Source organism: Phyllostomus hastatus, unplaced genomic scaffold, assembly GCF_019186645.2.
Source record: "Phyllostomus hastatus isolate PE091 unplaced genomic scaffold, TTU_PhHast_1.1 phas_contig_151, whole genome shotgun sequence".
Classification (NCBI taxonomy): Eukaryota; Metazoa; Chordata; class Mammalia; order Chiroptera; family Phyllostomidae; genus Phyllostomus; species Phyllostomus hastatus.
This window is the reverse complement of record NW_025333616.1, coordinates 713,580-851,790: the sequence shown is the minus strand read 5'-3', so window position 1 is coordinate 851,790 and position 138,211 is coordinate 713,580. Positions and strand designations below refer to the sequence as shown.

General features: G+C 48.0%; 3 protein-coding genes, 1 long non-coding RNA gene and 4 pseudogenes across 5 annotated transcripts; all 8 read left to right on the top strand.

Moving 5' to 3' along the window:
* The first annotated feature begins 8,009 nt into the window (after window positions 1-8,009).
* LOC123813396 lies at window positions 8,010-11,536 on the top strand. The gene is made up of 3 exons (XR_006784751.1): window positions 8,010-8,299; window positions 9,789-9,840; window positions 9,981-11,536. It is a non-coding gene; the product is annotated as an uncharacterized LOC123813396 (long non-coding RNA).
* Window positions 11,537-18,542: 7,006 nt separating this feature from the next.
* On the top strand, window positions 18,543-24,331 carry LOC123813342 (annotated as a pseudogene).
* Window positions 24,332-33,231: 8,900 nt separating this feature from the next.
* LOC123813353 lies at window positions 33,232-44,501 on the top strand (annotated as a pseudogene).
* A 5,141-nt stretch (window positions 44,502-49,642) lies between these two features.
* On the top strand, window positions 49,643-54,000 carry LOC123813352 (leukocyte immunoglobulin-like receptor subfamily A member 6). Its single transcript, XM_045830298.1, has 9 exons — window positions 49,643-49,780; window positions 50,060-50,117; window positions 50,241-50,276; window positions 50,466-50,750; window positions 50,894-51,199; window positions 51,420-51,716; window positions 51,966-52,268; window positions 53,669-53,719; window positions 53,864-54,000. The coding sequence occupies exons 1-9, from the start codon at window positions 49,760-49,762 to the stop codon at window positions 53,998-54,000; spliced, it is 1,494 nt and encodes a 497-aa protein (XP_045686254.1). The 5' UTR covers window positions 49,643-49,759.
* A 4,756-nt stretch (window positions 54,001-58,756) lies between these two features.
* On the top strand, window positions 58,757-62,502 carry LOC123813351 (annotated as a pseudogene).
* A 7,691-nt stretch (window positions 62,503-70,193) lies between these two features.
* LOC123813359 (leukocyte immunoglobulin-like receptor subfamily A member 6) lies at window positions 70,194-85,126 on the top strand. The gene is made up of 8 exons (XM_045830312.1): window positions 70,194-70,736; window positions 70,857-70,892; window positions 71,305-71,589; window positions 71,733-72,035; window positions 78,119-78,400; window positions 78,685-78,984; window positions 84,832-84,879; window positions 85,029-85,126. The coding sequence occupies exons 1-8, from the start codon at window positions 70,703-70,705 to the stop codon at window positions 85,124-85,126; spliced, it is 1,386 nt and encodes a 461-aa protein (XP_045686268.1). The 5' UTR covers window positions 70,194-70,702.
* A 5,800-nt stretch (window positions 85,127-90,926) lies between these two features.
* On the top strand, window positions 90,927-95,191 carry LOC123813350 (annotated as a pseudogene).
* A 28,517-nt stretch (window positions 95,192-123,708) lies between these two features.
* On the top strand, window positions 123,709-127,522 carry LOC123813392 (leukocyte immunoglobulin-like receptor subfamily A member 6). Of its 2 annotated transcripts, none has more exons than XM_045830384.1 (5): window positions 123,709-123,809; window positions 123,974-124,009; window positions 124,167-124,442; window positions 124,587-124,892; window positions 127,093-127,522. In XM_045830384.1, the coding sequence occupies exons 1-5, from the start codon at window positions 123,779-123,781 to the stop codon at window positions 127,173-127,175; spliced, it is 732 nt and encodes a 243-aa protein (XP_045686340.1). In that variant the 5' UTR covers window positions 123,709-123,778; the 3' UTR covers window positions 127,176-127,522. The 2 variants fall into 2 exon arrangements, with proteins under 2 accessions (XP_045686340.1, XP_045686339.1); XM_045830383.1 differs by having other exon boundaries at window positions 123,733-123,809; window positions 123,887-124,009.
* The last annotated feature ends 10,689 nt before the right edge of the window (window positions 127,523-138,211 follow it).

Sequence of the window (138,211 nt, the reverse complement as noted above, 5' to 3'; positions counted from 1 at the left end):
CTGAGCAGGGTGCCACCGCCCTGGAGAGCATGTGGGGGGTGGACCCAGTGTTCCTCCAGTGCCACTCTCCTCTCTGTGCCCTGCCCCCCAGTGATAACATGAAGGTCCAAGAGAGCTGTGCAGAAGGTGGTTCACCTTCTGCACGCGGGAAACCGAAGTGTTTGCATAAGTGTGTTGCTGGGGACGGTCAGCCTGTGAGGACCAGAAGCCAAGCCAATAAGATTCCTTGCTTACACTGTCCATGTATTTCTCTCTGTATCTAAGTATCTATGTAATAATCTACATATCTATTTATCTATGGAACTATCTATCAATATATTTACCTAAGTGTCTATTTAACTGTATGTATCTATGTGTCTAAGTATCTATGTGTCTATTTTGTATGTTAGTATCTATGTATCTGTATATCTATGTATCTTTCTATGTAACTATGTATGTATCTAAATATTTACACACCCCTGTAACTATCCCTGCATCTCTCCTAATATCTATTCAACTTTCTATGTATCTATGTGTCTAGGTATCTAAGTGTCTACATCACTATCTATCTCTAATCCATCTAAGTATCTATGTATCCATCTGTGTAACCATCAATCTATGTATCTATGTATCTCACTGTATATCACACACACATCCATCTATGTATCTAACTTTAAAATTTTCAGTTTATATAACTATGCAACTATATATGTCAATGTATCTGAGTGTCTATGTATGTTAACTATCTTTCTGTTTATCTATCTATCATCCATCTCTGAGTACATCTGATAAATTAATATTATCAGTGCTTCATCTGGATAAGGGTTTAGCCTGGTTATACTATAAAATATCTCACTAATGCCTCACTTTCTGGAAACCAAAGACTCTCTGGACCCAGAGTCGAGCCTGGGAGCACCCACCTCCCTTCCTGTGAGGCCATGGAAAGGAGTCCTCTGACCTGGCCTCTGCACACTTCCTGACCTGCAGGGCCCTGTCCTCCTCCCCCAGAGGACATGCACAGAGCAGTCAGTTAGAGGCCCTCATCCCACCACACTCCTGGGCCTCAGCGAGTTGGCACAAAAAGGCAGGACCACAGAAACCGAAGGGTAGTCTGGGCCCCACCTCAGTCCAGCCTCTAGTTCAGGTCCTGCTGGGCCCTGGGAGAGAGTCAGTCATGCAGGCCCCACCCACTCTGGGGCACCTGAGCCTGAGCCTCCAGAAGAGGGACCAGGTTCCCTAACCTGTTCTGACCCTGGGAAGGGACAGATCCCATAGAGAAAGGCCATGGATGTCTGGGTGGGAGGTGCCTGGGAACTTGAGTGGAACTCACTATGGAGGAAGGAATTTGCTCCCCTGGGAGTCATGTTAGTGAGGGTGGTTTGGAGAATATGGTAATGATGAAGTCATTCCCTGCAGCACACTGACCTTGACCTCCATTTAAAGAAATGAAACAGTGGGCATTTTTCTCGCTGGGGCTTCCCTTGCAGTGGTCTCCTGGGTCATGTGATCCACACGCAGGAGAGTGAGCCCTTTCTACACTGTCCCTAATCCCCCCCACACCAGGGGCAGCTCTGACAGGAGTCCTGTGGGTTCTGGGAGGGACCAAACCCCAGTTATACCGGATGAATGTCCTTCTTAATTCTCCCCTGATGGCTGCAAACACCCCCGGGATGTCAGCACTGATGCCCAGACCCCTCAGAGCCAATAAATGCAAAACTGGACCCCCGGTTCTCGCCCACTCACACCTGACTCCTCACCACTCTCCCTCCTCTTTTCTCCATGAATGTCATCATTCCAGGACAGATAAACGCTGTCTTCATTGATTCCTCTTGTCTCACTGCCACCCCCGCCCCCCGCCACCCTGCTGATGTCACTTCCTGTGTCCTGCAATGCACCCACACTACTGCTGTGTGCTCTCCTTCCAACCCAAGCTCTCCCCACCACAGCAGCTCTTGGGGCCTCCAGGGACCTCTCCCAGCCGCATCCACCCCCTTCTTATCTGCAAGTGCATTTAGAAAAAACAAATCCAGTGACTCTGCTTTCCAGCTGAAACCCTCTGCTGGTTGAATTGAGGTTGTATCAGATCGCTTATTACTGTATTTCCTCTGCTTGTGTCTAGCCACATCCTGACCTGCTGTGCCCAACTCCCTTATCACCAGACACGCTGAGTTTCTTTCAGTCTCTCAGACAGGCTGCACTCACCCTGCACTCAGTGCTGTCTCACACCCTGACATCTCCGCCTCCAGCACCCTGGGCCCCCCAAACTGCTCAGCTGAGCATCTTCCTATGTGTTCATCACATCTCTGCCAGACTTCTTTTGCCCAGACGGGGAAGGGTCTCCTTGTAATGCCCTCTCCTTATACCCCTGGGTACTCAAACAGGTCTGTCAGGCATCAGGTTCTTTCTCCTCACCCCCTTTTATCCCCCAGCATCACTGCCTATAATACAGAGCATCTCCATAGCTTATTTCTCTCTCTCTCTCTCTCTCACAGAGATGTCATTTCTGTGGAGTTTAATGAGTGACAGCATTTCAGCCTCCTACTGTCACCAGGCAGGCAGGCTCCCTCATTCTGCTCCTCAACTTTAGTTCCTGGCACCCAGCACAAAGGTTGCCTCTTGAATATACATGGCTGCCAGGGCTCTGGCCATTGCATAGGTTTGCAGTCTAAATGGCAAAGAAAGGCAGATGTGGAAAAGGGTCTTCCAGGCTTAATTGCTACCTTGCAAGATGCCTTTGTGGGATTCTCACCATCAGGGATATTTTCCATCTTATTGTCACAGGCATGGTCATGAGGCTGCCTAGCATTACTTCTGGGGCCACCAGGTGCTGGGTTGTCTTTCATGAGGCACTGTGCCCAACTACAAAGTGATGTTCTGATTCAGATGAGGATGGAGAGTACAGATGTTGTGGAGGCAACAGTAACATGAGACTTATTTCCATCCTGTCCTGACAGGGAAGGAAAGGCTATTTCCTCATAACAGACTCTGAGATTCCACTCTGCTTCCTCCCTGGGGCCCTTCCCAAGCCCCGCATTGGGGCCGCACCAAGGTCTATGATCCCCAGGGACAGCTTGTGACCACCCATGTGCTGGGGCCCAGCTGGGGCTGACTCAGCCCATCTGCGAATGAAGGATGGCAGCTCTGCCTGCAGTGGCTGGAAACTCATGTATCACATGGTTCACAGGGACAGAGGCCAGCTTTTGCATCTGTGCAGTAAGTGAAAAGAGTGCCAGGTGTTATTTCTGCCTCGATCACAAGGCTTGGGCTGGTCTGACTGCAGTGCACCCCTGGGGCCCAAAGAGACAGATAAGGACTGTCCACTCCACCCTTAGGGTTGCCCCCAGGTCCCTGCACCCTATCCCCAGCTGTGTCCTCTGTCCTAGGCTCCCTGCCCTCCTGCTGGTCCCCCAGCCCTGTGGCTCCCCTGCCCCTCAGCACTCATGTCCCTTGTCCTTCGCTCTTGACTCAGGGCCCTGGAGCCCCGGGCCCATCTGGACACCACAATGGCCTGGACACAGAGCCCCAGCATGGGGTGGGCTGGAAGCTGTCCCTGCAGGGCTAGATGGGGAACAGACTTCTAGACACTAGGTGGGGACAGACACCCTTCAGTGGGACATGTGTCATTTCCTTCAGGATGGTGTTAAAGCCTCCTTTGTCCTGGGCCCACACTCTGTGGGGCCCCAGGCCATGTGTCCTCTGTGGTGCGGGCCACCCTCCATTGGGAATGCCATGTGGTCTGTGGGGTTTCGGACCAGGACTGGACAATGGTTGGGGGATTTTTAGGGTGAGGCTTCCAAAGCCGGGTGCAGTCAGAGCCTGAGACATCTTGGAGTCAGGGCATGACAAAGACGGTGAGAGTGAAGTGTGGGCAGGAATTCTTCTTTTAAAATCAGGTGTTTTCTCACTCTTTTCTCTTTATCCTGCTGTGACTCAGATCCCCTGAGTCAGTGCATGGCCAGAGAGGTGGCCCCCACATTGCAGGCCTGGGAAGGTATCCACACAGTTTATTCTGACCCTGTGACCCCTCACTAGCCTGGAAACCATGGGTGGCACAGTGGCCCTGGCGGGGGTGGTCAACCCCCAGGACCCCTCTGAGGTGCATTCTAAGGCACATCCAGTAACTCACTGGCATTGATGCAGGAAAAATCACTGGCTTTACAAGTGGTACTGAGTCAAAGTTCTCAAAATAAATATTTGAAGTTCTGTGTTGTAAATGTTATCATTTCACAAGAATAATACACTTATATATCTCGTTGGTAAAGGAATATTCTACACCACAATGAGACACTGTAGGTGAGGAAGGAAGGAAGGGCACAAAAGTGTCAGCGTTGATGTGAGTGCAGCACCTGCTGAGACCAGGTTGTCCCGTTGGGGAGCTGAGGCTGTGGGCAGAGCTGCCCCCTGCGCAGGCACCCAGAAGGGGAGCCTTACTCCACCTCAGGTCTCCTGCAGAAAACTTCCAGGAAGCTGCCCACCTGCCTCAGCCCCAGCCTCAGGAAGATCAGAGACCTACACAGAGTGGGGGGGAAAACCAACTGCTCATTGTTTGGGTGGTTGCTGTTTAAATTGTGGTGGGGAGCCCAGCCCACCACATCCTGTGCACTTGTGAGTTTGGTGTGGCTCCTGCTTGGGGTGCAGCTGAAGCATTTTCATCCTCCACTTTCACCGTCTGTGTGTCCCAGTGAGTCCAGAGAAGGAAGGGAGGGGAGGGCAATGGTGGAAAACCCTCTCCTGGACACACAGCCTTCCATAGCCCAGGGCTGCAGGCAGGGAGCCCATGGGCAGCTGGGTTCCTCCCCAGCCCGAGTCCAGGCCAGGCTGCCAAGGCTGACAGCCCAGACAATGCCATGTTCCCGGAAGCCTCAGCTTCGGATGAAGGTGGATTGAGGTCATGAGGTCTTCCCAGGCTCCATCGAGGTCTGAGGATCTGCATGCGAGTGGGTGAGTCCACCGGCAACCCCGGGTTGCCTTCCGGGCTGGACACCAAGGTTCTCCTGGCAGGAGGAGTGAAGGGCAGAGCAGTGGGCGAATGTGGAGGCCATGGGAAGGGTTGTGCATTTGGGTCTCCTGGAAACACCAATAAACAGAGACCCCTGGGCTTTCTAGGATCACTTCTGTCCTGCAGACCCCATGGCAGACACTCCTGTTTGGCTGAACCAGCTGAGGACACTCGGAAACCGGGGGGGAGGAGTGAGGATCTGAGCAGCTACTCTGTGTGTGAGAGCAAGACCCTGGGCTGCAATGTGCAACTGGGGCCAGAATCCAGCTCCAGAACCCGGGTCTGTCCTCGGGGCTCATGACCCCATCTCAGTCCCAGGAGGAGGACTGATGAGCATGAGGGCCCCTGCCCGAGTACTTTAGGGATATTCCAAGTATTCTGACACAGACTCACCTTTGTTAAACATTGAGATATAATCGAGGTAAAATACTGTTTAAGTTGAAGGTATACAATGCAATGATTTATTGCATTTATATGCAGTATGCTCACCCTTGTAGCTGCAAGGAGCACAAACACCTTCCCAGCCCTGCCCCTGCCCTTCCTCCCAGCACCCAGATGGGGGCCCCATGCACCCTCTTTCCCACAGACAGGCTCCTCAGCAGCTTCTCTCCCTTTAAGAGATTTAAAGGGGCTCAATCCCTTTAGGATTTTGCATCTGCTGATGGGGCAGCCTGCCCTCTCCTGTTTCCAGGGCCACAGGGGTGGGGACGAGGGGCGGTGGGGGGAAGATGGGAAGGGAACTGGCGTTAACAGCACATATTTACTGCACTGACTCCCTTGCTGGAATTTAACATGTAGCTTAACATTAAATGCACGGAGGGGGGGATCTCAGGCTTCCTATTTTTAATGTGAAGACACATTGACATGAAATGGTGCCATGCTTTGTGCAAGGACAGAGGGTTTGTTTGTGGAGCTGGAATGGGAATTTATGTCAGCTGGTTGCGCAAATCCACTCCCTGCCTTGCCCGTGGATTAAAGTGAGGTCCACACTCGGGGTATGAGTTCAGTCTCATCCCAGCATGGGTGGAAGGAATATTTTTGGACACCAAGGGACCCTCCTCCTCTGTCTCATGAGCAGAGAAAGGAACTATAAAGAGCTCTTCTCCTTTGCACGAGGTCATTGAGGCAGTAACTTAAGATGGCTCCCGGTCCACACTGCCTGACCACTGTGTCAGCTGCAGGCTCTGTCCTCCACCCTCCGGCTCCAGGACAGTGCCAGCTGCCTGCTGCGGGGGCTGGCCATGGGCCCCCATCCCAACCTCCTCCTGGTCCTCAGTGAGTCCTGGATTGCAGGGACAGCCTCCTGGGACAAAGGGGTGGAAGCTAGCAGAGGCATCTTCATCCCTTTTGAGTCCTGACTCCAGCCCAGGAGACTCGTGGTCCCTCTCGGGGGTCTGACTCCTCAGCTCTGACTCTGACCCAAGTCTGACCATGGAAGGTTCAGTCCTAGAAGCAGGTACCTGGGTGTGGGGACAGGTTCGGACTGAGTACCTGTGTGGGAGAGGGGACTAGGGCTTTGTTGAAACTCAGAGCCAGAAGAAGGGCTGTGCTCAGAGGGAATGCTGAGGAGGGAGCTGGACATTCTCAGGGGTTGAGCCCTGCCTCCATCAGGGCCCCTGAGTGCAGCCCCGGGAGGAGGCTGGGCGCTGGGCGTTTCTCTCACCACAGCTTCCCCTCCAGTGCTCTGCCTAGCCCAGACCATCCACACACAGGAGGGTGAGTATAATTTTCTTAATTTATTTTTTCATACATGTTCCATTTCCAGACAAGATATTAGTATTTCTTAGAGTCCTCCGACAGCTTACCCTCAGCTAGAGAGTACACAGGCCCCTCTTTCCAATGGAAAGGGTCTGTTCTCACGCTGTCTGACCCACTGTTCTGTGGAGACCTAGGATTTCTTTCACTTCCACAAACACCTTTGTCTGGGTCTCTCCATCTCCCAGGCTGACTCTCCTCTCGCTGAGCTTGGCTGGTTCACATTTGGGCATTGTATCTCAGCCTGATGCTTCTGTGCCTCTCCTCTGTGCCTCCCTGATGAGGTCAGCTGTCCCTCGTCAGCCTCGAGGCTCCCACACTCACTGGGGTACACATCACCGTGTGTGGCTGTGGGTTTGCACAATGCCTCCATCAGCCTCTGTGCTCCCTCTTCCCTGTAGACAAGGAGGCAGGTCCTTGTGTGTGAATCTTGTGTTTGTGGGGCCAGTGGCACATGGGGCCCCTCTGTACATGGATGGAGAGGAACTAGGATGAGCTAGGGAAGCCTGGGCCAGCGCCTGCCTCTGTCAGGGATCACGTGCTGTGGTGCCATCTTCCTGTTTCAGGGCTACGAGCCCTCTCTTCTCTCCTCCCCCAGCCACATGGCACACATGGGCTTTCAGGACCCTCAATACTAGAAATGGGAACAGGCTGGGAGAAAGGTAGAAAATGTAGTGGGAACAGAGCTGAGTGCTGCTCAGAGGATTCCCCTGGAGTCAGGAATCCCCACCCACTGGGGTCATGTAACCAGATTTGGGTGCAGCTCCACCCCCACTGGACTCCTAGGGGAGCCCTGCAGCCCCCATTGGTCCCCACAGTGTTACCCAGCTGCCCTTCAGTCCCAGCCCAGGTCTCTCCACATCTCAGACACCTGCTTCCCTGTCCCCACTTGTGACCTATCACCCTCACCCTCTGCCTTTCTCCCAGGATCTCTGTCCCCTAGAAAGTGGCCATGGGCAGGGAGATGTACCCTAGAACCAAGCTTGCTTTGCCCCCCTCTGTGTCACCCTGAGAAAAGCCCAACATGTGACCAGGACTCAGGGTCCTGTGTCAGGGGCATCAGTCTGCAGTGGTGAGGATTCACAGTCACTGGAGTGGGTGTGGGGGTGATGTTTGGAGAAGGATGGTGGGATGTTCTAAACTGGGTCATGGGGATGGTTGCACAGCTCTGCAAGTTTGCTAAAAGTGCACAAGTGAACCCAGAAAATGGGGAACTGTGAGTGTGGTGACTTCCTCCTGGGAGACCCTGAGATCTGCTTGCTTTTTCCCAGGGGTCTTGCCCAAACCCTCCATCAGGGCCAAGCCGGGACCTGATCCACCGGGCACAGCCTGTGACCATCGTGTGCCGGGGCCCAGCTGGGACTGACTTATTCCGTCTGGTGGAGGAGAAGAATCCATCTGTTTACTGGGATCAGAAAATCTCTTCTCAACATGGCTCCCAGGGGGCAGAGGCCACATTCCACATCAACGTAGTGAGTGACGTCATGCCCAGGAGTTATTTCTGCTCTTACAGTAAAGGGCCCAGCTGGTCTGAGCCCAGTGAGCCCCTGGAGCTGAAGGTGACAGGTGAGGATGTCTCCACTCCACCCTCAGGTTTGCCCCCAGGTCCCTGCCCCCTGCCCCCCACCACTGTCCTCTGTTCCTGTCTCCCTGCCCTCCTGCTGGCCCTCAGCCCTATGGATCCCCCTGCCCCCTTAGCACTCCTGTCCCTTGGACTTCACACCAGGCTCAGTGCTCTGGATCCCTGATCCCATCTGGACACCACAATGGCCTGGACACTGAGACCCAGCATGGTGTGGGCTGGGAGCTGTCCCTGCAAGGCTGGGTGGAGAGTGAACTTCCAGGGAGAGACCCCCTTCAAGGGACTGTTGGTCCTTTCACTCAGAATGGTATTCAGCCTTATTTGTCCACCTGGGCAGACTCAGTGGGGCCCCAGGCAAAGTGTCCCCTGTGGGCTGATTCCCCCACTATTGGGCAAGGCATGGGGTCCATGGGGTCTCTGACTAGGGCTGGATGGTGCTTTGGGGACCTTGGAGATGAGACTCTCCTTCCCATATGTGTGGTCAGCCCCAGAGAGGCCTGGAGTCAGGGTTCAAGTGAGGAGGGGGACCTCCCTCACGGGAGCAGGGCAGGAAGGGAATAGTTCTTTCAACATTGAGCATTTTCTCTCCCATTTCCCCTTATTCTGCTGTGACTCAGTCATTCCGTGGGTCAGTGCATGACTGCCGTTGCAGTCTGAGGGCATATCCACCCAGTTTGTCCTGACCCTGTGACCCCACACCACCCTGGGGCACTGTGGGAGACACAGTGGGCCTGATAGGTGGGGTCAGCCTCCAAGACCCTGTGAGCCAGTGACCAGGTTAGTGGTTCCCACCCACCCTGTTTGTCTCTGGACGAGGGTCCAACTGCTTTGTGCTGATGTATGGAGGGTGACCGGGCATTCTGAGGGGTACCCAGTCCCTCAGACACATAAAAGCAAAGAATTCCATCCTGCTGTCCTCATATGTCCCTGTCCCCTCTCTGGGGGAGACCAGGGGGCGTCCTCTGTACTGAGGGGTGCAGAGAAAGAGGCCAGGTGTGGACACTGTGGGAGCTGCAGGGCCAGGCTGAGAGGCACAGGCTGAGGAGAAACCTGGGCTCAGGGCTTCTCCTTGCCCCCTCACTGGAGCCCCTCCTGGGCTGAGGAGTGGGGACTTCAGCCTGGGGTGTCCCTTCCTGGGGACTCTGCTGGGAAGTGAGCAACAGAGTGGCAATGGGGAGGGGTCCTGCTTCTCTCTTGGAAGGTGGACACTCAGCAGGCAGGGAGATCTTGCATCCTCAACTGAAGAGGCCTGTTCAACCTAGGGGGTGAGAGTCAGGAAGAGAGACTCATCAGGATCCCTGAAGGAGTCTGCATTTTTCGGCTGTGCCCTGCACTGGGGTCCTGTAGTTGACTGGTAGTGAAGCTGGGGGTTGCGGCCCCAGGGGTCATCAGGTGGGGAAGGCAGGGCCTGGGGGATCCCAGGGAAGGGAGGGTCTGTGCAGGAGACAAACACTGGTCCTTTCTCACTCCCAGAAACAACCCGAGAAATCACGACCCCACCCACAGGAGAGGGTTCCCTAGACAGGTAAGTCACCTGGGAGCCTGCCCAGGGCAGTGCTGGAAGGGGATGGGCCTGCCCAATGAAGAAGGAGCTCCTGTCTCATTGGTGCTGGGATTGGCTGGTTCTTGTCCACCTGTCAGTGACCCCCTGTCCTCTTCTTCCAGCCCCCACCTCCCAGAATTACTCAGTAGAGAACTATGTCTGCATTGGCCTTTCTTGTGTGGTGTTGCTGATCCTGGTGGTGATCCTGGCAGAGGCTGGGCACGGCTGGCACAGGTGGCCACACAGACCACAGGGATGGACACAAGGGAGATCCAGCCAGAGAGATTTGACTCCAGGCCATCAGGAGGACCTCCCCACCAGGGCCCAAAGCTCACACTGGAGCCCAAGAGACCCAGAGCCACCCCTATTATGTGAATTTCACAGTACCCCTGGTGAGGCTGCTGTGTGCATGAGACTCTGTCCTTGGAAGGGTGCAGGAGCAGTGGGGACCTGGCCTCTTGTGTGGTCCGTCTCCTTCTCCAGGGTTTGGCTCCAGACCTGACCCTCACCCACTCACAGCCCTGTCTCACTCCTCCCTGGGTCTCCCTTCTCTCCTGGATCTCAGACAGGCCCCAGCTCCCTGCAGCCTCTGCCTCCCTCTTCCTCCTCCTGGAGCCCTGCATTCTCACCTGCTTTCTGGGGACCGGGCATGTGCTTCTGAAGACTGTGGTCTCACCCACACCTGTCATCTGTGGAACTGCACCTGCTCTGTGCCCCTGCTCACCCACCTCTGTTCCTGGAGTGGTCTCTGCCTCCTGCATCTGTCCCCTCGGGTCCCAGCAGACTTGGATCTAAAGTCCAGGGAAGGGACTCCAGGCAAAACCACAGTGAGATACCACCTCACACTCCTCAGGACAAGTATTGCTGAAATCATTTTTAAATGGTGCGCACTACACTTACTGGGGAGGTCACTTCATAAGGTATATAAATGTCTAACCCCTGTGCTGTACTCTTGAAATAAGATATTGTATGTCCATTGTAACTGAAGAATAAATTAAACATAATAACCTATAAACAGGGAATGTGACAAGGCTGTGGAGGAGCGGGAGCCCCTACGCCCCCTGGTGGGGACGCAAAGTGGTGCAGCCTCTGAGTGTATCTGCAGAGCTGCTCCTCAGAATGTGAACAGGGAGTCTCCCTCCATCCAGCAGCCCCAGTCCGGGTTCCCATGCAGGGAAGTAAGAGAGGAAACGTGGGCACTTGTACATGTGCCCCCAGGACAGCGTGACTCCCAAAGGTCAAGGGCATCACAGACTCCTCAGATGTGGAGGAGGAAGCAGACCCTGGGTCCCGGTGACGCCTCCTAAGAAGGACCCACTGGCTTTGAAGACGAGGAAAGGGGCCGCGTATCACAGAATGTGGGGTCTCTAGACGCTGGAAGACCTGGGAGGGACGCTCCCCGGAGCCTCCAGGAGAGAAGGCAGCCCTGCAGACACCTCAAGGTCAACCGGTTTTCACTCCCGACCTCCCAGGCCCTGAGATCACACATCTGGGTTGCTGTGAGCCACCACGCTGGTGCTCATTTGTCACAGCAGCGCTGGGACTCTCAGGAGCGTGGTGTTCCACACTCTGTGGTTTCAGGAAGCTCCCGAGCTTCAGGAAACGGGGGCACAGGTTTCCTGACAAGCCTCTGACCTCACGTCCTGACACGTCACCCAAACTCAGCCACCAGGGTCAACAGCCCAGCCGCTCACGCTGTGGGCTCTGGGGTCTAGGGGACGCTGCTTGACCCTGAGACGCTGCGTGTGTGGCTGCGCTGCACCCGCGCTGGGTCCCCCCTGCGGCCGGGACACAGGACGAGACGAGGGCCAGTCACCTGGTCTCCTGCAGAGCAGGGCTGGGCAGGGAGTCTCCCGCCCTCCCCCTGTCCCCGCAGGGACAGCACACACAGAGGGAGGGAGGCTCCCTTGGCTCTCACTGAGGCCCCTGTTCTCCGGGGAAGTGCCGGCCCCTCTCTGCTCCGGATCTGAGCCTGTCTCGGGGGGGAAGGGGCTCCTCCAGCGCTACAGCCGCCCACAAAGGTACGTTCAGAGACGACCACTCGATTCTCTCCTGCTAACCCAGTACCCCACATATCGGAGGTAACTGATTTCGTTAGTTTTCAGAATGAAAAAAATAAGATGTGAAAAAATAAGGAAACACATGATTTTATTTTACCTACCAACACTTTCTTAAAAACAATCATTATACATATATATAATAAATATATATAATATTACATAAATATATACTGTCCTGCATCCTGGTACTTTTCTCATTTCCCATTGCTCCTTAACCTAGTCTCACAAACTTGGAAGTATTGTTGCTGTATGTATTTAGCTCATTATTCATAAGAAAGGGGAGCAAAGAAAATTAGCCATCAAGCTGAATAAACCGGAGAGCAGGAGCCTGCTTGCTTTGCCAGAAAACCACAGCTCCGCATTCCAGGGGATTAAACCGTGGCTCTGTTATTGGGATTAGCCCCCCTCTCAACCCCCTCCCCCGCCCCCAAGTGGTACTGGATTGTTGGGGGCGGGGCTTGACCAAAGAGGCGGGTCAGTCGAACAGGTGAGTGTGCACACGTCATCCGAAGCCCACAAAAGCTTGGGAAGCTGATGAGTTTTCTTGAAAAAGCACCAGGTCCATCCCACACCCGAGCTAATAAGATGTCAAAGGAACAGGGACAAGCTCTGTCTCTCTCTCTCCCTCCCTCCCTTCTTCTTGCTCTCTCTGTTCCTCTCTCACCCACTAGGTAACACACCTATTGTGTTCCCTCTTGCCCCAGAGCAGGCAGCCATGTGGGTGTAGCAGCTACCAGGGTCCGCAGCTGATGGCCTGGGCTCCAAATGGACTAAGCCTCAATACGCGCCAAAAACTTCAGATCTTGGCTTTTGTTTTGGCCTTGCTAGGGACAAGGTTGGCCTTTTTCAATGGGGGGATGGACAGGTAGGACACCCAGAGGCAGCCTTCCTCGTGAATAAAGCATTTGGCTGCACCTCCATCTCCCAAGCATGAATCCTCAGAATGCTTTGCTCACAATCCTGTGAAAGAGCTGAATTTCCACCAATAACATTTTGACCCGGGTCCCACTGGGCTAAAATGACGGTGTCAGCGGAGCTATGTTCTCTGTAGCCTGGAGGGGTGAGTTCATTTCTTCACCTCTTCCAGTGTCTACAGGTCGCCCACCTTCCTTGTTGACTCAGGGCTCCTCCTCTGTCTTCAAAGCCAGCAGAGGTGGCTCAAGTCCTCACATGCATGTCACCAACCCCAGTTCCCATCGTCACATCCCTTTGTCCGACCTGAACCATCCTGTCTCTCACATCTACTTTTAAGGACCCTGTGATTACATTAAGTTTCCCTGGAGAATGCAAGGTAATTTCTTTCTTTCTATTTTTTAAAAAAAAAGATTTTATTTATTTTAGACAGTGGGGAAGGGAGGGAGAAAGAGAGGGAGAGAAACATCAATGTGTGGTTGCCTCTCACACACCCCCCTACTGGGGACCTGACCTGGCCCAACAACCCAGCCATGTGCCCTAAGTGGGAATCAAACCAGTGACCTTTCCATTTGCGGGCCGGCACTCAATCCACTGAGCCACAGCCACACCAGCCATGGCTGCAAGGTAGTTGCTTTACCTCTAGGGTCTTATTGATCAATTTGTTTGCCAGGTAAATAAACCAATCACTGATGGGCTCTGGAGATGAGGATGTGGCATCTTTCCATGCAGTCATCCAGCCTCCCACACACCACGTCCTGGAAGTGAGGGCATGAGGTTCATTAAGTTCTCTTTGTCATGTTTTTGCCTCTTTTGTTCCCACAATGCATTTCAGTCATTTCCTTCCTTTCTTTCTTCCTTTCTTTCTTTTTTTAACATAGCTTTGGTCACATGCTCTGCATGGGTGTCAATTTGTCTTTGTCATCATTTGCCTTCAAAAAGGTCCTAGAGAGAAAGCCGACTGATGATGTAATTTAGTGGATTTGATGAAACGGGTGCCCTTGTGTTTCTAGGCCTGCCTGCCACATGTGAGGTGAACAACCGTCTCCCCACATCCTCCCCCCACAAGGAAATGCTGCACTATCACAAGTAATCTACAGTCCCTCAGTGTAGCTTTCGTTACAGTTTTTCTCGCTGTGAATGAATTGAACATCTGTTTCCGTGATCACACATTCTCTGCACATATAAATACTTGGCATAACGTTGCAGTTAAAATCTTTTAGTCGGCTTCAGATTTTGTTCTTGGTAACAGCTTTATCGAGGCATAGTTCACATGCTGTACGATTCACCCATTTTGAGGCATATAATTCAATGTTTTATCGTATTGTAGTCACAGAGTTGAGTGAATACAATCTACAATCAATCAATTTTACAATAGTTTTATTACCCCCAAAGGAAACGCCATATCCATTAGCTGTTTATCCTGTTATTTTTTTTTCCTATTTATGGGCAACCATTAATCTTTCTATCTCTACAGATTTGTCTATTCTTGACATTTCACACAACTGAAACCATACAATGTGTGGTCTTTGTTACTGGCTTCCATCGCTTAGAATAAAGTTTCCCGATGTCATTCATGTTGTAGAATGTGTCAGTACTGTATTTTTCTTTCATGCTGAGTAATATTTCATGGTATAAATGCAACACATTTTATTTATCCATTCATTAGTTTTGCCCATTATTTTAAGAGATAATGGGTTTTCCCCATTTTTAAGTGTGTATCTGTATATTTATTTATATGTAGGCAGGGAAGAATGAAGAAATAACCCCCAAAAATAACCCGGAAGTTTTTAATCATAAAAATATTTATTTTCTGCTGGAGCTGAAATGCTTTTAGTGACTTGGGTGATAATTAGAGGGGAAACAAATATTTCAATTCTGATTAAATAGGATCTATTTATATATACATACTTATTTGGGTATTAATAAATCTACAAATATGCATACATATTAAACAAATTATTTCACTAACATAGCCAACACGTAAAATGCAACTGTGGGAAGTCATTGGTTTGTTTTTTGGTATATTTACATATGGATAATTGAGAAAGCTTTTTTTGGGGTAACATAGGAGAAAATGCTTCTTATGAACCAAGACCTACTAAAAAATAACTAAATACTATTTTATTAGAACTGGATTGATATGCTCATAAATAAAAAATATTTTGAATATAGAAACTGAGTTCCTAAAGTTTATATTATTATAAATATAAAGTTTTTATATGTGCTATCTTTATTTTTATTTTTAAATATATTTTATTGATTATACTATTACAGTTGTCCCATTTTTCTCCCCCTTTTATTCCCCTCTGCCCTGTAACCCCCTCCCACCATCATTCCCCCACCTTAGTTCATGTCCATGGGTCATACATATAAGTTCTTTGGCTTGTACATTTCACATACTGTTCTTAACCTCCCCCTATCTATTTTGTACCTACCATTTTGCTTCCCTGTACCTTTTCCCCCATTCACTTCCTTCCCCTTCCCTTCTGATAACCCTCCATGTAATCTCCATTTATGTGATTCTGTTCCTGTTCTAGTTGTTTGCTTAGTTCATTTTTGGTTTTTGGTTTTTGTTTTTTTTAGATTCAGTTGTTGATATTTGTGAATTTATTGTCATTTTACTGTTCATATTATTTATCTTCTTTTTTTTTCTTAGCTAAGTCCCTTTAACATATAATAAGGGCTTGGTGATGGTGGACTCCTTTAATTTGACCTTCTCTGGGAAGCACTTTATCTGCCCTTCCATTCTAAATGATAGCTTTGCTGGATAGAGTAACCTAGGATGTAGGTCCTTTGCCTTTCATGACTTTGAATACTTCTTTATAGCTCCTTCTTGCCTGCAAGGTTTCTTTTGAGAAATCAGCTGACAGTCTGATGGGAACTCCTTTGTAAGTAACTGTCTCCTTTTCTCTTGCTGCTTTTAAGATTCTCTCCTTATCTTTGATCTTGGATAATGTAATTATGATGTGCCTTGGTGTGTGCTTTGTTGAGTCCAACTTCTTTGGGACTCTCTGAGCTTTCTGGACTTCCTAGGAGTCTATTTCATTTGCCAGAATGGGGAAGCTCTCCTTTATTATTTGTCCAAATAAGTTTTCCACTTGTTGCTCTTCCTCTTCTCCTTCTGGTACCCCTATAATTCAGATGTTGGAATGTTTAAAGTTGTGTTGGAGGTTGCTAAGCCTCTCCTCATTTTTTTGCATTCTTGTTTCTTCATTCTGTTCTGGTTGAATGTTTATTTCCTCCTTCTGGTCCAAACCATTGATTTGAGTCCCAGTTTCCTTCCCATCACTCTTAGTTCCTTGTACATTTTCCTTTATTTCACTTTTCATAACCTGCACCTTTTCCTCTATTTTGTGATCATACTCAACCATTTCTGGGAGAGCCCAATTACCAGTGTTTTGAACTCTACATCTGATAGATTGACTATCTCTTCATCACTTAATTGTATTTTTTTCTGGAACTTTGATCTGTTCTTTCGTTTGGGCCATATTTTTTTGTCTGGGTGCCCCTGTTATGCAGTAAGGGATGGAGCCTTAGGTATTCACCAGTGTAGGGCAACCCACATTGCGATATGGTGCTGTATGTGAGGACAGGTCTGAAAGGGAACAATGCTGGTTGCTCAGCTCTCTGCTGACTTTCAGTCACTTCCTCAGCTTCCCACAAGCAAATTGGGCCCTTCCAGTACTGATTCCCAGGTGGGTGGGCTTGTATATGTTCTAGGACCCTGTGGGTCTCTCCAATGAACTCTCCTGTGAGGCTGGGAGTTTATCCTGCTGCCTCAACCCTCACAGGTTTTTTCAGTCAGAAATTTTGAGGCTTTATTTCCCCACGCTGGAACTCTGGGCTGAGAGGTCTGTCTCGCTGCCCCAGTTGTTCCTCCTAGTTTATCCACATGCAAATGTGGGACTGCTCACCCTGCCAGCCACCACCATGCCATGAGTCCTCTCCACCCCAGCTTTCCATCTCCACGCCTCCACTGGTCTGGATGAATACTTCTTCTTTAACTCCTTGGTTGTTGGACTTCCATACAGTTCAATTTTCTAGCAGTTCTGGTTATTTTTTGTTTTTTAAACTTGTTGTTGTCCTTCTTTTGGTGGTGGGAGGAGAGGAAGTGTATCTACCTATGCCTCCATCTTGAACCAGAAGTCTGTATGTGCTATCTTCAAGTTATGTTGGTAACATTAGAAAAAATCATAGGATGGTAAGTTATGTCCATTTCTCATATCATGCAGGAAAAGAAATTATGAAATTTATTTACATAAATTTATTTCAGTATTAAAAATCATAGCATGAAAATGAAACCCAGTCTTTTTTCTAACTTAGTAGATTGAGCAAATTAACCCTTTTACACAATTAACCCTTTTGTGTTATGTATGTATATATGTAGACACATAAATATATAGAGATTAACTCTTATTATACTATACTATTATATTATATTATACAGGAGTGGGCAAAAGTAGGTTTGCAGTTGTAAGTATGCAAAACACAGAGTTTATTCTTGTATTATTACTTATTAATCAATATTGTAATATTTATTCCAAACAACTGTAAACCTACTTTTGCCAATCCCTGTATTACAATATATGTAATATGTATATTCTCTCTATGTTTTCCCAAATTGGGTTAGGCACTTATTTTTTCCTTGAAAAGGCTATTTTTTTAATTTTTTTTACTGGGGTGGCATTGGTTCACAAAACCATACAGGTTTCAACAAACTCAAATTTATTGAGAATTCTGTATCATGTTTGAAAGTCATTCCCCACTCTCAAGGTATAAAGAAGCTAACCACCATTTTGCTCTAGTTCTCACATGATTTCAGTTTATCCATTTATCCCTTTTAGTTACTGGCTGTGTTTTCCTGATGACCAGCGATGGTAGGACACAATCTATTCTGAAGGACACCACTGTGAGGATGGGTACCAGCTTCCTACTTTTCACAATATACAGCTCAGATTTCCCTCCTGTCACACACTTTCTCATATTTTGATGTATTTCTCTTCTTTGAACAAGTAATTCACCATGAAATTAGTTACTGTCTATCTCTCTTCCAATAATCCGATCTTGGGCAGCACTCTGACCCCCTCTCTCTGGTTCACAGATGGACATCCAGGGCCTGGAAAAATCTAGGGGTTCAAACAGACATTTGGCCCTGGCTGGTGTATCTGAGTGGATTGAGCGCCAGCCTGAGAAGCAAAGGGTCTCTGGTTCGATCCCCAGTCAGGGCACATGCCTGGGTTGTGGGCAGGGCCCCAGGAAGGGGGGTAAACAAAAGGCAAACACACTGAGATTATTCACCCTCTGATTCTCCCTCCCTTCCCCTTTCTCTAAAAATAAAATAAATAAAATCTTTTTAAAAAATAGACATTTGCCAGATGATTGGCTGAAAGACAGAAAGAGGTTCTCCTATATGGAGATCCTGAGAGGGGAAGTGGTGTTCCCCCTTTCTGGTGCACCCAGCTTACGTGACCTAGGAGGCTGACTAAGGGGTGGAACCTGGGTCCCCACCCTGTCTCTCCACGACGGAGGTCATGCCCAGTAGGCACAAGCTCAAAGCAGAGTAACATCTCACATCTGGTCTCAGTTGTCAGCAGGGAAACAGGAACCCTCGAGAGCACCAGGAAGGAGCCTCTCTTGCATTCCTCCGAGCCTGGTGATGGGGAAGCCTCCATCTGCCCACACCATGTGGGTCTGTATTCTCTGCCAAGTCCCATGGTATTTCCCATCTGCACAGCCTTCTCCAGCGGGAGGCAGCATCATGACCATCGTGTCTGCTGCTTTCTTCTGCCTCGGTGAGTTGTGGGCAGAAAGGGATGAGTGCCTATGCGGGAGGTGATCTCTCGTAAGACATCATGAACTGGACATCTCAGGGAAGGTGGAGTCTGCTCAGGAATTGGTGTCCTCTTACTGAGGTCTCTCTTCCAGGACTGTGTCTGGACCAGGAGACCTACCTGCAGACAGGTGAGTCTATCCCCAGGTCTCCCAGGTCCTGCATCCTCCTTGGGGACAAAGAGAAATACCCCTTCACCCTCCCAGGGTATCTGGAGGATAGAGGGAGAAGAGGAATTCTAAACTGATGAGTAGGGAACTTGTGTGAGGAGCCCCGAGGCTGAGAGCTAGGGGAAACTGAGACACAGAGAAGATGGGGACTGCCATCTCTGCTTCTATTCTAGGGACACTGCCCAAACCCACCATCTGGGCGAAACCGAGCCCTGTTGTTGCTCGGGGGAGACCTGTGAGCATCTGGTGTCAGGGGTCTAAGGAAGCTAAAGGGTACTACCTTCACCGGGAGCGGGTCCTGCAGCCCTGGAGAAAAAAGTTTCCACAGAGACCCAGAGGCAAAGTCAAGTTCCACATCCTGCTCATGACCCAAGACCTTGCCGGGAGATACCACTGCAGGTATCAAAGCCAAGCAAGCTGGTCTGTTCCCAGCAAGCCTCTGGACCTGGTGGTCACAGGTGAGCAGACGCTTTCTTGGGCACAAGTGAGGTGGCTGTGCCCTGGGAGGGACCACTCTTTCCACAGCGAAGTCCTGTTGACAGTGTGGGGGGTGATGGCCCTCTCTTTTGCTCTCCACTTTTATTATGGTAAGAACTTATTTAACATGAGATGTGTACAGCATAGTGATTAGACATATGACCTACAAAGTGATCCCCCATTAAATCCAGTGCTGACCTGGCACCATCCATAGATATTACAATATTATTGACTATATTTCCCATGCTGTACTTTATATCCCAGTGACTATTCTGTAACTGCCAATCTGTACTTCTTAATCCATTCACCATTTTTTTAAAAAAAAAGATTTTATTTATTTATTTTTAGACAAAGGGGAATGGAAGGAGGAAGAGAGGGAGAGAATCATTACTGTGTAGTTGCCTCTTGTGCACCCCCCTACTGGGGACCTGGCCTGCAACCCAGGCATGTGCCCTGACTTGGAATCGAACTGTTGACTCTGGTTCACAGGCCAGCACTCAATTCACTGAGCCACACCAGCCTGGGCCCAAACTGTTAAATTTTAAAGTGCACAGTGCAGTATTATTAGTTATAGTCACGATGTTGTCCAGCAGATGTCTAGACCTTAACCATCTTGCAAAACTGAAACTCTATCTCTGTGAAACTCCCCACTTGCCCCTCTCCCCAGCCCCTCCTGACCACCATTGATTGTGCTCTCTGCTTCATCAATCAGATGAGTGGAATCGTGCAGTGTTTGCCCTCCTGTGACTGGCCCGCTTCACTTAGCACAATGTCTTCAAGTATCATCTCCTCTTTTGACACTTCTGGCTTGTTCTCTTCCAGGAATGTCTGACCCGCCCAGACTCTCAGCCTTGTCAGGCCCCATCGTGGCCTCAGGAGATGGTGTGACCCTGCATTGTGGCTCCTGGCAGGGATTCGACTGGTTTTTTTTGTCTAATGATGGCGGAAGCGGCAACTTCAAAAGCCTGGCCTCACAGCATCGAGCTGATGGGTGGTCCTGGGCCCTTTTCACTGTGGGGCCTGTGAACCCAAGTCACAGGTGGATGTACAGGTGCTATGGTGCATTCTCAGGTTCTCCTTGTGTGTGGTCTTCCTCTAGCAACGTCCTGGAGCTCCTGATCTCAGGTGAGAAACTCGCAGCATTCCCCCAGAACTCCCTGGCTCTCCAGGCAGGGGAGCAGAGCCTCATCTCAGGTGAGGCACTGGGTAGGATGAGGTTATAGTGAGAGAGCTCAGGGCTCCAGCAGCCTGTGACACACCAGAATATGCAGTGGGGAGACCCAGGAGGGAGGGGAGAGTAAGAAACCTGACCCTCTTACAAACATGAGCTCCCTCTCCTCCAGGTGTGTCTAGGAAACCATCCTTCTCCATGCTGCCAGGTCCCGTGGTGGCCCCCGGAGACACAGTGACCCTCCAGTGTCTCTCTGATGTCAGCTATGACAGATTCACTCTGTCCAAAGATGGGGAACAGGAGCTCCCCCAGCAACTTGGCTGGCAGCCCCAGGTTGGGCTCTCTCAGACCGACTTCTCCCTGGGCCGGGTGAACGGTTCCCACGGGGGCGGGTACAGGTGCTACAGTGGACACAGTCTCTCCTCTGAGTGGTCGGCCCCCAGTGACCCCCTGGACATCCTGGTGGCAGGTGAGGAGCTCCTCACCAGTTCACACTCAGAGTGTCATCTCAGTTGAGGTCCAGGGATGGGTGGACAAGGATGAAGCAGCCCCTAACACCGAGGTCTTCTCTCTCTCAACCTTGCTCCCCCAGAACATGTCACCCACTCTGTCAGCCCAGCCAAGCCCCACCGTGGCCCTAGGAGAGAATGTGACCCTGAGGTGTCAGACTGGGAGCTTGTTTGACACGTTTCTTCTGCTCAAGGCAGGGATAGTCGGCCCCCCTCTGCACATCAGGGCTCGGTCCCACGATGGGGTGTTTCAGGCGAACTTCCCCATGAGCCCCGCCACCCTGGACCACGGGGGCACTTACAGGTGCTATGGGTCACTCAACAGTACCCCCTTCCTGTTGTCAAATCCCAACAACCCCCCTGGAGCTCAAGGTGGAAGGTGAGGAGCTGTCTGGGGTGTTTTCCTTCCTTTCCAACTACTGCGGTGTCTGGATGAGCTTGCAGCCAACCACCTTCCTCCATGTCCCATGTCTGTCTGTCCCTTCTCCACCCTCTTCTGAGTCCAGGCACTGCCATCTGCCACTGGGCATTCATTATCATGTGGGGAATGAATCACCATGGAAAAAAACAAGGAGGCCTTTCTTTCTCCAGGTCCTGTGGTTTTTCTCCTTCTCCTTCTCTTCTCCTTCTTTCTCCTTCAATGGCAATGCATGCACATGACACAAACCTGAAATTGTTCCCAAGTGGTGAACAGGGAGTATAGTACCTTTCACTCTCTGTTCGCATTGGTTTCATTCCTCAGTTTCCCCAACAATGTCAGCCACTGGCCACACTCTTCTACCTTTCTCCCAAATATTCAAGGAGATCCTATAACCACTGCTCTGTGCATAGACAAAGACCAGCATCTAATAGACACTGTTCTGAACTGCTCTATGTTTAAAAAAATGAAGTTAATACATTTTAAAGAACGGTCTGGTATTCGTACATATCAGTCCACTTGAGAGTTTTTTTAAACAATAGTTTATGTATTTATTTTTAGACATAGGGGACAGGAAGGAGAAAGAGAGGGAGAGAAACATCAATGTGTGGTTGCTTCTCCCACACCCCCTACTGGGGACCTGGCCTGAAACCCAGGCATGTGCCCTGACTGGAATTTGAGCCAGCAACTCTTTGGTTCACAGGCCAGCACTCAATCCACTGAGCTACACCAGCCAGAGCCACTTTAGACTTTTTAATGGATGTCTAGTATTCCCTTGCTTGGAAGGAGCAGGTTGCATTTAACCAATGCCATAAAATTTGGCATTTTGTTTGTTGCCAACCATTTTATATTGCAACCCACCCTGCAATGAATGTTTGGTACATATGTAAAATACAGGTGTATGTAAAAACAACAATTCTTTACATCGTGGTTAAGTTTTTAGAGTAAAACAGCTTAGGCAGAGGACACGGGGACTCGTTATGTGACAAATGTTGGCAGCCTCTTCATGTGGTTCATTATTTTACTCATTATTTACTCTCAAGGTTCTGATTTTAAAATCTTTTCCTAAATTGGCTGGGCACCCTATATACTCTTAATACCTTTCATCATTTTTAAAGTGTTTAACCAATTCTTACTACATTGTATATTTTCATAATCATAGATCTGACTTATCTGTTACACATTTTACTTAATAATATTAATTTTTCTTTATCATCATTACCAATACATACATGTAGGTATGCATGTGCCCACACACTCATGTATATGTTAATATACATGTCTCCTCATATTTATACATATAAAATATATTATACAATGCATATATATTATATACATATGTATACAACTATACCTATTATTCACATATTTATGTATAAATATACACCATATGTGAATATACATATATAATATATGTTATATATACATGTATATAGATACATATGTACATAAATCTATTTCTAGATAGCCTATAACACTTTAGAAAGTGAATCAGTAAGTAATGTGTAAATGAAATAACAGAAGAAAATCAGTTGCAGGTATTCACTGCAGACTCAGGAGTGGAGACAGCTGGTTGAGTTTGGGCAAAGAGTTTCACCCCCAGGTGTTCATACCTTTTCTCCCTGACACTCAGTAACCCCTGGGCAACAACCTCTCATTCATGGACCCAGGACTGTCATCTGAGAATTACCTCAAGACTCTAATTTTCAGGAGATTATGTTTAGATTGGACTAATGCACCAGAATGATGAGAGACCACATAAATGCTAAATTTCAAGGGGTTTTTTTTAACATGTTCACTCTTAGCTTGTGGCATGAGGTGTGTGTGGATAAACCCTTTTTGTTTTTAAGACCTGAAAGCTAGGTCTAAATGTGAGGAAATCAGAGACAGGAGGGTTGCCTCCTCACCTAGAGTGGTGGAAGGCATCATGGTGGAAGTAGATGAAAATGTGTGTGAGCAGGGAGACATTAGCCAGATCCTTGAGTGAATGCTGGGTTGGCAGGCTTCTGGCTCCTCACCCTCTCTGATTTCCTGATTCTCAGGGGCTCCCTCTACTGTCACCCCATCAGTGCAGACCCCAAATGCCACAAGTGGTAAGTAACTGAACCTGTTCGGCTTGTGGACTGGGATGTTCAAGGGGGTGGGGGTCTAAGCATCTGCCCCGGCTGCCATTTTGAGTGTGACCTGCCTTACCCACCATGACCTTTTCCTCCCTGTCCCCAGGCACTCAATGCCCAGATTACACAGTGGAGAATCTCATCCGCATAGGTCTGTCTGCCTTGGTCCTGGTGGTGCTAGGGGTGTTGGTGTATCAAGAGTGGCACAGTCGAAGAGGGTTCTCACAGGTGAACTGAAGATGAAGCACACACATGCCTCAGGATTTGCAACAGAGACTTAGATCAAAATCACACATGCAAGGTATGATGACAATGAAGGTTCAGAAAGTTGGAGCCACAAACAGTGTGAACTCGGTGCTGAGGACCTAAACAATTGATACAGTGTGATTACTGCTGGAGGTAATGACAGGGGCTGCAGTTGCTCCTTGGGGAAGGCTCCTCCATCATGAACATTGCCCATGCCTTGCTATCTCCTCAGTTTTTGGCTTCTCTCATTCCACCATCTCAATAACGCAATGCTACATCCACATGAGGAGATTGTGCCCACTATTTCACTCTGTCTCATGCTCTATTCCTACACTGTGTTGTGAATATCTTGTTTATGATACCCACATTCCCTGGTGTGAGTTGCTCTTTGCCTCCCCTTCTAAGTGCAGAGACTCAGGTAACATGGTTGAGTAATTAAGCCAATGGACTAAAATGTACGTCCAGCTTGGAAGGTGCAAGCTCAGAATGTTATCCCAGCACCGTGTCTGGATTCTGCAAGCTCCTTTCTCTTCACCAGGTGCTTCCTATGTGGCTTCTCCTGCAACATCTGTACTTGGAGTCCACACTCTCCTGCATGGCCCCCATGCAAGTGGCAGCTTATCTGTGAGCCTCTCGTGTCTCCTGTGTGACTGGTAGGGTTGATGGCTCCTTCAGGGCTGTGGTGCCAATTAAACAAGATTGTGAGTTCTGGGATGATAAACACGTGTTTGTTTGTTTTCATTTTGATGTTAATTTTGGAGAGAGGGTGGAACAAGTACCATGTCACACACTACTTGGTAAGTGTACAAATGGGTTCAGCCAACTTGGGGACTTTTCTGGGTCAGGGCAAGTGATGGGCAGCTACGATAAGCAGTCTCACACCTGGAGAAGATATGCCCTAGAGAATCACTTGCACATCTGCCCAAAGATACAGTCATGGAAAACAGGAGAAGAGCATAGTTCCCCTTAGCCCAAAACTGTAAACAACATTCTCAGTACAACATGAAAATATCATAGAGAGGTCCCAGCACAACATCAGGACACAACAGCAGGATAGTGTCCCAATAGGCTTTATACCTGAAACCATAGGGGAAACATCAGATTGTCTGAAATGTCAACCCAGGCTCAGATCTGGAGAGGAATCTAGGAACCTGATTGAACTTTTAAAACCAGGTGAGAGGGGTTTGGATGTGATGGGTTTCTGACCTTTTAGGCCACATAAGAAGGGTCACTACAGAGTGACCAATCATTTCAACTCTGTAGTCTGATGCTGTGTATTAAAGCCCAGGTGCACTGATAATGCTGTGGGGGAACTCTGAGAAAGGTCCTTAAATTCTGTATCTCAAATTCAACATGCATAAAATTGGGAGAGTAGGAGTGCCAATCCCATTAGCTTGCCGGGAGCTTTGAATGGGTAATGTGTCTAAACCACTTAGATTGAGAGTCAGCACCTTTATAGGCAAAGGGTCAAATACTCAATATTTTTGGCTTTGTGGATCTTCAGATCTCTGTTTCAATGACTCAATTCTACCATTGCAGTGTGAAAGCAGTTATGGGAAATATGTAAATGAACAATGTGTTTCAATGAAACTTTATAAAAATAGAATGAGGGAGTAGACTTGGCCCATTGGCCTTAGTTTTGAAACCCCTGGCTTAGAAAGAGTAGAGCCTGGCATATGAGTTTTACTCAAGATATATTAATTGTACCTATTATCATCATCACTATTACCATTATCACCGTCATCATCACTATCATCACCATCATCACCACCATCAACACCATCACAATCAACATTACCCGTGGACAGTAAGTTGAAGCTCAGATGTTGATGCTGGGAACAGACTAGATGACACCTTCAACCAGCTGATCTATTATTTTCTTTTTAAAAAAAATTTTATTCATTTATTTTTAGAGAGAGGGGAAGGAAAGGAGAAAGAGAGGGAGACAAACATCAGTGTGTGGTTGCCTCTCATACTCCCCTTACTGGGGACACAGCTTGCAACCCAGGCATGTGCCCTGACTAGAAATCAAACCAGCAACCCTGAAGTTCACCGCTGGCACCCAATCCACTGAGCCACACCAACCAGAGCTGTCTTGGAAACTCTTTAAAAAGGTAAAGTAAAACAGGATATCCCAAGGTTTTGTAAATTTTGAAAAACCTATAATAAAATATAAGAAAATAAGTAGGACTTTTCTAATACATGGAGAATAGAGGTCTTGTAGGAAGCAGTATGTGCAAAGATTCAAATTGATGGAATAATATTAAGGGTACAGAAATTTAACATTTAAGTTTGATGGCAGTGTGTGGGATAAAGAAGAAGGTGTTGAGAGTTGAGATGGGAGTTAGCAATGGGAGGCAAAAAAAAGTCTTGGTGCAGTGAGAAGCTTGGTTCCATACACAGGTGATGGGCTAGGCTCAAGTGGGAGGGGATAATGGGAGCCAAGGGAGGAGGGTTTTCAGGAATAACTGTAAAGTACACATGGACAAAACCAAGGGAGGGTGGAATCAAGGGAGGGAAGTGGGGGTGGCTGTGGTGGGAGGGGTGGGGTAGGGGTAAATGCAGAAAACTGTACTTGAACAACAATAAAATAAAATAATAAAATAAATACTCAACAAATGAACAAACAAAAAAGAAATCTCCATCATTCAAAAATCAAGGGCAGTGTTCACTACCTCAAAATCAGAACTAAGCAAAAAGAATACTTAGATGCATCTAACATGATGGGTTCTTCTCAGCTAACAAGTTGTGACTTGATATGCTGATAAGTTCCAGAATCCTGTCCAAAATCCAAAGGCATGAAAAAAAAAAAGATCACAGAAAGAGATGGAGAGACTGGTGTGTGTGTGTGTGTGTGTGTGTGTGTGTGTGTGTGTGTGTGTGTGTGTGTGTGGAGCAATGCCAGTTATAGCTGCTCTCATGTCCTCTGAATCCATGCTGTGTATTAGAAAATCGGCACCTTCCATGTTGTCACAAAGGGTAGGAGCTCCTTCTTTCTTCCTTCTGCATAGTATTCCATCATGTAAATGTACCATAGTTTTTTAATCCATTCATTATGTGAAGCAAAATAAGCCAGGTGGTGAAAGACAAATACCATATGATCTCACCTATAAGTGGAATCTACCCAACAAAACAAACAAGCAAGCAAAATATAACCAGAGACATTGAAATAAAGAACAAACTCACAGTAACCAGAGGGGAGATAGGAGGGGATAATGGGGGAAAGGGGAAAAGGGGTTTCAGGAACAACTCTAAAGGACACCTGGACAAAACCAAGGAGGGTGGAATCAGGAGAGGGAGGTGGGCATGGCTGGGGTCAGAGGGAGTGTGTGTGGGGGGGAATGGAGACAACTGTACTTGAACAACAATAAAATAAAAGTTAAAAAGAGAGAAAATCAGCACCTTAAATCCTTAAAATGCAAACAAAGTGTCTCAATTCAAGAGAACTCTCCACCTGACAAAAAAGATCCCAGGGAGTCCTTGAGGCTTTTCAGTGGATTCTGTTATTAGATTAAGATATGAGAAAGAAAATGAGGAAGTAGAGGCATTGCAAACTCAATGACTGTTGAGAAGAAGAGAAAGAAGCATATCCACAATAAAGATAAGTTGTCTATGTGTGTGTCTGGAAGGAGTGGAAGTAAGAGAGAGGATATATGAAGAGAAAGGAAGGGAATGAGGAAAGGGAGGAGTGGGAGAAGGAGGATTGGGAGGAGGACAAGAGAGAGAAGAGAAGAGAGAAGAGAACAGAAGCAGGAAGGGAAGGGAAGGGAAGGGAAGGGAAGGGAAGGGAAGGGAGGAGGGAGGGAGGAGGGAGGGAGGGAGGAGAGGGAGAGGGAGAAGAGAAGAGGAAAGGAGAGAGAGAGAGAGAGAGAGAGAAGAGAAGAGAAGAGAAGAGAAGAGAGAGAGAGAAGAGAAGAGAAATGCTCTTGGCTTTCAACATCCAGTCAACCTTCCATATCATCTATATAATTGATCTTGATCCTCCCTCTCCTCTCTTAGAATAACAGCCACATCTGGAGGAATTCTGGAACCTACCTTAGGGAGACAAAAAACAATATACCTTCCCCATCATTTGTTTAGAGGTGGAGGGATTTAGACTCTTTGCATACACGTATCTGATATCTGGCTTGCCTAATACTACTGTCAATATCTGGTCATTTGGCAATTATATATCTAGAGTAACTGAATGCAGAGCAGGTGTGGTTGTGTAAACCTGATTAAATAGCCACATCATAAAATATGCAAAGAGTAAAACGGAAATTGAGGCCTTTCTGACCTTTAGAAGCCTGAAGGCATTAAGTGCTTTGGAGAACAGACCAATTAATAGACAATATTCTTATGGAAATCCAAACCCCATAGCTCCCTCATACCCAAAAGGCAAGGGGGAACCCCCCCAAAAATGCTCCCACATATTTTTTCTTTAAGTGAGTCTAGTATAACATGTACTTGGTCATCTGGTCAACATAACCGGTCACTGGGCATGCAATGAGCACCTTGCAAATAAGAAAAACTAGTTTCAAGACAGAGAATACCCCTGTTTAAAGAACAATAGCCTTCAGCTGAATGAATTTGAAATGAAGTCTGAGTTAGAGCTAATCCAGGACTGAGTTTATTCCCATGCCTGCTGACTGGACATGAGATGATCAATATGGACCTTGGGTTCCCCTTTCCCTTTGAGTTCTGTGCAGTTAAGCAATGGTTGAGGATCAGCCAAGGGATTCACTCTGTCCTGAGACAAATCTCTTCTCAGACCTACTTATCTGAGTGTTCAAAGAAAATTGATGAGAATATTATGTATATGGTGAATTTTTCTCCAGTAAGACACTAATTTGGTTTCTACGTGAATCAGTGTGCCTGGATTTGCCATTTCTTTTAGTCCCAAAGAAACACTTTTCTTTTCCTTTGCTTGATTTTTGTTTCCTGACAATTGAGGTTAATGGGAGAAATGCTTGGGAAGGTATTCATGGGCTGTGAGCCCTCCATTTTTTGAGTTTTCCCCAGGGATTGTTAGCTTATTCACAGTTTGGGGATGAAATTGCTTCAGGTTAGGTCCTTGCACTAATGTGGAGAGAGACACATGGACATCCCTGAAGTGGGACACTGTCCACATGATCCTGAGGCCTACAGACTGTCAACCAGATTTAGTATGAAAGCAGCATTCACCCAGAGAGATATGAAATGGGATGCTAAAAGGATGTGCCTAGAACCCTAAATTCAATGGATTTAATTCATCTTCTGTTAAATTGACTCCCAGCCCTCTGGCACATCTCTACTTCTTTGTCTTCTGGACCCTAATACAAAATATTTCTCCATTTGGTTCGATGTCTGCTTCCTCTTTTCTCTCCCATCTTTTGTTTCAGTCTGAAATTAGAAGGTCCTTTCAAGAACACAGCTGAACCATGATTAATCCCTGCCCAGACAGACCATAGCTCCAGATCATTCCAGGCAGCATCCAATGAATTCAATAAAAAACGTTGTTTTAGAAAGTTAAACAATCACAATTCTTAACACAGTAGCTCTCTAATGGTAGAAATCACTTCTGAACCATCTGCAGGGAGCTGTCTGAATGAGACAGAACAAGAATTGAACATTGGTTTTTGCCTGGAACTTCCTGCATATATTAAGGGGTAGCAGAGACTTCAGATAAGAGGGGCCTACAGAGTACACAGTTAGCTATGATGTGGAAAAAAGCATGTGAGAATGTTCTGGAAGTCCAAGGGAAAGAAAAGGTCAAAACCAAAGGGCCAGCTGCCCTAACATGTCATCCAGTTCCATCCACTCTTACAGAAAATTCTTGAAACCCTGCCCTGGAATTAGAGCTTATTCTTATTGTTTTGTACTTTTGAAATATTATTTTGCAGTAGCACAAGTTCTCCAAATTAAACACACCTTTAAAATTCCTCTATTTTCACAAAATTGTGTAGTTCTCTATGAATTCAGCAACCAGGCTTGTTGCCAAGAAAAAACATAGGGTATATTATAAGACTTAGAATGGATTACAGCCTTTTTTTTTAACTGAATTTTTGGCAATGCAAGAACCTGCCCTTATTTGACTGGTAGTTGTTCTATACTGGTACGGGTATTGAGTGGAAAATAGGGATGGAAAGGCAGGATGAGCTAGTTTTCTGAAGACCTTGAATACCAGGGAGGGATATGTGGAGGGATATCAAGGGAAGTGTACTGGAAAACCCTAGAGACTCAATGATAAAAGTCTGTCAACAGTAAAAAATGAAATAAAATAAGTAATTTATATAATATTAACTTATTTGAACCAACAGCTTTTCTATGCATAAAGAAATCACAACCTCACCTTTAAAATCCTAAGGAATAAATGTAATACAAAATGCATAAAACTTACAAACACATGTGTATACCTTTCAAAAACACTCTGAACAGCAGAAGAAAAGACTTATACTGATGGACAGATGCTTTATCAAGGGAAATGGTGACTGAGCATATAAAGACATCATCTCCCAATATTTTAATTTATAAATGTACCTCAGTCCACAAAGTATACCAAGAACTAAAGAAGTTGTTACTACAGTCCACATGAAAAACAAAAATCTAAGAAAATGTAGGAAAACACCATAAAAAGTACAGCTGTGAAGGTAGGGGAGGACTAGCTCAACCAGAAACTAAAGTATAGGAGGGGGGGCTAAAAAATCAAGAATTTATTCATAAAATATTGTGTATTTATTCCTACATGTTTAAACTTCAGCCACCTTCAAAGTACTCTCCATTTGATGCAACACCTATTGAGACGTTTTTCTAACTGCTCAAAACAGTTTTTGAACTTGTTGATTTTGATGCTTTTAGTACTTCTGCCCTTTTTTGTTTTAGCTCTTTCATATTGGCAAAACAATTCCCTTTGAAATCTTTTTTCATCTAGGAAAAAAAAACTCACTCAGGGTGAGATCAGGTGAGTAGAAAGGGTGGGGCACTGGGGTCATGCTGTTTTTGCTCAACAACTACTGGACACTCAGCGCTTGTAAATCACCCATAGTGAAATGGGCAAGTGTGTTGAGTCTTCAAAACAAATTCAGTGAAGCTGAGCACAGCCTCTCATAACAACATCAGCTGGTACACTGATACAGATGGGTTCCTAGAACACTCACCTAGCAGGGGAAGCCTATACTACAAGAGGCCCACCCTCCAGAAGACAACTCCTATTTTTTGGTGGTCCCTATCACACTATAACTCCTCTGTAACTAAAACAATTTGATGTGGACATAATAGGTAAGGACGATGTAATATAAAGTTCAGATGTATATTCAAGTATGGAAATTTTGTGTGTTATTGGATGAAATATTAAATCACTGGACAAAGATGCACTTGGGGGAAAGAGGATGAAATTACAACCATACTTCTAAATGTAAGATAGGTAAATAAATGAGCAACAGAAGCCTGTAAAAGAAACATGAGTTTTAAAACGTAATTCAGTTATATTTCCATTATATTTCAATAAAGCTGAAAATAAAAGTTTACATTAAAAATAGTATGTAATTAAAAATCCAGATGCAGCAGCAGCAAAAAAAAAAAAGATTAGAAATTGGACTTAATTGAAATAAAAGAAAATATATCTGTGCATGGCAGAACAATAAGAAAAATCAAAACACAAGTTTTTAAAAAACTAGTATAGCTCTGGCTGGTGGCTCAATGGGCTGAATGCTGACCTGCAAACCAAAGGGTCACCAGTTTGATTGCCAGTCAGGGCACATGCCTGGGTTGCAGGTCAGGTCTCCAGTAGGGGGTGGGTAAGAGGCAACCACACCCTGATGTTTCTCTCCCTCTCTTTCTCCCTTCCTTCCTCTCTAAAAATGAATAAATGAAGTCATTAAAATTGAGTTTTGTATATTCTTAGTGTTTTCTCAGAAACCTTAGTCCCTTCAGTGACTCTGTGGACAGTCTTTCACACCAGTATGTGAGATTCTGTGGGTATCTCTTTGGTGTCCATTCCTGTGGAACACTCACCTCCCTCATACCCAGTTGTCCATGGAGAGTTTTTCCCAAGGCTCTCCTGATACTCACATGTGAAAGGGCTAAAGCGCCTGCCCCACTGTGTGCACTCACTAAACTTAACATCTACTTGTGAGGTGCCTGGCAGGGATGGCTCCAAGGTGAGCCTCACAATCACACCTGGACAAACGCCCATGTCAGACTAGACTGGATGGAGTCTGCTTCACACACATGCAGGGCACGTGGCTCAGTGTTGACCATGGCCTGTCAGTGGGCAAAGATATTCCAGGGTCCTAATTGTAGGGAGGGAGAAACACTGCTTCCAACACTCTTCTCATTCCAAATCCCCTCCCTGCATGTGAGGACTCCCATGACCCCTTGCTTGTTCCAGGCAGTGGAAACTACTCAGCTCTGGTCTGTTTTATTTGTTGTTGATGCCTCTGATATTGGGAACTTTTGCTTCTCTTTTTCTGCAGTGTGTGTGGTGCATATTTCAGAAATTAGGAGCAGATTGGGACTCCCAAGGGGGCATATCCATTGTCCACCTTGACTATGGAGTCACAAGCATTGATGTTCTCACATCTCAGCCCACACATCTCCATCAGATCTGGAATCCAACGAGGGCTGATCCCTCCCAGGTCCCAGGCACAACCACTGTGCATCCACTCTGAGGAGTGGAGTTCATGACAACATGTTGCCTGTGAGGGAAACTGAGGCTCAGAGATTCAATGTTATTGTGGGATATCAAAAGGGCAGTGGATGATGGAGGAGCATATAAACAAGAATGAGCTTTGTCTCCAAAATTAGAACACTAACTCACTCATTGTCCCCAAAAGCAGAAGAGCAGAGGGTAGGACCACAAGATGAGGGGGCAGCTCTGGCCAAGAGAGGAGGGCTCTGAGGAGGCAGAAATGAGTCAGCCTTGTTCCCTGGAAGGTGTAGGTGGACACTCTGGCTAAGAAAAATGAGAAATTCATGAGGTGGCTGTGATAGAAAACCCACACCCCGGGGCCGGGGAAGGGGCATGTGTCCTTCCCTATTTCCCTGTATTGGTCCTTTGTGCTCATTGTCACAGTGACTCTTGCCTGAACTGCAGTGAGACAGAGACCATGTCTCTGCTGATCTGATCTCTGCATCAGGGACCCCCATCTTCCTGAAGCATCTCCAGGGCCTGGGTGATCAAGGTCCCCACAGGGAGGTGCTCATGGCTGGGCAGAGGGTGAAGGGGACCCCTTCAGGGAGGCTTCTAACCTGTAAGGACATGCCCTAGGTCACCTCAGATGCAAAGGGCATCTCAGGACCCTCCAAATCAGTTTGCTGCTTGATCCTGGAAACAACAACCAGGCTTCTGGTGTGGCACTGTTCTTCTTCTCGAGGTACTGCTGAGGTAACATCACCAAGACAAGTAGGGACAGCCTCCCACTGGCCACACCCAGTCTGTTTCTCTGTTCTGCAGACTTTGTGGTCTCTTCCTTCTGAACAGCCAGACCAGAGAGGAGACACCATGCCCCCTACCCTCATGGCCCTGCTCTGCCTCGGTGAGATGTGAATGGAGGAGGGGAAGCCCTGCTCTGTCAGGACCCCAGGACTCAGGGGGGCTCCTGGAGAGGAAGGTTTGCTCAGGATTAAGGGCAAATGTCTCACAGGGACTCTCTGGCAGGGCTGAGCGTGGGCCTGAGGACCCCAGTGCAGACAGGTGAGTCTGTTCCCAGAACTACAAGGTTTTACTTTCTCATTGACAAGTAGGCACAGCCTGACCATCTAAAAAAGGAGAAGATCACACACTTTGCTGGGTGGCTCCATGGTTCAGTGTGGTCCAGCAAAGTGAAGGATTGTGGGCTCAATTCCTGGTCAGGAACTACTGCAGGAGAGCAACCTGACATTTCTTATATCGATGTTTCCCTCTCTTAAGCTTGCTCTCTCCCTCTGTTCCTCTCTCTCTAAAAGCAAAGAAAAAGGTGTTTATAAAACAAAAAACAGAAAATCAGATCTGGGATGACAGATGGGGGACATCTGGGAGGGTCCTGAGGCTGTGATCTGGGGACTTGGGATGAATATGTTGTGACCCAGCCTCTGATTCCTTCTAGAGACCCTCCCCAAACACACTCTCTGGGCTGAGCCAGGTTCTGTGATTCCCAGGGGTAGCCATGTGACCCTCTGGTGTCAGGGGACCCTTCAGGCCCAGGAGTTCCACTTGGATAAAGAAGGAAGGCCAGCACCCTGGGACACACAGAAGATACTGGATCCCGGGAACAAGGCCAAGTTCTCCATCACACAGATGACAGAGCAACATGCAGGGAGATATCAGTGTCATTATCTCAGCCAAGGTGTCTGGTCAGAGCACAGTGACCCTCTGGAGCTGGTGGTGACAGGTGACAGGACACTCAGGGGTCCCAGCCTCAGGCTCTGCCCTCAGGAAGGGGGATGCTCTCAGGGTGTATCCCACTCACAGCCCAGCCCTGGGGGTTGTAGGGAGGTGTGAGCCCCATTTAACACACTACCTCCTTCTCTCCTAGGATTCTCCTACTACAAACCCAGCCTCTCTGCCTTGCCCAGCCCTGCCGTGGCCTTAGGAGGGAATGTGACCCTCCAGTGTGGCTCATGGGATGGATTTGACAGGTTCATTCTGACTAAGGAAGGAGAAGAACAGGCTCTCCTGGACCCTGGACTCACAACAACACCTGAATTTGAAGTTTCAGGTCCAATTTCCTGTGGGCCCCGTGACCCCCAGCCACAGGTGGACATTCAGATGTTATGGCTGTTACAGGCAAATCCCCCAGGTGTGGTCACAGCCCATGAACCCTTGGAGCTCCTGGTCTCAGGTGAGGTGCCCGAGATGCTATACTTTCTGTGTTCGCTTAGCTCAGGGTCCTGACCCTAGGAAAATTGGGGACAGAAATAAATGAGGAGTGCAGGAGGCTCCACAGGGGTGCATCCACCCTTGACAGGTAGAAGGAAACAGGGCCTCCCACCTCTGAGCCCTCTTTTCTGAATCTCAACAGAGAGAAAGGGCAGGAGGGTGGAGTGAGATGTGTGAGGTGAGCAAAAAGGTGATTAGAGTGAGCAGAGGACAGATCCCCTCCCCCACTCACCCCCTGCATCTTCATCTCAGAGTCTGAGCCCCTGGGGTCCCAGCCCCCACTGGACCCTCTTCCATACAGACCAGCTTCCTCCTTGGGAGCCCAATCTGCAGATCCCATGGCTCACCTGAGCCTCCAGCACTCAGTGCTCACCTGACAGTGAGGAGGGGCTGTGTCAGGCTCAGGAGGAGCTGGGATCTCCCACCCACACTGAGGACTCCCCTGTCTGCTTCGTGATTCTGGGTGCTCTTGTCTGTTTCTGCTCCTTTCTGAGAACTCTTAGGCAATACTTGCATGTATAAATTTGAGTTATAAACATTTCTCCCTTATGAAAGGTGATTCTGCTCCCATTTAACTACGATTGTAGTTACTCTGTAGTTCTACTCTGTAGAACATACTCTGTTCTGTCATGAGAGACCACATTTCTCACCAAACCTGAATTCTTGGGGCAAATACAACCTATGTCCCAAAGGGCCTAAGAGGCAAAGCCTTCACTGAAAAGTCCCCAGGAGACTGACAGGGCCCATGACAGCAGACAGGGCCCTCACAGCAGAGAAAGCGTTCACAAAGGGGCTGGGAGCAGTCACATAATAAGGAACAGGAGAGTTTTGAGGACAATTGGCTTGAGTGGCATCAACTCCTCATGCGCCCATTTTATGGTTTTCAAGGAGCAGCCGACACCATCAGCCCATCACACAACAGCTCAGACAACACGAGTGGTGAGTAGGAGAATCCTCAGTTCTGGGACTGGGTGCAGAGGGTCCTGTCTATCAGGAGGAGACAGGTGGGCTGGGTGAGCATCCAGGATCTGGGGGTCACTTTGTCTGCTGTGACCTCTGTGACCTCTTGTTCACATTTTCTAGACTCCCACCCCCAAGACTACACAGTGGGGAATCTCATCCGCATGGGTGTGGCTCTGCTGGTCCTGGTGGTCCTCGGGGTGCTGCTGTTTCAGGCTCGAGACAGCGAGAGAATGGCCCAGGCTGCCACCAGGACCTGAACACAGAGGTAAAGGAGTACCATTCAGAGTAAAAGCCTCGGAAATGAAGTCATGTGCCCGGAAAGTTCTGGAAGATAATCTGGGGCATCCCAAGTGACATGTCTGCAGCTCATTGCACATGGAGGACTCATTGGTCATATGCAGGGGGACAAGGTCTGGACACATCAGCCATTAAATTCAGCCCATCTTTCCCTGACCATTGTTGAGTCATGTGTCTGGTTCCTACCTTTTTCCATTTCAGTTAAATTAGTGTTGGTTCCACATGACATGGTCATGTCCACACCTCCCTGAACTTTCAGGTAATACATTTTCCTTTTTTTTCTAATTACACACATGTTGAGGTTCATATGGAGTACCTATCAACTCAGTGCACAGCATGCAATCTATTTTAATAAATCCATGAGCTGACATCACACACATTTGGGCCATATGAGATAAATCCCAAGTGCCCTCTCTGGACCCCACATGCCTTCACCTTTCCTCAGATAGCACCTGTGGACTTTCTTCAGGAACCTCCTCACTCGAAATCAAAGCTATTTCTTTATCCTCACCTGAGGACACTACTTCATTGCTTATTTAGAGAGAGAGGAAGGGAAAGAGAAACATTGATTGGTTGTCTCCTGTACATGCCTGGACAGAGGGTTGAACTTGCAATCTAGGTATATACCCTGACTGGGAATCAAAACCACAAAGTTTTGGTTATGGGATGATGCTCCAACCAACAGAGCCACACCAGCCAGGGGGAAATCAAGATGTGTTTGTTTGAAGGGATCACCTGGGTTGCAGTGTGTGGGAAAACCCAGTGTTAAAAACACAGTGCAGTATACAGATGATGTATTAGAGAACTGCACACTTGAAACCTATATGATTCTATTACTGATGTCACCCCAATGAATTCCTCTTAATAAAACAATGGTTCTTGGCATTTTACCATGTTCTGGTATCTATGGTCCCTTTGTGCCCAACTTGGAGGTGCCCCTGTGAGGTCCTCATGCAGAGTCAGGAACTGACATACAAACTGACTTTCACAGACAGTACAAGCCAGTGTGGGACACCAGTCACACCAGTCTGACAGCCCCAGGGTACACCTAAGCTGCCTGCCCTTTTATGTGTAATGATCATTTCTACTTCAATGTACAAATAGCTGTGGGACTTCTGTTCAGCTAGAAATGTTGTAACTGATTTTCCACGAAAGTACAGGACCACAGTCTCAAGGCAAGTAGATGAGATGCCAAGGGGAAAATCCTACCATCCCTTTGGGGGAGAGAACAGTGAGCTGATAGCATTCTAATACTTCACTTGTAGGTGGGCAAATTATAGTCACCAATTGAGCAAATATATTACACTTACCCAGTTAGAGACACACAGCTCTATGTTTAAGTACCCGCCTTAGAGAAAATGTGTACCTGTGCCCCATTCACTAGGACATGGATTGGGGTTTCGGTGCTAGTGGTTTGAGAGATTTCAGGACAGTCTGAAGTGTGAGGTGAGGGAGGCCATTGGTATGGAAAACACACTGGAACCACCTTGGGCAAGCTTGCAAGTTGGGTGGGGTAGGGGGATGTGGTTGATAAAAGTGTCTGTGGTTTTTGTTTTGTTTTGTTCTTTTGTAACTTATTTCCCTTATCTTTCAGATATACCCATGTAGCTTATGACACCATTTCCTTCTTTACAAATGATTTTTATTTTTCAATGCCATTGACATGTCAAATATTATGTAAGTTGGTAGATCACATAATAGAGATTAAGCATTTTTCTTTCTATTTTGTTTTTGCCCTTTTCCTTTGCTGCTGCATCTCACTTTCTCCAGTTTCATGTCTTTGTTCTTCTAACTGAATTACATCACTTTCCACTCCTTTCAACAAGTGTGAACATAGGACAATATCTAAAAACTTGCTGGAAAGGCCTTATTTCAGTCTCACTTTCTTTATCAAGTAACTTGGAAATGCTCTACCATTTCAGTTAAAGTGTGTGATTCAACTCCTCAGAGAGAAAAACGTCCCATGTGATTAAGGCTCTCTCCCCAGAAATCTGTTCTCTCTCCTGGAGACTCAGCCTCACTGGGTGGGGTTCAGAGGAGACACAGGCTCCCACTTAGGGACTGCCTTGGCTGACACGGTCACCTTGTCTCTTAAAGCTAATAGGGCTCAGTGCTGAATCTTCACTAACAATCTGCTCCTGGAAGGGGTGTCCCCACTGTCTTCTGGTGTCCTCTTTGCTAAGAGGAAGTCTGGTCCCAGCGAGCTTGTCACTATGGTGATGTGCACTTCCTCTAAGAAGTAATTCAGGACCCCAGCCCATTTGAATTGAAATTGACATAAAAAATTAACTGATTAAAATATTTTTCATTCCTATTTACTGGATTTTACCATTTAAACTTTTTTAATTGTTGTTCAAGTACAGTTTCCTCCATTCCCACCCCCCACAACTGTTATAGATTTGAAAGAGCGAGAGACCTAGACCTGTTGTTCTACTCATTGAGCATTCATCAGTTGCATCTTGTGTGTGCCCTGATCGGGAATTGAGACCACAACCTTGGCATACTGGGATGATGCTCTAACCAACTGAGCTACCACATAGGGCCTAAAATTAACCATTTTAAAGTGTACAATTCAGTATAGGATACGTCTTTGTGTTTTCATTTAACCTCCAGTTTCTTCATTTACCACAGAAGGTCAAGATACAGAAGTCATTTTTGCATACATGCCCCCTCTCACCAGCTGGTATTTCCACATCTCTATAAGATGTTTGAATATTTATCTCTGGAGCTGTTACAAAATGTCATGCTGAATTCTTCCCTTCTGACATAATCAATATGACATTGGCCTTCTTCTATCTAACCCTTGGTACCCACATTCCCAAGTTCTGGTGTCCCTATGCTGCATTCTAGAAATGTCCTCAATATCATACTCCACTTTCATAATTGGATCTTCAGCTCTGTCTCATCCATGATGGGAATGATTGTTTTTATGTGCCCATCTATTGGGTTGTTCATCTGTCAGATTTCTAACTCCATATATTCTTCTGTAAAACAATTCACACTCCTGGCTCAAATAATTAAATCCTCCTTTTCTTTTTTAGATATTTACACATGATCATCTTCCATTGCTCTCATATTTCCCACTGACTCTCTTTCATTGAGTGGGACAGTCCCCAGTATCAGTAGACGGTGTCCATAGCTTTGTCTGTCATCATTGAGACTTCCACACTGTCCACTCTTGTAGGAAGTCTCTCCTCTCAAACACCTGGTCTCCATCAGTTTCTCAGGGGCTGTCCTGGGAGTCAGGCTTACCAGGGTCTCTGGCAGCTGCCCCTGCCCCATGCCATTTACTCTCTCAAGCTCAGCACCTGCTCACCATTCTGCCCACCAGGGCTGGTCCAATGGGTCACACACACACTTGAGACAGACACCCATGGCTGACATACTGGACTCAGCCTGTTTCAGGACACACAGGGGAGACTGCTCACTGCTGACCATGAACTTGGGGGAGTGGGCAGAGACATCCCAGAGCTCACACACAAATACACAGCAGGGACCACACTTCCAGCCTTTACCTGCTCCCTGACCCACTTCCTGTGAGGTCCTGGAGTCCCTCTCTGATCACTCAGGGGGAATATCCTCCCTGTGACCTGTGGATGGTCCTGGTTACTGAGAGTCCACTCAGTTTCAGTCTCTGTTCTCCACTGTGGTTCCCTCTCCATTTCTGGAACTTTCATCTCTCTCTCCTAGACATGTCTGTGCCTACACAATGTAGAGCTATCGTAAATAGTTGTGCTTGGTATTCAGAGCAGACAAGGTTTCAGGTGGATGCTACACTCCTGCCCTTGACCCTGGACACCTTGATCTTCCCATGTCCCAGCCCACTCATGTCCTCATCTGGTCTGGAGATGGAAGTCTCCCTTCCATGAACCAGCACCACTGACCCACAGTCACTGTGGGGACTGGGGTTTGTGACAACATGATCCAGATGAGGAGACTGAGGCAGGGACAGGACTTTATCTCTCAAGGACACATAGACATTGGATGATGAGTATTTAAGTAGATATCTGCTTTAAGGAAAAATCAGGACTGTAACCCAAATCAATATCCTGTGATGTTTGAAAGCAGGACCACAGCATGAGGAGGAGACTTGAACCAAGAAACAAGGGACACTAAGGGGCAGAGATCACTCAGAGGCTTGTCCCCAGGAAGGTGGGTGGATGCTGTTGCTAAGAAAAATGAGAACTCAGTGATGGTGGCTATGATAGAAAGAAAGCCGCACTCTGGGGCAAAGGGAGGGGTGTGTGTCTTTCCCCTATTCCTCTATATCTTTCCTTTGTGGTCATTCTCACAGTGACACTCACCCAAACTGCACAGTGAGGAGGAGACTGTGTCTATGCTGATCTGAGCTCTGCAGGCACAGGGATTGCCATCTTCCTGAAGTGTCTCCAGGGCCTGGGTGCCCACTGTCCATGGGGAGGACCACAAGGAGGTACTGAAAGCCAGCAGAGGGTGAATGGGCCCCTTAGGGAGAGGCTCTGAACTGAAAGGACGTGTTCTGGATCACCTCACCTGCAAGGGGTGTCTCAGGAAGCTCCAGTTCTATTTTTTCCTCCATCATGAGAATGAGAGGTGGACTTCTGGGGAGACACTGACCCCTTCTTGAGGGGCTGCTGACATGACAAGTCCAGGACAGGGACAGCCAACCTCCCAGTGACCACGCCCTATGTGTCTATCACCCTCAAGACACCCTGGTCTCTTGCTTCTACAGGACTGGTTTCAGAGAGGAGACACCATGCCCTCTGCCCTCATGGCCCTGCTCTGCCTTGGTGAGATGTGAGGCGGGAGGGAAAACCCTGCTCTGTCAGGACCCCACGACTCAGGAGGCTCCTGGGGAGGAGGGTTCTGCTCAGGATTCAGGGCAAATCTCTCACAGGGACTCTCTTGCAGGGCTGAGTGTGGGCCTGAGGACCCCAGTGCAGGCAGGTGAGTGTGTCTCTGGGGTCCCAGGACCCTCTCCACATAAAGGACAAGGTATTTCCCCATCAGGTAGCTTCAGGTGGAGAACATAAGTTCTGGGTCATGGATGGGACATATCAGATAAGGTCCTGGGTCTGCGATCTGGACACTGGGGGTGGAAATGATTTGTGACTCAGGTTCTGATTTTCTTCCAGGGACCCTCCCCAAACCCACCCTCTGGGCTGAGCCAGGCCCTGTGAACCCTCGATTGAGCCCCGTGACTATCTGGTGTCAGGGGACCCTGCAGGTCCAGGAGTTCCATCTGGATAAAGAGGGCAGGCCGGGACAGAGGGCACCCTGGAACAGACAGATCCCACTGCATCCTGGGAACAAGACCAAGTTCCCCATCGCACGCATGACAGAGCACACTGCAGGGACATATCAGTGTTACTATCTCAGCCAAGGTCTCTGGTCAGAGCGTAGTGACCCCCGGGAGCTGGTGGTGACAGGTGAGAGGACACTCAGGGGTCTCAAACTCAGGCTATGCCCTTGGGGAGAAGGATACTCTCAGGGAGTCTCCCCCTCACAGCCCAGCCCTGGGGGACATGAGGGAGGTGTGAGCCACGTTTAACATGCTGCCTCCATCTCTCCTAGGATTCTACTACAGCAAACCCAGAGTCTCAGCCCTGCCAAGCCCTGTTGTGACCTCAGGAGGGAATGTGACCCTCCAGTGTGGTTCACTGGAGGGATTTCACAGGTTCATTCTGACTACGGAAGAAGACGGGCTCTCCTGGACCCTAGACTCACAGCAAGGCCCAGGTGGGAAGGTCCAGGCCCTGTTCCCTGCAGGTCCTGTGACCCTCAGTGACAGATAGACTTTCAGATGCTATGGGTATTACAGGAACAGACCCCAGGTGTGGTCACAGACCAGTGACCCCCTGGAGCTCCTTGTCACAGGTAAAAAAAAATTTATTTTGCCTCTTGCATGGATTGAGTCTATAGACATGTTACTCAGGTCTTCGCAGGGAGGGGAACTCCATGTGAGAGGTGGGGTGAGGGCAACAAGGGCTCTGGGGTAAGAGACACAGACAGAGAGAGACAGGGGGACCTGGGGCCAGGCCAGAAGGAGGGTTCATGGCAGGAGCAGCCCTGTCACTCCTGTCTGTTCCCTGCAGGTGGCTCAGGGAAGCCCTCCCTCCTGACCCAGCAGGGCCCCATTGTGGGCTCAGGACAGAGGCTGACCCTCTGGTGTCTCTCTGACCTCGTCTATGACAAATTCGCTCTGTCCAAGGAGGGGAGACAGGACCTCCCCCAGAGCTCTGTCCTGCAGCCCCAGGCTGGGCTCTCTCAGGCCAGCTTCCCCCTGGGCACTGTGAACAGTACCCATGGGGGCCAGTATAGGTGCTATGGTAGACACAACCTCTCCTCTGAGTGGTCGGCCCCCAGTGACCCCCTGGACATCCTGGTGGCAGGTGAGGAGCCAGTGGTTTTAGTCAGGGACCCAGAGTCTTCTCAGGCCCTGCTGGGGGTCTCAGGTGGTGATGGTCAGAAGAAGGGGTGTGGGGTCTGTCCCCAGGGAGGGAAGGAAACAGAGACAGAGGATGGGAGAGGGAGAGGGAGATGCAAAGAAAACAGAGACAGAGAGGAGGGTCCTCAGAAAGAGGCCTGGTGACTCTCAGGTCAGAACTAGGTGGTAGCAGCCCCTTTACCCCCTCCCCTCTCTCTAGGATGGCTCCATGACCAACCCTTCCTCAGTGTACAGCCAGGCCCCACAGTGGTCTCAGGAGAGAACGTGACCCTGCTGTGTCAGTCACAGAGCCCGAGGGACACTTTCCTTTTGTCCAAGAAAGGGGCAGCCCATCCACCCCTGCGTCTCAGATCACAGTCCCGAGCTCAGCAGCACCAGGCAGAGTTCTCCATGGGTCCTGTGACCTCTGCCCATGGAGGGTCCTACAGGTGCTACAGCGCAAACCACAGCAACCCCTACCTATTGTCACTGCCCAGTGATCCCCTGGAGCTCCTGGTCTCAGGTAAGGCCCTTGACCCTGTCATTTCTCTGCTCAGCCAGCTCAGGGCCCTGTCCCTAGGAAAGTCAGGGATAGAAATACATGAGGAATGCAGGAGGTTCCACAGAGGGGCTCCAGCCCCTGAGAGGTGGAAAGAGACAGGGCCTCCCACCCCTGAGCCCCCTGTTCTGAATCTCAGCAGAGAAAGAGCAGGAGGGTAGAGTGAGATGTGGGAGAAGTGAGGAGAAAGGTGATCAGACTGAGCAGAGAGGACAGATCCCTCCCCCACTCACCTCCTGCATCTTCATCTCAGAGTCTGAGCCCCTGCCCCTCCCCCTTGCCCCACTGGGCTCTCTTCCTGAGAGAGTAACTCCCTCCCTGGGTGTCCAGCTCTGCAGGCCCCAGGGCTCACCTGAACCACCAGCACTCAGTGCTCACCTGACAGTGAGGAGGGGCTGTGCCAGGCTCAGGAGGAGCTGGGGGCTCTCAACCACACTGAGGGCTCCCCTGTCTGATCTGTGGTTCTGGGGGCCCTTGTCTGTTCCTGCTCCTTTCTGAGGACTTTCAGGCAATAGTTGCATGTATAATTTTGAGTTAGAAATATTTCTGCCTTCAGAAAGGAAATTCTGCTCCTATTTAACTGTGATTGTGTTAAATTTGCCCATTTATTTTAAAAATAACCATTTATTATTAAGAGGTTCTTTCAGAAATTCTTTTATTGCTGTTCAATTATGGTCATTTGCATTTACTCCCCTCCACTCCCTCCCCCAGCCATCCTCACTTACATGCCCAGTGTCCACCCCTCCTTGAGTTCTCCATGTGCCCTTCATAGTTGTTCTGGAAACACTTCCTCCATCCCCCCATTATCCTCTCCCACCTCCCCTTATTAAGGGGTTTTTAAAAGCATGCTCTAAAAGGTTTACTTTTGACTTCAGATGCATTTTGAAGTTTTAGTCATAAAATTATCTATACTTAGAGCTCAAGAATTGTTCGAGTACCGCATATATGTCTGAGTGTATAGATGAGACACACCTATGGGCCCTGAGTCCTCAGCTGCTGAATAAATATAAGCTCTCAGCTCCACAAGAGGGAGTTTGGATGGTTCAGTCTCCCACAGAGGGGGGTGGGGGTGGGATTAGAAGAATGTGCTATATTCTGTAATGAGAGACCACATTTCTCACTGAACTTGAATTTGCAGGACAAAGCCAACAAATGTCCCAAATGGTCTCAGGAGCAAAGTCTGCACTCAGAAGTCCCCAGGAGACTGACAGGGCCCATGACAATAGACAGTATCCTCATAGCAGAGAGGGTTCACAAAGGGGCTGGAAACAGTCACGTCATGAGGAACAGGAGTGTTTTGAGGGCAATTGGCTTGAGCAGGATCAATTCCTCATGCACCCACTTCTTTATGGTTTTCAAGGAGCAGCTGACACCATCAGCACATCACACAACAGCTCAGATAACAAGAGTGGTGGACAGGAGAATCCTCAGTTGTGGGGCTGGTTGCAGAGGGTCCTGTCTGTCAGGGGGAGACTGGTGAACTGGATGGGCAATGCTGGTCCAGGGGGACGTGTCTGCTGAGACCTCTGACATCTTTGTCCACATTTCCTAGACTCCCACCCCCAGGACTACACAGTGGGGAATCTCATCCGCATGGGCCTGGCTGGCTTGGTGCTGATGGTCCTCGGGGTGCTGCTGTCTCAGGCTCAAGACAGCGAGAGAATGGCCCAGGCTGGCGCCAGGACCTGAACACAGAGGTAAAGGAGCATCTTTCAGAGTGGAAGAGCCTTGAAAATGAAGTCATGTGCCCAGTTGTTTTGGAAGAAAATCTGGGCCATGCTGTGTGACGTGTCTGCAGCTCACTGCAGGTGGAGGACTCATTGGTCATATGCAGAGGGACAAGGTCTGGACCCTTCTGCCATTAAATTCAGTCCATCCCCTCCCAACCATTGCTGAATTGTGTGACCCCTCCCTACCCTTTCCCATTTCAGTTAAATTAGGGTTGATCCCACATGGCATGATCACATCCACACCTCCCTGCACTTCCAGGGAGTACATTTTCCCTTTTTTCTAATTACATACACGTTGATGTTCATATGGAGTGCCCATCAACTTAGTGCACAGCCTGCAATCTGTTTTAATAAACCAATGAACTGGCATCACAGCGATTCAGCCCACAAGAGATAAATCCCAAGAGATGCCCAAGTGCCCTCTCTGAACCCCACATAATTTCACTTTTCCTCAGATGGCACCTGTGGACTTTCTTCAAGAACCTCCTCATTCAGAATCAAGACTATTTTTCTATCCTCAGAAGCAAAGATATTTACATTGCTTTATTTGAGGAGAGGAAGGGAGAGACAGAAACGCCAATGGGAGAAAGATACATTGATTGGTTGCCTCCCATACGTGCCTGGACAGGGGGGATTGAACTTGGAATCTAGGTATGTGGGCTGATCAGGGATCAAAACCATAAAGTTTTGGTTATGGGAAGATGTTGCAACCAACAGAGCCACACCAGCCAGGGGGAAATCAAGACGTGCTTGTTTGAAGGGGTCACCTGGGTTACACTGCCCAGGAAAACCCAGTGTTAAAAACACAGTGCAGTGTACAGATGATGTACTAGAGAATTGCACACTTGAAACCTATATGATTCTATTACTGATGTCATCCCAATGAATTCTTCTTAATAAAACAATGGTTCTTGGCATTTTACCATGCTCTGGTATCTATGGTCCCTTTGTGCCCAACTTGGAGGTGCCCCTGTGAGGTCCTCATGCAGAGTCGGGAACTGACATACAAACTGACTTTCACAGACAGTACAAGCCAGTGTGGGACACCAGTCACACCAGTCTGACAGCCCCAGGGTACACCTAAGCTGCCTGCCCTTTTATGTGTAACGATTATTTCTACTTCCATGTACAAACAGTTGTGGGACTTTGCTCAGCAAGAAATGTTTAACTGATTTTCCATGAAAGTACAGGACCACAGTCTCAAGGCATCTAGATAAGATACCAAGGGGAAAATCCTACTATCCCTTGGGGGAGAGGACAGTGAGCTGATAGCATTCTAATGCATCACTTGTAAGAGGGCAAATTATAGTCACCAATTGAGCAAATATATTACACTTACCCAGTTAAAGACACACAGCTCTACCTTTAAGTACCTGCCTTAGACAAAATGTGTACATGTGTGCCATTCACTAGGACAGTGAATAGGATTCAGTTGCTACTGGTTTGAGAGATTTCAAGAAAGTCCGAAGCACGAGGCAAGAGAGGCCATTCAAATGGAAAGCCACTGGAACCAGCTTGGGTGGGCTTACAAGTTGGTGGAGTGGGAACTGCTTGGGACTCTAGAAGTCCTCTGACTCACTCAGCCACAGTCCCCACTGGTTTTTACAGTCAAAAATTATAGACTTCTTTCCTTGGTTCTGGAACTCTGGGCTGTGGAGCCTGGTGTGGGGCAGGATCCCTGGCACCTCAGGAGGGATCTCTGTAGCAGAGCTCTCCCTCCTAACTTCTGTCTGCCACAGGTGGGTGTGGGACCAGCCCATTTTGTGTCTCCTAGTTTCCATGTGGCTTCTTCTTTACACCCTTAGTTGTGGGACTTCTGTTCAGCTAGAATGCAGGAAGTTCTGGATGATGCTTTTTCTGTAGTTCAGCTGTAATTCTAATGTGGTTGATAAAAGTGTGTGTGTGTTTTGCTTTGCTTTGTTGTTTCATGACTGGTTTATTTCACTTGTCCTCCAAATACATCCATGTAGCACATGACCTTTTTTTTAAGATTTTATTTATTTATTTTTAGAGAGGGAAGGGAGGGGAAAAGAGAGAGAGAGAGAGAAACATCAATGTGCGGTTGCTGGGGGTCATGGCCTGCAAGCCAGGCATATATCCTGACTGGGAATCGAACAGCAACACTTTGGTTCGCAGCCCGCTCTCAATCCACTGTGCTATGCCAGCCAAGGCCATGTAGCACATGACCTCTTTTCCTTCTTTTATAAATAAGCTTTATTTCTCAATACAGTTGACATCAAATGTTATGGAAGTTTGTGGATCACATGATAGAGATTAAGCATTTTTCTTTCAATTTTCCTTCTGCCATTTTCCCTCGCTATTGCATCTCACTCTCTCCAGTCTGTTGTCTTTGTTCTTCTAGCTGAATTACACCACTTTCTATTCCTTTCAACAAGTGTGAACATAGGACAATAAATAAAAACTTACTGCTCTGGAAAGGCCTTATTTCAGTTTCACTTTCTTTATCAAGTAACTAGGAAATACTTTACAATTTCAATTAAAGTGTGTGATTCAACTCCTCAGAGAGAAAAACGCCCCCTGTGCTGAAGGTTCTCTCCCCAGAAATCTGTTCTCTCTCCTGGACACGCAGCCTCACAGGGTGGGGTTGGGAGGAGACACAGGCTCCCACTTAGGGACTGGCCTGGCTGACACGTTCACTTTGTCCCTTAAACCTAATGGGGCTCAGTACACAATCTTCACTGACAATCTGCTCCTGGAAGGTGTGTCCCCACTGTCTTCTGGTATCACTCTTTGCTATGAGGATGTCCAGCACCAGCGAGTTTGTCACTATGGTGATGTGCACTTCCTCTAGGAAGTAATTCAGGACCCCAGGCTATTTGTGTTGAAACTGACATAAAAAAATTAACCAATTAAAATTTTTTTACTCCTATTTACTGGATTTTATCATTTAAATTTTTTTATTGTTGTTCAAGTACATTTTCCTCCATTCCCACCCCCACGACTGTTATAGATTTGAGAGAGAGAGAGAGAGAGAAGGAGAGAGACCTAGACTTCTTATTCTACTTACTGAGCATTCATTAGTTGTTTCTGGTGTGTGGTCTGACCAGGAATAGAGCCCACAACCTTGGCATACTGTGACGATGCTCTAACCAACTAAGCTACCAACAAACTAAAATTTGCCATTTTAAAGTGTAAAGTTCACCCTGGCTGGTGTAGCTCAGTGGATTGAGCGTGGGCTGCGAACCAAAGCATCGCAGGTTCAATTCCCACTCAGGGCAACATGCCGGAGTTGCAAGGCCATGGCCCCCAGCAACTGCACATTGATGGTTCTCTCTCTCTCTTTCTCCCTCCATTCCCTCTCTGGAAATAAATAAATAAATAAGTTTTTTTTTAAGTGTAAAGTTCAGTGTAGAATATGTCTTTGTGTTTTTATTTAACCTCCAATTTCTTCATTTACCACAAAAGGTCAAGACATAGATTTTATTTTTGCATACATGCCCCCTCTCCCCAGCTGGTCTTTCCATGTCTCAGTAAATTATTTGAATATTTATATATTTCTCTCTGGAGCTGTTACTAAATGTCATGCTCACTTCTTTCCATTTGACACAATCAGTGTGACACTGGCCCTGTTCATTCTAGCCCCTCGTAGCTTCAGTCCACACTTCTGGTGTGCTTGTGCTGCATTCTAGAAAATTCCTCAATATTATACTCCACTCTCATAACTGGACCTTCGCCTCTGTCTCATCCATGATGGGAATGATTGTTTTAATGTGTCCACGTATTGGGTTATCCAACTGTCAGATTTCTAACTACTTATATTCTTCTGTAAAACAATGCACATTCCTAGTTCAAATCATTGAATGCTCCTTTTCTTTTTCAGATACTTGCACATAATCATCTTCCATTGCTCTCATATTTCCCACTGACTCTCTTTCGCTGTGTATCACAGTCACCACTGTCAGTAGACAGGGTCCATAGCACTGTCTGTCATCATTAGGATTTCTCCACTGTCTAGTCTTGTAGGAGTCTCTCCCCTCCCACACCTGGTCTCCCACAGATTCTCCAGGGTTGTCTTGGGAGTCAGTCTGACCAGGGGCTCTGGCAGCTGCCCCTGCCCCATGCCATTTACTCTCAGACTCAATACCTGCTCACCATTCTGCCTACCAGGGCTTGTCCAATGGGAACCTCACACACACACACATGGGACAGACATGCAGTGCTGACATACTGGACTCAGTCTGTTTCAGGACACACAGGGGAGACTGCTCACTGCTGACCATGAACTTGGGGAAGTGGGCAGAGATATCCCAGAGCCCACTCAGAACCTTGGGAAAGGAACCACATTTCCAGCCTTCACCTGCTCCCTGACCCCCTTCCTGTGAGGACCTGGGGTCCTTCTCTATCCACTCAAGAGGGGAATTTCCTCCCTACGACTCATGGATAGTCCCAGTCACTTGGGCCATCAGTTTCAGTCTCTGTTCTCCACTGTGGTTCCCTCTCCATTTCTGGAACTTTCATCTCTCTCTCCTAGACATGTCATGCCTACACAATATAGAGCTTTTGTGAATAGTTGTGCTTGGTATTCAGAGCAGACAAGGTTTCAAGTGGGTGCTACACTCCTGCCCTTGACCCTGGACACCTTGATCCTCCCATGTCCCAGCCCACTCATGTCCTCATCTGGTCTGGAAATGGAAGTCTCCCTTCCATGAACCAGCACCACTGACCCACAGTCACTGTGGGGACTGGGGTTTGTGACAACATGATCCAGATGAGGAGACTGAGGCAGAGACTGGACATTACCACTCGAGGACACATGGACATTGGATGATGAGTATTTAAGTAAATATCTGCTTTAAGGAAAAATCAGGACTGTAACGCAAATCAATGTCTCCTGAAGCTTGAAGGCAGGACCACAGCATGATGAGGAGGCTTGAACCAGGAAACAAGGGGCACTGAGGGGGCAGGGATCACTCAGGGGTTTTTCCCCAGGAAGGTGGGGTGGACACTCTTGCTAAGAAAAAATGAGAACTCAGTGAGGGTGGCTGTAATAGAGAGAAAACCACACTCTGGGTCCAGAGGAAAGGACGTGTTTCCTTCCCCTGTTCCTCTGTGTCTGTCCTTTGTGCTCATTGCCACACTGACACTCTCCTGAACTGCACAGTGAGGAAGAGACCGTGTCTCTGCTGATCTGAGCTCTAAAGGCACAGGAACCTTCGTCTTCTTGAAGCATCTCCAGGGCCTGGGTGCCCACTGTCCATGAGGAGGACCCACAAGGAGGTGCTGAAAACCAGCAAAGGGTGAAGGGAACCCTTGGGGGAGGCTCTGACATGGAAGGACGTGGCCTGAATCACCTCACCTGCAAGAGGTGTCTCAGGAGGTTTAGAGTCTATTTTTACCTCCATCATGATAATGAGAGATAGACTCCTGGGGACACACTGTCCCCCTTCCTGAGGGGCTGCTGACATGACAACCTTAAGACAGGGACGGACAACCTCCCAGTGACCACACCCTGTGTGTCTATCACCCTCAGGACACCCTGGTCTCTTCCTTCTACAGGACTGGTTTCATAGAGGAGACACCATGTCCCCCAGCCTCACATCCCTGCTCTGCCTTGGTGAGATGTGAGGAGGGGGAGGGGAAACCCTGCTCTGTCAGGACCCCAGGACTCAGGGGGTTCCTGAGGAGAAGGGCTATGCTCAGGATTCAGGGCAAATCTCTCACAGGGACTCTCTTGCAGGGCTGAGCATGGGCCTGAGGACCCCAGTGCAGGCAGGTGAGTGTGTCTCTGGGGTCCCAGGACCCTCTCCACATAAAGGACAAGGTGTTTCCCCATCAGGCAGCTGGGGTTGGAAAACAGAAGTTCAGGGTTAATGGATGCAGGATGTCAGGGAAGTTCCTGGGGCTGCGATCTGGACACTGGGGGTGAAAATGATTTGTGACTCAGGTTCTGATTTCTTTCCAGGGACTCTCCCCAAACCCACCCTCTGGGCTGAGCCAGGCCCTGTGATCCCTCAGTTCAGCCCCTTGACCATCTGGTGTCAGGGGGCCATGCAGGCCCAGGAGTTCCGTTTGGATAAAGAGGGAAGCCCAGCATCCTGGGGCACACAGATCCCACTGGATCCCAGGAACAAGACCAAGTTCTCCATCACACAGATGACAGAGCACACTGCAGGGAGATATCAGTGTTACTACCTCAGCCAAGGTGTCTGGTCAGAGCACAGTGACCCCCTGGAGCTGGTGGTGACAGGTGAGGGCACACCAGGGTCCCAGCCTCAGGCTCTGCCCTCAGGAAGGGGCATGCTCTCTAGGCATCTCCCCCTCACAGCCCAGCCCTGGAGAAGGTGAGGGAGGTGTGAGCCCCACTTAACATGCTGCCTCCATCTCTCCTAGGAGTCTACAGAGAACCCAGCCTCTCAGCCCTGCCCAGCCCTATTGTGACCCCAGGAGGGACCGTGACCCTCAAGTGTCATGGCTTATGGCAAAGATTTGACAGGTACATTCTGACAAAGGAAGGAGAAGACAGGAGCTCCTGGACCATGGACTCTCAGCAAGACCTCAGCGGGCAGTTCCAGGCCCTATTCTCTGTGGGCCCTGTGATCCCCAGCCATAGGTGGACATTCAGGTGCTATGGATATAACAGGAACAGACCCCAGGTATGGTCACAGCCCAGTGACGTTCTGGAGCTCCTAGTCTCAGGTAAAAAAAATTCTCTATTTTGCCTCTTGTGTGGATGGAGTCTGTAGACAGGTTATTAGGGTCTTTGCTGGGAGGGGAGCCCCATGTGGGAATGGGGTTAGGGGAGCACAGAGGTTCCTGGGTCAGAGACACAGAGAGAGAGATAGTGGGGCATGGAGACCAGGCCAGGAGGAGGGTTCCTGGGAGGAGCATCCCTCTCACTCCTGTCTGGTCCCTGCAGGTGGCTCAGGGAAGCCCTCCCTCCTGACCCAGCAGGGCCCCATCGTGACCTCAGGACAGAAGCTGACCCTCCAGTGTCTCTCTGACCTTGGCTATGACAGATTCGCTCTGTCCAAGGAGGAGGGAGACAACCTTATTGAGAGCACAATCCTGCAGTTCCAGACTGGGCTCTCTCAGGCCAACTTCCCCCTGGGCACTGTGGGTGGCTTCCACGGGGGCCAGTACAGGTGCTATGGTGGACACAACCTCTCCTCTGAGTGGTCAGCCCCCAGTGACCCCCTGGACATCCTGGTGGCAGGTGAGGAGCCAGTGGGTTTAGTCAGGGATCCAGAGTCTGCTCAGGCCCTGCTGGGGGTCTCATGTGCTGATGGCTAGGACAAGGGGTGTAGGGTCTCCAGGGAGGGTAAGAGACACAGAGGCAGGGGAAAAGAGTGAAGGGGGAGACACAGAGAAAGCAGACAGAGAGGAGGGTCCTCAGAAAGGGGCCTAGTGACTCTGAGGTCAGAACTAGGTGGTAACAGCTCGTCACCCACCCCTCTCTCTCTAGGACAGCTCCCTGACAGACCCTCCCTCTCGGTGCAGCCGGGCCCCACAGTGGCCTCAGGAGAGAAGGTGACCCTGCTGTGTCAGTCACAGAGCTGGATAGACACTTTCCTTCTGACCAAAGAGGGGGCAGCCGGTCCTCTGCTGCGTCTCAGATCCGAGTCCCGAGCTCAGCAGCACCAGGCAGAGTTCTCCACGGGTCCTGCCACCTCAGCCCATGGGGGGACCTACAGGTGCTACAGCTCAGTCACCACCTTCCCCTACTGGTTGTCACAGCCCAGTGACCCCCTGGAGCTCCTGGTAAAAGGTGAGGAGCCTCTGACCCTGTCCTCTCTGTGCTCACTCAGCTCAGGGTCCTGTCCCTAGGAGATTCGGGGACAGAAATAAATGAGGAGTGCAGGAGGCTCCACAGAGGAGCTCTAGCCCCTGAGAGGTGGAAAGAGACAGGGCCTCCCACCCCTGAGCCCCCTGTTCTGAATCTCAGCAGAGAAAGAGCAGGAGGGAGGAGTGAGATGTGGGAGAAGTGAGGAGAAAGGTGATCAGACTGAGCAGAGAGGACAGATTCCCCTCCCCCACTCACCTCCTGCATCTTCATCTCAGAGTCTGACCCCTGGGGTCCCAGCCCCACTGGACCCTCTTCCATAGAGAGTAGCTTCCCCACAGTGCTGGGGCCCAGTTCTGCAGGCCCCTGGGCTCACCTGAACCTCCAGCACTCAGTGCTCACCTGACAGTGAGGAGGGGCTGTGCCAGGCTCAGGAAGAGCTGGGGGCTCCCAACCACACTAAGGGCTACCCTGTCTGCTCCGTGGTTCTGGGGGCTCTTGTCTGTTCCTGTTCCTTTCTGAGGACTTTCAGGTAATACTTGCATGTATAAATTTGAGTTATAAACACTTCAGCCTTCAGAAAGGAAATTCTGCTTTTATTTAACCGTGATTATGTTAAATTTGCCCATTTATTTTGAAAATAACCATTTATTATTAAGAGGTTCTTTCAGAAATTCTTTTATTGTTGTTCAATTACAGTCATTTGCATTTACTCCCCTCCACTCACCCCCCCCCAGCCATCCCCACTTCCATCCCCTGCCTCCACCCCTTCTTGGAGTTCTCCAGGTGCCCTTTACAGTTGTTCTGGAAACACTTCCTCCATTCCCCCATTATCCTCTCCCACCTCCCCTTATTAAGGGGTTTTTAAAAGCATGCTCTAAAAGGTTTACTTTTGACTTCAGATGCACTCTGAAGTTTTAGTCATAAAATTATCTATACTCAGAGCTCAAGAATTGTTTGAGTACCCCATATATGTCTGAGTATATAGATGAGACCCACCCATGGACCCTGAGTCCTCAGCTGCTGAATAAATATAAGCTCTCAGCTCCAGAAGAGTGAATTTGGATGGTTCAGTCCCCCTCAGAGAACGGGGGGATTAGAAGAACGTCCTCTTTTCTGTAATGAGCGACCACATTTCTCACCAAACCTGCATTCTCAGGGAAAGACAACCTATGTCCCAAAGGGCCTCAGGAGCAAGGTCTGCACTCAGAAGTCTCTGGGAGACTGACAAGGCCCATGGCAGCAGACAGGACCCTCATAGCAGAGAGAGTGTTCACAAAGGGGCTGGTAGCAGTCACATCATGAGGAACAGGACAATTGTTTTGAGGACAATTGGCTTGAGCAGGATCAATTCCTCATGCACCCACTTCTTTATGGTTTTCAAGGAGCAGCTGACACTATCAGCACATCACACAAGACCTCAGATTGCAAGAGTGGTGAACAGCAGAATCCTCAGTTGTGGGGCTGGGTGCAGAGGGTCCTGTCTCTCAGGGGAAGACAAGTGTGCTGGGTGGGCATCCAGAATCCAGGGCTGACTTTGTCTGCTGTGAGTTCTGTGACCTCTTGTTCACATTTTCTAGACTCCCACCCCCAGGACTACACAGTGGGGAATCTCATCCGCATGGGCCTGGCTGGCTTGGTCCTGGTGGTCCTTGGGGTGCTGCTGTTTCAAGCTCAAGACAGTGAGAGAATGGCCCAGGCTGCCACCAGGACCTGAACACAGAGGTAAAGGAGCACCATTCAGAGTGGGAGAGCCTTGGAAATGAGATCATGTACCCAGAAGGTTCTGGAAGATAATCTGGGACATGCTGCGTGACCAGTCTGCAGCTCACTTCAGGTGGAGAACTCATTGGTGATATGTAGGGGGGAGAGGTCTGGACCCTTCTGCCATTCTGCCCATCCTTTCCCGACCACTGTTGAGTCATGTGACCAGTTCCTACCTTTTCCCATTTCAGTTAAATTAGCTTTGATCCCAATGGCAAGGTCACATCCACACCTCCCTGTACTTTCAGAAAACTCGTTCTTTATTTCTAATTACACCTGCCTTGATGTGTGTATGGAGTGCCCATCCACTCAGTGCACAGCATGCAATCTATTTTAATGAATCCATGAGCTGTCATCACACACATTCAGCCCACAAGAGATAACTCCCAAGTGATGCCCAAGTGCCCTCTCTGGACCCCAGGTGCCTTCACTTTTCCTCAGATGGCACCTGTGGACTTTCTGCAGGAACCTCCTCACTTGGAATCAAGGCGATTTCTTTATCCTCACCTGAGGACACTTCATTGCTTATTTAGACAGAGAGGAAGGAACAAACATTGATTGGTTGCCTCCTATATGTGTCTAGACAGGGAATTGAACTTGCCATCTAGGTATATACCTTGACTGGGAATCAAAACCACAGAGTTTTGGTTATGGGATGATGCTCCAACCAACAGAGCCACACCAGCCAGGGGGAAATCAAGACACATTTCTTTGAAGAGATCACTTGGGTTGCACTGCCTTGGAAAACCCAGTGTTAAAAACACAGTGCAGTGTACAGATGATGTATTAGAGAATTCCACACTTGAAACCTATATAATTCTATTACTGATGTCATCCCAATGAATTCCTCTTAATAAAACAATGGTTCTTGGCATTTTCCCATGTTCTGGTATGTATGGTCCCTTTGTGGCGAAATTGCAGGTGCCCCTGTGAGGTCCTGATGCAGAGTTGGGAAGTGACACACAAACTGACTTTCACAGACAGTACAAGCCAGTGTGGGACACCAGTCACATCAGTCTGACAGCCCCAGAGTGCACCGAAGCTGCCTGCCCTTCTATGTGTAAGGATCATTTTTACCTCAGCATACAAACAATTGTAGGACATCTGTTCAGCTAGAAATGTTGTAACTGATTTTTCCCTAAAGTACAGGACCACAGTCCCAATGCATCTAGATGAGATGCCAAGGGGAAAATCCTACTATCCCCTGGGGGAGAGAACAATGAGCAGATGGAATTCTAATGCATCACTTGTAGGAGTGCCAGTTATAGTCACCAATTGAGCAAATACATTAGACTTACCCAGTTAGAGACACACAGCTCTACCTTTAAGTACCTGCCTTAGACAAAATGTGTACCTGTGCGCCATTCACAAGGGTACTGATTAGGATTCAGTTGCTACTGGTTTGAGAGATTTCAGGAAAGTCCGAAGCAAGAGGCAAGAGAGACCATTCAAATGCAAAAGCCACTGGAACCAGCTTGGGTGGGCTTGCAAGTTGGGTGGGGTTGGAACTGCCTGGGACTCCGAAAGACCTCTGACTTACTCAGCCAGAGTCGCTGCTGGTTTTCACCACCAAAAATTATGGACTTTTTTCCTGGGCTCTGGAACTCTGGGCTGCGGAGCCTGATATGGGGCTAGGTCCCTGGCGCCTCAGGAGGGACCTCTGTAGCCGAGCTCACCCTCCTGATGTCTGTCTGCCACACGTGGATGTAGGACCAGCCCATTCCCTGTATCTGAGTCTCAATGTGGCTTCTTCTTTACACCTTAGTTGGGAGACTTCTGTTCAGCTAGAATGCAGGAAGTTCTGGATGATGCTTTTTCTGTAGTTTAGCTGTAATTCTGATGTGGTTGAAAAAAAGTGAGTGTGGTTTTTGTTTTGCTTTGTTGTTTCATGGCTTGTTTATTTCACTTGTCCTCCAGATACATCCATGCAGCACATGGTCTCCTTTCCTTCTTTTATAAATAAGGCTTATTTCTCAATACAGTTGACATCAAATGTTATGAAAGTTTGTGGATACATGATAGAGATTAAGCATTTTTCTTTTAATTTTCCTTCTGCCATTTTCCCTCACTGTTGCATCTCACTTTCTCCAGTTTGGTGTGTTTTTTCTTCAAACTGAATGACATCACTTTGTATTCCTTTCAACACATGTGAACGTGTCAAAATGTCTAAAAACTTGCTGCTCTAGAAAGGCCTTATTTCAGTCTCATCTTCTTTATCAAGTAACTAAGAAACACTTTACTATTTAAATTAAAGTGTGTGATTCAACTCCTCAGAGAGAAAAACGTCCCCTGTGGTTAAGGTTCTCTCCCCAGAAATCTGTTCTCTCTCCTGGAGACTCAGTCTCACAGGCTGGGGTTGGGAGGAGATACAGGTTCCCACTTAGGGACTGGCCTGGCTGACACATTCACCTTGTTCCTTAAAGCTAATGGGGCTCAGTGAACAATCTTCACTAACAATCTGCTCCTGGAAGGGGTGTCCCCACTGTCTTCTGGTGTCACTTTTTGCTATGAGGAAGTCTGGTCCCAGGGAATTTGTCACTATGGTAATGTGCACTTCCTCTGGGAAGTAATTTTAGGACCCCAGGCCATTTGAGTTGAAATGCACATAAAAGAAAATTAACCAATTAATGTTTTCATTTTTATTTGATTTTATTGTTTTAACTGTTAAAATTGTTGTTCAAGTACAGTTTTGTCCATCCCTTCCCAGTCCTGTTACAGATTTGAGAGGGGGGAGAGAGAGAGAGAGAGAGAGAGAGAGAGAGGGAGAGAGAGAGGGACCTAGACTTGTTGTTCTACTCATTGAGCATTCATCAGTTGCATCTTGTGTGTGCCCTGATCAGGAATTGAGCCCACAACCTTGGCATACTGGGATGATGCTCTAACCAATTTAACTATCACATAGGGACTAATATTTGCTACTTTAAAGTGTACAGTCAGTGTAGAATATGTCTTTGTGTGTTTATTTAACCTCCGATTTCTTCATTTACCACAAATGAAGAAAGACACAGCTTTTATTTTTGCGTACATGTCCCCTCTTACCAGCTGGTATTTCCATGTCTCAGTAAATTATTTGAATATTTATATATTTCTCTCTGGAGCTGTTACTAAATGTCATGCTCACTTCTTTCCATTTGACACAATCAGTGTGACACTGGCCCTCCTCACTCTAGTCTCTGGTACCTTCAGTTCACACTTCTGGTGTCCCTCTGCTGCATTCTAGAAATTTCTTCAATATTGTACTCCACTTTCATAATTGGACCTTCAGCTCTCTCATCCATGATGGGAAGGATTGTTTTAATGTGTCCATCTATTGGGTTATCCATCTGTCAGATTTCTAACTACTTATATTCTTCTGTAAAACAATTCACATTCCTGGTTCAAACCATTTAATCCTCCCTTTTTTTTCAGATATTTACATGCGATCATCTTCCATTGCTGTCATATTTTCCACTGACTCTCTTTCATTACATGGGACAGTCACCACTCTCAGTAGATGGCGTCCATAGCACTGTCTGTCATCATTGGGATTTCTCCACTGTCTACTCTTGTCAGAGTCTCTCCCCTCCCACACCTGGTCTCCCACAGATTCTCCTGAGCTGTCCTGGGAGTCAGGCTGACCAGGGGTTGTGGCAGCTGCCCTTGTCCCATGCTGTTCACTCTCTCAGGCTCAGCCCCTGCTCAGCATCCTGTCCACCAGAGCTGGTCCAATGGGAGCCCCTCCCCCACCCCACACACACACTCACACAGGAAAGACACCCATGGCTGACATACTGGACTCAATGTGTTTCAGAACACACAGGACAGACTGCTCACTGCTCACCATGAACTCAGGGGAGTGGGCAGAGACACCCCAAAGCCCACACAAACACGGGGCAGGGACCACACTTCTAGCCTTCACCTGCTCCCTGACCCCCTTCCTTGTGAGGACCTGGGGTCCCTTTCTTTCCACTCAGGGGGACAGTTTCCTCCTTATGACTCATGGGTAGACCAGTCACGGGAGTCCACTCAATTTCAGTCTCTGTTCTCCACTGTGGTTCCCTGTCCATTTATGGAACTTTCATCTCTTTCCTAGACATGTCTGTGCCTACATAATGTAGAGCTATTGTGAGTAGTTGTGCTGGGTATTCAGAGCAGATAAGGTCTTGGGTGGGTACTACAATTCTGCCCTTGGCCCTGGACACCTTGAACCTCTCATCTCCCAGCCCACTCACATCTTCACCTTATCTGTAATAAATCACTATATGGAAGCCTCCTTCCCATGAACCAGCACCACTGACCCACAGTCACTGTGGAGACTGGGCTTTGTGGTGATATCATCCAGATGAGGAGACTGAGGCAGACTGGACACTACCACTCAAGGACACATGGACATTGGATGATGAGTATTAAAGTAAATAACTGCTTTAAGGAAAAATCAGGACTGTAACCCAAATCAATGTTTGAAGGCAGGACCACAGCATGATGAGGAGGCTTGAACCAGGAAACAGGGGGCACTGAGGGGGCAGGGATCACTCAGAGGTTTTTCCCTAGGAAGGTGGGGTGGACACTCTTGCTAAGAAAAAATGGGAACTCAGTGAAGGTGGCTGTGATAGAGAGAAAACCACACTCTGGGTCCAGAGGAAAGGACGTGTTTCCTTCCCCTATTCCTCTGTGTCTGTCCTTTGTGCTCATTGTCACAGTGACACTCGCCTGAACTGCACAGTGAGGAGGAGACCGTGTCTCTGCTGATCTGAGCTCTGCAGTCTCAGGGACCCCCGTCTTCCTGAAGCATCTCCAGGTCCTGGGTGCCCACTGTCCATGGGGAGGACCCACAAAGAGGTACTGAAAGCCAGCAGAAGGTGAAGGGAACCCTTGGGGGAGGCTCTGACCTGCAAGGATGTGATCTGGGTCACCTCACCTGAAAGGGGCGTCTCAGAAGACTCTGGGTCTATTTTTTCCTCCATCTTGAGAATGAGAGGTGGGATCCTGGGGAGACACTGTCCCCCTTCCTGAGGGGCTGCTGACTTGACAACCCCGTGACATGGACGGCCAACATTCCAGTGACCCTGCCCTATGTGTCTATTACCCTCAGGACACCCTGGTCTCTTCCTTCTACAGGACTGGGTTCAGAGAGGAGACACCATGCCCTCTGCCCTCATGGCCCTGCTCTGCCTTGGTGAGATATGACAAGGGTTGGGTGAAGTCCTGCTCTGTCAGGACCCCAGGACTCAGGAGGTTCCTGGGGAGGAGGGTTCTGCTCAGGATTCAGGGCAAAAGTCTCACAGGGACTCTCTTGCAGGGCTGAGCATAGGCCTAAGGACCCCAGTGCAGGCAGGTGAGTGTGTCCCTGGGGTCCCAGGACCCTCTCCCCATAAAGGACAACTTATTTCTCTATCAGGCAGCAGGGGATGGAAAACAGAAGTTCTCAGTTAATGGATGGTAGATATCAGGAAATGTCCTGGGGCTGCGATCAGAACACTAGGGGTGAAAATGACTTGTGACTCGCCTTCTGATTCCTTCCAGGGACCCTCCCCAAGCCTACCCTCTGGGCTCAGCCAGGCTCTGTGAACCCCTGGTTGAACCCTGTGACCATTTGGTGTCAGGGGTCCCTGCAGGCCCAGGAGTTCCGTCTGGCTAAATAGGGAAGCTCAACGGCATGGGACACACAGATGCCACTGGATCCAGGGAACAAGGCCATGTTCTCCATCACACAGATGACAGAGCTACATGCTGGGACATATTGGTGTTACCATCTCAGCCAAGGTGTCTAGTCAGAGAGCAGCGACCCCCTGGAGCTGGTGATGACAGGTGAGGGCACTCAGGGTACTCAACCTCAGGCTCTGCCCTCAGGTAGGAGGATGTTCTCAGGGGGTCTCCCCCTCACAGCCCAGCCCTGGGGGACATGAGGGAGGTGTGAGCCCCACTTAACATGCTGCCTTCATCTCTCCTAGGATTCTACAGAGAACCCAGCCTCTCAGCCCTGCCCAGCCCTGTTGTGACCTCAGGAGGGAATGTGACCCTCCAGTGTGGCTCACGGCAGGGATTTGACAGGTTTGTTCTGACCAAGGAAGGACAATACAGGCTCTCCTGGACCCTGGACTCACAGCAAGACACCAGTGGGCAGTTCCAAGCCCTGTTTCCTGTGGGCCCTGTGACCCCCAGTGGCAGGTGGACTTTCAGATGCTATGGTTATTACAGGAACAGACCCCAGGTGTGGTCACTGCCCAGTGACCCCCTGGAGCTCCTGGTTCCAGGTAAAGAAAAGTCTTTATTTTGCCTCTTGCATGGATTGAGTCTTTAGATAGGCTACTGGATACTTTGCAGGGAGGGGAGTCCCATTTGAGAGGTGGGGTGCGGGGAGCACAGGGGCTCCTGGGCCAGAGACACAGAGAGAGACAGTGGGGCCTGGGGGACAGGCCAGGAGGAGGGTTCATGGCAGGAGCAGCCCTGTCACTCCTGTCTGGTCCCTGCAGGTGGCTCAGGGAAGCCCTCCCTCCTGAGTCAGCAGGACCCCATTGTGGCCTCTGGACAGAACCTGACCCTCCAGTGTCTCTCTGACCTCATCTATGACAGATTTGCTCTGTCCAAGGAGGGGAGACAGGACCTCCCCCAAAGCTCTGTCCTGCAGCCCCATGCTGGGCTCTCTCAAGCCAACTTCCCCCTGGACACTGTGAGCAGCTTCCACAGGAGCCAGTACAGGTGCTAGAGTGTCTCCTCTGAGTGGTTGGCCCCCAATGACCCCCTAGACATCCTGGTGGCAGGTGAGGAGCCAGTGGGTTCAGTCAGGGACCCAGAGTCTGCTCAGGCCCTGCTGGGCATCTCAGCTGGTGATGGCCAGGATAAGGGGTGTGGGGTCCCCAGGGACAGGAGACAGAGATATAGGGGATATAAGGGGAGAAGGGGAGACTCAGAGAAAACAGAGACAGAGAGGAGGGTCCTCAGAAAGGGGCCTGGTGACTCATGTCAGAACAAGATGCAGCAGCCCCTCACCCACCCCCCTCTCTCTAGGATGTCTCCCTGACAGACCCTCTCTCTCTGTGCAGCTGGGCCCTACAGTGGCCTCAGGAGAGAAGGTGACCCTGCTGTGTCAGTCACAGAGCCCAAGGGACACTTTCCTTCTGATCAAAGAGGGGGCAGCGGTCCCCTCCTGTGTCTCAGATCACAGATGCGAGCTCAGCAGCACCAAGCACAGTTCTCCCTGGGTCCTGTGACCTCAGCTCATGGGAGGACCTACAGGTGCTACAGCTTACACAGCACCTCCCCCTACCTGCTGTCACAGCCCAGTGATCCCCTGGAGCTCTAGGTGTCAGGTGAGCAACCCCAAGCCCTGCCTTCTGAGCTATTGTCTCAGGTCCTGTCTCCAGAAGAGATATGGGCTGAAAATGGAGGGAGAGAACTCTAGGGATGCTTACCAACAGAACCTCTGGCCCTTAGGGACCCTGCTATACCTGTCCACCCCACCCTCTCACCTGGGATCAAAGGTGGTAGGTGGGCCAAAGGCATGTCTTGGCAAGCCATAGAGCAGGTTCGCAGGAAGACTCCAGGTGCTCTGCTGAATCCAAAGTCAGTCCCACACCCTCACACCTGTCTGTCCTCATTCCCAGGACTCTCTGGAGACCCCAGGTCCCCAGCCACAGGGCCCATCCCCAAAGCTGGTGAGTCCCTGAGAACTCTGCTCAGAGGGAGCACAGAGCCTCCCAGGGAAGTTCTAAGAGTCCATCAGGGGGTCTTGTGACCCTCAAACACTTAGGGTGGAGACTTTGTGAGGGCCTGGGAGTCAGGCAGAGATGCCAGAACCACAGGAATGCCAGGGCTCTGAGGCTGGCAGGTGACAGGAGGGGTGGGCATGATGGACAAACAGGTTGGGCCCAGGCTGGGGGAGGAGCCAGGTTCAAGTGTGAAGGTGGCCACCACCACACACCCCCATCCTGAATTTCTAGAAGTCTCTGAGGGTCGGCTCCTCCCCAATTCAGAGTCAGACCCACAGAGCAGTAAGTGAGGGTCTCTGAGGGGAGGTGGTAGGTGTGTCCATGGGGGGTGGGGCTGAGTCCTGTGCAAGTTCAGGCACCTCGGGAGGCTCTGACTTAGACACACCCTTCCCCTCTGTGTGTCTCAGTGTCTCCAAGTGTAAAGGGAAAGAATCATGGCCCAGAGCTTAGATTTCCTTTCAGCTTTGGTTCTGATCTCCTGGGAGGGCGCCTCACAGAAATGCCCCCCAGGACGTGATTTTATGGGAACTGTAGCAAGGATGGTGACACTGTACAGGAAGTGACAGACAGGACAAGGTCTGGGAACATAAGTCCTTTCTCTCAGCTCAAGCTCAGCTCAGAGCAGGGAACGAGAGCTGGAGTGAGACCTGGTTCAGGTCCCAGCTCTGCTGCTCCTGCTGTGGGGCCAGGTATTCCCTTGTCTTCTCTGAGTGTCAGGTTCATGTCTGTTCACCCCTGGTCCCCTCCTTCTCACAGGCCTGTGGTGACATTAGGTGACATAAGGGACCTCACAGAGCTCAGGAAGGCAGACCTTCTAAGGGGGCATCAGGTTCACCACACACCAAATGCCCTTCTTGTGTCCCTGCTGTGCTAAGGGCAGGTACTAAGAAAGGACTCTCAGATCCAGGTGAGATAGGACAGACCCCCTGTAGGGGAGGAGCCCAGAGCTCGGAGCTGGTGTTTACCTGGGGGCAGCAGGAGAGCAGCACAGGGAACCCATGTCCTGGGGTGCAGTCCCAGCCCTGCCCCAGCCAGGCTGGGTGACCTGGGGCATGTGGCTAACCTCTCTGAGCTGCAGTAGACTAAGTGGTGGGTCAGCCATCCCTTGTGGATGAGGTCTGTGAGGTTAGAAGAGCTGAAGAACAGGCCACAGCACATGCCTTCCACACAATAGGTGCTCATTAAATGGCACCTTTGGCTCATTCATGATGTCACTCCAGCCCAAGGTCTTCAATGGTACTGGAATATGCTGATCGGGGTCTCAGTGGCCCTCGTCCTGCTGCTCTTCCTCCTCCTCTTCCACTTCTTCCGACACCAGAATCAAAGCAAAGGCAGAATGTTGGGTGAGTAGGGAATGGAGTGACCTGGGTCACAGGAGAGAGGGGCACAGAGCACCTTACACAGAAAAACAAATAGATGGGGAAGGTCAGCTGAGCAACACATTTTTCCAGGATCTCACATCAGAAATTGGAGAAAGGGCCATGGCTGATGTGTGTCAGTGGATTGAGCACTGGCCTGTAAATCAGTCACTGGTTCGATTCCTGGTCAGGGCACATGCCTGGGTTGTGAGTTGGGTCCCCATCAGGGGGTTGGGTTGGAGGCAGCCACTCATTGGTATTTCTCTCCCTCTCTCCCTTCCTTCCCCTCTAAAAATAAATGAATAAAAAATTCTAGAAAGGAAACACTGAACATCAGCACAGATGTACAAATGTGAGGTGATCTTTCATCGTTTTCAGTCTCCTTAAACATGAAATGTATGCACAAGTGTGTTAAGCTTTCTTTCTTTCCTCTGGAATCACACGGGGAGGGGTCTGTACCCAACCAGGGCTGAGAGTGTCCCTCTTGACCAGCCCAGGGAGAGGCTGACATCCAATCTCTTGCAGGGGCTACAGATCAAGAGCCCAAGGACAGAGGCCTGCACACCAGGTAATTCCTGCCTTGAAGACCCCCGACCCCTGCCTGAGGCCCTGCACTGCCTCTAATTCCCCTGTCTCTTCCCCTAGCTCCAGCCCAGCTGCAGATGCCCAGGAAGAGCCCCTCTGTGAGAAGAAGAAACAGCTGCCATGGGGAGGGGGGACAGGGATTTCAGGAGGCAATGAGGGAGGGGGTACCCTGGGAGGGTGTAGAATCAGGGGTGAGAGGGACTGAAATCTACCCAGCCTGACCTGACCCCTCATCTCACCCCTGGCTTAGTGGCCCATCCAGGAGCAGGCAGGTCTGCAGCCCTGAGATCTCAGGGACCCTTCCAGGAGACACACCCCATTCTTCACCAGCAGATGCTACCATGAAGGACCCTCATCCTGGGGAGGGCATGGAGCTGGACCCTCAGGTGAGACCCCTGCTCTTGTCCAGGACACCAAGGACCTTCCTATTGCCCAGTTCACTCCAATGGTCACTTCCCTCTCTACCTCCCCTGTATTGCAGTGGCACCCACACTGATCTGTCCTTCTGGGCACCAGGTCATCCTGCTGTGACTCACTCCTCCTGCTTTCCTATGACATCATGACCCCTCCTGGGTGGTCCCTGTGCTGGTTCCTCGCCCTCTGTCTGATCTTGTGCAGTCCCAAGTCTCAGGAGGAGGTATGAATGACTGAATGACCCACAGGTCCCAGGGTCCCATCACTCAGTCACACAGCAGCAGTGACGGGAGATCACTGGTTACCAGCTCCAGTACAGCCCTGAGCAGCCTGTCCCCACACTCCTCGATCTCACCTGTGGTTGAGGGAGACACCTGCAAACAGGCAGATGATGTCCTGGAGAGCCAAGTGCTGTGAAGGAGAATAAAGCAAGAGCAGTGGGTAGAGTGTGTGGTGAGGGGAGAACAGAGAAAACAACAGGTGCAAAGGTTGAGGCAGGACCTGCTGCTTCAGCCAGATGGGCCCTGTGGCTGGAGATGAATGAGCAAGAGACAGAGCATTAGGTTAAGAATCAGATCCATAGAAACACCAGATGCCCCAAGGCTCAGGGAGTCCCTGTAGACTCCATCAGGAGAGTGACCTCATCTGATCTGAAGTTTAAGTTGTCACTCTGACACCAGGTGGACACGTGATGAGGGTTTCAACTGTGGGGTCAAGGACACACTGGTTCTGTCTCACTGTCTCTCTGAGGCACAACAGGACCCATGATGACTCCCAGGGAGAGACCTATGCCCAGGTGACCCTCTCACCATCAAAACTCAGGCAGGGAATAGCCTCCTCACCTTCCCCCCTGTCAGAGGAATTGCTGGACAGACAATCAGAGGAGGACAGACAGATGGACAGTCAGGTGGTCCCGTCCTCTCCAGACCCCAGGCTTCCCCAACCCCAACCACCTTTCACCCCTCTCACTGTCCCGCTGCTCCAGGCTGCTGCCTCTGCTGCCCCCCAGGATGTGACCTATGCCCAGCTGAACAACTTGGGCCTCAGACAGGAAACAAGCATACCCCCTTCCTGCCCATCAGAAGAGTCCCTGAATGTGCCCAGTGTGTATGCTGCTTTGGCTGCCCACTAGCCAAGGAAGGACCCAGACTCCACACTCCAGGGAGGGGGGCCTGCAGGAACCCCAGAAGGCACAGGAGCTGCCCCCTAAGGACACTCAGCTAGTGACCCCAGTCAGCCTGGAGACCTGACATGGACCCACAGCAGTTTCAACTGATTTTGCAGTTGAAGATAAATGGCATCCAAACATTTTGTAGTCAAAGCAATAGCCTTATCAATAATCAGTGTGTTAACTGATTATTGAGAGGAAGTGAGAGAATGTTTAAAATAATGATAACATAAATATTATACACCAAGCATATAAAAGAAGAAAATTAAGAAGCATGAGCAAATATGTTAGAAAATAAAAGCCTAAAGTAAATGACCTAATTTATTTTATCAAGTACTATAGAATTGTACACCTGAAACCTGCATAAATTTTATGAACAAATGTCATGCCAATAAATTCAATAAAGAATTTAGAGAAAGAATAGCAAATTACTATAAGTGGCAGTAGAAGGAGGGACATAATAATGAATGGATACTAATGAAGATGAACAGAAATAGACAAAAGGCAACAAAACCAAAAGACTTCGTTCTGAAAACATCGATCACACTTACAAAGTCTACTACAATGGCCATGGGACAAAGAGAGAAGACACTCGTCACCTCTATCAGGACAGCATTATAGGTCTTACAGACTTTAAATAGATAACAAACAGAACACTATAAACAATTTGATACCAAGATATTAAAATATGCAATTAAAATAGACCCCTTCCACTGGACAATTTATTAGACATAAGGGTTAATAGAAATTTTGTATCACCTTATGTGTACATTAAATACATTGGCTTTGTAATGAGAAACTGTCTTACAACTGAACACTGTGGAATAGAAAAAACTCAAAATGATAGAAACAAAGAGTAGAGTGTGAGTTACCAGCAGTGGAGGGAAGGAGAAACGGGCAGGTATTGGTTAAAAGGTACAAACTTCCAGCTAAAAGACTGACAAATTCCAGGGCTGTAATGTACAACATGGTGACTGTAGCTACTAACACCGTATCATATTTTTTAGTGTTGCTACAAGAGTAGATCACAAACGGTTGTCACCACAAAAAGAAATGGCAACTCTGTAACAGGAAGGAGGTGTTAGCTAATGCTACTGTGGTCATCATTTTGCAACATATAAATGTTTCAGTTCAGGAGGCTTCATTGGGGATTTCTTCCCAGTGCTTCTGCATTTATAACACACAAACACATTCACACACCACAAAGTTACACAAACATTTCCTGACAGCAGAAAAAGAAGAAGCACACCCCAACACATTCTGTCACCCTGGAAAATATTGACTCCAAAATCTGACAAGGAGATTACAAAATGGAAAAGCACAGGGAGAATATTCTCGTGAACTTAGATGAAGACCACTAAAATTATTCACAAATAAGATTCAGCAATAGATATATATTTTAATAAAAAACAATATATCATGACTAACTTGGGTTTTCTGTTTTTTGGGTTTTTTGGGGAGAGTAGAGAAGCTTGAAATAATTTGAAAATAATCACAATGTAATATACAGATGATGGATCATAAAATTGTACACCTGAAATCCATATAATCTTATCAACCAATGTCACTCCAATAAATTTAATTTAAAAATCAATATAATCCAACCCATTATGGGAACAAGTAAAAAATTCTCACCTCAACAGAGGCAGAGAAAGCCTTTGATAAAACGAACCAACAATTCACAGTGAAAACACAAATTCATCAGCAATAAAAGGGGATTTCTTATTTTATCAAGGCATGTTTAACAATCAACACTAGACATCTTTCTTAAAGTTAAAGCCTTGAACTCCTGCTCTCTATACCTGGGAATGATCCCAGTACTGTCCTTATGACCTCTTCTATTTAACAGAGCCCTGGAGGTACCAACCAACTAAATAAAATGAAATTATAAACATGGAGTAGATAGGTCTGATAATGCATCACTCAGAGATTAAACAGTGGTTTGCATATAACATTCAAAGTAATATGAAGATGTATTACTCAAATTAAACAGGACTTTTCCAGTATCACTGGATACATGTCCAGTCCATAGCAATCAATTGCACTTCTGATTTCTGGTTCTGGACCAAGATAAATTAGGTAAATATCTCCTTATTCTTTGACTTTACACCAGAGACTCTGACTTTTGACTTTTCACCCCCAGAATTGTAAGATAATAAATTTGTATTGTTTCAAGCCACAAAGTTTGTGGTGATTTGTGACAGCAAATAAATTCAGCCACTTACATTTTCTTTTGATACGTGTTTGCATGGTACAAACATCTTTCTTTAGCATTTTTCTCTTCTGTCAATGTAGAAAGATACACATAATACAAAATGTACCTTTTGGCCGCTATTCAAGTGTACAGCTCAGTGGTGTTAAGTAATACGCCATGTTAGGCAACGGTCCACACTGTTTATTTTCAGAACCTTTGCATCGTCTCAAACAGAAACTGGTACCCAATCAACACTAATTCTCGAGCCCCCTCATAACCACCTGTGGGTAGTGTCTATGCTGTGTGCTGCCTCTAGGAGTCTGCTGATTCTGTGCAGTTCGTATAAATGGAATCTTACAACAGGTGGCCTTTTGTGTCTGGATTATTTCCCTTAGCACAACATTTTCAAGGTTTAGCCAAGTTGCTCATTCTTTTACTTGTTTTACAATATATTTTTAAAAGTTTTATTTCTTTATTTTTAGAGAGAGGGGAAGGGAGGGAAGAAGAGAGGGAGGGAAACATCAATGTGGTTGCCTCTTGAGTGCCTCCTACTGGGGATCTGGCCCACAACCCAGGCAGGTGCCCTGACTGGGAATCAAACTGGTGACCCTTGGGTTCCCAGGCTGGCACTCAATCCACTGAGCTACACCAGTCAGGTCTGTCCTCTTACTTTTAACCTTTTTACATCATTGTATTTCAAGGGAATTTCTTATAGACTACATATAGTAAGGTCTTGTTTGATATTTCAAATCAACCAGTCTGACAATCTGTGTCTTTTAATTATTGTATTTAGACCCTTTAGAGATAATGTAATCACTTATAAGATTACTATTTAGGTTTTTATTTTATTTGTTTTAGTTTTCTATTTGTCCCTTTATTATTTGTTCATCTTTTTCTTTCTCTTCCCTTTCCTTGGCTTTAGAGAATGTTTTCAGTATTCCATTTTAATTTCTCTGTAGGTGTGTTATCTATACATCTTTCAATGCTCCTTAAGTGGCTGTTCTCCATATTCTCACACATCACCAACTCAACCCAGCCTAGTGAGGTTTAGTAAGTTTCCACTTGCAGGGACATGTAGGAACCATATAAACATGTAGCTCACCTACTTACATTGTCATTGTTGTATGCATTATATCTACAAACACTTCCAGGGCTCTGTCCGAGCTCAGGGGACCTTCTACAGGCAGGTGATCCTCCCCCGGACCTTTTGCTTCAGCCCAATAACCCTGCTTGGCAGCTGGGGAGGGGGCAGCAGGTCTGGGCTGGTGGAGATGGGTCAGGGAGGGGCCTTGAAGTGGCAGATGAGGAAGCTGAAGACAAGAAGGGCACCCCAGACACTTCAGGTCCGATTCCTTTCCAAGGGTCCTCCCCCAAACCCTCCATCTGGACTGACACTCAGAGGAGCCCTGTGACTGAGAGGAGCCCTGTGAGCTCCTGGAGTCGGGGGGCCTCTGCAGGCTAATGTCTCTACAGTTTGTGCCAAGAGAGGGGCTTTGGACACAGTGCTGCGAAGCCCCCACAGGACTGCAGTAGCAAGACCCATTTCCCTGTGGAATCCACAAAGCCACACGCTGTAGGATGGCAGGAGGGTGTGTGCCACAGCTCCAAGGGCTACTCAGAGAAAAGTGAGCCCCTACCTCTGGTGGTGACAGGTCACAAAGAAAGGAGCCAGGACCCCCTTCCCACTGTGGATTCCTCCTCACAGCAAAAGGGAACAGAGTGTGGCCCCAGGGGGACCTGGCCCCTCAAAGTCCACACCTGGGTGCATGTGGGATAGTGGTTACCCCTTTAACATCAGGATATTCATTTATTTTCAGTTTCTTGTCCATACTCCTATCTAGACTACCAACTGAATGAATAACTGTAACTTACAGTTAGTGGGGTAACACTTGCTCTTAGAAAGATTGCATGGTGCATTGTAGGTATTCCATCACCTCTTTTATTTTTATTTGTTTGCATTTCCTTTTTTCTTTTTAATTTTTTTATTGTTGTTCAATTACAGTTGTCCTCATCCCCTCACCCCCGCCCCAAGACTCTCCCCTGCCCTACATACCCACCACATTCCATCATGTTTTCTAAATTTAACAGATTGCAGTGGCTGGTTTGGCTCCATGGATTGAGTGCTGGCCAGGGAACCAAAGGGTCGTCGGTTCAATTCCCAGTCAGGACACATTGCCTGGGTTGTGGGCCAGGTCCTCAGTGAAGGGCACACACAAGACAATGACACATTGATGTTTCTCTTCCTCTCTTTCTCCACTATCCACCTTGACTATGGAGTCACACACTTTGATGTGCTCATATTTCAACCCACACATCTCCATCGGATCTAGAAACCAATGAGGACTGATCCATCCCAGGACCCAGGGACAGTCACACCACAGCCATTCTGAGGAGTGAGGTTCATAACAACATGTTTCCCTTGGGAAAACTGAGACTCAGAGATTGAATATTATCACTTGATAACACATAGGAAGTGGATGATGACGGAGCATTTAAACAAGAACGAGCTTTGTCAGCAACTTTAGAGCACTAACCCACTCGTTGTCCCCAAAAGCAGAAGACCTGAGGGTAGGACCACAGGATGAGGGGACAGCTCATGCCCAGAGAAAAGGGCTCTGAGGAGGCAGGAATGACTCAGACTTTTCCCTGGAAGGTGTGGGTGGACACTCTAAAAAAAAAAAAAAAGGAGAAGTTCATGAGGTGGCTGTTCTAGAATGAAAACTGCACTCCGGAGCCAGAGCAAGGGATGTGTTTGCTTCCTTATTTCCCTGCGTTTCTCCTTTGAGCTCATTGTCACAGTGACACTCGCCTGAACTGCACAGTGAGGAGAAGACGGTGTCTCTGCTGAGCTGAGCTCTGCAGGCACAGGGACCCCCGTCTTCCTGAAGCGTCTCCAGGGCCTGGGTGACCACAGTCCATGGGGAGGACCTGGGCAGGTGACTGGGCAGAGGGTGAAGGGACCCGGTGGGGGAGGCCCTGACCTAGAAGGACGGCCTTCGGTTCCCTCACCTGCTAGGGGAGTCTCAGGAGGCTCAGGATCTATTTCCTGTTACATCATGGGAATGCGAGTCAAGCTCCTGGGAAGACGATGTTCCTGGGAAGACAGAGCCCCTTTCTGAGGGGCTGCTGGTGCACTGCACTGCAACAGGGACCGTCAGCCTCCCAGTGACAACACGCTGAGTGTCTGTCCAACCTGAGGACTCCATGGTCTCTTCCTTCTGCACAGCTGGGTTCAGAGAGGAGACACCATGCCCTCCACCCTCACGGCCTTGCTCTGCCTCGGTGAGATGTGAGGGGGAGGGGAAGCTCTGTTCTGTCAGGACCCCAGGACTCAGGAGGCTTCTGGGGAGGAGGGTTCTGCTCAGAACTCAGGGCAAATCTCTCACAGGGACTCTCTTGCAGGACTGAGTGTGGGCCTAAGGACCCCAGTGCAGGCAGGTGAGTCTGTCTCCGGGAGTACCAGGTTTCACCTTGTCATTGAGAACAAGGGGGCTCTGTCCCATCATCTAAAAAAGGAGAAAATCAGTCTTGGCTGTGTGGCTCAGTGGTTGGGCATCATTCTTTATGAAAGTAAAAAGTTGTAGACTCAATTGCCAGTCACAACCCATACATGAGCCACCCAGTGCTTCTCTCTCGTATTAATCTTTTGCGTGTGCACTCTCTTGCTCTCTCTCTCTCCTCTTCCCTTCTTCTCTCTCTAAAAGCAGTGAAAAAAATGTCCCTTCAAAGTTTAAAAAGCAGAAAAATAGATCTGGGCTGACAGATGGGAGACATCAGGGAAGGTCCTGGGACTGAGATCGGAACACTGGGGGTGGAAATGTCTTGCTACCCAGGTTCTGATTCCTTCCAGGGACCCTCCCCAAACCCACCCTCTGGGCTGAGCCAGGCACTGTGATCCCCTGGGGGAGCTCAGTGACCATCTTGTGTCAGGGGGCTCTACAAGCTGAGGAGTACCATTTGTACAAAGATGAAATTTCAGAGCCCTGGTTCAAACAGAAGACACTGGATCCCAGGAACAAGACCAAGTTCTCCATCACACAGATGACAGCACGTACTGCAGGGAGATATCAGTGTTACTATCTCAGCCAAGGTGTCTGGTCAGAGCACAGTGACCCCCTGGAGCTGGTGGTGACAGGTGAGGGCACACCAAGGTCCCAGCTTCAGGTTCTGCCTTCAGGAAGGGGGATGCTCTCTAGGCATCTCCCCCTCACAGCCCAACCCTTGGGGACGTGAGGGAGATGCGAGCCCCATTTAACATGCTGCCTCTTTCTCCCCTAGGAGCCTACAGCAAACCCAGGCGCTCAGCCCTGCCCAGCGCTGTTGTGACCTCAGGAGATACCGTCATCCTCCAGTGTGGCTCACGGCAGGGATTTGAGAGGTTCATTCTGACTAAGGAAGGAGAAGACAGGCTCTCCTGGACCCTGGACTCACAGCCTCACCCCAGTGGGCAGTTCCAGGCCCTGTTCTTCATGGGTCCTGTGACCCCCAGCCACAAGTGGATGTTCAGATGCTATGGATATAGCAGGAACACACCCCAAGTGTGGTCACAGCCCAGTGACCCCCTGGAGCTCCTGGCCTCAGGTGAGGGACTCCTGGCCCTGTCCTCTCTGTGCTCCCTCACCTCAGGGCACTGTCCCTTGGAAAGTCAGGGACAGAAATAAATGAGGAGTGCAGGAGGCTCCACAGAGGGGGGTAGAGCCCTTGACAGGTGGAAAAAGACAGGGCCTCCCACCTGTGTGCCCTCTGTTCTGAATCTCAACAGAAAGAGCCGGAGGGTAGAGTGAGATTTGTGAGAAGTGAAGAGAAAGGTGGTTAGACTGAGCAGAGGACAGATCCCTTCCCCCACTCACCCCCTGTATCTTCATCTCAGAGTCTGAGCCCCTGCCCCTCCCCCTTGCCCCACTAGACCCTCTCCCAGAGAGAGCAGCTTCATCTCCCCTGGGTGTCCAGCTCTCCAGGCCCCTGGGCTCACCTGAACCACCAGCACTCAGTGCTCACCTGACAGTGAGGAGGGGCTGTGCCAGGCTCAGGAGGAGCTGGGGGCTCCCACCCATGCTGAGGGTCTCCTGTCTGCTCCATGGTTCTGGGGGCCCTTATCTGTTCCTGCTCCTTTCTGAAGACTTTTACACAATACTTGCATGTATAAATTTAAATTATAAATATTTCTGCCTTCAAAAAGCAAATTCTATACCTATTTAACTGTGTTAAATTTGCCCATTTATTATGAAAACATCCATTTATTATTAAGAGGTTTTTAAAACATGCATTAAAAGGTGTATTTTCTACTTCAGATGCAGTTTGAAGTTTTAGTCATAAAATTATCTATACTCAGAGCTCAAGAATTGTTTGAGTACCCCATATACATCTGTGTATATAGATGAGACCCACCCATGGACCCTGAGTCCTCAGCTGCTGAACAAATATACACTCTCAGCTCCGGAAGAGTGAGCTTGGATGGTTCAATCTCCCACAGAGAGCAAAGACACTACAAGGACATCCTACGTTCTGTAATGAAAGACCACATTTCTCACCAAACCTGAATTCTTGGGGCAAAGACAACCTATGTCCCAAAGGGCCTCAGGAGCAAAGTCTGCACTCAGAAGTCCCCAGGAAACTGACAGGGCCCATGATAGCAGACAGGACCCCCATTCCAGAGAAAGGGTTTGAGAAGGGGCTGGAAATGGTCACATCATGAGGAACGGGAGAGTTTTGAAAATTGTTGGCTTGAGTGGCATCAACTCCTCATGTGCCCACTTCTTTATGGTTTTCAAGGAGCAGCCAACACCATCAGCCCATCACACAATAGCTCAGATGACAAGAGCAGTGAATAGGAGAGTCCTCAGTTGTGGGGCTGGGTGCAAAGGGTTCCATCTCTCAGGGGAAGACAGGTGGGCTGTGTGAGCATCCAGGATGCAGGGGTGACTTTGTCTGCTGTGACCTCTGTGACCTCTTTCTCCATATTTCCTAGACTCCCACCCCCAAGACTACACAGTGGAGAATCTCATCTGCATGGGTGTGACTGGCTTGGTCCTGGTGATCCTCGGGGTGCTGTTGTTTCAGGCTCGAGACAGCGAGAGAATGGCACAGGCTGCAGCCAGGACATGAACACAGAGGGGACAGGGCACTGTTCAGAAAGAGGGGAGCTGTGGAGCCCATCTGATGACCCAGGAGGTGGGGAAGGACAGTCTAACCACAGGCGGGAAACTGTCTGCTGATGTATCCAGGGGAGTAGAGGTGGCAGATGAGGTTTGGGGACAGGAAACGTGAGCCGTGTTCCTGTGGAGATGCCTCCTACATCCCACTGTGGGGCTGTCCCTCCTCATCCTCACTGACTCCCCTTGACTGTCCTTCTGTTCTCACCCCTGTGACCTGAGGGGCTGCCCCACATGGCTGGTTTGGGTTCACATCTACACACCCCTTCATGCTGGATCCCACTCATATAAACAAATGTGGTGTCTTCATTACATGGGAGGGTTTTATAAGCCATAAAAACAAAGTACCAATACCAGCAACAGAGTGAATGAATGTCAACATTCTGCAGCTAAGTGACAGAAGCCAGAGAGAAAAGATCACATTTTCTGTGACTGCATTTGTATGAAGTGTCCAGGAGGAGGAAACCCACAGAGACAGGAGTCAGGTGGGCTTGTTGGTGGCTGACAAAGAGGGAGAGATGAGAGATTCTGCAGGTATTTGGGGGTGGGGTTATGCAATGTTGTTATTAAAACCAGATAAAATTGTGGTTTAGACATTGTAAATTTACTACATTCCAGTGAATTCTATATTTTAAAATGCTAACTCCTATGTCACAGGAACTCATGTCATTAAAAGAAATGTAACTAAATTGCCATGGTTCCCTGTGGATCCTTATTACCATAGAAGTGGCCCCATATCCCCAGGGCAGAATCATGGGAGGCGGGACTCCCAGCAGGTCCAAAATGCCCTCAGTGCCCAGTGCTCAGGCTCAACCCCTGGTGGGATTCCCACCCTCACTCCTGAATGTGGTGAGTCCAGGATCCAGGACAAGCAGAGTTCTTCCTGTCTCCCCTCAGTCTGGACTCACCTGCCATCAACCAAGGATGCCCTGTAGCTTCTGATGTCCCCGGAGGGCTTGGGGGATATATATGTGGCTGCCAAGTAACCCTTCCTCCCTCAAGTCTCTTAAGCTCGTGTCTTAATCAGGCCCAGAAATGACACAGATGGATCCTCTTTATGTCTCAGGCTCCGCTGATCCTCACAACACCAATGAGAGCTGAGCTTCTACCCTTGTCTGCAGTGAGGGAAAAGAGAGAGGGGAAGGGACTGGCTCAGAACAGACTTTCAATAATGTTTCCCCTTGTCTCACATTAAAACCTGTGAATTATGTGCAACTACTGTTTCTGCCCAGCACATGGAGATGGAGTGACCAGTGTCAAATGAAAGGTCACCCCTCACAGAGCAGGGCAGTGAGGAGACAGACATGCTCAGGGGCCTGGATGGGAGGGATGGAGAGAAGCTCTCCTGCTCACAGAGATGAGGAAGTCAGAGAGAGGAAGTGTGAGGGAGAGACCAAACCACACTCCCAGCCAGGAGAGTGGGTGGCTCTTGCAGTGGGTCAGGTGACCATGTTGTAATCCTCTCCCCACCCCGATGCCCCTCACTGGGGTGGTCAGTCTGGAGACAGCCCCACTGGCTCCCCAGGCCACACAGGTAGAGCACAGACATGCCCTCAGCTCTTCCCTCTCTTCCCCGACACGATGAACACACCCACAGCTCTGACCCTGAGACCTTTCTGCCACCCAGTTCCCCTCCACAGTCACACTCAGGTGAAGACCCAGGACATCATGGGGGTGTGACCCCATCAGCCTCCTCTCTGGCCTCACTGTGGACCCTCACTCCCACCTGAGGGTTTTAATCCCATGGACCTGAACTTACCTGTCATGGACCCTCCCTGCACAAAGCCTTTCTCCAGGTCTCCACCTCACTCCAGCACATCCAAGCAGCTCCACCTGCTGGTCCATGTTGTTGGACATGAGGCTGAGCTAACCTCTCCATCCCAAGCAGAAACAACTGGTCCCTACAAAGCAGACCCTTCCCAGTGCCCACCTCCCCTCCCCAGACTCACACACCTGGGTCATAGCCACACTGGGCTTGTCATGGGTGCCCCCTGAGCCAATCTGCTCAGAGCACACTCTGCACAACTCCTACACCAAGATAATGACGAAGAAATGTTCCCACCTCTTCTCACTCAGCTTCAATCATACTTGTGTTATGGGATTTCTGTTTGGATATCATGAGAAATTCTCATAAACCACAGAGAGTACTGAGCAGCTCATCACCTCTGTATTAGATTAGGGCAGGAGTTTTATCACAGTTCATCATCCATTCCTCACTACTACAGTCTTTTGCCACAGAGCAGTATCTTCTCAAAACAGCAACCTGTTCACACGTTCCTTTACTGAAAAGTGTTCCATTACCTGAAAGATCAAACCCAGGAGTCCTTGCAGGGAGTAGAGGCCCCGGGGGACCAGGGCCCAGCACACTCTGTGACTCACAGCTCTCAGAAGAATCACTCTCTTCCTGGTCGAGGGTCCTCTGATCTCCCCTGTGCTGACCCCTAGTGTATCCTTGTCCCTCCCTCACCTGCAGGTCCCCACACTCCATGGTGTCCACCTGTATGCAGTCTCTGTGCTCCATTCTTCTCCTTCCCTGAAACTTACCAAAATGACCCCCACATCATCCATTGCCTACACATTTGTACTGTCTGATGTTGCTAACCAGCACTGCATGTGTCCAGGGGAAGGATCGGTCACCTTCCACAATGAACTTCGTGCCTGGACTAGGCACCTGCTGTGAAATATTGGCCGGTTTCTGGGATGGAGAAAGGCCAGAAGAAAGTTTGCATTTACATTGTCTCAGGAAAAGGAAGTGAATTGCCCACAGTTACGTGGGCTGTAAAACAGGCAGAGTCAGAAGTGTGACAGGAGCTGAGCAGCTCCTGAGTCCTGCCCAGAGACTTCTGCCCTCATGTTCCAGGACAGGGGTCACCCTCTGGACTTGGGCATCACATGAGGTGCAGGCAGCATGTGTGGGGTCTGCTGAGATTCAGATCTGGTCTGAAAGTTCCCAGATCCTGGTGTCTCCTCCACCACCTCTCAGGAGGGCAGGTTGCTGCTGCAGAGGAAACTGACTTGTGACACAGAGTCAGGATCTTGTCACATCCTGTGTGTCCATCTGTTCTGTGGGCTCTGTGGTCTTCATACTTCATCTGCATCACTGGGAGACGCGTCATGACCCTGACCCTCATTGTCCTTCTGGGCCTTGGTGAGTTCTGGAGAAAGAGAAGGGTGAGTCCCCTTCACTTCCAGGTTCCCTCCTCAAAGGGCCCCAGGACCCAGGAGACTCAGAGGGGGCAGAAATTCTAAGGCGAGAAGATATCAGTTCAGCAGGGGCCCAGACCAGACCTGGAGCTTCTGTGTGTAGGTGAAGGATAATCTCACAAGGACTCTCTTCCAGGGCTGTGTCGGGGCCCATGGGACCAGGTTCAGGCAGGTGAGTCCTCACCCAGACCTGCTTCAGCACAATGATGGGACAGCTGGGGGACACACAGTGGGCTTGAGCAGATGGTGACCAGAGTAGGAGGGGTCTTACAGTGACAATTGGGGAACAGAGGGGACAAGGACCCTCCTGACACTGCAGGTCTGATTCCTTTCCAGGACTTCCCCCCAAACCCTCCATCTGGGCTGACCCAGGCCCCAGGGTCAGAGAGGGGAGCCCTGTGACCATCTGGTGTCAGGGGTCTCTGCAGGCAGATAGCTACAGTCTGTATAAAGACAAGAGGTCTAAGCCCTTGGACACAAGCATCCCAGAGGCCTCCAGCAACAAGACCAGGTTCCTCATTCAGCCCATGGGCTCACACTATGCAGGACTGTACCAGTGTGCATATAGCACTGGGGGCATGCTGTCTGAGAGGAGTGAGCCCCTGCTCCTGGTGGTGACAGGTAAGGGGGAACCCAGGTCCCTTCCCCACTGCAGGCTCCTCCTCAGAGGATGAAGGGGACAGAGCGTGGCTTTAGGGGGGGCGCACCCCTCACAGCACACACCTGGGGAAGATGGGGTGACAGTCCCCTTTAACTCAGATCCTCCTTCTCCCTCAGGAGTGGACAACGCACCCTCCCTCTCAGCCCATCCAGGCCCAGTGGTGGCCTCAGGAGGGAACGTGTCTCTCTTGTGCAGCTCACAGTCCACATGGGACACTTTCCACCTGCTGAAGGAGGGAGGGGCTGAGCCACCCCAACACAGGAAATTGGAATGGAATTACTATGCTAAAAGGCAGCAGGCTATCTTCCCTGTGGGCCCTGTGAACACCTCCCATGGAGGGACCTACAGATGTTATGTTTCCTTCAGCTACAACCCCAATGTGTGGTCACAGCCCAGTGCCCCTCTGCACCTCGAGGTCACAGGTGAGGTGGCCCAAACTTGGCTTCAATTCTTTCCTGTGCCCCAAATAACTGATCTAAACTCCTTATCTGGTAATGTCCTTGGGATTGTGGGGGTCAGTGGCATGGGTTTACTGGGGACAGAACCACAGGCAGGAGACTTAGGGAGGGACAAGTCAAAACTCTTAATGCAACTCTAGTGGGCAGTCAGTGTGTGTGTCCCCTGGGTGACAATGACCTTCTCCCCAGGTATGTACAGGAAGCCCTCCCTCTCAGCCCAGCCAGGGCCCCTGGTGCTGCCTGGAGACAACCTGACCCTCCAGTGTCACTCAGAGCCTGGCTTTGACAGATTTGCTCTGACCAAGGACCAGGGGACCACACCCCAACAGTGTCTCCATGGGCAGCACAGCCCCGACTTCCCCCAGGGCCCTGTGAACCTCACCCATGGGGGCCAGTACAGGTGCTACAGTGGACAAAACCTCTCCTATGTGTGGTCATACCCCAGTGCCCCCCTGGACATCCTGATTGCAGGTGAGGAGCCCTGCCCTGCCCCCTGTCCTGACTGGTCTACTCAGGGCTCAACCCAGGGTCACCGTGGTGGTGATGGTGTCCAGATGAGGGTCATAGAGCAAAGGCTGAGGGGGGCTGAGGTCTAGGGGACGGAGGGATGGGATGGAGAAAAAATGCCCACCAGAGGGACAGAGAGAAGCTGACAGGAGTCACAGTGTCCCTGGGGAAGGACAGGGTTCCTCAACTCAGGGTCAAGTGCATGGGAGTAGCGGTGACTCTGCATATCACAGCCCTTCTCTCCCCAGGAATATACAAGAAACCCTCCCTCTCTGCCCATCCAGGGCCCTCAGTGCCCTGGGGAGAGAACGTGACCCTGCAGTGTTGCTCTGAGGTCAGGGCTGATACCTTCCACCTGCACAGGGAGGGGTCTCTGGATCCTCCCCAGCAGCTTCATCTCCAGGACACGGCTGCCCCCTCTCAGGCCAACTTCACCATCAGCCCTGTCACCTGGGGCCACCATGGAATTTACAGGTGCTACAGCTCACACAGCTCCTCCCCCTTCCAGCTGTCACAGCCCAGTGACCCCCTGGAACTCCTGGTCTCAGGTGAGGAGCCACAGCCCCACCCCTGTGTCCTCATGGTCAGTTCAGGACCCTGTCCCCCAGGGAACCTTTAAGATAGGGAGCAAGGGGGTTAGTGAAGGAAGGCCAGTCCAAGGGGACTCTTACCTCCCAGAGGGACAGAAAAGCCAGAGCCACCCCACCCCTGCTTTATGTCACCCTCATCCCTGAGGCCCAGGAAGGTCCCAGGGGCCCAGGGAGGCTAGAGAGGCTCTGGGTTCCGCAAAGGGAGGAAAGGCCAGGGGCACCCATCCCAATACCCCTCCTTCTCCCACAGACCAAGAGGCCAAGACAAGCATGGTCACAGGCAGAGGCTTTGCTCCCAGAGAGAACCAGGTCACCCACTCTGGAATGCCTGTCCTCTGGTGGGGTGTGGGGGTCAGGCAGTGATTCTGGGTGATCGTGGGTCCCCCAGGGCTATGAGTCAGGCAGGTGACATGTAGTTTGGTCATGGAAGAGAGAGATGCAGTTGTCCCAGACAGGGAAGGGGTAGGTGAGCTCAAATGAGGAGAAGGCCACCCCAAACCTTCACTCCCATCCTGAATTTCCAGAAGCCTCTGAGGATCTGCTCCTCACCCCCACGGACTCAGGCCCTCAGAGGGATAAGTGAGGGTCTCTGTGGGGAGGCAGTGGCTGTGTCCATGGGGACAGGGGCTGAGTCCTGTGCAAGTTCAGGCACTTCTGGAGGCTCTGACTTGGAAACACCCTTCCCCCTCTGTGCCTCAGTGTCTCCAAGTGTAAAAGGAGAGAATCATGGCCCAGAGCTTAGATTGCCTTTCAGTTCTGGCTCTGACCTCCTGGGAGGGGTCCTCACAGGGAAGCCACCGAGGACATGATGTTATGGGAACTGTCCACTCTGTAGCAGAGATAGTGACACTGTACAGGGAGGGACAGCCAGGACAAGAGTCAGGAGCATGGAGATCCTTTCCCTCAGCTCAGGTGTTCAGCTCAGAAGAGGGAACAAGGGCTGGAGTCAGTCCTGGTCCAGATCCCGGCTCTGCTGCTCTTGCTCAGGGGCTAGGTGGTCCCTTCTCTTCTCCAATTGTTGGGTTCATGTTTGTTTATCCCTGGTCCTCTCCTGCTCACAGGCCTGCAGTGACATTAGTGACATAAGGAATCTCACAGAACTTAAGAAGGCAGGGCCTGAGTCCAGGCCAACCTTCCCAAGGGGGCATCAGGGTTCACCCCATGCTTCTGTCCCTATGGTGTCCTGCTATGCCTGGGGGCAGGTAAAAAACAAGGACCCTCATCTTTGGGTAAGACAGGACAGGCCCTCTGCAGGTGAGGAACCCAGAGCTCAGAGCTGGTGACCACCTGGGGGCAGCATGAGGAAGCACAGGAAACCCAGGTCCCAGGGTACAATCCCAGCCCTGCCCTGGCCAGGCTGGGTGACCTGGGGCAGGTGCTAACCTCTCTGAGCTGCAGTGGACTGGGTGGTGGGTCAGTCATCCCTGGTGAATGGGGGCCATGAGGTTAGAGGACATAATCAACAGATCCCAGGACATGTCTCTCACACAGTAGATGCTCATTAAATGGCACCTTTGGTTCATTCATGATGTCGCTCCAGCCCAAGGTCTCCAATGGTACTGGAACGTGCTGACTGGGATCTCAGTGGCTCTTGTCCTGCTGCTCTTCCTCCTCCTCTTCCTCTTCCTCCGACACTGGCATCAGAGCAAAGGCAGGACATTAGGTAAGTAGGGAAGGGGGTGACCTGGGTCACAGGAAAGAGAGGCTCAGAGCACCTGCTGCAGGAAAAACAGATGGGGGAGGTCAGCTGAGCAACAGATTTCTCCAGAATCTCACATCAGAAATTCTAGAAAGTAAACACTCAATGTTAGAACTTGTGTACAAATTTGAAGTAATCTTTCATCGTCTCCAGTCTCCTTAGATATGAAACATTCACACATGTGTGTTAAAGTTTCCTTCTTTCCTCCTGAATAAAACAGGAGGTGTCCTTACTCTCCCAGAACTGAGACTGTCTGTCCTCCAGCCCAGCTGCAGACACCCAGCTGCAGACACCCAGGAAGAGTCCCTGTGTGAGAGGAAGGGACAGCTGCTCTCAGGGGTGGTCACAGGGAGTTCAGGAGGGAATGGAGAAGGAGAGACTGGAAGAGTGTACAGTCAGGGGTGAGAGGGACTGAAATCCATAGAGTGACCTGGCCCCTCACCTCAGCCTGGATTAGTGGCCCATCTGGGAGCAGGCAGGTCTGCAGCCCTGAGATCTCAGGGATTCTGCCAGGAGACACCCTGTTCTTCCTCTCCAGATGCTGCTGTGAAGGACCCTCATCCTGGGGAGGGCATGGAGCTGGACCCTCAGGTGAGACCCCTGCTCTTTTCCAGGACACTAAGGACCTTCCTGTTGCCCAGTTCACTCCAGTGGTCACTCCCTGTCTTCACCTCCCCTGTATCTCAGCAGCACCCACACTGACCTGTCCTTCTGGGCACCAAGTTGCTCTGCTGTTACTCATTCCTCCTGCTTTCCTGTGTCCTCATGACCCCTCCTGGGTGATCCCCTGTGCTGGCCCCTCATCCTCTGTCTGACCTTGTACAGCCTCAGATCTCAGGAGGAGGCATGAATGACTGAATCACCCGCAGATCCCAGGGTCCCATCACTCAGTCACACAGCAGCAGTGACAGGAGTTCACTGGTTACAGACTCCTTGTCTGTGCCATAGTGCAGCCCTGAGCAGCCTGTCCCCACCCTCCTCCAGCTCCCCTGTCGGTGAGGGAGACACCTGCAAATAGGGAGATGATGTCCTGGAAAGCCAAGTGTTGCGAAGGAGAATGAAGCAAGAGCAGTGGGGGGAGTGTGTGGTGAGGGGAGAACAGAGAAAACAGCAGGTGCAAAGGTCCTGAGGCAGGACCTGCTGCTTCAGCCAGATGAGCCCTGTGGCTGGAGCTAAATCAGCAAGAGACAGAGCATTAGGTTAAGAGCAGATCCATAGGCACCAGGAGTCCCAAGGCTCAGAGAGTCCCTGCAGACTCCACCAGGAGAGTGACCTCATCTGATCTGAAGTTTAAGTCATCACTCTGACACCATGTGGACACGTGACGGAGGGCTTCAACTGTGGGGTCAAGGACACGCTGGTTCTGTCTCACTGTTTCTCTGCAGCAGAACACAACCCATGATGACCCCCAGGGAGAGACCTATGCCCAGGTGACCCTCTCACCATCAAAGCTCAGGCAGGGAATGGCCTTCTCACCTTCCCTCCTGTCAGAGGAATTGCTGGACATGAAGGACAGGCAAGCAGAAGAGGACAGACAGATGGACAGTCAGGTGGGGCCTGTCCTCCCCAGACCCAGGCTTCTCCAGCCCCAACCACCTTTCACCCCTCTCACTGTCCCCCTGCTCCAGGCTGCTGCCTCTACTGCCCCCGAGGATGTGACCTATGCCCAGCTGACGCACTTGACCCTCAGACGGCAGACAAGGGCACCCCCTTCCTGCCCGTCAGAGGAGCCCCCAGATGAGCCCAGTGTGTATGCTGCTCTGGCCATCCACTAGCCCATGGAGGACCCAGACCCCACATTCCAGAGAGGAAGCTTTCAGGGACCCTGGAAGGAACAGGAGCTGTCTCCAAGGACACTCACTAGTGGCCCCAGCCAGCCTGGGGACCTCACATGGACCCCCAGCACCTCTGGGACCATCTGGGAGTCCCCTGATTCTGCAATTAGAAATAACTAATATCCCTACACTTTGGAATCCAAGCAACAGACTTCTCAAGAATCAACGTGTGAATTTAGAACCAAAATGGAAGTGAGAGAATACTTTCAATGAATGATAGTATAAATACTACACATTAAACCTACAAAATAGAACATTAACAACCATGAATGAACATCTTAGAGAAGATACCACCTAAGTGTCCTCCCACACATGCTGAGATGAAGGTGTGGCAACCTGTGTGATGGAGTGACACTTGGCCACAGAGATGAAATCCTGTCAGTTCAGCAACACAGAGGCATCATGAGTATGTCATGCTACGTAGGGTAAGTCAGACCCCACAGCACAAGGACCATACAACTTCACTCGTACATGGGTGAAATGTGAAACTCTTCACTGTCATATGTATTAACTATATGGAACTTGTAATTAAAAATTTTCCTGCAATGTGAACTCGAAGTCTGAAAAGCTTCATTGGTAAATGCTTCTGAACACATATGCATGTATGAAATACACACACATGGACACAGACACAAACATGCACACAACAGCCTTACACGTGTTTCTCCTGACAACAGAGAAGAAAGACACATCCCACAACAGAGTTTATCAGCCCAGAAATAAATTGATGATGAAACCAAACAAGAGAGCTACCAAGAGGGGACTCCACAGGAAGCTCTCTCACGTGAACTCAGGTGCAGAGTCCTAAACAAAGTATCACCAAGATGCACCAAGGCATAAGCTGTGTCATCCATCCTGACCAGGCAGGTATGTGATTTCAGGAATGCGGGTTGGTTTCACATTTTTAAAAAATCAATCAGTAGAATTCAAACATTAAAACTAATAGCAAAAAAAAATGTAAAAAGAAATATCAACAGATGTAAAACTTTTGTTGAAATACAGCACGAATTTATAGTGAAAAACTCTTCAGAAATAAGAGATTTTGTATAATTTATCAAAGCACCTTTCAAAAACCTTTATAAAGGAAATAATGCTTAAAGGTAAAAACTTGAAAACATTTTGCCTGTAATTGAGCCTGGGACAAACACTGTCACTGTGGAACTGAGCCTGCCCACAGCCTCACCACGCCAAACGCCTGCACATTTTGCCAGCCCGGCCCTTTGCCCAGGTTTTGTGGGTGGAGAAGGAGCCACTCTGCTAGGGAGAAGTGACACCCCCACCCCCACTACCTTCCTCTTCCGGTCAGAGGAGCCCAGCCATCCCTGGGCCCCGCCCAGCCACAGGCCCCGCTCAGCAGCCATCACTCAGAGCAGTTTGCTCCCGCACAGCCCCAGCTGTGGGTCAGGTCCCACTCCCACACCTGCCCTCGCACCTGTACCTCCAGCGTCCACCACAGCATCTTCTGATCCTGCACCTGCTGGTGCAACCAAGCAGGAGAACCCAGCAGAAGAGCCAGTGGGAACTCCCATCAACGATCGGACATCCAGACATTCTTCCCCATCAAAACTTTTTGAAGATGTGACAAGTGCGCTTGTGACAGGTCAGTCCTCTGAGAATATGATCACTGAGGTCATGTCGATGGGCTGTGAATCAGGGCAAGTGATGCCAGCCTGGGGAGCCAGGGTCAAAGACCCAGACACTCAAGCGGTATCTTTTAAGGGAACTCCAGAGACAGAGAAAGTCAGGCTGTGCTTGCTCCCTCTCCAGCAGCTAGTTCTGGGGCTCCTCAGCCCAGGGCCCTGTCCCTCTAGAGTCTGAGGCAGTAATAAATGAGGGACCAGGGCATTTCCACGGACAGGACACTCAGAAGCCCCTGACACCAGCCCCTCACCCATGCACCCTGGGTCCCCAACTGTTGAGTTCCTGGGATCCCTCAGCTGTAGGAGAACAAGCTCATGAGTTCTGTGCCTCCCACTAAACGCAGAACACACACCTCTTACTTATTTCTGGGTGGAGACTGTTTTCATCCCTCATCCTGAACTCTCAGGTACAGCTCCTATAGAAGTGACTCAGAACAAGCTCTGAATCCAGATGCCAGCAGGCTGAGATGATCCAAGGAGGAGACAGGGACCTGGCAGAATCTAGTCCTGGCTCATGACATGATTGTGTGAGTTACAGTCTGAAAAGAGGGGCATTGGGGAGCACAGACCCCAGGAGGGAGGCTCATGTCTCCCCAAGTCCTCACTCACACCCTCATGTCATGATCCTCAGGGGCAGCCGACACCATCAGCCCATCACAAAACAAGTCAGACCCCAGGAGTGGGGAGTGGGAGAAACTCTCAGTTGTGAGGCTGGGTGCAGAGCGTTATGTCCTGGAGAGGGAGGCAGGTGTCCTGGGTGGACATTCTGGCTCCTGGGGTGACTTTAGTCTGCCTAACCATGGTGACACCTTTGCCCACATTTCTCAGCCTCACACCCCCAGTGCTACACCATGGAAAATCTCATCCACATGGGCATGCCTGGATTGGTCCTGGTGGTCCTCGGAGTGCTGATCTTTCAGGCTTGAAGACAGCAAAATGAGGACCCACACTGCAGCGAGGTCATGAACACAGAGGGGACAGGGCACCGTTCAGAATGGGGGAAGCTGTGGAGCCCATCTGACGACCCAGGAGGTGGTGAAGGACAGTCTGGACCACAGGTGGGGAAACTGTCTGCTGATGTGTCCAGGGCAGTGAACAAGCTTTGGGTGCAGGGAGTGTCTCAGTGCTCCCTGTGCAGGGCTCTTCCTCCATTAAATGTCTGTTTCTCTCTTTATCTTTGCCAACTGTCTGTAATGACCCCCTACTTCTCTCACCCCTGTGGCATGAGGGTCTTTCCCACATGCTTGTTGGGGTCCACACATGCCCTCTTCTACTTTTATGTAATCAAGTGTTCTTTATTTGTCATCACTACATGACCCTATGGACATTATTGAGTCTTCATCTCCTCAGTTCACAGGAGTTATCCAGGTATCAATCAATTGAAAAATGGGCTAAATTAGATATGACCCTGGAAACATGAGTACAGACTGATGTCACCCCCTCACCAACCCCACCATCCTTCCCATCTGCATCAGATGCCACATGAACCATTTCCCCAGAACTGCCGTCACCTGGTGTTTGAAGAGACAGCCTCATGGAGGGCTGCCTCTGAAAATAACCATTTTTCACAATGATTATATACATATACGTATACATACTTATACATAATGGAATATTATTCGACCACGAGAAAGAACAAAATGGGAGCAGAGCCATGGACACCTGGAGAAGACAGACAGCAGGTAGAGGGGAGGGAGGAGGGGCCGGACGGAGGTAGGTGAAGGGATTAGACAAAGCACATACATGCATGAGCCACAGACACAGACAGCAGTGTGGCGAGGGCCAGAGGAGAGGGATGTGGGGCTCCGTGGAGCTGGATAAGTGTGAGGCACTGGAATGGAAACATCTACAATAGTGTCACCAATAAAAATAAAGAGAACAATCCTGCCACTTGAGACAACATGAATGGATCTTGAGGGCATGGTGTTAACCCAGCCAGATCACTGAGAGAGAGATCAATACTGCAGGATCTCATGTGCATGTGGAATCTATAGCAGCTGAATGTGTAGAAACAGAGGGCGGAATGGTGGTGACCACGGGGAGCCAGGGGAAAGGAGAGGAGTTGGTCAAAGAGCACCAACTTTCCATTATGCGATTAGCACGTCCTGGGACCTCACATACAGCCTGGTGAGTACAGTTAACCAGACTGTGTCATACACTGGAAAGAGTGTATCTGAAATGTTTTCACCACAAAAAGTAAGTGGCAGTGACATGACTTCTTGATTCTATTGTTACCTAAAGCTGAGGTGGTATCATCATGCAACATATAAATGTATCCGATCAACCCACTGCACACCTTACCCCTACACAATGTTGTAAGTCAGTTATATGCCAATCAACCTGGATAAAATTGACTCCATTTTTTTAGACTTCTTTTTGCTTTTTTTTTAAATTGTTACTCTGTTACAACTATCCCACCACGTTCCCCCTTGCCCTCCTCCTCTCAGGACTCCCCCCTCTCCCAACAGTCTGATGTAGGGAACACCTACAGCAGGCCAAATGCAATGAACTCTCACAACAACAAGTGTTGGAGAGTTTGTGAGTCTCTGTACCTGTGTATTCCTTTATCTACTATCTGTGTGTCTGTGTATCTGTGTGTCAGTCTCTCTCTCTCTTTATCTCTTTACCTGTTTATGTATCATCTACCTCCCTTTCTATCCATCCATCTTTCTCCTTCTGTCAGTTATCACTCTGGCCTCCAGTTCTGAAAGAATGTAAAAGTTCTGTCATGTGAAGCAATGCAGTTAATTGTAATTTATTATAACAATTTTACCAAGCTCTCTTTCCTTCTCTTTCCCTTCCTTTCCTTTTTCTTCTCTTTTCATCTCTCTCTCTCTCTCTCTCTCTCTCTCTCTCTTTCTCTCTCTCTCTCCCTTCCCTCTCTCTCTCCCCCTCCCTTCCTCCTATCCTCCCCCCTTCTCTTCATAGAGAAAGGAGGGACACGGTTTTCATTCATACAGAACAAATGACTTCATCTAAAACAAAACCTTGCAAGCTTTCTTCTCTTCTAAAAATGCAGAATCAAATGGTCTGGTTAACTGTTTTTGTTTTTTGTAGCAGACTACAAAATATGCACATGGTACTAGATCTAATAAATATGAAGTAGGAGACAAACGTCATATTTCTTCTGAAAATAGTTTCATATCATTAACCATTTCATATGTTAGCTTGGCCCAGAAGTATTGAATATTATAAACAGAATAGTGGCTATGACTTTCAAATGGTAGCAAGCTATGTAAATCAATATGTGATTGTAGAGTTTAGGAAAACTAAGTGTAACACTTTAAACGTGGGGTGTTGAGCAATGTGACTCAGGTCAGCCCCTCTGCAACTGCTATTTTTAGGGTGAGAAGAGCTGGTCCTCTTCCTGTGTGAGAGTCACCTGGTGCCCTGTACAGACTGTGGTGTGGGGACCCTGCCCTCCATATCCTGTCATTTTGTCCCTTGAGCTTCACTTTAACAACAAAATAAGAAATCATCAAGAGTTCTGCTATAATATGTCCACAGAGACCTTACCCCTCTTCCTAATGGAAGAAGAACATGAACCTGATATTACAAAGTAAATTCACAATACTCATCACAGAATCCCCAAGTGAGGATGGCTCATCTACTGTCCAGAGGTTGTGCTTACCAAGACGGAGTCCAGCCTTGACCAGGAATGTGCACATGTATCTAGGAAGTTTTGCTTAAAACTATGGGCCGCCTGCGTCTCCTCTGATTCTGTCCTATTTTAAATGTGAATTCCAAGAGGTGGTGTAGAATTCAGCACTGCCTTGTGGACAGCTCCACACCCATCAAACACACCTTGCTCTCTCCTTTCTGCTGTTTCTTTATGTCAATATTTTATCATGGTTTTATTACAGTGGTAGCAAGTTATGCCCCTTGGCCCTCCTCCACCCATCCCACCCCCTACTCCCATACCCATCCCACTCCTATACTCTTCCCACTCCCATGAGAATATACCTAAGAATCCTGAATCTCCAATTCAGAGGAAATTATGCACTCCTATGTTCCTAGCAGCACTATTTATAATAGCCAAGTGCTGAAAACAGCCCAAGTGCCCACCAGTAAATGAGTGGACCAAGTAAGTGAAACATTTACACAATGGAATAGTACACAGAAGAAAGAAAGAGGAAGGAAGGAAGGAAGGAAGGAAGGAAGGAAGGAACTCCTACTTTTCACAACAGCACAAATGGACCTGGAGAATATTATGCTGAGTGAAATAAGCCAGCTGGTGAAAGACAAAACCATATGATCTCACCTATAAGAGGAATCTAATGAGCAAAATCAACTAATGAAGAAAATAGAATCTCTGGCATGGGAACATAGAACAGACTGACAGTGACCAGAGGGGAGAGAGAAGAAAAATAATAGTAGAAAAAGAGGAAAGAACTAGACCCACAGACTTGGACAACAGTGTACCAACTGACTGGGGGCAGGGTGGTGGGATGAGAGGAGTGGGGAAAAGGGGGAAACTTGGGACAACAGTAATAGAATAACAATAAAAATGATTTTTAAAAAGTTTCCCATGAAGAAAAAAAAAGAGATTTTCTACATCTTTTACTTAAAAAAAGTAATTGACTTACTCTTCAATCTATTGTGAATCTAGAATTAATTTTGTCTGTGATTTAAAGTCAGTGTGAAGTTAACCTCCTTTTGTCAGCTCCCCTAGCTGGCCCAGCACCCGTAATGGAAAGACCAGGGTCTGCCCACTGCACTGTGAGGGTTTCTGTCATGATCACATGACCCTGCACTGTGGTCTGAGTCTGTTCCTTCCTTCTGCTCCATTAGACGAGGTATCTCTGCTTTTCAGTTTCTCAAACCTCCAATGTCTCCACCCAAATCTGCGTGTCTGGTTTCCTCTCCCCCATATCTCAAGCAGGGTGAATTCTGACCACATTTGTCGTGGTTGGGTTAGTATCACAGGGCTCTGAGTGAGAGAAGTGAGAGTAGCGGAGGAAGCAGGCTGCTCAAGGGTCCTTCAGCCATTCAGGATGTGGTATTGCAGCAACAAACATTTAAAGTGTGGGGAGGTGTTGTTCTGCCTCTACCAGAGCTCCCAAGAATAATTTTTTCCTGAATCCTCAACAACGCCCAAAGTTTGAATAGGAGAGTGTCACCCAGCATCAAAGTTGCTCTGGGGAGGAAGAAAGGACCCAAACAACTTACCCCAAGGAGATGGAGAGAGAGAGAGTCCACGTCTTACAGAAGAAACACTGAGTCAGGTGGAAACAGACACAGCCCTTGTGTTCCAGGGCCAGGAGGGAGCACTGAGCTCTCCTGTAGGAACAGAATGTTTGCACAGACCCTAGAGTCATCCCTGGCCCTCCCCCTGGCTCTCTGTCATGAGGACTCCTTGGGGTCTGCAGTCACTGAGGCAGAGAGGGAAGGTCACCCTTCATGTCCCCACGGCAATGGTCACATTTACCTCCTGCCTGGGTTCTGAGCTCTAAGTCCTCACTCTCTTTGGCAGTTCACCTGCTACCTCAGTCTTTCAAACCCTTTCAGAATCTGTCCATTTCTGCTCAAAATTCTTCCATGGTTCTCACTATTTTGGGGTAAATTTAGACTCTTTCTTCTGAACTAACAGCTGCCCATGATCATCCACATGTGACCCTCCATCCTCAGCTCCCACTTCTGCTTCCTTCAACCAGACAGGTGCAGTTACTCTGTGAACACACAGTCATACACACACTCACACATATACACTCATGTACATATACACTTACATGGACACATTCACACCACCTCCTCTGGACCATTTGTTCTCCTCCATCTTTGCTTTCTTAGAGTTCTATAGAACTAGCAAATTCCTTCCCCAGCCCCCAGCTAAAAGCACAGGATTAGAAGCAACACTGAGATTTCTTCTCCTCATTTCTCTTTTCTACATGTGTTGTGGCAGCTAAAGCATATGCATGAATTGTGTGGTGAATTCATGGAAGCCTTTCATCTAATATTGGTGGACACACAGGATTCAAGTTCAATTACTGTTCATATTATGTGTTATTTACACAGTTACACTGCTCTAGTCACTTTGTAACACATGGCACATATGAGATTCATAACTCAGTGTGACTGTAACAGTTCATCCCTGTATATGCCTTTGCCTCACACACTTAATCCACATCCTCAGGTGGTGGGGAGGTAGCCCATGACCAGCCAACACCTCACCCTCCCTTACTGCTATCAAACAGTCTCTGTCTCTAGATTTCCCTATAATATTCTTTCCTCTCAAGAATGTTCTCACTCCCACATCCTAGGGTTCCACCTCATTTAGCAGCTCTTGCCTCAGCCCTGACCCTGGCAGCTTACTTGTTTAGGGTGTTGTCCCATACACCAAAAGGTTGTGAGTTTGATCCCCAGTCAGAGTGTGTATGAAATGTGACTGATTAAGATTTCTTTCCCAATGTCTGTCTGTCTGGCTCTTCCATTTTCGGTCTATAAAATCAAAAAAATACTGCTTCAATGAGAATTTAAAAAAAAAAAACAGGTGTTCCTCAACCAAACTCTTGTCATGGTCTGAGGTATTCTCACATTTTTTTCTCATTTCTCCTTTGAAAGTACAGTCATTTCCACTTTCAACTCAGAATGTTCATTTTCTGTTAAGAGTTCTCAAGATACAGAAAATCAGTCTCCTGGATCATGGATGAATTTCTAGCTCAGACACACTCGGCTTTACTAGGTGATCAGTAAACAAGTAAATATTGTTTGTGGGAGGCTGAGACAATGAGTAACGAGTTCTACTTAGCATCAGCCTGTGGAGCGTGGACAGAGGACCAGAGTCTGGGTCTCGACCTCTCTGACAGGAGCACAGACCAGGCAGAGGGTCTTGGCAGTGAGAAGAGACCCCAGATCTGGGCTGAGAGTCTCCAGAGTGTGAGGAGTCCTCCTGAGCCCTCATCATGGAAAAACCCAGAGCCAGGCCCCGGGCGGGGCCATCCCCTTGCTGTGGGTCTACAGGGTTGGGAACCTGGAAGGGCAGCAGCAGCCCCTGACTCACCACATTCTGTGCATCTCTGTCCTCCAGATCCAGGATCTCCTCCACCTACAGAGCAGGAGCACTCAGAGCAGATGGCACCATGTCCACCCTCCCTGTTCTTCTCTGTCTTGATCAGTTGTGGGGCATGGGGACAGGGCAGCAGGAGGGGCTGGGGCAGCTGCACATATGTGTACATGGGGACCCTCAGGAATCAGGCAGCTGAAGCAGATAAGGCCCTGAGGTAAGGGAATCAGCTCTGACATCCAAGTGCAAATCTGACAGGGACTGTCTTCCAGGGCTAAGTCTGAGCCAGAAAACCTGGGAGCAGAATGATGAGTCCTCCCCAGGCTCCCTGTCCCACCTCCTACTTCACATCTGGGGCTCAGGAAGGAGCACAGAGGACCTGAGATAAAAGGGAGGGGGGGCATGGGCTGAGCTGGGGAATGAGGGAGTGGGGAAATGTCTTTCTAATGCAGCCTCTGATTCTTTCCAGGGACCCTCCTGAGACCCAGCATCTGGGGTGAGCCAGGCCCTCCCACACCCTGGCTATTCCCTGTGACCATCTGGTGTCAGTGGGTCCTGGAGGCCCAGGAGTACTGTCTACATAAAGAAGAAATATATATGTCCTGGGACAGAGAGAAACCACTGGAGCCTGGAGAGAAGGCCAAGTTCATCACTGACAGTTTCCATGCAGGGAGATATTACTGTAAATACCACACTCTCACTGGCTGGTCAGAGCCCAGTGACCCCCTGCAGTTGGTGGCTACAGGTAAGAGGACACTCAGGATCACAACCCCAGGCTCTGCCCTTAGGAAGGGGAATACTCTCAGAGGATCTCCCCCTAACAGCCCAGCTCTGGGGGACATGAGGGAGGTGTGAGCCTTATTTCACGTGCTGCCTCCTTCTCTCCAAGGCTACTAACACAGCAAACCCAGCCTCTCAGCCCTGCCCAGCCTTGTTGTGACCTCAGGAGGGAATGTGATCCTCCAGTGTGGCTCATGGCAGGGATTTGAGAGGTTCATTCTGACTAAGGAAGAAGACAGGCTCTCCTGGACCCTGGACTCACAGCCTCACCCCAGTGGGCAGGTCCAGGCCCTGTTCACTGTGGGTCCAGTGACCCCCAGCCACAGGTAGACATTCAGGTGCTATGGCTGTTACAGGAACAGACCCCATCAGTGGTCATGGCCCAGTGACTCCCTGGAGCTCCTGGTCTCAGGTATGTTCCATTATTGTCCCATTAAGGATTGAAGCTCTAGACAGGTTCCTGGGGTCTTTGTAAGGAGGGGAGCCCCATGTGAAAAGCGGGGTGAGGGGAGAATAAGGGGACCCTGGGTCAGAGAGACAGTAGGTCCTGGGGACCAGGACTGGAGGAGGGTACATGGGAGGAGCAACCCTGTCACTCCTGTCTGGTCCGTGCAGGTGGCTCAGGGAAGCCCTCCCTCCTGACCCAGCAGGGCCCCATTGTGGCCTCTGGACAGAGCCTGACCCTCCAGTGTCGCTCTGACTTCGGCTATGACAGATTTGCTCTGTCCAAGGAAGGGGGACAAGACCTCCCCGACAGTGCTGCCCTGCAGCCCTAGGCTGGGCTCTCTCAGGCTGACTTCCCTCTGGACACTGTGCATGGCTCCCACGGGGGCCGGTACAGGTGTTATGGTGGACACAACCTCTCCTCTGAGTGGTCAGCCCCCAGTGACCCCCTGGACATCCTGGTGGCAGGTGAGGAGCCTGTGGGTTCAGTCAGAGACCCAGAGTTTGCTCAGGCCTTGCTGGGGGTCTCAGATAGTGATGACCAGGACAAGGGGTATGAAGTCCCCAGGGAAGGAAGGAGACAGACCAGGGGATGGGAGGGGGAGGGGGAGAGTCAGAGAAAACAGAGACAGAGAGGAGGATCCTCAGAAAGGGGCTTGGTGACTCTCAGGTCAGAGCTAGGTGGTAACAGCACCTCACCCATCCCCTCTCTCTAGGATGGCTCCCTGACAGACCCTCCTTTTCAGTGCAGCCAGGCCCCAGAGTGGCCTCAGGAGAGAAGGTGACCCTGCTGTGTCAGTCATGGAGCCCAAGAGACTCTTTTCTTCTGACCGAGGAGGGGGCAGCCGATCCCCCACTGCGTCTCAGATCACAGTCCCAAGCTCAGCAGAATCAGGCAGAGTTCTCCATGGGTCCTGTGAACTCAGCCCATGGGGGGATCTACAGGTGCTACAGCTCACACAGCACCTCCCCCTACCTGTTGTCACACCCCAGTGACCCTCTGGAGCTCTTGGTGTCAGGTGAGGAGCCCCAAGACCTGCCTTCTGGAGCTTCTGGCCTCAGGTGAGATGGCCCCTAACCTCGTCATTTCTGTGCTCACTCAGCCCTAGACACTGTATCTGGAGAGTCTGAGACAGTAATAAATAAGGGGCCCTGGCTGGTGTGGCTCAGTGGAATGAGTTCCAGCCTGCAAACCAAAGGCTGGCCAGATCGATTCCCAGTCAGGGCACATGCCTGGGTTGTAAGCCAGGTCCCCAGTAGGGGGTGTGCAATAGGCAACCACACATTGATGTTTCTTTCCCTTTCTTTCTCCCTCCCTTCCCATCCCTCTAAAAAATAAGTAAATAAAACCTTTATTTTTTAAAAAAGTAGCTCCTGGTGACAAACATGGCTCAAATTTTAAAAAACAGCCCTGGCTGGCATAGCTCAGTGGATTGAGTTCGGGCTGTGAATCAAAGTGTCGCAGGTTCATTTCCCAGCCAGGGTACATGCCTGGGTTGCAGGCCATAACCCCCAGCAACTGCACATTGATGTTTCTCTCTCTCTCTCTATCTCCCTCCCTTCCCTCTCTAAGAATAAATAGATAAAATCTTTTTTAAAAATTTTTTAAAAACAAAAACATAACCTATAAATAAATAAATAAATAAATAAATAAATAAATAAATAAATAAATAAAATTTTAATTAATTAATTGATTGATTGATTCAGGTGGCTTTCCCAGACAGGACACTCAGGAGCCCCTGACACAAGCCTCTCCCCCATGCACCCTGGATCCCCAGCTGTTCAGTTCGTGGGGTCTCCCAGCTTTAGAAGAAGAAGCTCATGAGTTCTGTGCCTCCCACTAAACGCAGAACACACAGCTCTTACTTATTTCTGGTTGGAGACCATTTTCATCCCTCATCCTTAACCCTCAGGTACAGCTCCTATCAAAGTGACTCAGAACAAGTTCTGAATCCAGAGATCCCAACAGGCTGAGATGATCCAAGGAGGAGACAGGGACCTGGCAGAATCTAGTCCTGGCTCATGACATGACCACGTGTAAGTTACACTCTCAGAAATGGGGCATCGGGGAGCACAGACCCCAGGAGGGAGGCTTGAGTCTCCCCAGGTCCTCACTCACACCCTCATTTCATGATCCTCAAGGGCAGCCAAAACCATCAGCCCATCACAGAATAAGTCAGACCCCAGGAGTGGGCAGGAGAATCCTCAGTTGTGGGGCTGGGTGCAGAGGGTCAGGTCCTGCCAGAGGGAGGCAGGTGTTCTGTGTCGACATTGTGGATTCTGGGAAGACTTTGGTCTGCCTGACCATGGTCGCTTCTGTCTCCCCTTTTTGTAGACTCCCACCTCCAAGACTACACCATGAAGAATCTCACCTGCATGTGTGTGGCTGGGTTGGCCCTAGTGGGCCTCGGGCTGCTGCTGCTTCAGGCTCGAGACAGCGAGAGGAGGGCCCAGGCTGCAGCCAGGACATGAACACACAGGGGACAGGACACCATTCAGAGAGGGGGAAGCCACGGAGCCCATCTGATGGCCCAGGAGGTGGTGAAGGACAGCTGGACCGAAGGTGGGGAAACTGTCTGCTGATGTGTCCAGGGCAGTGAACAAGCATTGGGTGCAGGGAGTGTCTCAGTGCTCCCTGTGCAGGGTTCTTCCTCCATTAAATGTCTGTTTCTTTCCCTTTCTTTGCTGACTCTCTGAAATGACCACACTTGTCTTCTTACATGAGGGTCCATCCCACATGGCTTCTTTGAGTCCACACATCTAAAACCTCATGCCCTTCTCCACTGTTATATAATAAAATGTTCTTTGCTTATAATCACATGACCAGATGAGCATTATTGAATCTGTATCTCTTCAGTTAGCAGGGTTAACCTGGTTTCAATAACATTAAATGCACTAAGTCACATACAAGCTGGGAAATACAAATCCAAACCCATGCCACTACCCTCTCTGTTCCCACAGTCCTTCCCATCCCCATCAATGCCACCTGTGCCATTTCCCTGAAATGCCATCACTTGAAGGGACAGCAGGTGATACTACTCAGAAAATACAGTTAGAGAGCACTGACTTGTGACATTTACCAAATTCTGTGGTGTAAATTCTCCCTTCATGACCAAGCCAAAATGCCAATGTGACTTCACCGAGTGCAGAGTTGGGAGATGGCAGAATCATCACCACTGAGTAAGAGTCATCTGCCCCACATCTCCCAACATAGTCTCTGTTGACCTACATTTCATCATCTTGTAGACATGATGATAATCCCTACTGTAGTGTGTGGGCACAGTGTCAGTGAAATTGTGACAACATAATCCCAGATATTCACACAAGAGTAAAAAAAAAACAATCTGAAAACAAATGGGCTCAGAATTCAAATACACTTGTGGTGGAGGATAATAATCATTTTAACTGTTTGGGGAGTACAGTAGAATTATCTAGGTAAAAGGATGAGACACTGAGTTATGACCATAACATATACATGCTGGAGAAACCATGTATGCATGCATGAGTTACACTCACAACAACATGGACCAGTGTGACTCTCATATTATAAAGCAAGCACACATCACAAAATCCCATGAGTAAGAAAGAAAGACAGGTTGCATTTGTTCACCATGACCTACCACTTGGCAGTGCAAAAGCACAAATTCAATCAGCAAACAGTGCATGTCAATCTTCAAACATGCTGGTGAGTCAATGAAAGAAGATTCTCAGAAGAAGGCAGGCAGGTCTGTTCCATTATGCAACCTTCAGAAAGAGATGCCATTTGTCACTCATGTAGGCACACCCAAGAGAAACCCAATGAACAAAAGTAGGAATAGATCCCTTGGGATCTGTTAGGGGTTAAACGTAGTACAGTGGTGAAAATTCATTCAAATGTACTTTGTGACTTTCATTTGGTGACTCCTAAGTCCAGTTGTCATTATAGGAAAATGCTGCCTTTCTATTTGGTGATTTATCTACATCTTCATATAATTTAGTGAGTTGTCCTGAAGTTACATGATAAAATCCACGGGCTAACCTTAAGTGATGCACTTCCTACAAGGTGGCTGTCGATGTGTTGGAGGAAGTGTCACCTTGGCGATACAGTTGCCTCAAAGCATGATCAGCACCCGCCTGACCAGCTGCACTAAGTCCAATCAAACAATGAGTCCCTGCTGAGGCAGATGCTGAATCTCAGAAGACACCCTGTGCATCACCACCTGACATGCAACTGGCCATGTTAAATGTCCACAGCAGCTTCTGATCCCATGTTGCTCCAACTGTCTGGATGCTTGTAGTCACCAGTATGGATGTGTGGATTACTTCACAGAATGGGATTCAACTCTATTGGGTACTCATTTGGGATCACACAGGTTTTGGTTGCAGACTGAACAGTACTCAGGATTCCTCATCTCCTCCTGGTCCCTGCTGAAGAAGACTCAGGGGAAGGCAGCTGGGTGCACAGGGTGCTTGTCTTGATTCCACTCCCAGATGGAAACTCACTGGGTTCCTGACCTTGAAAATCGAACACAGTATGGATAAGACTTTTTGTCATTGACAGATGGTGTTGGATAAACGAATGTACAAAAATGCAAAAGAATGAAGATGGATATGGACCACACACTCCACACCAAAATGACTTCAAAATGGTTCCATATAACAGCTAATATAAAACTTAGGATTAAATGGGTAAATCTTCATGAGTGTGGGCTTACTTATGTTTTCTTAGAAATGACACGGGGGGGCTAAGATGGCGTCGGAATAGGAAGGAGCAGATTCTGCTTTCCTCTGCTCAGGGGAGAAAATCCTGACCAATCTATGGAGTAGAGAGGCAAGCAACCAACATACTTCAGCATTTTTGAAAATAGGGGACCAAGGATTGTGGCAGATCCAAAAGACCAAAGAACGGACCCTAAGAAGAGTGCTGCAACAAGGTAGGGTCCCGGGACCAGCATGTGGTCTCGGGGCTGCAGTCCCAGGCCTGGGGCCTGCTGCTGGGTTTGCCATAGGGTCCTTGGGAGAGATCCAGGTCAACTGCTCCCTCCCCAGCCAAACAAGGTCTGAGTGGCTCTGGGAGGAATCCAGGTGCTGGCAAACACACGGGGGCTGTGAGCACCTTTGAAGGCAGTGGACACCTGAGGGGCTGAGTCGCGCAGCAGACCTGGACCCCCATGGTCACCAGTCTGGCTGGAACATTTGGCAGTGGGAGAAGCCAGGCCACTGTGGGGAGCGGCAGGCTTGAACGGGAGGAATTTCTCAAGAGGAAGGAGTGAATAAACACAGACGCTGTTTGGGGAATTCTCCTAAAGTGATCAGTGGCTCCAGCCTCCCTACTACCCAGCCGTGGGCGCACCCGGCGCACGGGTGCACGGCGCATGGGCGGGCATGCAGGGAGAGCATCCCCACACCCCAGTCCACAGCAGTAACCCTGGGGAAAGACCTGATTCCCACACCCAGGGCGCAAGGCTGAGGAGCCAGTGCGAGAAGAAAAAGCAAACCAATCATCCTTCAGCCTGCCTCAGCCAGCAAAAGCAGAAAAACCGGTTTGGCCACTTTGAAACCAAGAGACTTTTTAATTTGATTCTATTTTTTTAACAATTTTTAATTTTTTAATTTTTATTGTTTTTATTCTCTTTTGATTTCTTTTCCCTCTCTTATCTGATTTCTTGTTTTATTCCTTCCTCCCTCCTGTCCTCCAATTTTATCTCTTCTTCCTTCCTTCATCTGCCTTTTTCTATTTTTTACTTTTTAAAATTTTTTCTAAATACCTACAAGTGAGACAAAATCCTGGATCTGTGAAAAGACCAAAGTTGAACCCAAAGAAGGAGCATCACAACAGCTGGGACAATGAGATAAATTTCACTCTGCTATTACAGAGAACCTGCAAGTTATTGCATATTTGTATTATTATTATTTTTCTAGTATTCCTACATCTTTTTTAATAGTATTTTTATATCCCTCTTCTTTTTGTATAGTCTGCTTTGCTAGGCTGAGTGTATTGTATGACCTGACAGCTTTCCCCTGATATCTCTTTCCATACTGTATTACTAATCTACTGTCCTGTTACTCACCTGTGTCCTATTAGCACACTACTCGAGGTTCTGTACTCCCTATTCTTGTTACCTAGATCTCATAGACTCTGTCATATGATTGTTTCCATAATATTATTGTAAATAACTGCTGTTCGATGAAATTGTAATTACTTCACAACACTCCCCCCCTCCCAGATCTTAGCCCATTTCAAAGTTTCCTGAACTCTACTACTGTAGTGGTTAACTCTATTCTCTCACACACTACACATATTTACTATCCTTTACTCTCACCTTACCCCAGAATCTGACCTCCCACAACCTCCCTGCTTTATAGATCCAACTCACAATCCTTCCTTCCCCAACAAGAGTCTTATCATCTTTCCATCCTTCCTAAAAATCAGCTAGCTGGGTGGAAGATCACGGTTAACACTATACATAGTCAAAGGATCTCCTATCTCTTCCCTACTTACTACTACTGTAAATAGCATAGAATTCTCTGTTGCTGTCTTAAACCATTTTGCCTTCCCCCTCCAACTGATGACAAAAAAGAATAGGTGGAGGAGGTGAACACCAGGATACCCACTGGAAGAGGAAACCCAACAACAAAGGAACCACTAACAGATAACAACAGAAGAAGGTGAAGGAGGGAGTAGTAACCACACAAACCTCAATCCAGGACCTATCTGGAAATACAACTAAACAGTAGAGACAGTACCCAATACAAACAACTGAACAAGAATTCTTTAAACCTTATACACACAAAAGAACCAGCTTCAACACAACCTGCCCTCACCAGCACAACAAAATACAGGAGGCAGTGGACAGAGTGACCCTCATTTAACCAGCTGGTGGGAAGGACCACCAAAGAAGGACTCAACAACAATCAAAACCAAAAGGCAAACAAAAAGCCAACTTAAACGACAGCCCAAGAACAGTGAGCTTGGGAGATCAAGGAAACAGCACCACTAAAATTCACTGCTGCTTTACTAAAGAAGTTCACAACATAAACCCAGGGAGCCAGAACAGATCAATATAAGAAGCTGAGGCAAACAAGAAGAGTTTCACAAACAATGGGAAGACAAAGAAACAATCCCCAAATCAAAGGAAAGGAGGAAGCCTCAGAAAGAATGCTAAATGAAATAGAGGCAATTCAACTATCAGATACTGAGTTCAAAGCAATGATTGTGAACTCACTGAAAACTACATCAGCATAAAAATGGAAATAGAATCTCTCAACAAGGGCCAAGAGGAAATGAAGAATACAATTTCTGAACTGAAGAACACAGCAGAAGGAATCAAAAGCAGGATCAATGAAGCAGAAGATTGGATCAGCGAGCTAGAGGACAAAGTAGAAGAAAACACCCACAAAGAGCAAGAAAAGGAAAAGAGGATCAGAAAGAATGAAGAGGGATGAAGAGAAATGCAAGACAATATGAAACGTAATAATATCCGTATAATAGGGATACCAGAAGGAGAAGAAGAAAAAGGGATAGAAAACCTATTTGAAAAAGTAATGATGGAAAACTTCCCTAATTTGATGAGAGAAAAAGTCACACAAATCCAGGAAACACAGAGAGTCCCAATCAAGAGGCACCCAAAGAGACCTACCTCAAGACACATCATAATTAAAATAGCAAAATTTCAAGACAAAGAGAGAATCTTAAAGGCAGCGAGGGAGAAAAAGGAAGTAACATACAAGGGAGCCCCTATAAGGCTAACAGCTGACTTCTCAATGGAAACACTCCAAGCCAGAAGAGAATGGCAAGAAATAATCGAAGTAATGAGAACCAGAGGCCTGCAACCACAACTACTTTACCCAGCAAGGCTCTCAATCAAGAGAGAAGGCCAAATAAGAAGCTTCTTAGACAAAAGAAGTCTAAAACAATACACCTCCACTAAACCAGCTCTGCAAGAGATGCTAAAGGGACTGCTTTAAGGAAAGAAAGGAAAAGAGAGAGTGAGAGAGGAACACACGTACATAAAAGACAATGAATAAGTACCTATCAATAATAACCTTAAATGTAAATGGTTTAAATGCTCCAATCAAAATAAATAGAATAGCTGATTGGATAACAAAACATGACCCACACATATGCTAGGCAGCATACAAGAGACCCACCTCAGGATAAAAGATCTGCACAGGCTGAAAGTGAAGGGCTGGAAAGAAATTTTCCAAGCAAATGGACAGGAAAAAAAAGCCGGGGTAGCAATACTCATATCAGGCAAAATAGACTTCCAAAAAAAGGACCATAAAGAGAGACACAGAAGGTCATTTCATAATACTCAAGGGAAGAATCCATCAAGAAGACATAAATATTGTAAATATATATGCACACAACATAGGAGCACCCAAATACATAAAGAAAATCTTAGAGGACTTCAAGAAAGATATTGACAGCAACACAATTATTGTGGGGATTTTAACACCCCACTATCAAAAGTAGACAGATCTTCCAAACAAATATCAACAAAGATATTGTGGCATTGAACAATACCCTTGATGAAATGGGCTTTACTGATATATACAGAGCCCTCCATCCCAAAGAAGCTAAATACACATTTTTTTAAATGTACATGGAACATTTTAAAAGATAGACCACATGATAGGACACAAAACAAGCCTCAACAATTTCAAAAAAATTTAAATCATACCAAGCATTTTCTCGGATCACAAGGGACTGAAACTAGAAACCAACCCCAAGGAAAAAAAAACCCAAAACACTTAAATTCATGCAGATTAAATAGCATGCTATTAAAAAATGAATGGATCAAGAATGATATTAGGGAAGAAATCAAAAGGTTTCTGGAAACAAATGAAAACAGATCTTCCAATCAAAAGAAATAGAATAGCTGATTGGATAACAAAACATGACCCACACATATGCTGCCTACAAGAGACCCACATCAGGATAAAAGATCTGCACAGGCTGAAAGTGAAGGGCTGGAAACAAATGAATTTACAGCAACCCAAAACTTATGGGACACAGCCAAGGCAGTCCTGAGAAGGAAGTTCATAGCGATACAGGCCCACCTAAAAAACTTAGAAACATTTCAAACAAACAACCTAACCCTACATCTACAAGAACTCAAGGAACAACAACAAAGACAGCCCAGAGCAAGCAGAAGGAAGGAAATAACCAAGATCACAGCAGAATTAAATGACATAGAGACTAAAAGCACAATTCTAAAGATCAATGAATCCAAGAGCTGGTTCTTTGAAAAGATAAACAAAATCGACAAGCCTTTAAGCAGACTCATCAAGAAAAAAAGAGAGAAAACCCAAATAAACACAATCAGAAATGAAAGAGGAGAGATTACAACACATACCACAGAAATACAAAGGATTGTAAGAAATTACTACGAAGAACTGTATGCCAAGAAATTTGAAAACCTAGATGAAATGGACAAATTTCTAGAAAAATATAATCTTCCAAAACTCAATAAAAATGAAGCAGGAAGCCTGAACAGACCAATAACAACAAAAGAAATTGAAGCAGTAATCAAAAAACTCCCAACACACAAAAGCCCTGGACCAGATGGTTTCACAGGAGAATTCTACAAAGCATTTAAGGAAGAACTAACCCCTATCCTACACAGACTATTTCAAAAAATCCAAAAAGATGGAAGACTCCCAAACTCTTTTTATGAGGCCAACATCATCCTAATTCCAAAACCAGATAAAGACACAACAAAGAAAGAAAACTTCAGGCCAATATCACTGATGAACATTGACGCTAAAATCCTCAACAAGATACTGGCAAACCGCATCCAATAGTACATTAAAAAGATCATACACCATGACCAAGTGGGATTCATTCCAGGTAGGCAAGGATGGTACAATATTCGCAACTCAGTAAATGTAATACATCACATAAACAAAAGCAAAGACAAAAACCACATGATCATATCAATTGATGCAGAAAAAGCATTTGATAAGGTACAGCACCCATTTATGATAAAAACACTCAAGAAAGTGGGAATAGAGGGAGCATTCCTCAACATAATAAACGCCATATATGAGAAACCTACCGCCAACATTATACTCAATGGGCAAAAATTAAAATCTTTTCCACTAAGAACAGGAACAAGACAAGGATGTCCACTTTCACCACTTCTATTCAATATAGTACTGGAAGTTTTAGCCACAGCAATCAGACAAGAAAAAGAAATAAAAGGAATCCAAATCAGAAAGGAGGAAACAAAACTGTCACTGTTTGCAGATGACATGATAGTGTACATAGAAAATCCTATAGACTCCACCAAAAAACTGCTTGACCTAATAAATGAATTTGGCAAAACAGCGGGATACAAAGTCAATATCCAGAAATCAAAGGCATTCCTGTACACCAACAATGAAACAGCAGAAGCAGAAATCAAGAAAAAGAAATCCCATTTGAAATAGCAAAAAGAAAAATAAAATACCTAGGAATAAACCTAACCAAAGAGGTAAAAGACCTGTATTCAGAAAACTACATAACACTGAGGAGAGAAATCAAGGAAGACACAAACATATGGAAACATGTACCGTGTTCATGGATTGGAACAATTAATGTCATCAAAAGGTCCATCCTACCCAAAGCAATTTACACATTCAATGCAATACCTATTAAAGTACCAATGCCTTATTTCACAGATATAGAACAAACACTTCAACAATTTATATGGAACCATAAACGACCCCGAATAGCTGCTGCAATTTTGAGAAACAAGAGTAAAGTAGGAGGGATCACAATACCTGACACTAAACTATACTACAAGGCCACTGTAATCAAAACAGCCTGGTACTGGCATAAAAACAGGTACATGGACAAATGGAACAGAACAGAGAGCCCAGAAATAAACCCAAGTCTCTACGGTCAATTAATGTTTGACAAAGGAAGCAACAACATAAAATGGAATAAAAATAGCCTCTTCAACAAATGGTGTTGGAAGAACTGGACAGCTACGTGCAAAAAAATGAAACTCGAGCACCAACTTACACCTTATACAAAAATAAATTCAAGGTGGATAAAAGACTTCAAAATAAACCGTGACACCATTAAAGTCCTAGAAGAGAACGTAGGCAGGAAAATCTCAGATATTTCACGCAGAAGCTCTTTTACTGACATGTCTCCTAGAGCAGGGGACATAAAGGAAAGAATAAACAAATGGGACCTCATCAAAATAAAAAGCTTTTGCACAGCTGAAGAAAGCAGTATCAAAATAAAAAGAGAACCAACTGTATGGGAAAACATATTTGCCAATGACACCTCAGACAAGGGTTTAATCTCCAAAATATATAAAGAACTTACATGACTCCACTCTAAGAAGACAAGTAACACAATTAAAAAATGGGCAAAGGACTTCAACAGACACTTCTGCAAGGAGGACATACAGAAAATCCAAAGACACATGAAATGATGTTCAATATTGCTAGCTATCAGAGAGATGCAGATTAAAACCACAATGAGATACCACTTCACACCAGTCAGAATGGCCATCATAAACAAAGCAACAAACAACAAGTGTTGGAGAGGTTGTGGAGAAAAGGGGACCCTAGTGCACTGTTGGTAGGAACTGCAGACTGGTACAACTACTACGGAAAGCAGTATGGAACTTCCTCAGAAAACTAAAAATGGATCTGCCTTTTGACCCTGCGATTCCACTGCTGGGACTATATCCTAAGAACCCTGAAACACCAATCCAAAAGAACCTTTGCAACCCGATGTTCATAGTAGCACAATTTACAATAGCTAGGTGCTGGAAGCAACCTAGATGCCCATCAGTAAATGAATGGATCAAAAAACTATGGTACATTTGCACAATGGAATTCTATGCAGCAGAAAGAAAGAAGGAGCTCCTACCCTTTGCAACAGCATGGATGAGCTGGAAAGCACTATGCTAAGTGAAACAAACCATGCAGTGAAAGACAAATACCACATGATATCACCTTTAACAGGAACCTAAACAACAAGACAAAGAAACAAGCAAAAAATAACCAAAGACACTGAAATAGGGGACAGACTGACAGTGACCAGAGGGGAGAGGAGGGAATTTCAGGGGGGAATGGGTAGGGTTTACAGGAACAAATTTGGAGAACACATGGACAAAAACTAGGAGTGGGGGGTAATGGGGGGGAAGAGGGGAGGGTTGGGTGGGTGGGCTGGAATGGGAGTAAGTGGGAGAAAACTGTACTTGAACAATGATTAAAATAAAGTTTTAAAAAAAAAGAAAGAAGTGACACCAAAACACAATATGCCAAAATGTTAGATTTTATAAAAAAAAATGTATGTGAATCAAAGAACACTATCAAGAAAGTGAAAAAAACAACATACAAAACTAGAGGAAATATTTGCCAATTATATCTAATAATGATCTGGTCCATATTATGTAAAGTAGATGTATGACTCAACGATCAAAAACCAAAAACTCCTGTTCATAAAATTGGTCAAAGTACTTAAGTAGGCATTTCTACCAAAAAGATATTCTGCAAAGATGACAAGTTCTATAAATAGAAAGATGAGCTCAGGAAAACATGCTCACCATGGTCAGTCATTAGGAGAATGACCTTGAAAATGACCACAACCAACGTCAGCAAGATGGTGGTGAGATAAGAAGTCCCAGCTCTGATCACCCACAGAAGCTGTGATTTAACCACCATCCACGGACAAAACTACATTCACACTCTGGGGTGAAGGTGTGAGGTCCCAGCACCCAGTGGAGCAAAAACACCCAAGAACAATTGTGTTGAAAAGGGTGAGAAGAACAGCTTTATTTTACCACATTAGCCCTCCCACCTGCTGACCCATCTCTGCACAGGGAAATGCCCTCCACTTGCGATTTCTCCTGGGGGGGCAGAGAGAGCAGGAGCCTCCACCCCTACAGCCTTTCCATTACTGCCCAAAAGACCAGCCTGGCTGGGGGGTCTGCTGGCTGTATCCTCTGGGAACAGCTCAGAATGAGGAAATAAGGAGGGTTCCCAGTAATTGATGGGTGGGTCTCAACAACCAGCCCACCCACAGACCCTGCAGCTGGCAATGAGTTCCTCACAAAAATGAAAATAGAACTTTCATAGGCACCAGCACTTTCACTCTGAGTGTCTGTTCAGAGGAAATGGAATCAGGATCTCTAAGAGATATCTGCACTCCCAGGTTCGCTGCAGGGTTATTCGCAACAGCAGACACTTGCAAAGCACATAAGTGTTCACCAGCAGATTATGGATAAGGCAGCTGTGGTGTATAGATACACAATTGAATACTCTTCAGCCATAAAAAACAGGAAGTGCTGCCATTTAAGACAATACAGGTGCGCCAGGAGAACATTAACTGAGTGACATGAGCTGGACCTAGTGAGGTAAATCCTGCATGATTTCCCTTATCTTCAGAATAAATATTTTGGAGATCTGAACTCAAGTAAAATAGGGGAGAGTGGTGATTACCAGAGGCTGGAAATTGGGGAAAGAAGGAAATATTGATTGATACTTGTAAACTTTCTGTTGTATGATAAATAACTTCTAGAGAGGGCTAATGTACAGAGTGTTGATCATAGTTAAAAATAGTCAATTGTACAATGGAAATTTGCTGTGTTCTCAACCCGCACATGTCAGGGAGCTTTGCCCACTGAGCCCCCCATCCACTGCAGATGAGAATAAGTCTACCAAGACATGATCTGCTTGGGGAGGAAAAGGGGTTGACCTCTTTCAACCCCTTTTGGGGGAGAAGGAAAGGGGGAGAAGGGCCAAGAGCCTTTTCCTCAGTGGACTTTTTTTGGGTTCATTTTGCACAGGAATACAGGTAAAGCTCACTAATCGTTGTTAGGTAGTAAGGATCAAACAATAGATAACATACAGAGAACTACAAGGGCTTATTGTGAGTCAGGGTCTGTTAGCTAAAGGGCTACAAAACTTTAGGAAACAAACTCATTTCCTGCTTGGACCCTTGTCATTTAATTGAGAGCATTCTTAGCAAAGTAGTTTTCACAGGATTTTATATATTCTTTCTTAGGCCTCATCACTCGGGGAACCCGCCCTTTCCAGCACAGGGCTACACTGCCCTCTGTCATTGTTTCAGGCTTAAATCAGGCAGGGGAAGTAAGGCAGCCAAGAGATTAGGCGACTTCTTGCAGACAGAATGAGGACTCAGGCTATGTCAAAGCTGAGGGGCAAGAGTCCATCACCCTCTTTTGCTATAGCCTCCCAAGTCCTTCCCTGGGGGCTCCCTGTGATCATGCCTCTCTTAGGTCATCCCTCCCTTGAGGAATCTTACCCATCATTGGCTAACCAATCATGTATTGGGGGCCAGGCAGGGTAAAGTAAAAGGGGCAGAGGCAGTGCCCCTGCCAGGGAGATAAGCTTTGTCTCCTTAGTGGCTTCTGGTCTGAAGGTCGCTCACTCAGTGTTAGCCATGGTGGGGGTTACAGCTTCTGAAACCAGGCAGGGCGGTTCCCAACACACACACAGAAAATAAATGGAAATGGTGTGAGGTGATGGATATGTCAGTCATTTGACTGTGGTGATCTTTTTCAAAGTGTACATATATACCAAAACACCAAGATGTACACAATTCCCATGTGTCGTTATTCCCAAAAAAACTGGGGAAAATAATGTTTCTGGTCAAATATCTACTTTTTAAAAAGATTTTATTTATTTATTTTTACACAGGGGAAGGGAGGGAGAAAGAAGGAGAGAAACATCAATGTGTGGTTGCCTCTCACATGTCCCCTATTAGGGACCTGGCCTACAACCCAGGCATGTGCCCTGACTGGGAATTGATCCAATGACCATTTGGTTCACAGACCCAGTGCTCAATCCACTGAGCCACACCAGTCAGGGCTGGTTAAATCCCTTTTTGGAACAGAAGTAAAGTATCTGCAGCAAGCATGAGCCCTAAGGAATATTACCTGGGGCACACATTAGATATTCTGCAAAGAATATCCTCTGCAAAGAGTCTTTTAATATTAATATCTCCTTATTAGCATTCCTTATAATATTTAATATTAGGGAGGGGTGGATCATGGAGGAAATTTGGGCTTCCATGCAGCACAGAACCAATTCCATGGATGGGGTGCATGCAAGCATGGGATCCATTGGGAATCTGTCACCTCTTCTGTGGTTTCCTTCCAGGGTTCTCTCTGGGCCAGAGGATCTGGACACTCACAGGTGAGTCCTCTCCATCCCCTCAGTACAGTGTACAGCAAACTCTCCGGGCATCAACCAGGGATTATGTGGGGAGAGAGGAGTTGGGGCTGCTGTGGATGACACTGGAGGGCCAGCAGTGAGACTTCTGGAAACACAAGAAGAGTGGCAAGCCCTGTGTGATTCTAGGGTCTTATTTCTGCCAGGAAAACCTTCCCAGTCTCTCCCTGAGGCTACGAAGCCCAGGTCTGTGTTCACATGAAGGAGTCTGTGGATTTCCAAAGCTGTGGTCTGGGGCAGGTGGCTGTCATCTCCATAAGTAGGGAAACAAGATGCCTGATCCCACACAGGCCTCCTAGGACCAGGTGTCCCATGCCTTCTCTAACCTGCCCTTCACCATAGGAACTGCAGGGACTCCCACTGCACCTGCCTCAGGGGAAGGGGACAGTCCTGGCCCTTGGGGCAACTCTGATGGAGGAGAACTTCACAAAAGATCAGGGTTCTATTTCACCTTATTTTCATAAAGTAGAACTTGCTCTTTTCTCCCATGTCTATTTATTTTATTCAAACTGTGTTTTGAGTTAACCTTGCTCAAACCAGTTATAAACACTAAGAATAATTCTTGTTGGGGGAGAACTGCAGGTCCATGTGGGGTTGGACTGTGTCCCTGGTCCCCCACCAGGTCACCCTGGACATTAGGAGACTCAGTTTGGGAGGAAGCCTTGAGAGAATGAAAAGGAGGAAAAACCCCATGAGGGATAAGAAGAGTGGCAGCTCCCCATTCTGAGTTCTAAGGCAGTGACCCCTCTCTCCCAGGTGGGCACAACAAGCCCTCCCTGTCAGCCTGGTCGAGCCCTGTCGTTCTCCTTGGAGGGAGTGTGACTCTTCAGTGTCACTTCTACCCTCCATTTACCTCATTCAAATTAATCAAAAGAAATGGGACCCCCAGTCCTGAACTCCAGAGAGATCACATCAACACCTTCACCATGAGCCCTGTGACCACAGAGCATGCAGGATCCTACAGGTGTTTTGGACGTCACAGCCACACATCTGGTTGGTTAGCACCCAGTGATGCCCTGGACATCGTGGTCACAGGTAGGTGGCGTCCAGCCCAGGCCATGACCACCCTGCACAGTCAGACTCAGATGCCCTTGGAACCAACAGTTATCACTGCATTCCCAATCAGGATGAACCTTAGAAAACGAGGCTGCTCTGAGAACGCAGAGACAGGGTGTGTAACATAAGGAATGGGGAGCCTAGGGAAAGGAGGAGGCGCCAACAAGCAGGAGAGTCAACTCAGGAATTAGCAAGAGCAGAATGCTGCTGCCTGGAACAGGCAGGGAGGACCCAGCAGGGGCCATGTCACCTGATCCTAGCTCCAGAGACCCTCCAAGGGCCTTGAAACCCTACCTTGGAGCAGCCAGAGCCTCAGATTAGCCAACATCACCTGTCACATCGGGAGCGGTCTCCAGAGGCACAAGATTATGGCATGGATTGGGAAATTCCCCCTTCATCTCCACATTTTCCCTAGTCTCCTAGTCTCCTTTGCTCTAGATGTGTGCAGAGAGTCAGGAAATGCATCCTGCAGGGTCACCCCCACCCCACACATACAGAGCAGGGACATGATAGAGTGAAAGTGGATCACAGAGCCATGCAGCTTTGAGCCAGCCCTGAGAGGTTTGGTCTTTTAGTCAAGAGAGACAGAAAAGCAGGTCAAGGGGAGGCCGTGAGATCCAGGCTGTGAATGTCATGAGCCAGAGGATGGACCAGGATGCTCAGGGGGAATGCAGCACAAAGACTTAGAAGGAAAGGAGACATCACTGCGCTGAGGGAGGAAGAAATCCACTCCTGGAATATCAGGAGAAGGGGTGAGGGGCGCAACATATGGAACCTACTCTCTTTCTTCCTAGGTGTGTTCAAAAAACCCTATCTCTCAGCCCAGCCAGGCTCCTTTGTGCATGCAGGAGAGGCTGTGACCCTGCACTGTCATTCAGAACTCATGTTTGACCAGTTTATCCTGTGCAAGGAGGGGGATGCACGGCATTCCTGGAAGGTTGTGGAGAAGCTCCATGCCAGGAATGGACAAGCTCACTTCTCCATGGGCCCCATGACACCTGCACGTGCAGGGACCTACAGGTGCTATGGCTCTGTCCATCATTCACCCTATGAGTGGTCAGTCCCCAGTGACCCCCTGAATGTTGTGATCACAGGTGAGTGTGGCCACACCAGCCCTAATTCTCTTTGTGTTCTGGAAGCCTCAAGGGGTGATGTGGTGTTGAGTACAATGTTAATACAGGGAGAGAAACACATACATACAGTGAAAAACTCAGGAGAGGGAGCTTGTGTGGCAGCGTGTCAAGGGAAAAGAAGAAAAAATGGAGAACTTGTTGTAATCCAAAGAGAACACAATTGACACTCTGAGGTAGAAAAGGGACCCCATATTAAACTTGACAAGCTCAGGGAAGATTTGCATGGCACCTTACAAACTCAGAGACCTCATTAACCCACATAGGATGGTCTGAAATTAAAAACAGTCTAACTAGAAGCAGACCATGGTGGTAGTCATGTTCTAGGCTGGTGTTTTTCCCTAAAAAAGGTCAATCTTCAACTGAGCCTGTCTGTTTTCTTTTTGCGTCTGATAACATACCTTTGGAATAACAAATTTATTTTTTCCTGCTTTTATTTTTTATTTTTTAAACATATTTTATTGATTATGCTATTAAAGTTGTCCCATTTTCCCCCTTCATTCCCCTCCACCTTGCACACCCTCTCCCACCCACCTTTCCCCGCTTTAGTTCATGTCCATGTGTCATAAGTTCTTTAGCTTCTACATTTCCCATACTATTCTTGCCCTCCCCCTATTTTCTACCTACCATCTATACTACTTATTCACTGTACCTCCCCCCCAACTCCCCTGTTGCTAATGCTCCATGTGATCTCCATTTCTGTGGTTCTGTTCCTGTTCTACTTGTTTGCTTAGTTTATTTTTGTTTTTGTTTTAGGTGTGGTTGTTAATAATTGTGAGTTGCTGTCATTTTACTGTACATGTTTCTGATCTTCTTTTTCTTAGATAAATCCCTTTAACATTTCATAAAATAAGAGCTTGGTGGTGATGGACTCCTTTAAGTTTACCTTATCTGAGAAATACTTTATCTGCCCTTCCATTCTAAATGAAAGCTTTGCTGGATAGAGCAATCTTGGATGTAGGTCCTTGCCTTTCATGACTTGGAATACTTCTTTCCAGCCCCTTCTGGCCTGTAAGGTCTCTTTTGAGAAGTCAGCTGACAGTCTTATGAGAACGTCTTTGTAGGTAACTGCCTCCTTATCTCTTGCTGCTTCTAGGATTCTCTCCTTCATTTTAATCTTGGCTAATGTAATTATGATGTGCCTTGGTGTGTTCCTCCTTGGGTCCAACTTTTCTGGGGACTCCCTGAGCTTCCTGGACTTCCTGGAAGTCTATTTCCTTTGCCAGAAAGGGGAAATTCTCCTTTATTATTTGTTCAAATCACTTTTCCACTTGTTGCTCTTCCTCTTCTCCTTCTGGTACCCCTATAATTAGGATGTTGGAATGTTTAAAGACATCCTGGAAGTTCCTAAGCCTCTCCTCGTTTTTTTGAATTCTTGTTTCTTCATTCTTTTCTCATTGGATATTTCTTCCTTCTGGTCCTCACCACTGATATGAGTCCCAGTTTCCTTCCCATTACTATTGATTCCCTGTACATTTCCTTTATTTTAGTTAGCATAGCCTTCATTTTTTCATCTCATTTGCGACCAAATCCAGTCAATTCTGTGAGCATCCTGATTACCAGTGTTTTGAACTGTGCATCTCATAGGTTGGCTATCTCTTCATTGCTTAGCTGTATTTTTTCTGAAGCTTTGATCTGTTCTTTCATTTGAGCCATTTTTTTGTCTTGACATGCCTGTTATGTAGTGAGGGGTGGAGCCTAAGGTGTTCACCTAGGAGGAGTAACCCACGTCGCTGGGTTGTGATGCGGTATGTGGGGTAGGGGTCAGAGAGGGAGCAATGGAGCTTGCTCCACTCTGTCAGATTTCAGTCCCTTCTTCCACTTTCCCCCAAGCAAATTGGGCCCTTCTGATGCTGATTCCTGTGTGCATGGGTTTGTGTACATTGTAAGACCCTGTGGGTCTCTCCAACGAACTCACCTGTGAGGCTGGGAGTCTCTCCCAACACCTCAACCCCCACAGGTGTTTTCAATCAGTGATTTGAGGCTTTATTTCCCCAAACTGGAGCCCTGGGTTGTGCGGTCTGTCTCACTCCCCAGATTCACCTGGTTTATTTGCATGTGAATGTGTGACTGCCAGTCCACCATCCACTTTGCAAGCCATGACCCTCCACAATCTGCTGCCTCACTGGGCTTGCCCACTGCCACCCCACGCCTGGCATCTGCCAGCCACTGCTTGCACACCCAGAGTCCGCTGGTTGCTGCCTTGGGCACCCGGTGTTGGCCAGCCACGGCTTTTTTTTGCTGCAACCCCTCTCTACCCAGCCACCTGACTCTGACTCCGCCCCTCCTACCGGTCTAGATGAATATGTCTGTTTTAACTCCTCGGTTGTCAGACTTCTGTACAGTTCAATTTCTTGTCAATACTGGTTGGGATTTTTTTGTTTCTAAATTTTGTGGTCCTTATTTTGGTTGTGCGAGGAGGCACAGTGTGTCTACCTATGCCTCCATTCTGGCTGGAAGTCTGGAATGTCAAATTTCTTTTTTCCAGACCCCTCTAAGTACTGGCACCATATCAGAGGGGGAACTCAAAACCCCTCATTGTTACTGTTATCATGTTCATTGTTGACTGTTAACTACCTGTACCCACCTATGTGATAGATATGTCTATCATTTTACTTTTTATGTAATCCCACAGCTTCCCACTTTACTTTCTCCCACCTCTCTAAGCTGTCACCAATGGATTTCATGTAACCTGTATATGCTTCCTCTTTTCACTGTAATGTATAAAATAAGGTGCAAACTGCCATTCTTTGGAGCATTTTCTCAATATGTTGAGGTTTTGTTTCCTGCCAATTGTCATCAGTTTGTCTCCAATAGAGTCACAATTTTCTCTACAGGTGTGGATGTTTCTTACATTGACAACATTGACAAACAGACAGAGAATGAAAAGTTGGACCAGAAGACCCGTGAACATGGAGATGAGGGCTGTTTCCCCAGCTCAGAAACAGAGAGTTCCTATTCTGACACCTCAACACCCTTCCTCTGCAGCGACAACACAGTAACACACCAGACACCCCTCAGCCAGCTCTGTGAAAACTCCAATTAGAGATTAGGTCCCAGAGGAGTTGCCCTATCACGTGGTTTAATAGGTCCTTTGAAACAAAGAGGGAGGAGTGGTCACTCCCAACACCTGGGTGCAGGACCACACTGGCCTGTCTCTGCAGAATGATGTGATCACAGATCCTGGGGAGATTCTGCCACTCTTCACTTCATAATCTCTTCACTTCAGATGAAGAAACCTAAGCTCAATCTGTGTTCTGGGGAGTCCCTGAAGTGTGCTTTCAGTTCCACTGTTCAAGACAATCCCAGGTCTCACGGCTTTGAGGGGCAGTAAGCAGAGAGATACATGCAAAAAAAACAGCAGAGATTCAGGGAAAAGCAGAGTCCAACACATGTACACAGGAGTCAGCACTGCAGGGATCGAAATGAGGCTGACAGATGCTAGAAGACACACAGAGTGGACACAGCAGGGCATAAAGAGAGAATTCTTCCTTCTCTCCCAAGGACAGGGTAAGTTGTGGACTAAGATCAAGGTCTCTGTTTCTTCTAGGAATGCAGAAGAAACCAACTCTCTCAGCCTGGCTGGGCACCACAGTATTTTTAGGGGATAATGTGACCTTGTTCTGTCACTCTGAGAGTCCAAATGACCTGAACCACCTATGCAGGGAGGGTGAGACTCACGGGTGCTGGCTTGCTGGGGGGCAGCATCTTCATGGTATGTTGCAGGCTGACTTCCCTCTGGGCCCTGTGACCTCAGCTCACAGAGGGACCTACAGATGCTACAGCTCTCTCAATCACTCTCATGTATGGTCACACCTGAGTGACCAACTGCACCTTGCTGTTACAGGTGAGGAACCTGGTACCTGTTCCTGTCTTACTAGACACTCAATCATGGAGCTACATCTGAAGGTTGCCCTGCTGGTGACAGGCATCTTAGGGACTCTGGACAAAAAGAAGCACTGAGAAATACAGGGAGGAAAAGAGTAAATGCAGGGCAGGGCCCTTCAGACCTTCCTTCACCTCCTGTACAGATGCCCACAGTGGTGCCCTATGTATCCAGGCAGATGAAGAAAGGGGGTCAGGGCAGACCTGGGAGGGGGAGGGGCTGGATGCAATTTGGGGAGCACAGAGGTTGCATCAGCCTCTCACCCTGATTTGTTTCCCAGAAACACCTTCTGACATACAAGCGATTTCCCCATTGAGGGGCACAGATATATATCACCCAAGGTGACATGGCTCCTGACCACAGCTGTCTTTGGTCACCAGGCTTATCTTACTTTGCCCCTTCCCACTGTCACATCTCAGGTGGTCCTTGCTCAAGGTACTCAGGTGGAAGGACCAGAAGGCCACATCTTTCTTTCAAGGTAGGACAGAGTAAGGGGTGGGCAGGTAGCCACCCTTCCAGGAAAAAGTGTTGCTACTTTAGTGGGCTAAGGAGTACACCTGGTGACATTTCTCTGACCCTTTTCCTAGTATCTTCTACAAGTACGTGCCTCTCACCCACAGAGTCAAGTACAAGAAAAGGTGAATAAGGGGGCCACTTAATTTGGTCCATGGTCCCCAGAAGGCAAAGGCTCCTGTGTAAGTGTTGGCTCTGCTACCTCCCTGCTCTGTGACCTTGGCCTAGTGAAATGTCCAATTTGTTCATCAACATTGGTGATGGTGGTCAGCACGGGAATCAGAAAAGGAACTTAGCCAGTCATGCTTCTCAACTGGGACCAAGAGGCAACAATGACTGTGACCCCATGCTCAGGGGAGATGTCTATACTCCCTCCATAAAGTTGACTGGGGATAGGCATGATCAGGGGTAAAAAGGACTTAAGGGAATGCCTTCAATACTTACTGTCCATCTGTTAGTAATCTGTTAACTCAGTACTCCACACCTAAAGTGTGTTCATACAGATCATATTTTGGGTGTGGGGGGAGGAGAAATATTGTGAATAAATGAGTGAATGAATGACAATCATTTGATTCAGTCAATTACGTGCATTGAGCTAAGCCATGCGATAGAGAAAGCAGAAGTGCACAATTTAGAGTGAGTGGCAGGGAAGACCCTTCTGAGGGCAACACTTCAGAGGCCATCTGATGACAGTGAAAGATTGGCAAAAGGATATTCCCAACCCATGGAACAGTAAATGTCATAAAACCAACATGGTAATGAGGTTGGAGTGTCCAGACCACCAGTGCAGAGGTGGAGTAGAGATGGGCCAGGGCACCTGACGTGCAGTCAGTGAGGTGGAGTAGAGATGGGGTAACTAGGAGCAGGTTTGGGAAACGTCGATAAGCAATAAAGGAGCTTGGATGTTTTTCTCTCTGAAACTGGAAGACATTCAAATGCGTATATCAGAAAAGTGTCATGGCGTGCACCATACTTTTCAAAAGGGACAAATTGCAAGCACGAATAGAATTGATTCAGGGAAATGTGAGTTGAATCCATGAGGATGGTGAGAGGCTTGGCCAGTTCTGGTGGAGAAAACTCTCATCAGCTTAGCCATGAAAGTACTGGGGAAGGACTTGAGGAGGAGAATTCCAGACGGACTCAGAGGTAGACTCACCAGGAAAGACCTTCCAGAACATAGGTCTCGTATTTCTCAGGTGGGGCAAGTTGGTCATATTTATTTCTCTCTGCAGCACTGGGTGGAAACTCACACCTGGGCTGTCAGAGAAAGGAACAGCTGGGCAGGGAGCCTAGCATCCTTCAGAGAAAAAAGGGAGGAGTCAGTTTTGGGGGCTCCACTGATAGCTGTTGTAGTTGTAGTGAGTAAATTTTCTCAGCTGCAACATTAGGCTTATAATACCCCCGTCCATGGTGCCAGTGAGGACATGATGAGCTGATAAATGTGACAGTCCCCTGACCCTAGAAGGGCCCAGGCACAGAGAAGCTGCTCCATACATGATGGATCCCTTTGGGCTCACTTCTCCATATCATGATTACCTCTACCAGCAACACTGTTAATTATTTTGGAGAGGGTGATCAAGATTCTTCAGAGCAAGTTCCACATGAGGACCCTGGAATAAAGGCAGGACCCTCTCCCACCTCAGGCCCCACCTCCTCAGGTCTCAGAATGTGCAGCTGGGGTGGGGCAAGGAGGAGCCCAAGGGAAGCAGGATCAGCTATGGCTGATGAAGGGGGATTCCTTTCATGCTAAGAATAGTGTCCAATTGAGGGTCAGTAATCAAAAGCATGCTAGGGCCTGATAGATCTGTGTTCAGATCTCTGCTTATCTACCCTGCCTCTTTGCCTTGGACCACTGTTATTACTTCTCTTGGATTTTTTATGTGTTGGAACGTAAAGAAAGTGATTGGTCAGGGTTAGGGAGAGTGTGAATCCGGTGTGTTGGCACAAACAAGAAACCAGTAAATGGAGTCCCTATCATTTGGTTTATTATTTTATTTTTTATTTTAAAAATATTTGTAGTTGTTTAATAGTTGTTCAACTACAGTTGTCTCCATATTCCCCCCATTACTCTTCCCCAAACCCCCTCAGCCATCCCCAGTTCCCACCCTTGATCCTACTCTTCTTTGGTTATTCCCATATGTCCTTTATACACATTTCTCAAAACCCTTCCCTCTTCCTCCCCAACTCATTATCCATTTGGTAATTTTTTAGAGTTTATTTATGTATTTTTAGAGACAAGGGGAAAGGAGAATGAAAGAAGGAGACAAATGTCAGTGTAAAGAGAAACTTTGATTAGTTGACTCTCATGACATTCTGACTAGGGACAAAAACCAAAACCCAGGCTTGTGCCCTGATCAGGAATTGAACCAGTAGCCTTTTACTTTGCATGATTATGCCCAACCCACTGAACCACACTGGTTAGGGCTATCCTATGCTTATTGACAGAGGCAACAGCCCCTCAAGGAAACTCTAGGAAACTGGACATTCTCATTGGACTCTACTTAGCTTTCCTCCTCATTGGCAATTCCCTCACCGCTCTCCTGTGTTACTGGTGTTCCATCAAACATCTGTAAGTCTGAAGGAGGACAGTAGAGTGTCACCTGAGTTTGGTCGGGGGTGTGACTGGAGCACAGAGATTTATGTTCACTTCCTGTGGGTTGAACTGTGGTTTTTGTTGTTGAGATCCTTGACGTCTTCCAGAAGGACCCAGGGATCCCCATTCCTTTCTTTAAATCAACAATTGCCCTCCCCCCACCCAACCTCTACCACAGCAATGGGGATTTCACTCTCTGTATGATGGCCTACAAGACAGTGTATAAGGTAGGGGTGGTGGGTTAGGACAGAACCTGGGGAGAGTCAAGCTGTGCCTGGTTGTGTTGATGGGACAATTCTGGAATAGTGGGGTAGATATGTTAAGCACACCTCTCCTTTCCAGCTTTTGTGTCCTAATCTGTGGTGTAAGCATCAGGCATCATCCTCCTAAGAGTTCTGATGCACTCTTCCACTCACAGGTGCTGCCTTGAGAGAACCAGAGCCCAAGGAAGACCAGATGATGAATGGTGAGGTGAGTTCTCCCTGCCCAAACTCTGACCACGTTTTCAGCTCCTCCACGCATCCCATGATCCTGCCTGCAACCATCAAGCCTTGGCCCATTGTTCTTACCTTTCTCCTCTCAGGACCCTGCAGCAGAAGACACACACAGTGTGATATATGCCCAGCTGACTCTCCAACAGAGAGGATTCATGCCCTCTTCCCTGAGTACTGAGGATGTTTCCACTGAGCCCAGTGTCTGCATGGAATTCAAAGTTAACCAGGCCCATGCTGAGACTAGGCCTGGCCCTGGGCTCTGAGCACACACAGTGTTGCTAAGCACAGACCGGAGTCTCTTTATGGGAGGAGACCTCCCAGGAACACTCTTCCTCCTTCTCAAACCCAGCCTGACACTTCTGGGTGACAGCAGAGGATGCTGAGGCCTGAAGGAGCATCTTCTGAATCCCACAACCTCTTCACAATAGCTCAGTGGTTGAGGACTGTGGAAACTACCCACTCCCAGAAATGTTATGTACTCACCTGTACATACTGTAAACCTGATCACTACCACTCTACCTTTTTCTGAAATTCTACTAAACCAAACTCTACAGAGCCTGATGTATGTACTCCGCCAGTTACTTTGTTTAATTCTTCAATAAAATTCTACAGAGATGAAGTAGATTCCATCTGTGGTGTCCAGGATGGTAGACATGAGAAATCTATGGCTGCTTCAATTGAAATTAGAGTTGATTGAATTATTTTAACATGTTTTATTTTTTTAAGATTTTATTTATTTATTTTAAGGGAGGGGGAAAGAAGGAAGAAGAGAGAGAGAAACATCAGTGTGTGGTTGCCCCTCACACACGCCCCACTGGGAACCTGGTCTACAGCCCAGGCATGTGTTCTGACTGAGAATGAAACCAATGAGCCTTTCATTCGCGGGCCAGCACTCAATTTACTGAGCCACACCACCCAGGGCTTATTTCATTTTTCTGTATTTTTAAATTTATTTTTATTGAAGTACATGTGATATACAATTTATATTGGTGATCTAGTTTCAGGTGTACAATATAGTGATTTGACGTTTTTGTATACTACCATATGATAATGTCACCAATTATGATAATCCTTTCATTGTGAAAACTTGTGTCAACATTATTGACTCTATTCCCCTTCCCATTAACATCCACCTTAACACTCTCTTTTGATATCCATCCCTTTGGTTTCTATTTCTATGGATATGTTTTTTGTCATTTTATTTGTTTGGTTTGGTTTTTCTTTTGCTGACTTATTTCACTCAGCACATTACCCTATAGATCCATTCATGTCATCCAAAATGGCTAGAATTTATTCTTTTTCATGGCTGAGTATTATTCCACCATGTATATGTACCACCTCTTCTTTACCCATTCATCTATTGATGAGCACATAGGTTGCTTCCATATCTTAGCTCTTGTAAATAATGCTGCACATGCCCTTTCAAGTTAGTGTTTTTGTTTTCTTTGGATAAACACCTAGATTAAATAAATTTCTAACCTTAGTTACCCAGTGACACTAGCCTGAACTCAAGTCCTCAGCAGCTACACATCCACATTGCTGTGGAATGCCACGTCCCACAGTGCAACTACACGAGTTGTCATCTTTGCAGTGGGTGATAGCTGTTGTAGATGGATGATGCCCAGAAAGAGTCCACATTCTCATGGGTCTCAGTCTGATGCAACAGACCTCCAGGAAATGGTCATACTGAATATCTGTTATGAGATGACCATCTCTAGTGAAATGTGAGCAACAAGCTGAACGTCCTAGAATGCCTTTTTTTTTAAAAGATTTTATTCATTTATTTTTAGACAGAGGGGAAGGGAGAGAAACATCAATCTGTGGTTGCCTCTTGAGTGCCCCCTACTGGGGACCTGGCCCACAACCCACGCATGTGCCCTGACTGGGAATCGAGCTAGCGACCCTTTGGTTCACAGCCAGCACTCAATGCACACCAGCTAGAGCTCTTGGAATATCTTATCACATCCTAAATTCATGAAAATTTCTGTCATATACAGTTTTATCCAAAATTTGAGACTACCACCTGCTGCTTGCACATTTTTTTGGTAACCACTGTCTGATGGAGAAAAACCAAACATCTGTTCTTAGCACACAATGCACCTGAGAACATTGACTTCTGTAGACCTCCCCTTCTTACCCTTCATTCCTTTACTTCCTAATTGAATCAGCATTTACAGAAATAACCCACAAACTACCACCTACAATAAAGGGACTACTCAGCTCTTGGAGTTAGAACATGCTATTCCTCCAACAGACACATTCCTAGATTTCTTGAGCATTTCTGTGTCAACGTCACTTTCACTCCAGGGTCACTATCTCATGGTCTCAGTCACTCTTGTCCCCAGAGGCTCTGTGCCACCACACTCACATGCCCAGCAGGCTGACTGCTAGGTGCTGGCTCTCCATGCTCCATCATGCTGGACCACGAGGGGCGTGAAGCAGGAGCAGGACAACTCTCTCGGATGCTGTGATCCTGGCACAGCTCTGACTGTGAACCCTTGTGGTGGATCCACTGGGGGTCTGTGGGACCCTGAGTAGAGCAAAGGTCATCATGGCCATGGTGCCTCCAGCATGTTTCAGCCCAAAGCAGGGTTACCAGATGCGCCAAAAGTCTGTAGAACAAAAACCCTTTAAAATGTTCCATGGGGACTGGACCACGCTGACAGGGGCAAGTTTATTACTAGCTGCCTGGAGACAGAGTCTTGCTGACCCCTCTACCCATCTCTTCTAAGTCATGACACTGCTTTACTTTGACCACATTTCCCTTTTTTGTTGGTTTATTTGCCTATTTTCTAGAAAAGGTATTTGAGACCTGTAACTGTTCTAGGAAGATGTGGGTAATCTTAACATCTTTTCTTTTCCCTTCCTTTGTTGTAAAAGAGCATTTGAACAAACTCACTGAGTGCACCCTGTCCAGAAACAACATGGCTTGTGTTTGGGGGCTGACCAGAGCCCTGAGCTTAGGACCAAGCACCCCATGACCTGGAAATGCATCCCAGCTTGGGTGACAGGCCCTGCTCACCCATGTGTTGTATGAAACTTGAGGAAAGTGCACACGATTCTGGGGCTTGAGTAATTTCATCGTCACAGGTCGTTATGGAAACTTACTGTCCCTGACAGTGTGCACTCCAGTACCTTGTCAATGATGAGTGACATTTTCAAAAATGGCAGTGTCCCTTATAAAGTCACCATGGTTTGCTCTCTGCGCACTCACACAGGAAAGCCCACAGAGACAACTGTCCACAAACCCCACTGTTGTTATTCTAATGTCCATACCATGGAAAAGGGGAACTTGCTGTTTCCTGGACATGGGTGCAGGCTTGGGTGTGGGGGTGAGTGTGTCTGGGTTGCTGTCTGTGTTTATGAACACAAGTGTGTGGGGAATCAGGGTGTGAGTCCAAGCACAACCAGGCAGATGGTCGTGGGAGAGCATGGCTCTCTGACCAGGGGACCATGTGGGTATGGAGGCCCTGAGCTGATGCTTTAGGATACCAAGCCTGGAAAATGGACATTGCTGTGAGACACTGTCACCCCCTTCTTTGACCCAGATCCTGGCACCCTAGGCTGCAGTGGGTGGGGGACCATGAATGGACCCCTTACAATGCCTTGAAAACACAGTGACACTGTGGTAAAAATATTACTGGGGTGCCCTGGTTCCACCTCCGCCTGGCTCCAGTGCAGGAACCCCCCTGCAGCTTTATTTCTTTAGAGAACAGGCTGGGCCTGGATGGGTGGGATGCCCCTCACAAAACCGTGTCTTCCCTCCTCTTACCTCCTGGATATCTGGCCCCTGGGAAGGTGTCTGGCAGGCTGCAAACAGACTGGAAGGCATTAGCTTCAGTAAGTTTTCCAGAGTAGTTAATGAGCAATGTATACGTTTTAGCTGTAAGTGCAGCTCAACATGTCAGGGTTGGAGGTAAAGAAGAAAGGTTAATGGAGTGAGGCAGGTATGAAGTCAGTCGTGTTCCCCAGACTCCCCCAGCTGGCCCTGCACCACGTGGTCAGACATCTACAGTTTGCTCCCTGCACTGCGAGGGTCTCTGTTGTGATCACGTGACCCTGCAGTGTGGTCTGAGTCCGATCCTTCCTTCACTGGATGAGGTATCTCTCCTTTTCAGTTTCTCAAACCTCCGACGTCTCCATGTAGATCTGAATGTCTAGTTTCCTTTCCCCCACATCTCAAATACGGTGAATTCTGACCTCACTTGTGGAGGTAGGGCTGGTATCACTGGGCAACCCATGAAGGAAGTGAGAGCAAATGAGGAAGCAGGCTGCTGAAGATTCCTTCAGCCATTCAGGATGTGGTATTGCAGCAACTGATATTGAAAGAGTGTGTGTGTGTGTGTGTGTGTGTGTGTGTGTGTCTTTACTGCCTTTTAATAAAAACACTCATGAATATTATCTTGTCTGAATACTGAAGACTCTCCAGAGGTTGAAGAGGAGAGTGAACCCCAGCATCAAAGGTGCTCTGAAGAAGCAGAAATGAACCAAATGATTCACCCCAAGAACAGAGAGAGAGAAAGAGCCTATGTCTCACAGAGACACAGTCAGGTGGAAACAGTGTGAGATGCAGCCCCTGCGTCCCAGGTCCAGGAGGGAGCACTGAGCTCTCCTGCAGGAGCAGAGTGTTTGCACAGACTCCAGGCTCATCCCTGCCCCTCTCCCTGGCTCTCTGTCATGAGGGGTCCTTGGGGTCTGCAGTCAATGAGGCGGAGAGGTAAGGTCACCCTTCATATACTCACTGCAGTGGCCACATCCACCACCTGCCTGGGTTCTGAGCTCTAAGTCCTCACTCTCTTCTGCAGTTCACCCACCTTATCAGTCTTTCCACCTCCTTTTCAGAATCTGCCCATCTGCTCAAAATCCATCCATGGTCCTCACTGTTTTAGGGTAAATTTAGAGTCTTTCTTCTGAACTCACACCTGTTCGTGACCATCCATCTGTAACCCTCCATCCTCAGCTCCCACTTCTGGTTCTGTCAACCAGACAGGTGCAGTTACTCTGTGAACACACAGTCACACACCCACATATATACACTCATACATATATAAATATCACTGATACCCACTCACACATATACACTCACAGACATACACACATGCACACACAAACACACTGACACCATCTCCTATGGACCATATCTGTTCTCCTTTGTATCTGCTTTCTTAGAGTTCTATAAAACTAGCAGATTCCTTTCCCAGTCCCCAGCTAAAAGCACAGGATTAGAAGCAACACTGAGATTACTTCTCCTCATTTCTCTTTTCTACATGTGTTGTGACAGCTAAAATATATACATGAATTGTGCGGTGAATCCATGTAAGCCTTTCATCTAATATTGTTGGACACACAGGATGGAGTTCAATTACTGTTCACATTACACGTCACATACACACATTGAACTGCTCTAGGTCCTCTGTAACACACGGCACCTGTGAGATTCACAAACCAGTGTGACTGTAACAGCTAATCCCTGCATATTCCTCTGCCTCACACACTTAATCCAACATCTTTGGGTGCCATAGAGCATTCCCATGACCAGCCACCACCTTGCCCTCCCTTACTGCTATCAGACAGTGTCTGTCTCTAGATTTCCCTATGATATTCTTTCCTCTCAAGAGTATTCTCACTCCCACCTCCTAGGGTTCCACTTCATTCAATAGCCCTTCCCTCAGCCCTGGCCCAGTGGCTTACTTGCTTGGAGTGTTGTCCCATTCACCAAAAGGCTGTGAGTATGATCCCCAGTCAGGAAATGTATGGGGGAGGGGCAACTGATCAATGTTTCTCCCTCTTATCAATGTCTGTTTCTCTGTCTCTCCCTTCCTTATTCTATAAAATCAACAAACATATTCTTTGATGAGGATAAAAGAAAAACAGCTCTTCCCTCAACTAGCCTAGTCATGGTCCGAGGTGTTCTCATATTTCCCCTCATTTCTCCTTTGTAAGTAAAGTCATTTCTGCTTTAGACATAGAATGCTCATTTTCTGCTGAGAAGAGTTCTCAAGATACAGAAAGTCAGTCTCCTGGATTACGGATGTATTTCCGGTTCTAACACAAGTATGTGGCAGCACTAGCTGATTAGTAAATATTTCTCTATGGACAAGTCAGAGATAAAAAGTAAATGCTGTTTTTTGGAGGCTGAGACAATGAGTATTGAGTTCTATTAAGGGTCAGCCTGTGGAAGGTGGACAAAGGACCAGAGCCTGGGTCCCACCCTCTCTGACAGAAGCAAAGACCAGGCAGAGGGTCCTAGAAGTAAGAAGAGACCCCAGATCTGGGCTCAGCACCTCCAGAAGGTGAGGAATCCTCCTGAGCCCTCGTCATGGAAAAACCCAGAGCCAGGCCCAGGGCGGGGCCATCCCCTTGCTGTGGGTCTACAGGGGTGGGAACCCAGAAGGGTGGCTGCAGCCTCTGACTCACCACATCCTGTGCATCTCTGTCCTCCAGGCCCAGGGTCTCATCCACCTGCAGAGCGGGAGCACTCAGAGCAGACGGCACTATGTCCATCCTCCCAGCTCTTCTCTGCCTCGGTCAGTTGTGGGACATGGGCATGGAGCAGCCGGAGGGGATGGGGCAGCTGCACATACTTGTTTATGGGGACCCTCAGGCTCAGGCAGTTGGAGCAGATGCGGCCCCGAGTTAAGGGAATCAGCTCTGACATCCAGGTGCAAATCTGACAGGGACTCTCTTCCAGGGCTGAGCCTAAGCCAGAAAACCTGTGAGCAGAATGGTGAGTCCTCCCCAAGCTCCCTGACCCACTTCCTACTTCTCCCCTGGGGCCCAGAAGGGAGCACAGAGGTTCCGGGATAAAAGAGAAGGGATGTGGGCTGAGCTGGGAAATGAGGAACAGGGAAGGTCCGCCTAATGCAGCTTCTGCATCTTTCCAGGGACCCTCCCCAGACCCACCATCTGGGCTGAGCCAGGCACTCCCATACCCTGGGGGAGCCCTGTGACTATCTGGTGTCAGGGGACCCTGAAGGCCGATGAGTACCGCCTGTATAGTGATAAAAGTCATAGCTCCTTGGACACACAGAAACTACTGTGGCCCATGGACAAGGCCAAGTTCTTCATAAAAAATACCCGTGCAGAGAGATATTATTGTAAATACCTCAGCCCCACTGGCTGGTCAGAATGCAGTGACCCCCTGGAGCTGGTGCTAACAGGTGAGAGGACCCTCAGGGATCTCAGCCTCTGGCTCTGCCATCAGGAAGGAAGATGCTCTTCGGGGTCTCCCCCTCACAGAACAGCCCTGGGAGACATGAGGGAGATGTGAGTCCCATTTAACATGCTGCCTCCTTCTCTCCTAGGAATCTACTACAGCAAACCCAGCCTCTCAGCCCTGCCCAGCCCTGTGGTGAAGTCAGGGGGGACTGTGACCCTCCAGTGTGGCTCATCAAAGGGATTTGAAAGGTTCATTCTGATTAAGGAAGGAGAAGACAGGCTCTCCTGGACCCTGGACTCACAGCAACACCCCAGTGGGTGGGTCCAGGCCCTGTTCTCTGTGGGCCCTGTGACCCCCAGACACAGGTGGACTTTCAGATGCTATGGCTATTACAGGGACAGCCCCCTACTGTGGTCTCACCCCAGTGACTCCCTGGAGCTCCTGGTCTCAGGTGAGAGCCCCTGACCCCTTCATCTCTGAGCACATCAGCTCAAGATCCTGTCCCCTGGAGACGTCTGAAGTTGGATGAGAGTGAGGGGTCTCTGGGAGATGGTCAGTCAGCAGAGATCTGCCCACAGAGACCCTCCCAGTCACTTTCACCTGGGTTTAAAAAGTGGTTATGTAGGCAGATGGAGTTTCATTAAGGTACCATAAGCAGATGTAGCAGAAGAATGTGAGTGATTTGCCAACTCTAGGTTTGTTCCAGACCCTCACTTCCTTCTGCCCTCATTCTCAGGACTCTATGGAGGCCCCCAACCCCCACCCACAGGGCCCATCCCCATAGCTGGTGAGTCCCTGAGAACTTGGCCAGAGGAAGTACAGGGCAGCCCAGGGAAATTCTAAGGGTTCACTAGGGGATCTTGTGTCCCCCAGACAATCAGGGATGGGCTAGTGTCCCGGGGGCTGGGAGTCAGGCAGAGATGCCTGAACCACAGGATCCCTAGGGCTCTGGGGCTGGCAAGTGACATGAGGAATGGGCATGAAAGAGGGACATCAGGGGTCCAGACTGGTGGAAGGGCAGATGAATCTAGTTGGGGGAAGGTAGCCCTCCCCCTTCGCCCCCATCCTGAATTTCTAGACGGCTCTGAGGATCAGCCACTCACCAACTCAGTCAGGCCCGCAGATCAATAAGTGAGGGTCCCTGTGGGGAGGTGGTGGCTGTGTCCATGGGGACAGGGCCTGAGTCCTGTGCAAGTTCAGGCACTTCTGGAGGCTCTGACTTGGACACACCCTTCCCCTCTGTGTGTCTCAGTGTCTCCAAGTGTAAAAGGAGAGAATCGTGGCCCAGAGCTTAGATTTCCTTTCAGTTTTGGTTCTGACCTCCTGGGAGTGGGGCTCACAGGGAAGCCCTGCAGGATGTGATGTCATGGGAACTGTCACCTCTGCAGCACTAATGGTGACACTACAGGGAGGGACAGGCAGGACAATGTCTGAGGTTGAGACCCTTTATTAAGCTCAGGTGTTCACCTCAGAGAAGGGAACAAGGGATAGAGTCAGTCCTGGTTCAGGTTCTGGCTCTGCTGCTCCCACTGTGGGTGCAGGTGGTCCCTTCTATTCTCTGAGTGTCAAGTTCATGTCTGTTCATCCCTGGTCCCCTCTGCTCACAGGCCTGCGGTGACATTAGGTGACATAAGGGACCTGATACAGCAGGAAGGAAAAGCCCTAGTTCACCTGTCACCAAGGTGGCTCCCTGACAGACCCTTTCTCTCAATCCACCTTGGCCCTACAGTAAACTTAGGAGAGTAGGTGACCCTGCTGTCAGTCACGGAGCCCGAGGGACACATTTCTTTGTCCATGAAGGTGTCAGTCCATTCCCTCCTCCACCAATTCTTCCTGTGTCCCATGACCTCAGCCCTTCCGGGGACCTACAGGTGCTACAGCTCACACCACACCTCCCCATAGCCATGGGGAATCCTGGAGCCCTGGTCATAGGTGAGGTGGCCTGAACCCTGTCCTCTCTGTGCTCACTCAGCAGAGAGCTATGTTTCTTCAGAGTCTTAAACAGTAATAAATGGTGGACTTTAGAAAGCTCCACAAAGGGGGATGTTCTGAAGCCCCTGACACCAACCCTAATCCATGGATCCTGGTTCATCAGCTGTTGAGTTAGTGGATCTCTCAGCTGTAGGGGAATGAGCTTCTGGGCTCTGTCTCTCAGACGGAACCCAGAACACACCACTTCCTTACTGTGACCATTTATTACTAATCCTGAGCTGTAGGGCAAGTAAACTCTGGTCCAAAGTGAATCTGTGTTGGTTCAGGGGCCACAAGGGGCTGAGATGATCCAAGGAGGAGACAGGAACCTGGCAGAGTCAAGTCTGGGCTTATGACATGACCCTGTGAAAGTTACAGTCTGAGAAGAGGGGCATTGGGGAGCATAGACCCCAGGAGGGAGGCTCGTGTCTCCCCAGGTCCTCACTCACACCCCAATTTCATGGTCCTCAGGGGCAGCCAACACTGTCAGCCCATCACAGAACAAGTCAGATCCCAGGAGTGGGGAGTGAAAGAGCCCTCAGTTGTGGGGATGGGTGCAGAGAGTCTGGTCCTGCCAGAGACAGATGTCCTGGGTGGACATCCTGGATTCTGGGGTGACTTTGGTCTGCTCTGTCCTCTGTGACCTTTTTGCCTATATTCCCTAATCTTCCACCCCCAAGACTACACAGTGGGGAATCTCATCCGCTTGTGCTTGGCCGGATTGGTGCTGGTGGTCCTTGGGGTGCTGCTCTTTGAGGCTTGAGACAGCAAGAGGAAGACCCACACTGCAGCCAGGACGTGAACACAGAGGGGACAGGGCACTGTTCAGAGAGGGGGAGCCATGGAGCCCCTCTGATGACCCAAGAGGTGGTGAAGACAGTCTGGACCACAGGTGGGGAAACTGTCTGCTGATGTGTCCAGAGGAGAGAACAAGGTTTGGGTGCAGGGAGTGTCTCAGTGCTCCCTGTGCAGGGCTCTTCCTCCATTAAATGTCTGTTTCTCTCCCTTCTTGTTGACTTTCTGTAATGACCCCCTTGTTTTCTCTCCCCTGTGCCATGAGGGTCCTTCCCACATGGCTGTTTGAGCCCACACATCTAAAACCTCGTGCTGTCTTCCACTTTATGCAATAAAATATTATTTTTAATATTTTATTTATTTATATTTATAGAGAAGGGAAGGGAGGGTGAAAGAGAGGGAGAAAAACATCAGTGTGTGGTCAACTCTCACATGACCCCCCACTGGGGACCTGGTCCACAACACCAGGCATGTGCCCTGACTGGGAATCAAACCAGCGACCCTTTGGTTCACAACCCATGCTCAATCCACTGAGCTACACCATCCAGGGCTAATGAAATATTCTTCATGTCTAATCATTAGGTGATCAGATGGACATTGTTGAATCTTCCTCACCTAAGCTCACAGGACTTAACCCAGAACCAATCAATCAATAAATGGGCAAAATTAGATAGGAACCTGAAAGATGAATACAACTGATGCCTACCACCCTCTCTATTCCCACCATCCTTCCTGTCTTCATCAGATGCCATGTGTGCCATTTCCCCAGAACTGCCCTCACTTAGTGTTTGAAGGGACAGCCAAGTGTGGTACCACCTGAAAAACTAATCCTTTTTAATAATGATGTGATTTGTGGAATTTTCCAAAGTCTAAATATATATATATCAGAATATTACTCAACCACCAGAATGAAGAACAAACTGGGAACACAAGGCACAGACTGAGAGCAGGCAGAGGTGAGGGAGGAGGAGGCTGGATGAAGGTAGGTGCAGGGATCAGCCAAAGCACACACATGCATGAGCCACAGACAGATAGGGGTACAGTCGTGGCCAGAGGGACAGGGGGTTGAGGGTTTGGTGGAGGTGGGCAAAGGTGAGGGGCAGGGTGAAGAGATATCTGTAATAGTGTCAACAAGAAAAATGAAGAAAAAAAACTGCCATTTCAGACAACATGAATGGATCTTGAGGACATTTTGTTAACTCAGCCAGATCACGGCTGAGTTAAATCAATACTGAATGACCACGGCAGAGGAAAATCAATACTGAATGACCACATATATATGTGGAATCTATAAAATCCAAACGTGTAAAAACAGAGGGTGGAATGGTGGTGACCACAGGTACTGGGGGAAAGGAGAGAAGTTGGTCATAGAGCATCCACTTTCAGTTATGAGATTACCTCTTCCTGGAGTCTCACGTACACCCTGGTGATTACAGTTAACAAAACTGTGTCATATACTGGAAAAAGTGTATCTGAAATGTCCTCACCACAAAAAAAAGTAAGTGGCAGTTATGTGACTTCTGAACAGTATTGTTAGCTGAAGCTGAGGTGGTCGTATACTGCAATATATGAATGCATCCATTCAATCCACTGTATGCCTTACACTTGCAGAATGCTGTATGTCCCTAATATCCCAATAAAGCTGGAAAGTTTACTGCATTTTTTATTTAATAAAAACTTACCGCCCTGGCTGGCATAGCTCAGTGGATGGAGCGCGGGCTGGGAACCAAAGTGTCCCAGGTTCGATTCCCAGCCAGGGTACATTCCTGGGTTGCAGGCCATAACCCCCAGCAACCGCACATTGATGTTTCTCTCTCTCTCTATCTCCCTCCCTTCCCTCTCTAAAAAATAAATAAATAAAATATTTAAAAAAAAAAAAAAAAACAACTTACCTAGAGCAGGACTTCCAGCCAAGATGGAGGCATAGGTGGATGCACCGTACCTCCACACACAACCAAGATTGGCACAACAACAATTTAGAGGCATATTAACACCCAGAACTGACAGAAAATTTATCTGAATGGAAGTCAGACAGCCAAGAAGTTGAAATAGACCCATTCATCCAGACCGGTAGGAGGGGTGGAGACTAGCAGCCAGGTGCAGAGAACAGGGAGAACTGGGCGCATAAGGCAACTGGGAGTGCGCAAGGCATCTGGGGTGTACAAGATCGCAGCGGGTGGACCCTGAGTATGCAAGCGGCAGCTGGCAGACCCAGTGAGGCGGCTCTTGTGGAGCAGGGCAGAGTGTGCAACCCAGGATCCCAGAGAAGGGACTGAGGTCCCACGAAGAGCAGAGATACTGCCATTCTTCCCTCTCGACCCCCACCCACTCACGTATATCACAATCTAGCGACTGGGTTGCCCAGCCCTGGTGAACACCTAAGGCTCCTCCCCTCACCATAACAGGAGCAACCAAACCAGATAGAGAGAGAGAGAGAGAGAGAGAGAGAGAGAGAGATGGCTCAAACAGAAGAACAAATCAGTGCCCCAGAACTCATCCTATTGAGCGACTAAGAGATAGCTAACCTATCAGAAGCACAGTTCAAAACACTGGTGATCAGGAAGCTCACAGAATTGGTTGATTTTGGTCACAAATTAGATGAACAAATGCAGGTTACCATAAAAGAAATGAAGGAAAATGCACAGGGAACCAATAGTGATGGGAAGGAAACTGGGACTCAAAACAATAGAGTGGACCAGAAGAAAGAAAGAAACAACCAAACAGGAAAGAATGGAGAAATAAGAATTCAAAAAAAATGAGGAGAAGCTTAGGAACCTCCAGGACATCTTTAAACATTCCAACATCCGAATTATAGGGATACCAAAAGGGGAAGAGGTAGAGCAACAGATTGAAAACGTATTTGAACAAATAATGAAGGAGAACTTCCCCATTCTGGCAAAGAAAATAGACTTCCAGGAAGTCCAGGAAGCTCAGAGAGTCCAAAAGAAGCAGGACCCAAGAAGAAACACACCAAGGCACATCATAATTACATTAGCCAAGGTAAAAATGAAGGAGAGAATCCTAGAAGCAGCAAGAGATAAGGGGACAGTAACCTACAAAGGAGTTCCCATCAGACTGTCAGCTGATTTCTCAAAAGAAACCTTACAGGCAAGAAGGGGCTGGCAAGAAGTATTCCAAGTCATGAAAGACAAGGACCTATATCCCAGATTGCTATATCCAGGAAAGCTTTCATTTAGAATGGAAGGACAGATAAATTGCTTCTCAGGTAAGGTCAAGTTAAAGGAGTTCATCATCACCAAGCCCTTATTTTATGAAATGTTAAAGGGACTTATCTAAGAAAAGAAGATTAAAAAAAACATGTATAGTAAAAGGACAGCAAACTCACAATTATTAACAACCACACCTAAAGCAAAACCAAAAGAAACTAAGCAAACAACTAGAACAGGAACAGAACCACAGAAATGGAGATCACATGGAGGGTTAGCAACAGAGGAGTGGGAGGAGGAGAGAGGGGGAAAAGGTACAAAGAATAAGTAGCATAGATTGTAAGTAGAAAATAGACAGGGGGAGGGTAAGAATAGTATGATAAATGTAGAAGCTAAAGAACTTATAAGTATGACACATGGATATGAACTAAAAGGGGGGAGTGGGTGGGAGTGGGTGTACAGGGTGGAGGGGAGTGAAGGGGGGAAATGGGACAACTGTAATAGCATAATCAATAAAATATATTTAAAAAAACTTACCTAGAGCAAAATAAAAAATAATGTGATCTGATGATAGCACACATTGGAAGGTTTGAAAATCTATCTACCTATCTATCCATTTACCTACTATCTGAGTGATTATGTATCTGTGCATCAGTCTTGCTACCTCTCTATTTATCTATTTATTCATCTATCTGTCAACTCATTTTTTCATCTACCTATCTCCCTGTCTCAATTATCTGTCTGGCTTATAGTTCTGAAACAATAAAAAATTCTATTGTCTGAATCCATACAGTTAGTTGTAATTTGTTGTAACAACTTTACCAAGTTCCCTTTTCTTCCCTTCACTTCCTTTTCCTTCCTTCCCCTCCCCTTCCCTTTTCTCCTCCTCTCCCTCCTCTCCTCTCCTCCTCCTCCTTCTCCTTCTTCCTCTCTCTCTCTTCCTCCCTTCCTCCCTCCCTCCCTCCCTCCATAGAAAAAGAAGGAACTGGGTTTTTACTTATATACAACAAATGAGTTCAGCTAAAACAAGACTTTGCAAGTTTTCTTCTCTTCTAAAAATGCAGAGGTAAACTGCCCAGATAACTGCTTTCTTTTTGTAGCACACTACAAAAATATGCAAGTGGTACTAGACCTAATTAATATTAGATGAAAGAATTTCATATTTCTCCTGAAAATTATTTTATATTATTAACTATTTTTTGTATTAGCTTTGTCAGGGAACATTGAATATTATAAATTGAATGATAGTTATGACTTTCCAATAACACCTAGCTCAGTCAAAATACTCCTATGATTATAGAGCTTAGGAAAACTAAATGTGACAGCTTAGACACTAGCGGTGTTGAGTGATGTGGCTCAGGTCAGCCCCTCAGCACCTGCTATTTTTAGGGTGAGCAGAGCTGGTCCTCTTCCTGTGTGACTGACACCTTGCACAGTACACACTGTGGTGTGGGGACCCTGCCCACCACATCCTGTGATTTTGTCTCTTCAGCTTCACTTTAACAACTGAAAAACAAAATCATCCAAAGTTCTGCTATAAAAATGCCCACTGAGACTTTACCGTTTTTCCTAATGTAAGAAGAGCACAAATCTGATACTGTAACGTAAATTCACAAAAGTCATCACAGAATCCCCAAGTCAGGACATCTCCTCTATTGTCCAGAGGTACTTCTGACCCAGGCCAAGTTCAGATTTGAACAAGAATGTACATGTGTGTCTAGAAGGCTTCCCTCAAAATTGTTGACCACCTGCATCTCCCCTGATTCTGTCCTATTTTGTACGTGAATCCCCAGATGTGGTGCACCATTCAGCACTAGGTCGTGGACAGCTCCACCCATCAACAGCACGCCTGGCTCTGTGTGTGCGTGTGTGTGTTTGTGTGTGTGTGTGTGTGACTTCACTTTGTATTCGTATTTCCTTACAGTTTTTTCAATTATCCCTCTTTTCTCTCCTCCACAATTTTCAATCCCCCTCTCCCATGGGTATACGTCTGAGAATCCTGATTCACCAATTCAAAAGAAATTATGCACCCCTCTCTTCATTGCAGCACTATTTACAATAGTCAAGTGCTGGAAATAGATCATGTGCCCACCAGTACATGAGGGTATAAAATAATTGTGGAATATTTATGCAATGGAACACTATGCAACAGTAAGAGAGAAAGAACACCTGCCTTTCAAACAGCATGGATGGAACTGGAGGATTTGATGCTAAGTCAAATAAGGTAGTCAGTGAGAGACAAATACATGTGATCTCACCTATAAGGGGAATCTAATGAACAAAACAAACTAATGAAGAAAACAAAACCACAAGCATGGAAACCATGAACAGACTGACAGTGAACAGAGTGGGGAGGGAGAAGGATAACAGTGGAAAAAGGGGAAGAAACTAAATAAAGAACATGTATGAATGACCCACAGACTTGGACAACAGTGTACACATTCACTCTGGTAGTGGGGGATGCGATAGGCAAAAGAGGGAAAGGAGCAAATTGGGAAAACTGTACTAGAATTACAATAAAATGTGATTTTTTAAAGTATTCCACAGAGAAGAAAAGATATTTTCTATATTTTTGCTAAGGAAAAAGTAACTGATTCACTCTTCAGTCTGTCATGCATCTAGCATTGATTTTGTGTATGGAGTGAAGCAAGTGTGAAGTTCACCCTGTTCCACAGACTCCCCCAGCTGGCCCAGCACCCATGATGGAAAGACCAGGATCCACCCACTGCACTGGGAGAGTCTCTGTCATGATCGAGTGACCCTGCACTGTGGTCTGAGTCTGATCCCTCCCTCTGCTCCACTGGACAAGGTACCTCTGCTTTTCAGTGTCACAACCCTCCAACATCTCCACCCAAATCTGAACGTCTGTTTCCCTTCCCCCTCTATCTCAAGTAGGATGAATTCTGACCACATGTGTGGGGGTGGGGTTAGTATCACTGGGTTCTGAATGAGGGAAGTGAGAGCAAGAGAGAAAGAAGCCTGCTCAAGGGTCTGTCAGCCATTCAGAATGTGGTATTGCAACACTTCATATTTAAAGTGTGGAGGTGTTTTTCTACTTCTAACAGAACCCCCATGAATGACAATCTTTCATGAATCCTCAAGAGTCTCCACAGTTGAAGAGGAGAGTGATCTCCAAGATCAAATTTGCTCAGAGGAGGAAGAAATTGCTCAAATGATTCACCCCAAGGCAAAAGAGGGAGAAAGAACCCGTTTCTCAGGAACACAGACTCAGGTGGAAAAAGGGAGAAGCAGACCCTGCATTACAAGGCCAGCAGGAAGCACTGAGCTCTCCTGCAGGACCAGAGTGTTTGCATAGACCCCGGCTCATCCCTGCCACTCCTCCTGGCTCTCTATCATGAGGGCTCTTTGGGGTCTGCAGTCAATGTGGCAGAGAGGGTAGGTCACCCCTCTCATCCCCAACGCAGCAGTCACACCAACACCTGCCTAGGTTCTGAGCTCTAAGTCCTCACTCTCTTCCTCTGTTCACCCTCCACACCAGTCTTTACAACTCTCTTTCAGAATCTGTCCATTTCTACCTAAAAGCCTTCCATTCTCCTCTCTGAGTTTAGGGTATATTGAGGCTTTCTTCTGAAGTCATGGTTACTCATGGTCATCTCTATGTGACCTTCCAACCACAGGTCTCCCTTCTGCTTCCCTCAACCAGACTGCTTAGTTCCCTGTAAACACAGTAATGCACACACAAAATCACACTCACTGACACACACCTACACACACACAGTCATACCCTCAACACACAAACACTTCCCCAAACACACTGACAACATTCACTCTCACACACATACACTCATTCACTACATATACACTGTCACACATACACATACTCATACATGTACACACCACACCCTCAATGAACACACTCTCACATACTCACACTGACATGCACTCACACAAATATACTCACAGAGACACACATACAGACACACTCACACTATCTCCTATTGACCATATCTGTACTCCTTTGTATCTGCTTTCTTAGAGTTCTATAAAACTAGCAAATTCCTTCCCCAGCTTCCAGCTAAAAGCACAGGATTAGAAGCAACACTGAGATTACTTCTCCTCATTTCTCTTCTCTACATGTGTTGTGACAGCTAAAATATACACATGAATTGTGTGGTGAATCCATGTAAGCCTTTCATCTAATATTGTTGGACACATAGGATTGGACTGCAATTACTGTTCACATTACACATTACTTACAGACATTGCACTGTTCTAGTTCCTCTGTGACACACGGCACCTGTGAGATTCACAACTCAGTGTGACTGTAACAGCTCATCCCTGTATATTCCTCTGCCTCACACACTTAATCCAACATCCTTGTGTGGCATAGAGCATTCCCATGACCAGCCCCCACCTTGCCCTCCCTTACTGCTATCAGACAGTCTCTGTCTCTAGATTTCCCTACGATATTCTTTCCTCTCAAGAGTATTCTCACTCCCACCTCCTAGGGTTCCACTTCATCTAACAGCTCTTCCCTCAGCCCTGGTCCTGGTGACTTACTTGCTTGGAGTGTTGTCCCATTCACCCAAAGGCTGGGAGTTCCATCCCTAGCCTGGGTGTGTAGGGGAGGCAACTGATCACTGTCTCTGTCTCTCATGAATGGCTTTGTGTCTGTCTGTCTCTCTCTTCCTCACTCTATAAAATCAACAAACATATTCTTTGATGAGGATAAAAGAAAAACAGCTATTCCCTGAACCACAGTCTAATCATGATACCAGGTATTCTCATATTTTCTCTCATTTCTCCTTTGTAAGTAAAATCATTTCCACTTTTGACTTAGAATGCTCACTTTTCTGCTAAGAAGAGTTCTCAAGATACAGAAAGTCAGTCTCCTGGATTATGGATGTATTTCTGGCTCTGACACAAGTATTTGGCTGTACTAGCTGATTAGTAAATATTCCTCTATGGACAAGTCAGAAATGAAAAGTAAATGCTGTTTTTGGGAGGCTGAGACAATGAGTAGCAAGTTCTATTTACAGTCGGCTTATGGAGGGTGGACAGAGGACCAGAGTCTGGGTCTCGACCTCTCTGACAAGAGCACAGACCAGGCAAAGGGTCCTAGCAGTGAGAAGAGACCCCAGATCTGACCTGAGCATCTCCAGAGGGCAAGGAGTCCTCCTGAGCCCTCATCATGGAAAAACCCAGTACCAGGCCCAGGGCGGGGCCATCCCCTTGCTGTGGGTATACAGGTGTGGAAAACCAGAAGGGCAGCAGCAGCCCCAGACTCACCACATCCTGTGTGTCTCCATCCTCCAGGCCCAGGGTCTCGTCCACCTGCAGGGCAGGAGCACTCAGAGCAGATGGCACCATGTCCATCCTCCCTGCTCTTCTCTGCCTTGGTCAGTTGTGGGCATGGGGATGGGGCAGCATCAGGGGGTGGGGCAGCTGCACATGCTTGTTTATGGGGACCCTCAGGCTCAGGCAGTTGGAGCAGATGCGGCCCCGAGTTAAGGGAATCAGCTCTGACATCCAGGTGCAAATCTGACAGGGACTCTCTTCCAGGACTGAGTCTGGGCCAAAAAAGCTGTGAGCAGAAAGGTGAGGTCTCCCCAGTCTCCCTGTCCCTCCTCCTACTTCACGTCTGGGGCTCAGAGGTCCTGGAATTAGGGGATAAAAGAGGAGGGACGTGCACTGGGCTGGGGAGTGAGAAGCAAGGAAGGTCTTTCTAATGCAGCCTCTGCTTCTTTCCAGAGATAATCCCCAGACCCACCATCTGGGCTGAGCCAGGACCTGTGATCCCTTCTGGGACCCCTGTGACCATCTGGTGTCAGGGGACCCTGGAGGCCCAGGAGTACTCTCTGTATGATGAAGAAATGCATACATGTTTGGACACACAGGAACCACTGGAGCCCAGGGGCAAGGCCATGTTTTTCATAAAAGACATCTCTGCAGGGAGATATTATTGCAAATACCTCAGCCCTAAGGGCTGCTCAGAGCACAGTGACCTCCTGGAGCTGGTGGCCGAAGTCTGGAATGTCAAATTTCTTTTTACCAGACCCCTCTAAGTACTGGCACCACATCAGAGGGGGACCTCAAAACCCCTCATTGTTACTGTTATCATGTTCATTGTTGACTGTTAACTACCTGTACCCACCTATGTGATAGATATGTCTATCATTTTACTTTTTATGTAATCCCAAGGCTTCCCACTTTACTTCCTCCCACCTCTCTAAGCTGTCACCAATGGATTTCATGTAACCTGTATATGCTTCCTCATTTCACTGTAATGTATAAAATAAGGTGCAAACTGCCATTCTTTGGAGCATTTTCTCAATATGTTGAGGTTTTGTTTCCTGCCAATTGTCATCAGTTTGTCTCCAATAGAGTCACAATTTTCTCTACAGGTGTGGATGTTTCTTACATTGACAACATTGACAAACAGACAGAGAATGAAAAGTTGGACCAGAAGACCCGTGAACATGGAGATGAGGGCTGTTTCCCCAGCTCAGAAACAGAGAGTTCCTATTCTGACACCTCAACACCCTTCCTCTGCAGCGACAACACAGTAACACACCAGACACCCCTCAGCCAGCTCTGTGAAAACTCCAATTAGAGATTAGGTCCCAGAGGAGTTGCCCTATCACGTGGTTTAATAGGTCCTTTGAAACAAAGAGGGAGGAGTGGTCACTCCCAACACCTGGGTGCAGGACCACAATGGCCTGTCCCTGCAGAATGATGTGATCACAGATCCTGGGGAGATTCTGCCACTTTTCACTTCATAATCTCTTCACTTCTTCAGATGAAGAAACCTAAGCTCAATCTGTGATCTGGGAAGTTCCTGAAGTGTGCTTTCAGTTCCACTGTTCAAGACAATCCCAGGTCTCACAGCTTTGAGGGGCACTAAGCAGAGAGGTACATGCAAAAAAACCAGCAGAGGTTCAGGGAAAAGCAGAGTCCGACACACACACACACAGGAGTCAGCACTGCAGGGATCAAAGTGAGGCTGACAGATGCTTGAAGACACACAGAGTGGACACAGCAGGACATAAAGAGAGAATTCTTCCTTCTCTCCCAAGGAAAGTGTAAGTTGTAGGCTAAGATCAAGGTCTCTGTTTCTTCTAGGAATGCAGAAGAAACCAACTCTCTCAGCCTGGCTGGGCACCACAGTATTTTTAGGGGATAATGTGACCTTGTTCTATCACTCTGAGAGTCCAAATGACCTGAACCACCTATGCAGGGAGGGTGAGACTCACGGGTGCTGGCTTGCTGGGGGGCAGCATCTTCATGGTATGTTGCAGGCTGACTTCCCTCTGGGCCCTGTGACCTCAGCTCACAGAGGGACCTACAGATGCTACAGCTCTCTCAATCACTCTCATGTATGGTCACACCTGAGTGACCAACTGCACCTTGCTGTTACAGGTGAGGAACCTGGTACCTGTTCCTGTCTTACTAGACACTCAATCATGGAGCTACATCTGAAGGTTGCCCTGCTGGTGACAGGCATCTTAGGGACTCTGGACAAAAAGAAGCACTGAGAAATACAGGGAGGAAAAGAGTAAATGCAGGGCAGGGCCCTTCAGACCTTCCTTCACCTCCTGTACAGATGCCCACAGTGGTGCCCTATGTATCCAGGCAGATGAAGAAAGGGGTCAGGGCAGACCTGGGAGGGGGAGGGGCTGGATGCAATTTGGGGAGCACAGAGGTTGCATCAGCCTCTCACCCTGATTTGTTTCCCAGAAACACCTTCTGACATACAAGCGATTTCCCCATTGAGGGGCACAGATATATATCACCCAAGGTGACATGGCTCCTGACCACAGCTGTCTTTGGTCACCAGGCTTATCTTACTTTGCCCCTTCCCACTGTCACATCTCAG

Bases quoted from the DNA above. Each gene is read 5' to 3' on its own strand.
- LOC123813352 (XM_045830298.1), top strand. From the start codon at position 49,760: ATGAGGAGGACCCACAAGGAG. The intron at 50,118-50,240 runs GTGAGATGTGAG...ACTCTCTTGCAG, and splicing joins CACATCCCTGCTCTGCCTTG to GGCTGAGCATGGGCCTGAGG. The intron at 51,200-51,419 runs GTAAAAAAAATT...TGGTCCCTGCAG, and splicing joins TCTGGAGCTCCTAGTCTCAG to GTGGCTCAGGGAAGCCCTCC.
- LOC123813359 (XM_045830312.1), top strand. From the start codon at position 70,703: ATGCCCTCCACCCTCACGGCCTTGCTCTGCCTCG. The intron at 70,737-70,856 runs GTGAGATGTGAG...ACTCTCTTGCAG, and splicing joins CACGGCCTTGCTCTGCCTCG to GACTGAGTGTGGGCCTAAGG. The intron at 78,401-78,684 runs GTGAGGAGCCCT...TTCTCTCCCCAG, and splicing joins CCTGGACATCCTGATTGCAG to GAATATACAAGAAACCCTCC.
- LOC123813392 (XM_045830383.1), top strand. From the start codon at position 123,779: ATGTCCATCCTCCCAGCTCTTCTCTGCCTCG. The intron at 123,810-123,886 runs GTCAGTTGTGGG...GGGGACCCTCAG, and splicing joins CCCAGCTCTTCTCTGCCTCG to GCTCAGGCAGTTGGAGCAGA. The intron at 124,893-127,092 runs GTGAGAGCCCCT...TCCACCCCCAAG, and splicing joins CCTGGAGCTCCTGGTCTCAG to ACTACACAGTGGGGAATCTC.